We start from the raw sequence: 142,161 nt of genomic DNA, 5'->3' as shown, positions 1-142,161 counted from the left end.
GATTTAATTAGTATCAAAAGGTTAAAGATGGTTAAGGTAATCAAAACCGAAAATGAACAAAAATAACAAGTAAATGAAGAAAACCTCATGCTCTAGTAAAGCCTTGGAGGATTGATTTGCTTCTTCCAGTTTCCCCATGTCCGGTTGATTTGCTTCTTCCAGTTTCAGACACACACATATAAATATATTGTTATTTCGTAAACTAGATTTTATTTCGTAAATATCAAATATCATTCTTAGGATTGCAATAACACACGTACACGGTTACCAAATTAATTAATAATTATGATCAAGGATAATTTTGTTAATTAATACTCTCTCCTAAGATAAGCAGAGTCGTATTCCTTTTGAGTTTTGAGATGTCCACTCTAATTGAGTCATTTTCCCTTTTAACAAAAAATCTTTATGTGTATAAACGATTATAACATAATGCTATTAATTCAATGTTATGCAGAATTAAATTCAATGACAACTGAAAATACTAAAATATTTTAAAAACTTATTTTAATGACAATTGACACCCTAATCAATGTAGCATATATATTGTAGGCACACACATCGCCTTCGTGTACCTACCACAATTAGGATCAATTAAAGGTTGTCAGTTTTAAGGTAGTAATATATATGGGCCAATAGAGAAAAGAATGTCAACGGGCTTATGGGCCAATATGGCCCGGCCCATGATAATTTTTTTTCTTCTTTTCTTTTTGTGCCAGGAAAATGTTGTATTTACTTTTTGTGCCTTTAAACTATAGAACTTTTCACCTTTTGGTTTTGAATTTTAAAATTGGTCTCTAAATTTTTGAGTATTGATTTTATCTGTTCAATGTTAGGCCATATAAAACATTGATAGAACGCCGTTTTCATCGCCGGTGTTTTGTTTTCGAAAAAATGATGGATCATTTCGCTTCTGTGTCGATTATAGGGCTTCAAACGAGGCTACAACGCCGGATCACTTTACATTACCCATGGCAGGTGAACTATTTGGTGAATTACACGATGCTCGCATTTTTCGAAGCTGGATTTAAGGTTTGGGCATCACAAAATTCGTATGCAACTGGATGATGTGCTTAAAACGGCTTTTCATACTCATAACGATCATTTCGAGTTTCTAGCATTGTCTCTTGAAATCGGCCATGGTTTCCGCCCCAGTTTTACGACTTTCTGACTTCTCCATTCCTTTTTATGTCGAGACTGATGCCTTGCGGTGGTCGGCGCAGCCAAATATGGTGGAGCTTATAACAAATGAATTTTTCAATTTACAAATTTTATTTTAATAAAAAGTGAAATAAAAGGTAAACTATCCATATCGCAAGTCAAGCATATTCAGAAAATATTCACAGCTTTTATTTATACATAAAGCTGATTGTTTTGATAATATTTCACATGGAGATAATGGGTGATAACTAATTGTTTACGTTAACTTTAAAAATCAGGTTTTAATCTTGTAATATCATACTATTTTGATAGTGTAAATTATGTTTGTGTTATTCTCATATCATGTTAACTAAAATTATATCATGTCGTGTTATGTTCGGCTGACAGTTTTCATAATAGGTTGAGTTCAGATTATGCCTTATTGAGTCGTTATCAAGTTGACCTGATAACGACTCAACCCACACAGTTTGTCCGTCCTACATTTTAATATCTTTCGTTGAATGTTTTGCTATACAAATTTTGATGGCAGATTCGTGTTGTTTTCGTAGAATGTTTGGCATAAATTGAAGTGAAAATTTTTACTTAAAATGTAATATGAAATGAAGAGTAAATATGAGTATTATGATATCCTTTGTTTTTTTTTCTTTTCCTAAAAAACTTGAGAAGCGGCAAATGCCTAGCTAGGGTTAGGCTTATAGAAAAACTTGAGAAAAAAGGTGAGAAGAAAGAGAAAAAGGGATAAGATATTTAGATAATATATATTATAAGATAACTCAAATAAGGAAGTACATATCTGTAAAGCTATGTTGGACTCTATACAGTTCGAAGCAATCCGGGAAAAAACCGACAAAGAAAACCAGGAGAGGAGCTTATAATTACGCTCAACTTAACACACCAATTATTATTATTATTATTATCCAAAATGATAGTAAAATATATCTAGATAAATCAAACATGAACTTAAAACTTTGAGCTAGCCCTTACTCTTCATTTGGGAAATATTAATGTCAATTTCCTTTCATCATCCAAGAATTTATATGACATCCCTTCACAACATACATTTCTCAAAGGGGTCATGTAGTGACTCTCAACATTCCCAACTTTTGTAGTAATTTTTATAACATCTTCGTACTCGTCAACTTTGATGTGCCATTCGCGAGTCCTAGTTGGAAATTTGAATCCCGCTTCCTAGTGATATCCCTTATCTTCCATTTTGTCGAAACGAATTAATGTTGTGTACGTCCCGAAACTCTTTGGAAGATTCAAACTGATATGTAACTTTCCCTAGTAAAAAAAATGTGTTATGATAGTTGCATTTAAAAAAAAATGAATATTAGAGAAATATAATTAATTATGAACATTGTATTACGTACTTGGTGAGCTTATAAAGCTAAGTAGAGTTTGGAGGGTTTATATAAGAGTGGTTATATTATAAAAAGATAGAGAATGCTTATAATCTTATGGAGCATTAACTATTATTATGAGAATTTGGAAATTTATCTTTATATTGTGAAAATTATTTATAAAAAGATAGATAATGTCTATGATCTTATGAAATATGAAAATGAAATCATAAATGCTTATAATCTTATGCAATATGAACTGCTGAAAGCTATATTAAATTAGTCATTTGATCTCATATTATTATGATTCGAAACATGTTTTTACATCGTTTATAATCTTATATATGAGATATTAACTGTTAAAAGCTATCAAAGTTAGTTTAATAAATTTAGTCATCTTTATCTCATACTATTATTATTAGAAACATGTCTTTATTATTGTTAGAATGCTTATATCGAATGCTTACAATCTTAGGAAATATTAACTGTTGAAAGCTATTAAATTGAGTTTAATATATGAAATTAGTCATCTGATCACATATTTTCATTATTAAAAATGTGTCTTTATATAGTGAAAGTAATTGACTACTGATATGAAAATCTCACGTACTACTATTTTTGTTACAACCCACTAAGAAATAAACTAAACAATGTAATCGGGTTTCTATTATTTTTATTATTCCATTTTATTTTATTTTTCTATTTTCATGTAAATATACTAATGGCGTTGAACAAATTTCGAAGAACAATTATTGTTACTTTTTTCCGTAGAATGCGGACTCTTAAGCTTTGTGATAATAAAGTAGATTATTTACTTTGTCAATATAAATAGTAGCCAAAAATGTTAAAATTATTGTAATCTATGTCTTTTCTTTTTGTGTAAATAGACCATTTATCATTAATAAAATTGGAAAATGATATTTTATACAAAAAACAAAGGTTTATACCGTCATACTAGGGGTGTGCATTCGGGTTTCGGTTCAGTTTTTTGTCAAAACCGAACCAAAATAAAAAAACTGAATTTAGTTCAAAATCCAAACCGAACCGAACCCGAAAAACCGAAAAAATGAAACCGAAAAACCGAAAACCGAACTTAAAAAACCGAAAAACCCGAACAAAACCGAAAAAACCGAAAAACCCGAAAAAATAAATATAATATTAATATATATATGTGTGTAATTTATTTTATTTTATATATACTAATAGAATATTTATATATAAGTATAAAATTAATAATACATATAATATATATAATATAGTAGAATTTATTAAAAGAATATACTATATATTATATATAATATAATATATTAAATTAATAGAATATATATATAATTCGGTTATTCGGTTTTTCGGTTTTTTTCTTCGCCCGAACCGAACCGAACCGAAAAACCGAAATTTTTGTATTTTCAAAACCGAACCGAAAAACCGAAATAACCGAACCGAATTTCAAAATTTCGGTTTGGTTCGGTTCGGATATTCGGTTTTCGGTTTTTTTGCTCACCCCTACGTCATACGAATTGAGTAATTTTGTGTGATAGTCCACATTTATATTGTTGTAGAATTCTTTTGTGTGATAGTGTGGTACTTTGACTAAGCCGGTGGATTGAGGTACAATGATCACATCATCGGGCTCAGGTGAGCCCGAATCAGTGTACCACGTTCAGGATCAATTATGATTTAATTGATACAAGAACCTGGTAAAAAAAATAGGTCAAAAATCTATGAATCAGAAGAAATTATTTGAGTTTCAATGACTCAACATTGTGAATCCCCATGGTTGTGAGCGAAAGAAAGGTTGGGGTGTAAGAAGAGATGTTGTCAGAACTAATGGTGATTTCGTGACTAAACAAGTATTGAATAATCCCAATTAATGTATGCTATTAAATGTCTCGATATCCACAATTAAATTTGTTACTCCATTTCATTTTTACTATTTTTTGTAAATGGACCCACACTTTACTAAATTTCTCTAAGGTTGGTTTTCAAAGTTTGAAAATTTCTTTCAATGAGTGCATAACTTGTGAACAGTTTTTTTTTCTTTTTGTTATATTTGTATGCACAATTTTGAGAAAGAGATATCAAATGTAGTACTTCCTCCGCTCCATTAAAAATGAAACGTTTCTTAAAATAGAAATAATTTTATACTACTGTATAAAATTATTGGGATGGAAGGAGTATAAAATAGAAATAATTTTATACTTCTTTAACTCACAAAACAACACTGCATAAAATCTCGTGCCAAAAAGCAAACGTTTCATATTTATTGGGATGGAAGGAGTATAACATAAGCTTGTCGGTTTAAAGCAAACGTTTCATATTTATTGGGATGGAAGGAGTATAACATAAGCTTGTCGGTTTCAGACTTTCAGTAGTCCTTGATAGCTTATACTACTGTATAAAATTTTCCACATGGCTGAGCTGAAATAGTAAAAACACTTCACAATATACTAATGTCACAAAAGAATTCCACCAAAATAGTTTATAACTTTATTTCATAACAGGTATAAGTAATTGAATGTTACATAAAAATTGAAAATAATGTTAAGAATCCAAAAAAATATAATCGGCCATCAAGGGTCACTATGAGTATGCAGGAAATATTTTTCCTTTTAATGACTCAACATTGTCAATTCCTAAGGTTGTGAGCGAAAGAAAGCTTGGGGTGTAAACAGATATGTTGCAAGAATACATTCGACTTCCTCGATGAAGACCATTTACAAAAATAGTTTTAGTGTTTTTAGAGCAGATAAATAGTTTGCTATCATACTGCACTGCATACAACAAGTCGCCATTTGCCAGTACTTTGATTGGATAAACAAGTCCATTTTTATGTGGTAGATTGTCAAATGTATATTCTTCAGTCCAAGAATTCGTATCTCCATAGGTATTCATCCTCCAAATAACAATATGGCAATTTTTAGAAGTATCGCATAAACATAAACATAGTCGATCCTCAAAAACACGTAGTTGAGATAAATATACGTCGCAAAGAGGAAGAGAAAAACTGGTGAAGAGCTCAGTTTCAAGATCAAGGCAACACACTACATTAGATGCCAACCAATGAAGATTTCCGTTCAAAAATGAAGCAACCAATAGTCGTTGTCGAGGATGGTCTAGTGCTGGTAACGCGAGACTTCTCCACGACCCTCCTCTTCTACCTAAAGTGTACACATAACAATACCAAGACCGATAATGATATTTACCACATAAAATCTTATACTGGCCACTTATTTTACTGACTCCAAATCCAAAAATGACACTACCTTTACTCATAGGAATAGGCGGAGGAGGAAGCACAACATATTCACCCGTCATCGGATTGCATACGAAAATATTATTAACACATTTACAACTCACCAAAATCAAACCATTAGCTGAATCAATTACATCACACTTGGTACAAGCAGGATTAGTCAAACATTGACTAGGCAACAAGACTCGGAGAAATGGCTTAATGGCCGCATCACAAACTTTGAACTCATGGCCCGGAAGAGCGAAAGCCAGGCCTTGTTCCGGAGTATGCAATGTCGCAAAGTCAACCTCCTCTATAAGATGGCGCCATGATTTACAAACACACTTGCACCTCATAATGTTTCTAATCGTGAATCTGCGCAGGATCTCTATCATAATCTCATGCGGTAGAGTTGTAAGCAACTCATCCTTCATTATTATTGAAATATATCAAAAGGAATAAAGAGGCTTATGACAATCTAAAGAGAAATAGAACAAGAATCTTAAAAAATAACAAGTAAATGAAGAAAACCTTGGGCTCTGATAAAGGCTTGAAGCACCCATTTCCCATTTGTGGGCTGTCTTGCTTCTTTCTTTCCTTCTACAAGTTTAAAACCCCACACATGAATATATAGTACTAGTATATATATGGATAGATTTATTTTTCTTTATGGATATGGATAATAATCATCTAAATATTATGCCATCAATTTTTACCTGAATTCCTTTTATCTCTTGAGAATTTGTGGAACATCAAAGTTTATTTTGATGATTTCTTTCATGAGTGCAAGGCTATTTTTCAAATACTTTTTCAATATTTTTATACTATATTTTTGAAATATTCTTCATATGGTTACAATGTCGATTATCAATATGATTGTGTGAAGAAAAAGTTTGAAGAATAAAAAGGCCATCATTTTTAATAGGTGATTTATTTCCTTCTCCTTATGCGTCCACCGTGGCAGACTTTTGGATTTGAAGGTGGGGCCCAAACCAATATTCATAGTAGTATGGTACTTCCTCCGTCCCATTCCAATTAAGTCAAGCAAAAAATTTTGGACACGAAAATTTAGAATTGCGTTGAGGAGAGAGGAAAAAAAGTAGGAGAGATAAGAGAAAGTAAAATAGATGATAGAATAATGTGGTGATTAGATATTTTATTTTTTTATATAAAAACGCCAAAAAAGGAATATGATTCAACTTAGTTGGGACGAAGCGAGTACTATTTAGGTCGGCGAATTAGAGAATCATTTAATGGAGTACTCCATCTGCCCATTATAAATGAAACATTTCCTAAAATAAAAATAACATCATATCTACTTTTTCTGCTCTCTTACGTTATCCCCTCTTCATTAACTTACAAAACAACACTACATAAACTCTCGAGTCGAAAAGCAAACGTTTCATATTTATTGGGACTAGTGAGTAATAATTAGAGATACGTACATACGGTGATTGTTGATACCAACGACAAAGAACCAGTTTTGTCGCGTAAGAGGACATCACAATTATTCAATTTTGATCTAATGCTTCATTTTTCATTTAAAACAAAACAAAGAAAAAATCCTAAATTTAATAAAGGTTGGTAATTTCAAAATTAAAAATTTCTATCAAGGGAGTACATGGTTTGTGTACTACTCCCTCCGTCCCAACTTAAGAGTCCTAATTAGTTAGGAGACGAGTTTTAAAAAATATAAAGAAAAATGTGAGTTGAATAAATTAGTGAAATATGAGTCCCACTTATGTACTCCCTCCGTCCCAGTTAAGATGACTCCCCTTCGTTTTTCGCATGTGTTTTGTAAAAATCATAATAAATAGTTAAAGTGAAGGGAAAGTAAATTAAGAAAGAGAATAATATGGAAGAGGCTCTCTTCTACATTATTCTCTCTGTTACTTTATTTTTCCTCCACATAATATGGAGTATGATTTTTCCAAAACACGTGTGAAAAATGAAATGGGTCATCTTTAATGAAACAGAGGGAGTATATTACTTTTATAATAAAATGTGAGTGGAATAAGTTGGTGGAAATGTGGAGCCTACTTACCATTTATGGTAAAGATGAAATAAGACTCTTATGTTGGGACGGAGGGAGTAATATTTTTTTTTCAACTCGTTATAAATGTATGCACAGTTCTGAGAAAGAGATATTCAACATATTTTATGATGATCAAGTCGATTTCACTATTCTTTATTAGCTTATAGTACTATATTAATCCATTCGTCCCACAATAAGGCCATGTTTAGTTGTCAAGATTATATCTGGGAAAGTAATCTGATTCCTTAAATTTAAAAATCTTGTGTTTGTTTCGATTTTTAATCAAACTGGGAAGGTAATCAGAATCCTGATACAAGGAAAGTTATCACAATTTTCCAGGATTCTGAATCCTAACTTTTCTTAGGTATTCTTTTTCCAAGTTTTGGGATTCTTACATATTTAATACAATATAAGTATATTTTTATTATTACTATTACTATTACTATTACTATTACTATTATTATGATTATCATTATTATTATTAATTACAATGTATTAAAACTAATTTAAAGTTATAAACCATACTTAATTACGGTATAATAAATAACTATAATTAAAATTATCATAATTATAACTATATTATTATTATTATTATTATTATTATTATTATATTTATGTATTTTTGTTATTATCATCATAATAATTAATAATTTATAAAATAATTAAAATATAACTATGATGTAAATTATATAATAATAAATAACTATTATTATTTTATAAATTAATAATTAATAAATAAAGTCATATTGAAATTTCAAATTATAAAATTTATTAAATTATAATATCCATAAATAGTATAAATATAATTATAATAATCATATTTATAATTATGATAATTTATGATTATAATACTCCATGTAATTATAATTATAATTATATTATTATATATTAATGATGGATAATCCATATTTAAACTAATAATAAGTATAATAATATAACTATTATCATTTGTAATTAATAATTTATTAAAAAATTTATACTATTATTAATCTTTTTTATAAATAAGAATAATACTAAGTAGAAGTACAGTTAGAGTTTGGTGTTTGAATCAAATATAAAATTTAAAATCTTAATATATTCCAAACACACTAAAGTAAAGTTATTAGGAATTATATTCCCAGGAATTATTTACCTAGCCAACTTTATTTTCCCGTCAACCAAACATGGTCTTAAAGAGTCATGTTTTGCCATTTCGGTCCGTCCTACAATAAGTGTTCTATTTTAATTTTATGATAAAGGGTAAGTAGGCCCCACATTCCATCAACTTATTTCACTCACATTTTGTTATAAAACTAATATATATACATATATGTGAGACTCATATTTCACTAACTTATTTAACTCATTAGTTTTCTCTATATTTCTTAAAATCTGTATCATAATCAAATAGGACTCCTATTCCCGAAGGCTAAGCTAATCAGTAAAACCACTTCACAATATACCAATTCACAATATTATTGCACCAAAATAGTTTATTGTATATATGTTACACATAAAATAAAATAATGTAAGAATCCAGAAAAAATATAGCCTACCATCAAGAGTTTGAATTTCGCAATGAGTCACGAAATATTTTGCCTTTTAATGACTTGACATTGTGAATCTCCATGGCTTTGAGCGAAAGAAAGCTTGGGGTGTAAAAAGATATGTTAGAAGAATAGTCATATCCTTTAAGACGACCATTTGTCACAGTAGCTTTAGCGTTTTTGGAGTAGATAAATAGATTTCCATTGAACCGCACTGCGTACAACAAGTCACCATTTGCCAATATTTTAAGTGGGTAAACAAGTCCTCCCCCATATGGTAGGGTGTCGACCGTATATTCCTTACTCCAAGATTTCTTATCTCCATAGAAATTCAACCTCCAAATAACAATATGAGAACCATAGTATGAACATAAACATAGTCGTTCCTCTAAAATACGTAATTGAGAGAGATATTCTACTTTGTCGGGAAGAGAAAGATTGGTAAAGAGCTCAGTTTCAAGATCAAAGCAACATATCAGTTTATTTCCCTTTAAATCCGATGTCAACCAATGAAGATTTCCATTCAAAAATGGAGCAACCAGTAGCCTTCTTTCGGGACGGTCTAGTGATGGTACAACTAGGCTTCTCAACAAATGTCCTCTTCCTCCTAGCGTGTATACATAACAAGACCAAGACCGAGTTTCATATGCACCACATAAAATCTTATATTGCCCAGTTATTTTACTCACACCAAATTCAAAAATGACACCATTGCTAACCCTAGGTACAGGCGCAGGAAGAAGCACTGCATATTCACGAGTCATTGGATTGCATACGAAAATATTATTAGCAGGCCCATTCCACACCAAGAGCAAACCATTAGCTGAATCAATTACAAAACAAAAGGAGTTATTCGTAGTTACACATCGACTCCTATAAACAGGCAAACAAACTCGGAGAAGTGGCCTGAAGGCCTCATCGTAGACTTTGTACTCATTGTCTACAAAAGCGAAAGCCAGGCATGGTTCCGATGTATACGTTGGCAGGCCTTGTTTTGGTGTGTACATAGTCTGTATAAGACGACGCCATGATTTACAGACACACTGGCACCTCAAAATGCTTTGAATCGTGACTATGTGCATGATCTCTATCATAATCTCACGCGGTAGAGATGTAAGCAAATCATCCTTCATTATTATTAAAAATTTGAAATATATAAGAAAGTTTAAAGGGGCTTAAGATAATCTAAACTTGAAAAAAAATACTCCCTCCGTCCCTGAGATTTTGTCACATTTTTCCATTTCCATTCGTCCCACAAAACTTGTTACATTTCACTTTTTATCATTTTTTGTAGTAAACCCCACATTCCACTAACTTATACTCACTCACATTTTATTATAAAACTAATATTTTAAAGTATGACCCACGTTCTACCAACTTTTTCAACTCACTTTCCATTATATTTCTTAAAACTCATGCACGGTCAAACTATTACAAAATTTGGAGGAGCGGAGGGAGTAACAAGTAAATGAAGAAAACCTCGGGCTCTGATAAAGGCTTGAAACACCCATTTCCCATGTGTGGCCGTCTTCCTTCTATCTCTCCTTCTACAATTAAGATACACACATATATATATGTACATTACTATATAGGTTTACTTTTCTATATGGATATGGGTAGTAATCATCTACACTAAGCCATCAATTTTTACCAGATTGCCTTCTGTCTATTGATATTTTGTGAACACCACATTTATTTTTGATGGTATCTTTCATGAGTGTATGCTTATTTTTCATATATTTTTTCAATATTTTTTACATAATTATCAAATATTCTTCATATGGTCAATGTCGATAATCTGCATGATTGCGTGATGAAAAAAGTTTTTTTTTTTTAAAACGCCTTCATTTAGGTTATTCCACTAACTTTTTCAATCCACTTTTCTTTGTATTTCTTAAAACCCGTGCCGGAATCAAAGTGGACGATTGTTGGGAGACAGGGAGTAGTTTTTTTTAAATTTTTTTGATGCTCCCTAGGATTTTATTGTGGGGCCCAAATCAATGTTCACAGTAGTATAGCGACTATCGTATGCATACCACATCAAATACAAACCATTAGCTGAATCAATTACATCGTGGCTGTTGGTAATTGAAACTAAAAAATATATTATAATTATCTCACATCGGTGTACAAAGAGAACTGAAATCATTATATAAGTCCCATTGGCCTCTCCTCCTATCACCAATTGGTTTTAGGATGTAGGATGGAACCCATGGATTTCTACTAGTGACTATTACTATAACTAGTTGAATATCAAGGCCTCATCGCACATTGCGCACCCTTCGTGTTCATCAGGGAAAGCCAGACATGGTTTCCGAATATACAACGTCTCAAACTCATCCCCTTCGATCAGATGACGCAGTGATTTACAAACACACTTGCACGCTTTAATGCTTCTATCCGGGGGAAGACACACTTGCACGCTTTAATGCTTCTATCCGGGAGTCTTCCCACGATCTCTTTCGTAATCTCTCCAGGTAGATTTTTCAACAAATCTTCCTTCATTGCTACCAAAATATATCAAATTGGAGACGAGTAGCACATGACAAAAAACACTATTCTTGTAATTTTATTATTAATCGTAATTGGGTTTAATTAGTGTCACAAGTTTAGATAGGTTAAGATAATCTAAACAGAAAATGAACCAAAAAAACATGTAAATGAATATAACCTTGGGCTCTAATAAAGGTTAGCAACAAAAAATTCCCATTGCTTCTTTCTCCTTCTAGTAAATGAGGATAACTCATATATAGAGAGAGATTAATAATCATCTAACTGCCTTTTGTCAGTTGAGATTTTACAGGGCATCACAATTATTCAATTTTTACCTAATGCTTCATTTTTTGTTGAATATAAAAATGGAAACTTCCTAAATTTCATAAGGTTGGTTATTCCAAGTTTGAAATTTTCCTTCAAAGAAATGGTTTGTGTATGAATTTTTGTAAGAATTTCCAGCTAAAATCCCACATTATTTTCTTTTCTATACGGGCCTACAGAGAAACGAATAAAAAAGGATGCTCACAGGCCCAAATGGCCCAACCCAGAACGAAAATCGAAAAAGGCAAAAGTATATTTAACTTATGCAAAACATGTATTTTAGAAAATACTAATCTATTGTCTATCTTAAAAATACATTTGATAAAACATCTCCTAATAAAGATAGACAATCACATAATAATGGCTATTATTATGTGATTGATAGTCAACTCATTCAAGAAATATTTCGTCTTTTAATGTCTCAACATTGTCAATTCCTAGTGTCGTGAGCGAAAGAAAGTTTGGGGTGTAAAGAGAAATGTTGCAAGAATACATTGTATATCCTAGAAGACTATTTGTGACAATAGTTTCTTCACTGTTTTTGGAGAAGATATATTGTTCATTACTGAGATCCACTGCACACAACAAGTCGCCATTTGCCAGTACTTTGAGTGGGTAAACAAATTCCCTCCTATATGCTAGATTATTAGCACCGCATATTCACGTGTCATTGGATTACATACGAAAAGATTATTAGCGCATTCATCCCACAGCAAGAGGAAACCATTAACTGAATCAATTACAGAACATTCGATACATGGTTTAGTTAAACATCGCCTGTTAGGACCAGGCAACAGGAGTCGGAGAAGTGGCGTGTTATGTAATGATGGCCGGGAAGAGCGAAAGCCAGGCCTTGTTCCGGAGTATACAATGTCGCAAACTCAACACCCTTTATAAGATGGCGCCGTGATTTACAAACAAGCTTGCACGTCATAATGCTTCTAATCGTGAGTCTGCGCATGATCTCTGTCACAATCTCTTGCGGTAGAGTTTCAAACAAATCATCCTTCATTTTTACCAAAATATATCAGAAGATTAAAGAGGCTTACAATAATCTAAACATAGAATTTTGAAAAATAACAAGTAAATGAAGAAAACCTTGGGCTTTGATGAAGGCTTGAAGCATCCATTTCCCATGTGTGGTCGTTTTGCTTATTCACATAAATAAATAAAGAGTTATTTTTATATATGGATTTGGGTAATAATCATCTACAATATGTCATAGAATTTCACCACATTGCCTTCTGTTTCTTGAGAATTTGTGGAATATTTGTGACTAAATCCTTAGCATAGCATACCAAAACTTTCAAATATTCATCAAATATTTTTCATATATTTTTTAATTTTCTTCAAATATTTCAATGTCGATAATCTGTATGATTTGTTATGGAAATAGTTCGACAAATAAAATGGTCATCGTTTTATTTCTATATCTTAAAAGTACCGTATATATGTACCGAATTAATTAGCAATAAATACTGATAATACGATATATATCGAATAACTAATGTGATATTGGCATTGAAAATTTTGTATGCCAAAAAAATTGATAATAATGATACGATGTTTATATATACCGTATTTTAGTTAAAATATACAATATGACTGTTTCAGTAATATATACTGGCAAAGCACATCTTTTGCCTCCATGATACTTGTAACTATCAAATTTTATGATATGATGTGGAAGTTGAAATGATAAAATGAATAAGGATGAAGTTAAATGAGATTTTATAATATGCAATGACCAATTAAAAAAAATACATTGCAAAAATCTATTTAAATATCAATGGATTTGCTTTGCCTTTAAATGACTCAACATTGTCAATTCCCATGATGGAGAGCGAAAGAAAGCTTGGGGTGTAGAAAGCGATACTCGAATAATAAAAGCTATATCCACGTCGAAAATATCCATATGTCGCAACGGTATTCGTGCTTTTGGAGTACTTAAATAGTCTGTTAGTTAAATTCGTTGCGAACACCAAGTCACCATTTTCCAAAACACTGAGTGGGGAAACAAGTCCAAAGATGTCTCCTCGGATGTCGAATGTATATTCTCTAACCCAAGAATCTGCATCACCATATTTGTTCATCTTCCAAATATCGACATGCAATTGATCTGAAACGTCGCATAAGCATAGTTGATCCTCCAAAATACGTAGCTTACATTTATGTATATCTCTTTCACGGCAGGGAGCAAGTGGAAGAGAAAAATTGGAATAGAGCTCGGTTTCAAGATCAAAGCAACCTACCAAGAGATTTCCTTCTGAATCAGATACTAACCAGTGAAGATTTCCTTTCAAACATGGTGCAACACGCACATGTGGTGGCATGCATGGTGTTGCTACTGCGATGCTTCTCCACAAGCCTCCACTTACTAGAGTGTATATAAAACAAAAACCATTTCCATCACCGTATAAAATCTTATATTGTCCGCTTCTTTTGCTCACCCCAAATCCAAATATGGACTTAAGGAAACCCGAATTTGTAGGCAGGCGAGGAAGCCTGACATATTCACGGGTCATTGGATTGCATATGACAAGAACACTATCGCATGCATGCCACATCAAAAGCAAACCATTAGCCGAATCAATTACAACAAGCCTGTTACCATAACTATTTAAATGTCCAATGTGGGAAGCATGCAACTGGAATGTCAAAATCGGCTTGAAGGCCCCATCGCTGACTAAGCAGCATTCGTATTCGTCAGGGAAAGCCAGCCATGGTTTCCGAGTATACGACGCCACAAACTCAACCCCTCCTATCAGATGGCGCCATGATTTACAAACACGCTTGCACGACATCATGCTTATAAGAGGGAGTCTTCCTAGGATCTCTCTCGTAATCTCTTCCGGTAGATTCCTCCACAAATCTTCCTTTATTACTACCTAAATATATCAAATTGGACAAGAGTAGCGGATGAAGAAAAAAACTATTCGTGTAATTTTATTTATAATTGATTAATCGTAGTAGAGTTTAATTAGCATCACATGTTTAAAGAGGCTTAAGATAATCGAAACAGAAAATGAATAAAAATAACAAGTAAATGAAGATAACCTTAGGCTCTGATAAAGGCTTGCCACAACAAATTCCCATTGCTTCTTTCTCCTTCTTCTAGTTTCGGCTCTGATAAAGGCTTCATATACATAGATTTATGAGCATCCAATTGCCTTTTGTCAGTTGAGATTTTGTAGGACATCACAATTATTCAATTTTGACCTAATGATTAATTTTTTAATTAATACAAAACGGAACATCCTAAATTTTATAAGGTTGGTTATTCCAAGTTTGAAATTTTCCTTCAAATTAAATAAAGTATGGGCTTTTCTATATGGGCCTATAGAGAAAAGAATAAAAATCAATGCCAACAACCTCACAGGCCCAAATGGCCCATCCCGTGTAATATTTATTTTTGAACTTTCAACAATTTTTGTTTATGAATTTAAATATAATTATTTGTAAAGTACTCGACTATTAATTTTATCCATTTTTGCAACCAAATATGATTCTAGTCAATATTCGTAGTGACATGGATGATCGGAAAAGTGAGGTGAAAAAAGATTTTGCAAAATCAGATGAATTAATAGCTTATACTACTATACAAAATATTCCCCATGGCTACGTTAAAACAATTAAAACACCTCACAAAATATACCATTGTCACAAAAGTATTCCACGGTTTTTTACATAGAAATTGAATGTAGATTATCTAAAATTGGCCAATTGCTACTAACTACTCTACTTTATTCTCCAAAATGATCATCCCATTTTGCCACCTCTACAAGTAATTGTTTGTTACATAGAGAATAAAAGTAATGTAAGAATTTGGAGAAATTTAAACGAGCATCAAGGGTTCGAATCTCACTACGAGTTTGAGCCGTGGATCGGCCTCACAACAAGCAAGCTTAAGGGAGTCGAATCTGGTGAAGATACACATTGTAATGGAAAGGTAGCAAAGACAATAAACTAGCACTAAAATTCTAGTATTGTTTAGTTTCTTAAATTCTATCATTAGTTGTTGTAAGAAGATGAAAGAGTTGTGGTATTTGTGTTACTCAATTCATCCAACAATTCCAAATAATTTTATAATCGTATAGCCAATATGATATGCAAACAAGTGTGCCCAAAACAAGTTTGCAATTAATTAAAAGATGTGAATATATAGGAATGTATTTTAATTTTATGGTAGTTTCTTGATAGTTAGGCCCTCCACAATGGAGCGCCCTAAGGCGCACCCTATGGCGCGCCACGTCATCAGTTTTATCCTCCTACCCCCACCTGCAGTGGGGCGCCCTAAGGCGCGCCCTATGCATTTTTTTAATTGAATATTTAAATAACTACAAAAATTGAGAAAAAACTTCAATTCATTTATAAAAATTAATACATTACAATACGAATTAAAAAAACACGCAAACTCAGTGACGGCGGTTACGGGTCCACACTTCTTCAATCATGTCGTTCATGAGCTGAGCATGGTCTTGTTGGTTGAACATTGAGGCTGTTAATTATACTTGTTGCGAACACTAGGCCACCATTTTTCAAAAACGTTGAGTGGGGAAACAAGTCCATAGATATTTGGTCAGTTGTCAAAGGTATATTCTCTAACCCAAGAATCTGTGTAGCCATAGTTGTTCATTTTTCAAATAACGACTTCCATATCATCCGAAACATCGCATAAACATAGGTGATCCTCCAAAATACCTAGCTCATATTTATGTATATTTCTTCCAGGGAAAGGAGCAAGAGGAACAGAAGAATTGGTATAGAGCTCAATTTCAAGATCAAAATAACCCACCAAGCACATGTAGCGTGCTTGGTGGTACTACCGCCACGCTTCTCCACAACCCTCCACTTCCTATAGTGTATATATAACGAGATCAATATATGTTTATCACCTTATAAAATCTTATATTGTCCGCTTATTTTGCTCACTCCCAAAGCAAGGGCTTTTCCTTCAAAGAATGCCAAAAGGCTCGCAGGCCCAAATGGTCCATCCCATCTAGTAACATTTATTTTGCTTTCTCTTTTCTTTTAAGGAAAATGTTACGAACACAAATATCGACCATAATTCTATAAGGTTACAAAATCAGATAAATTAATAGCTTATACTACTATACAAATCATTCCCCGTGGCTAAAGCTAAAACACACACTGCTCAAAATGTACCATTGTATCAAAAGCATTCCATGATCAACATGGTTTTTTACATAGAGAGTAACTATAGATTATCTAAAATTAGCCAAACTTATATGCATAGCTACTAACTAAGAAGAGCATATACTTATATTTTCTGAATTGATCAACCCATTTTGCCACCTCTACAAATAATTGTCTGTTACACAGAAAATGAAAATAATGTAAGAATTCGGAGAAATATAATCGAGCATCAAGAATTCAAATCTCACTATCGGCCTCACAAGCAAGCAAGCTAAGTGAGTCGAATTCAGTGAAGAAACACATCGTAATGGAAAGACAACATTTAAATTTTATTGTTTTCTTTCTTAAATTTTATACTCCCTAATCTTAAAGTATTCAAAACCATGTAATCTATAGAGCAACAACACTTGTTCATTTGATGAGATTAACAATAATACATAGGAAAATTTAAAGAATTACTCCCTCCGTCCCATTAAATATGCAACATTTACTTTTCGTCACAAGATTTTATATAGTGTTGTTCTGTGAGTTAATGAAGAGAGTAAAGTAAGAAAGAAGAAAAAGTAGAGAGAAAAACGTTACATTTTTAATGAGCAAACCAAAAAGGAAGAAGTTTCATTTCTAATGGGACGTAGGGAATACATGATTAAGCAAGTTCATAACTATCAATCAATTCAACTTACAAAGTATCAAGAAATGAAACAAAGAAGAGGAGAAAATGACTTACTCTTTGTGAAATTCTTAAAGCTGTCGAATTGAACCCGAGTTCTAAGAAGCTCCAAATCCTTAGCAAACTGCATCCTCTTTTCCTCAAAACTCCGCCATCTGCCGCTGCTTTGCCGCCTCGACTTTCTCGTAGATCTCCGCCTCCGACAACATCCCGTACCCTTCCCGCGTCCCCGTCCTCCCCGCCGGCGCCTTCCTCTTCTTAGCCACCGCCCCGGCCGCGGCCGCCGCATGACCGAGAAGTTTCGCTCCGCCACGCTGATGTGGCCAGACCGCTTCGACCTGGGCCCCACCGGCACCGACTAGGGGAGGCGGCTCGGGGAGGGATCCGTACTCCGGCGGCCGGTCGCCGGAGAAATTTTCCGGTGACCTGAAACCGGCGCCGGAGAGATGGTCGGATACGGAGATGGGGAGATTTTCCGGCGGCGGTGACGGTGGCGGAGGGATATAATTTTGAAAGATGGGAATGTGTAAAGAATTGAAATATTTGGGCTTTTTCAGAATTGCAGGACCAGTTTTGTGGCCTTTCTACTTATTATCGCCGAATAAATATTTTATTTGCTTTTTCTTTTTTTCGAATGTATTTGTAATGTCGTATTCTTGGTTTACGTTGGGTTATGATTTAGTTAAAATATTTGTAATCGAAATATTAGTCACCGTAATATTTGAAAAGCAATTTAAACTTTATGGACAGTTCCAATAAGATTTCATTCTTGAACAAAAATCCATTTTTTGATTTATTTCATGTATTCCATGACCAGAACAAGGGAGGGAAGGTATAGTAATGCTATGAATGACCCAATATCGAATACTGGTAATAATATCCGCAAAAGAAGTCTTTTAAACCAGATCAAATAAAATTTGAGGCTTTGCAATTGGAATCTAAACGGGCCTCAATTGTGTAAATAAAATGTGCAGAAATTAGATGTAAGTTAGCCCATTCCTCTTCAATTTTTTGTAAATATTTACTGTGTAAAGGCCCACATTAGACATAGATGTCTCAATACTTAGATATAGGGTGAAAGGAATTTGGTTTTGGGAGAAATTTTGATACTTTACTTCTACAATGAATTTTAATTAACCAAGACTCTATACTAGATACATGGCGATTCGAGAAAGAAGACAAAAAGATAACACGAGAAGGTGCTTATAATTCACTATAATCCATACATTTAAACTAAAAACTTGAAATTTTGATATCGAAAACAAATCATATTTCCAAGGATAATAAGTCGGATTCAATCTCTCTGTCCGGCAATAAATGTCCCAAATTATTTGAGGTGGATCGAGATCAGTTCATGGTAGTTTCTTGATAGTTACCACATTGAAAACCGAACAAAAGCAAAATTACAGCTAAACGATAAATTGGAAAAACACTAGTGATTATCGATTAAAAACGATAAAGGTCTATTAATACTAAAAAACAATAAGTGTCACGCCCGCCCTCTAGGGTTAATAAAAGCGGGCGATCGCGACTTAAAGGGGTTTTAAAGAACGGGCATAGAAGGCTAGGGTTTCAATAAAAGTTTGACTAAGAATTTAAGTTTAATAAATAAACGACCAAAAGCATTTATATTAAGATAAGTAAAAAGACCAAAGGTTTGACATTAATAAAAGAGTAACGAGTTTTCAACATTTAATCAAAAAGATTCATAGTTAAGTAAAAACAAGTAAAGAAAATATCCCAGCGGAAGCATCCAAGAGAAGAGTGACGTCATGTGTGAAGACACGACGACACTCAGAGTTTCAAAACGACCATAGTTTATTATTAATTCCTGCTCAACACCACCAACCGCTCGTCGCTGCTCAACCTGCACATAGAGAAAACATATGCAGGGCTGAGTACTTTTGAAAATACTCAGTGGCTCGTGCCGAAAACATTTTAAGTAAGAGTACATATTATTATCATGCCATACGTAGGTAACCATCGGGGTTTGAGATTAAAAGACCCGAGGCACCGAAACATTTTCCATTGTTCAAAATAGCGACTGCGCAGTCATTTTTCCCCATCGTCATCAACCATATCTGCCAATACATGACAAGGAATGCGGCCGCAAACCAGGTCACTAGACCGGCCAGCCCGTACGCTAGCACACGATCTACCATAGGTGTACACTAATCCACGTAGGGTTTTCGGCCCTACGAGGACCCGAATTCGATTTATATAACAGTGGCAACAGCCACATCAGATAGGCATGTCAAAACAAATCAGGCATGATAATCACTTTAAACCACCCTTATCTCTCCACAGTCATACGTAAAAGATTTTAATAAAATAAAACCCACACATATCGTAGGGTAGAAAAGAAGCCCACCTCGACCCTTTAGATTTCAAGTTTTCGCTTTTCCTTTGATATCACGTTTAGCGCACGAATTTTCACCTTTAGATAAGGTATTCCCAATTAGTCATCAACATGGACTAAAATCATGCATGTCCTAGATCATTCCCCTTCCCAATCAACAATAGGAATCACACCATATCACACATCTTTGCATATCACATCACCTCATCACATATGTAAACTCATGTATGTCATTCAAGCATACAAATATAGTTGTTTAACCAAAGTAGAGATCTGGCAGCTCTGCGCAACCTTTTTGTAAAAATTATTTAAAAATCATCCGACCTCCGATGGGGCTAAAACTCTATGACAAGGCAGTAGACTCATCAAATAACATTCAGTTTAAATTTCATGTCAAAATACCACCTTTAAGTCGGGCAAACCAAAGGCGTAACCTACTGGTCGAGAAAACACGTTTTTGGCAGGATCGCGCAGTCAACTTTAAAAATTCACCATAAATTCATAGTTTAACCAAAAGGGTCGAAATTTACACACAATATAGAAGACATCACGAAGTTTATACAGGAAAAAGAATCGGTCAAATCGGAGTTCGTTTGGTTGGTCAAAAACACATCAGAACACACTGTTCGGAAATCACAGATTTTCGTACTGATAGAAATTCGAATTAGGGTTTATCCCTACTCATTCAAAATCAATCTTTTCAAGGTTTTGATATACAATCATGCTCAAAAGAGTCCTTAAACACATATTTTCATGAAATCGCACATCAACCACCGAGGGTTCAATAAATCAACAAGCAATTGCAATCAAAACGCACTCACACGTATGACTTCACATTCCCACCGATTAAACCCTTAGATCTTCATTACCTACACTCTCTACATGCATGAGGGAGTTAAAGAAAGTCTAGATGGAGAGGATTGAAGAATATGGGTTTGAATGTACCTTTTCTTGGACGAAATAATCGGTAGGAAGCAATTAAAACCTTGGTTCTTCAACAATCTCTTGGAAAATCGATGGGATCTTGAGTTGAATGGATGAACAAGTGTGGGGGGGAGATGAAAAGGGGAGGGGCGTGTGAAATGAAGTGGGCGTGAGTTTTGGGGGCTAGGTTTAGGTTTTGGGTTTGATATTTTATTTATAGAATTGGAAAAATACAATATTCCCCAATAAATTCAAGATTTGGGGAAATAATTGAAATGAGGATTTGAGAGATTTGGGGAGGGATGATTGGCGTTAATTTGAGGGAGAAATAAGGAGGATTTTCGAAAATCATGGCTAATAAATTAGCCCATGATTTTATTTGGTATTTTCACGGAGCAGAATAAAATAATACGGAGCATAAAAATTAATAAAATCCTCCCATAAAATATAGGGAATAGGCGTGTAAAAATATTCCTCCCACAAGGAATAATTTCCAAATCTTTAATAAAATAGATAAGGCAAGATTTGCTAGGATATTCCAATTAAAACATGGAAAGAAATAATTAAGGGATCAATTGAATAAATGAATAACTTCTTCTCCCACAAGCTAGGAGATTTCGAAATCTCCTTAGGAATAATAGTGGGGGCCGATTTTTATCAAGAATTAAATAGGGTAATTAGGCTTTGGATTTAATTGGATAATTATCCCAATCAAATAATTAAATCCAACAAAATAGAATTCCTCTCCTCAAAATAATAGTGGTCGAAAATTCCACAATGAAAGGGCAAGGTAATTATTTATGATACTAATTAAATCTCACTCCCCATAATAATATAATTCACCGCAATATATTTCATTCCACATCAATTAATCATAACCACGTCATAGAATCAACAAATTTGACTCGGTCAAAACAAAATTAGGTCACATAAGCAAACACATAATAATTCGCCATTTAATTTCTGCAATCAAAGCAATAAATACATTCGTCTTAGGGTTCGAAAATTAGGGTTCGAAAAGTGGGGCGTTACATCCTACCACTCTTAAAAGAAATTTCGTCCCGAAATTTGGTACTCTCATGGGAAGAGTTCTGGGTATAAACCCATCATCTTGTCCTCAAGCTCCCACGTGGCTTCTTCGTGCCCGTGGTTTCTCCACTGTACTTTCACGTAAGCAACTGGTTTATTTCTCACGTTTTTGACCTTACGGTCTAGAATCATTTGGGGTCTCTCCTCGTAGCTCAAGTCCGAGTTCAACGCGACTTCTTGGTAGTGAATCACGTGTTTTGGGTCAAACACGTATTTCCGCAACTGCGACACATGAAAGACGTTGTGCACGCTCCCAAGGCTTGGAGGTAGCGCCAAGTGATATGCAACAGGACCCACTCCTTCGAGGATTTCGTAAGGTCCAATAAATCGCGGTTTTAGTTTTCCCTTGACACCAAAACGCGTTATCCCTTTCGACGGGGGTACCTTGAGAAAGACCTTGTCGCCTGCTTGAAATTGTAAGTCGGTTCGTCGCGCATCCGCGTATGACTTCTGTCTGTCTTGAACTTCTTTTATCCTCGTACGAATTTGTCGGACGATTCCAACCATTTCTTCAACTGCGTCGGTCCCGAGTACCCTTCTCTCACCGACTTCGTCCCAATAGAGCGGGGATCTACACTTTCTCCCGTACAAGGCTTCGTACGGCGCCATGTTAATCGTTGCCTGGAAACTGTTGTTGTAGGCGAATTCGATCAACGGGAGTGCGGACTCCCAACTCCCTCCTCGGTCCAACACCACGGCCCTTAACATATCCTCGAGGGTTTGGATCGTTCTTTCGGATTGCCCATCCGTCTGCGGGTGAAAAGCCGTGCTGAAGTTCAGTCGAGTGCCTAGCTCACGTTGTAGGCTGATCCAAAATCTTGACGTAAATTTCGGGTCACGGTCAGACGTGATCGTCACGGGGACTCCATGTAGTCGCACTATTTCTTTTATGTACACTTGAGCTAGCTTGTTAGATCCATAGGTTATGGGTATCGGTATGAAGTGCGCACTCTTGGTGAGTCGGTCTATAACTACCCAGATGGCAGTATTCCCTCTTTGCGTCTTTGGCAAGGCTGTCACAAAGTCCATGGCAATGTGCTCCCACTTCCACTCGGGGATTTCTAGTGGTTGCAACTTCCCATACGGTCGTTGATGTAGAGCCTTCACCTGTTGGCAGGCTAAGCAGCGCTCCATGAAGGCCGCTATATCCCTCTTCATACCATTCCACCAAAAGGACTTCTTCAAGTCTTGGTACATTTTCGTACTTCCTGGGTGGGCGGTATAAGGGGTCTCGTGAGCTTCGCTCATCACCTCGTTTTTAAGTTCTTCGTCGTCCCGTATGCACAGTCTTCCTTGGAAGGTAAGCGCGTTGTCACCTTCTTCGCTAAAGCGTCCAGATTCGCCGGTTCGCACTTCTATACGAACTTCCTCTAGTTTCGCATCCATTCGTTGCGCTTCAACGATTCTTGTCCTTAGATCAGGCTTAACAACTAAAGTGGCGATTCGCGCTTCCACCGTTTCCGGTGCTCTCACCACTTCCAAACGCATCTTACAAAACTCGCGGACCAAGCTTTCTTCCTTGGTGAGAAAAGTGGCTAGTTGGGAATGACTCTTCCGGCTCAAGGCATCTGCCACTACATTTGCCTTTCCGGGGTGGTAATTTATGCCACAATCGTAGTCCTTCACCAATTCGAGCCACCTTCGTTGTCGCATATTTAAATCCTTTTGCTCGAAGAAGTATTTCAGGCTCTTGTGGTCCGTAAAGATCTCACATCGAACTCCGTAGAGATGATGTCTCCATATCTTTAAGGCGTGTACCACTGCTGCTAACTCCAAATCGTGGGTTGGGTAGTTCAACTCGTGCGGCCTCAATTGCCGGGATGCGTAAGCAATCACCTTGTTGTTTTGCATCAACACACATCCAAGTCCCACCTTCGAAGCGTCCGTGTATACCACGTAGTTCACTCCAGGTTCCGGTACAGCTAAGATTGGTGCACTAGTTAGCTTCTCCTTCAAGAGTTGGAAACTAGCCTCGCACTCGGGAGTCCAACTGACTTTCACTCCCTTCTTGAGTTGTTGTGTCATAGGTCTCGCTATCTTGGAGAACCCTTCTATAAACCTTCGATAGTATCCCGCCAAACCTAGAAAACTCCGAATCTCGTTTGGTGTTGAAGGTGCTTTCCACTGTTGCACCGCCTCAACCTTAGCGGGATCTACTCGAATTCCTTCTTTCGACACGATGTGACCAAGGAAATTTACTTCCTTTAGCCAAAACTCGCACTTGCTGAATTTGGCGTACAACTTCTCGTTCCTCAAAGTTTCCAAGGCGATTCGTAGATGTTTCTCGTGCTCCTTCTCGTTCTTCGAGTACACAAGCACGTCATCAATGAACACCAAGACAAACTTATCCAAGTAGGGATGAAACACTCGATTCATCTAGTCCATGAATACCGCGGGTGCATTCGTCAAACCAAACGGCATCACGACAAACTCATAGTGACCATATCTCGTACGAAAAGCCGTCTTCGGTATGTCCTCTCTTCGGACTCTCAACTGATGGTACCCGGACCTCAAGTCCATCTTAGAGAACACACCGGCTCCTCGAAGTTGATCGAATAGGTCATCTATCCTTGGCAGTGGATATTTGTTCTTGAGGGTCATCTTGTTCAACTCTCTATAGTCGATGCACATCCTCATTGATCCATCCTTCTTTTTCACAAAAAGCACCGGCGCGCCCCATGGTGAAACACTGGGTCTAATAAATCCCAGGTCCATAAGCTCTTGGAGCTGTATCTTGAGTTCTTCTAACTCCTTAGGCGCCATTCTGTATGGTGCCTTAGATACAGGTGCCGACCCTGGTGCTAGATTGATTGTGAACTCCAATTGCCGATCTGGCGGTGGTCCAGGCAAAGCTTCAGGAGCGACGTCCGGAAATTCCTGCACGACGGCTACGTTTTCCATTTTCTTTTCTCCTTTCTCATCTCCTTGTAGATAGACGAGATAAGCGGGATGTCCTTACCTCACCAACGTACTAGCTTGAAGCGCGGAGATGATAGATGCTCGCCGGTTCATCAAAATTCCATAGCATAAGGTGGGTTCCTTGCCCGGGGCTTGTAGAGATATCTGTCTCTCCTTAAAACGAATCGTCGCAAAAATTCATGGTTAACCAAACCATTCCTAGAATTACGTCGATATCCCTCATCGCCATAACTTGCAAATCGTGAGCGACTAACTTAAGTTCTCCCATGAAAATTTCTATTAACCCTTCTCTTTTTGTCTTCCAACTTCCACACGATTTTTTTTTCTAATATTCATGGTATTATCACACATTTTTTTCTCGATCGTATCGCCGTCACGTGGCTCTTTCTCGTCACCTTTCATAGGTTCTTCCTCGTTGACGATATTTATTTTGTGCAATAAACTCTATGAAGGGGCTCGTACTCCCTGTACAATTTCCTCGCACGATGGTGACCGTAAATACATCTTCTCATATTCATTATTCGCTTATCGTTCAATCGATCGTTCACGCATATATGTATCTTGTCGGTTATGTCGACGCTTCTGGTTGGTGTGTCATTTTTGAGCATGTCTGACTATAGAAACTTATCCCTTGTGTATATCCGAGTCGACCACTGCATTTTCCTACCGTCTAGTATCAAGGATTCGAAATTTGACCCAACAGTCTTACTTGGATATGAACAGATTTCAAATTGTTGCAACATTTTTAAGGATGTCTTTAGTCGGGAAGGCTCCAAAATTAATAAAGTAAACAAGAACATCAATGCAATGATTGAGCTCCATTGGACTCAAAACGTCCATTCTGAGAATCAAATGGTTTAGAGGTATCAAATAAAACCCATAGAGATTTGAGAATTTACTTCTGATGAGAGCTCGAAAGAACATGAGATGGGTCATGGAAACAGGATGAAACTGCAAAAATTCTCAAATTCCATAGCCGACTGCTAGATCACAATTTGCGAAAATTCCGGACAGCAATGAATGATATCGTTCAACATATCAAGGCCAAAAAAATATTCAGTCGCGGCAGGATTTAGAAACATGGGCAAATGTCATGAAGTAGTACAAATGATGGTTCAACCACATCATGTTATTGGAAAAGATGAGATCACATCAATGGGTCCGCGGGTTTGTTAAAGACAACTCAAAGTGAATGGAACTTTTCAGAAATTTAACACGATTAACCCGTTAAGGAAGAAGGGAACAGGATGGCCTTAACTTGGTGTTGCAGAAAGAAAAATCATTGAGTATGAAACAATATATGTAGTGAAACCGAGCTAAAAAGAATTTCACTTCTGCAAGAAAGAACTTGCCACATACATGATTACAAAATAAAGAGATGAACCAGTAGTTCCAAGAAGAATATTCCATCCTTTGAAGAAAATAGGACCGGAGGTGTGATTATACTGAAGGTCATAACTGCAAACGACCTTAGGAATGAAGTTCAATGACGGAAGTTCATAAGGTCAAAATATTGTCCTTACGAAAAATGAATCAAAGAAGACGATTAATCAAGATGTCCGAGGTTACGAAGGCAAGTACAAATTTTTCAAGAACTGAAAGCGAGTCATAACTCGATGAAGAGAGTACAATGGGCATTACTTGCAAATTGGGAGTCAACCAAGGTGTTTAAATAGTCAAGGGCTCACGTTTATTTAAAACGTCCCGAAAGGAATTTAGAATCCAAGTAAGTACTGTTGATTTAAATATCGTTCATTCTAGCTATGAGGGTTGTACTCCCTCGCACATTTTTCGCGAGCTTGAACGTGGTAACATCATTCTATGGAATCGTGGATTCCAAGTTGAGATTCATCGTATCGTCGAAATTAATAACATTTCTTTTGATTGTCGCATCTTCAAAGTCTTCTTGCCATGCCACATAGTTTTCGAAAAGCATTGCCGCTGTACACGTGGTCTTAAGGTGTCGTAAACGTCATCGCATTTGTGTCGCATAGCCATTTTGGCATGGTATGCAAGACTGCATAGTTTAATTAGATCTTAGGTATGATCTCGCCATTGTGAGGATACACCAAAGTTCGAAATATATATTTTTCGTTGTTTTTATCACTCAGGAAAGTGATATTGCAGTTGTCAACTTACAACTAAGTTCTAGCACGTTTAGTCTGGCCTACCTCTTAGGCACTCTATACTTTCAAGCATAGCTTGAAGCCTCGTACTTCACGTATATATGATCATTACCTAACTCAAGCTTCATATGGCTCCTACGTTTGCAACAAGGTTCAAAAGTTCCACATTCCCCTTAATAGTGGTTCTATACGATGCCTCGTACTTCATCGGTCATGAATTTTCACCACATAACGTCGTACATATATTGCACAATCAATACATTTATTCGTATAAATCATTTGGTGTTCCATAGCATAACAAACATCGTACATTAATATGTGTGAATAGCAACACTTAGTCAATCGATCATCCATGGAATCACATTTCATAAATCATGCAAGTCATGCTCATCTGTATCACAATCACAACTCGCAACTACGCGCGTATCATGCTTTGCATTTCACAGTTTCATAGTCATGAAATTTTAAACGCCTAGGCATAAAAGTTTTGTCCCTCATGGAAGCAACATGTATTTTCTCCAAGTAAAATTTGCAGTTTCGTGGACGTAATAGCAAATCTCAACATCAATTAATACAAGTTCACAATCACACTTCAATATCCAGCACAATCAACGCCATCATACCTCACGGTTAAACAAAAGCAATTGTATAATCTCATAGTGTCTCACGGTTCATATCTTCACAACATTTTCCAAGAGCCGTAGTATTTACTTATTTCCCACCAGTGTTTTTTTTTTTCATAGTACAATCAAGTAATCACACGCATACTTTACGTTTCACAATTCATGAAATTTCAATCATTTAGAGTTTCATCTATCCAGACTCATAGAAGTCTAATCACATATTCGCCGATTTTCCTTATCGGGGTGTGCACAAAAATATTCAAACAATTTTTTTTTTGGCATAGTCGTATCAAGCAATTTCATATCCATGTAATTTCATCATCCCACACTTCAAACAACATTTTCCAAGACGTCATATTATCTTCGATTCCCATCGAAATAATTTCATTCTCACAAGAGTAATATTCCCATCGCAATTTACAACATTTCACAGTTTCAGATCAATATAAATCAAGATACTTATTACCTCATTCTTCTTGGTTGGGCAGGGACGAGTTGTGGTGTTGAGCTTCCGATGTTTATCATTTAGCCAAATTACACATGCATAGATTTTGACTCAAAAAGACTCTTGGGTCCAGAGTGGAAAGAACTGAGGCTCTGATACCAAACTGTCACGCCCGCCCTCTAGGGTTAATAAAAGCGGGCGATCGCGACTTAAAGGGGTTTTAAAGAACGGGCATAGAAGGCTAGGGTTTCAATAAAAGTTTGACTAAGAATTTAAGTTTAATAAATAAACGACCAAAAGCATTTATATTAAGATAAGTAAAAAGACCAAAGGTTTGACATTAATAAAAGAGTAACGAGTTTTCAACATTTAATCAAAAAGATTCATAGTTAAGTAAAAACAAGTAAAGAAAATATCCCAGCGGAAGCATCCAAGAGAAGAGTGACGTCATGTGTGAAGACACGACGACACTCAGAGTTTCAAAACGACCATAGTTTATTATTAATTCCTGCTCAACACCACCAACCGCTCGTCGCTGCTCAACCTGCACATAGAGAAAACATATGCAGGGCTGAGTACTTTTGAAAATACTCAGTGGCTCGTGCCGAAAACATTTTAAGTAAGAGTACATATTATTATCATGCCATACGTAGGTAACCATCGGGGTTTGAGATTAAAAGACCCGAGGCACCGAAACATTTTCCATTGTTCAAAATAGCGACTGCGCAGTCATTTTTCCCCATCGTCATCAACCATATCTGCCAATACATGACAAGGAATGCGGCCGCAAACCAGGTCACTAGACCGGCCAGCCCGTACGCTAGCACACGATCTACCATAGGTGTACACTAATCCACGTAGGGTTTTCGGCCCTACGAGGACCCGAATTCGATTTATATAACAGTGGCAACAGCCACATCAGATAGGCATGTCAAAACAAATCAGGCATGATAATCACTTTAAACCACCCTTATCTCTCCACAGTCATACGTAAAAGATTTTAATAAAATAAAACCCACACATATCGTAGGGTAGAAAAGAAGCCCACCTCGACCCTTTAGATTTCAAGTTTTCGCTTTTCCTTTGATATCACGTTTAGCGCACGAATTTTCACCTTTAGATAAGGTATTCCCAATTAGTCATCAACATGGACTAAAATCATGCATGTCCTAGATCATTCCCCTTCCCAATCAACAATAGGAATCACACCATATCACACATCTTTGCATATCACATCACCTCATCACATATGTAAACTCATGTATGTCATTCAAGCATACAAATATAGTTGTTTAACCAAAGTAGAGATCTGGCAGCTCTGCGCAACCTTTTTGTAAAAATTATTTAAAAATCATCCGACCTCCGATGGGGCTAAAACTCTATGACAAGGCAGTAGACTCATCAAATAACATTCAGTTTAAATTTCATGTCAAAATACCACCTTTAAGTCGGGCAAACCAAAGGCGTAACCTACTGGTCGAGAAAACACGTTTTTGGCAGGATCGCGCAGTCAACTTTAAAAATTCACCATAAATTCATAGTTTAACCAAAAGGGTCGAAATTTACACACAATATAGAAGACATCACGAAGTTTATACAGGAAAAAGAATCGGTCAAATCGGAGTTCGTTTGGTTGGTCAAAAACACATCAGAACACACTGTTCGGAAATCACAGATTTTCGTACTGATAGAAATTCGAATTAGGGTTTATCCCTACTCATTCAAAATCAATCTTTTCAAGGTTTTGATATACAATCATGCTCAAAAGAGTCCTTAAACACATATTTTCATGAAATCGCACATCAACCACCGAGGGTTCAATAAATCAACAAGCAATTGCAATCAAAACGCACTCACACGTATGACTTCACATTCCCACCGATTAAACCCTTAGATCTTCATTACCTACACTCTCTACATGCATGAGGGAGTTAAAGAAAGTCTAGATGGAGAGGATTGAAGAATATGGGTTTGAATGTACCTTTTCTTGGACGAAATAATCGGTAGGAAGCAATTAAAACCTTGGTTCTTCAACAATCTCTTGGAAAATCGATGGGATCTTGAGTTGAATGGATGAACAAGTGTGGGGGGGAGATGAAAAGGGGAGGGGCGTGTGAAATGAAGTGGGCGTGAGTTTTGGGGGCTAGGTTTAGGTTTTGGGTTTGATATTTTATTTATAGAATTGGAAAAATACAATATTCCCCAATAAATTCAAGATTTGGGGAAATAATTGAAATGAGGATTTGAGAGATTTGGGGAGGGATGATTGGCGTTAATTTGAGGGAGAAATAAGGAGGATTTTCGAAAATCATGGCTAATAAATTAGCCCATGATTTTATTTGGTATTTTCACGGAGCAGAATAAAATAATACGGAGCATAAAAATTAATAAAATCCTCCCATAAAATATAGGGAATAGGCGTGTAAAAATATTCCTCCCACAAGGAATAATTTCCAAATCTTTAATAAAATAGATAAGGCAAGATTTGCTAGGATATTCCAATTAAAACATGGAAAGAAATAATTAAGGGATCAATTGAATAAATGAATAACTTCTTCTCCCACAAGCTAGGAGATTTCGAAATCTCCTTAGGAATAATAGTGGGGGCCGATTTTTATCAAGAATTAAATAGGGTAATTAGGCTTTGGATTTAATTGGATAATTATCCCAATCAAATAATTAAATCCAACAAAATAGAATTCCTCTCCTCAAAATAATAGTGGTCGAAAATTCCACAATGAAAGGGCAAGGTAATTATTTATGATACTAATTAAATCTCACTCCCCATAATAATATAATTCACCGCAATATATTTCATTCCACATCAATTAATCATAACCACGTCATAGAATCAACAAATTTGACTCGGTCAAAACAAAATTAGGTCACATAAGCAAACACATAATAATTCGCCATTTAATTTCTGCAATCAAAGCAATAAATACATTCGTCTTAGGGTTCGAAAATTAGGGTTCGAAAAGTGGGGCGTTACAATAAGGGTTTATGAATATGATAAACAATACAAAAATTAATGGAAGTACGTGAACTATGTAAGCTTAGGGGAACCGAAGCTTAAACAGATTTAAGCTGGTGCTGAGAGTGTAAATAACAAAGCTTAAAGAGTCATTATAATAACAAAGGGAAGGTTGAAGAAGCCACTTTTCCGTAACAGTATCCGTGTTTTTGGAGTAGATAAATAATACGCCATAAAAAGGCATTGCGAACTCCAAATCACCATTTGCCAAAACATTGAGCGGGCAAACCTGCAATGGGAATGGAAGAATGAAGGAATATTCCTTCACCCAAGAATTCTCATCCCCATAGTTCTCCATCGACCAAATAACAGTATGCTCACACTTTACAACGTGACATACACATAGCCGACCCCCTAGAACACATACCTTCCGATATCTACCATCATAATCACTAGGAAGAGAATAACTAGTAAAGTGTTCGGTTTCAAGATCAAAGCAACAAACTAAAAGATTCTCCTTGAAATCAGTTGCCAACCAGTGAAGATTTCCGTTCAAAAATGCAGCATTATCATTATGATAATTACAGAGGTAAGGGCTCCATGATGTTGCCGAGATGCTTCTCCACCGCTCTCCTCTTCCTAGAGTCCGTACATGATACGACGTAGATTCATAGCCACATAAAATCTTATACTGTCCACTTAATTTGCTCACTCCGAATCCAAAAAGGCATCTTTTTTTAAATGCATGCCTAGGCAGACCATCAAGGTTGATATATTCACGGGTAATCGGATTGATTACAAAAAGTGTATTATCGCATCTATCCCGCACCAAAAGCAAGCCATTAGCCGAATCAATAATAGATGAATTTTTATTGTGAGGATAAGGCACGTCGAATCTTAAAAGTGGCTGGTGGGCCTCATCACAGACTACGTACCCCGTGCTTCGATCAGAGAAAACGAGACCTGTTTTCATAGTATACGACTTCATAAACTCATCCCCTTCTATCAGATCACGCCACAATTTACAAACACACTTGCAACTCATAATGCTTCTAATCGGGACCCTTCTTAGAATTTCTCTTTTAATTTTTTGTGGGAGACTTGTGAACAACTTTTCCTTCAAAAAAAATATTCAAACATTCAATGCATTTAATATTTAAAGAGGGTTAAGATAAGATAAACAGAAATTCAACTAAAAAATAAGTAGTAATTAATTGAAGAAAACCTTAGGTTCTGATAATGGCTTCCACTGGCTAAGACGCTCAGTCAGATCGGTACTCATCTTCGCCGCCTCTCCGCAGCCCAAATTTGGCGGCGCCGCCTCGGGAGATATGACTTCAATCTAGGGTAAATTTTAGGGAACTGAATTAATCGTATGTAATTAGTCTAGCGATAAATATATATATATAGTTTTTTTTTGTGATTTGGACGATTTACTTTTGGAAATGTTTATTTTTTGGTAATGTTTTCTTTTTTTTAGGTAATATTTTTTGGTAGGGATTTTTGTGATTTGGACGATTTATTTTTTGGTAAATGTATATTATAAAAGAAATATATACTAGAGTATCTCATTCATTCATAGAATAAAAGGAGTATCAATGTATTATTTTAAGGAGTATCGAATATGTCTTATAAATAAATTAAAATTATATGAGTTAATATAAATTAATATTACTAAAAAGCAATCTCTAAAACAAAATCTTTTAATATGGATCTAGTAAAAAAGATTATAAGCATAAAGAATAGAGAGGGTATATATTATGGATTTGGCTTTAAGTTAAATATGTTTTGCTTGTTTTGTTTGGATGATGAACAACTATCACATTCCAAATTATTCGTAACAAACAAACCAAACATACCTTAACGATAAATTGAAGGAAACACACTTGGTGATTGTCGATTAAAAACAATAAGGTTCTATTAATACCAAAAACAGTACAAATATCAATAAAAGTAAACGAACTATGTTGCCAAAGTAAGATTAGGGTGAAGCTTAAGCAGATTTAAGCTAAGGGTGTAAATAACAAAGCTGGAATAATAATTATAATTATACCTGGATTGTTGAAGAATCGAATGTTCCACGGCAGTACCTGTGCTTTTGGAGTAGATAAATAGCCAACCCTCAAGAGGCATTGTGAACACCAAGTCACCATTTGCCAAAATTTTGAGTAGACAGACATGCATTTTGTATCGATGAGTGAAGGTATATTCTTTTATCCAAGAATTCTCGTCTTCATAGTCTTTCATCACCCAAATAACAGCACGCTCACATTGTGTAACATGTCAAATACATAACTAACCCCCCAAAACACATAGCTTTCGATAAAGACCACCAAATTCAAAAGGAAGAGAAATATTAATGCATAAATCCGTTTCAAGTTCAAAGCAACATAACACGGGATCCTTGAAGGTATCAGATGCCAACCAGTGAAGATTTCCATTAACAAAAATGGCATTATCATCATAAAAATTATTAATATGGTATACTTCCCACTTTCCTCCTCCTTTTCCCAAATGAGTATGCACAAGACATAACATATCTAGATTAGCATATAAAATATTATATTGTCCAATTAATTCGCTCATTCCAAATCCAACTATGCATCTTACTTGTTCATGCAGAGGATCAATCTCGATATAATCACGGGTAATCTGATCGAATGTAAAAAGAACATCATTGCATCTATCACGCACCAAAAGTAAACCATTAGCCGAACCAATTATACAAGAACTTTCATTGCGAGGAGAAGGCACGTCGAATCGGAAATGAAAGAAACGGTGGGCCTCATCGCAGACTACGTACCCCATGTTTCGGTAAGAGAAAGAGGCCTGGTTTCATAGTATATGACTTCATAAACTCATCCTACTTTTTACTATCACATTCCTACTTTTTCCTAATCAACAAGCAAAACATACCTTAACGATAAATTGTAGGAAAAACATAGCGATTGTCTATTAATACGAAAACAGTACAAAAATCAATGAAAGTAAATGACCTATGTTGCCAAAGTAATCCTAGGGCGAAACTTAAAAAGATTTGAGCTAGGGGTGTAAATAACAAAGCTGGAATATTTATTATAATATAGGTGTGTGATGAAATACTAACTTTTTACGATAATAACTAATACCTAAATATCAATTTTGTATGTTAAAAATATCAACAAAAATATAAATTTATCAATCTTTCTTGTGTTGATAAATTATGTCTTTGTATTGATATTTAAATTTACATGTTATCTTGATATAATTATGTCTTTGTGTTGATAATTTTAATACACAGAATTGAAAGTTATTAGTTATTACTGTAAATTAGTTAGCACACTAACGCAACTCTAATAATATAAGTAGGGTCGTTGAAGAATCAGACGTTTCACAGTACTATTAGTGCTTTTGGAGTAGATAAATAGGTGACCCTCAAATCGCATTGTGAACACCAAGTCGCCATTTGCCAAAATTTTGAGTGGACAAAAAAAAACACATCATGTATCGAAGATTGAAGGTATATTCCTTCACCCAAGAATCCTCATCTCCATAGTCCTTCATCAACCAAATAACAGCACGCTCAAACTTTGAAACATGACAAAAACATAGCTGGCCTCCCAAAACACATAGTTTCGGATACCCACCATCGAAATCACTAGAAAGTGAAAAACTACTGAAGACCTCGGTTTCAAGATCAAAACAATATATCAAGAGATTCTTCTCGGAATCATGTGCTAACCAGTGAAGATTTCCGTTGAAAAATAAAGCATTATCGTCATGAATATGATAAACCAGGTAAAGGCTCTACTGTGGTGGAGCGGAGATATATCTCCACCCTCCTCCTCTTCCTGGATGAGTATATACAAAATATGATCCATGTTGATTAATATATAAAATCTTATATTGTCCGCTTAATTTGCTGACTCCAAATCCAAAAATCATATGTCTCGTTCAGGTAGAGGATCGAGCTCTTTATAATAAGAGGTAATTGGATCGAATATAAAAAGAGTATCATAGCTTCTATCCCAAACCAAAAGCAAACCATTAGCTGAACCAATTATACACGAATTTTTATTATGAGGAGTAGGCACGTCGAATCGGAAAAGTGGCTTGTTGGCCTCATCACAGACTACGTACGTGCTTTTATCAGAGAAAACCAAGCCTGGTGGAATAGTATACGACGTCATAAAATCATTCCCTTCTATCAGATCGCGCCACAATTTACAAACATGCGTGCGTGCACCTCATAACGCTTCTAAGCGGGACTCTTCTTAGGATCTCTATTGCTATCTCTTGCGGGAGACTTGTGTAGAGGCCTTCTTTCATTTAGTGTATTTCTAGTTTAGAGGATTAAGATAATAATAACAACAACAAATAAACAAAAAATCAATTGAAAAATGACAAATAAATTAATAAAACCTCGGGTTCATCTTGCTTCAAATCCGCCGTAATTCAATCGCCGCCGCCGCCCCACCTTAAAAAAGATGGCGCCGTCGTTTTTTGCTGGTTTTGTGTTCTTAATTGTGAAGTTGGGTTAGATATGTTATTAGCTGATTCCAGTTCTCACTAATTGAGTGACACTTCTTGTTTTCTTGGAGTTTTATACTATGTTGATGCATATTTTTCTCCCAAATTATGGTGAAGTATGGAGAAGTTTGTTACTGGAAATCAGTTTAAATTGCTGTTAAACTGAGAATCTGTGTTTGTTTATGTTTTGACTTTGATAACTTGTTGAATACTTACTATATAGAGATTTGCATGGAGAGGAAATTAGAGAAATGGTATAAAGATTGGATTTTTCATACAATTTCTTGGATTTTGGATTTTGGGTTTTGATTGTTCTTGATTGTGAAGTTGGGTTAGATATGTTGTTCTCCGATTCTAATTCTCTCTAATTGAGTGACATTTTTTGTTTGCTTGGAGTTTTATAATGTGTTGAAGCATATTTCCCCCCAAATTATGGTGAATTATGGAGAAGTTTGTTACTCGAAATCAGTTTAAATTGCTGTTTAACTTCTGAGGATTTTCGATTGTTTATGTTTTAGATTTGATAAATTGTTGAATTTTCATTTAAAGGATTAGTCTATGTAGAATTGCTCGTTAGACTGTGTAGTTTTTCGCTTCGGTTTTATGTGGAGATAATACAGTTGGTTGTTGTTGCATTGCTGCTGTTCTTGTTTTCGATCTGTTGGAGTTTTGTGAGCTAACGCCTTCTCAATTAGCCCTCGTGATGTTTCGGTTATTAGTCTAAGTAGACGATATGGAATGTGGGGAAGTTCTTGTGATGTCTGCTGAAACATGTATTATGATGCTTCAGAACGCTCCAGAGATTCACCGCTGCTACGCTCGAACACGGAATGAACCCCCCGGTTGCCCCAAAGCCCGAATGGCGCGTGCTCATGGACGAGATGACCGTGATTGCAACGAAAGAATACCGCTCTGTCGTCTTCCAAGAGCCTCGATTTGTTGAATACTTCCGCCTCGTAAGTATGTTGGATAGTCGCTTTCTATTATCCGTGACTTGCATTTAATCTTCGTGTGTCTTGTTGCTTCCGTTGTTCAGGCGACACCAGAGCTGGAGTACGGCCGGATGAACATTGGGAGCCGTCCATCTAAGAGAAAACCGAGTGGTGGCATAGAGTCGCTCAGGGCGAAGACGCGGTTCCATCTCCCTGTCTGGCTCGGTTTTGGGGCCGAGGCGATCCGCAAAGACATCAAGAATCTGCAGATGCTCCGAGACATGTACAACGGGTGGCCGTTCTTCAGAGTCACGATCGACTTGATCGAGATGGCGACCCCAAGATCGGCGCTCTCTGCGACAAGCTCCTCGTCTCCGAGGATCTGTGGCCGTTCGGAGAGCAGCTGCGCGCGAACTACCAAGCGACTCAGGACATGATCCTTAAGGTGAGACGTACATTCACTTCTCGAGTATGATTGCAAGATTCTTGATTGTTACTTTCTGCGAACGAGAACGACTTTTCGAGAGACGAGCATTCACTGACTCGTGTTCGGGTTTCAGGTTGCTGGACACAAGGAGATACTGGAGGGAAACCCCTACCTGAGGCAGAGGCTGAGGCTCCGAGACCCGTACATCACGGTCCTCAACGTGAGCCAGATATACACATTGAAGCGCATCCGTGACCCCACCTACAGCGTGAAGGTGGGCCCGCATCTTTCAAAGGAGATAATGGAGATGGACGCGAGCAAGCCGGCTGATGAGCTGGTGAAGCTCGACCCCACGAGCGAGTACGCCCCGGGGCTGGAGGACACGCTCATCCTCACCATGAAGGGTATCGCAGCCGGGCTGCAGAACACCGGCTAGTCGAGCGGCTGTGGCTGAGCTGGGAGATGGATTGTTCCTTGCCACTTTTGGGAAGACTTGAGAGCTTTATTTGGAGATGAACTATTTATGCATCCTCTTGTGAAAGAAAGCTTGAAGAAAACAAATAATTGTAGTGTTAATAGTAGTTGGTGTTTTTATATTATCAACATGTATAATTTCAGAAATATTCACTTCTATGTTGAAACTTTAGATAAAAGTTAAAACAAATTAAATAAAGATTTAGTATAAGTATGAAATTATATATTATACTGAAATTCGATAATACCGCAAAAGTATAGTATATCCAATTACAGTACCACATATTATATCAATTTTTTTTGGTACTTTATAAAAATCAAGAAGATGGCATTATAGTATATATGCATAGCTACCATTTTAGTACTCCTACAATATACGGTTTCATAAATTGTGCAAATCTTTCTAATTTCTAAGTCGATATCTAAGTGAAATATAAGATGTAATGTAGTATTACTTTTGCAACAAATATTACACATCATTTCATTTACAATAATGCAGGGAACTACAGATTATTTCCCAATTCCCATACTCAAGAATTTATCATAACTATCTACATATAGGTTGAATCAAGCTTCGGATTTTCCGGCAGCGACGTTCACCGCCTCCTCTATCGCCTGCATAAAAGTGGCGATCTTGTACGTGAAGAACCCAACCAGCATCGGGATCAAATCAAGGGGCATGAATCCATAGTCGGGCACTAAAATCCTGTCGACGAAACAATATGAGATACCCTAAAAGTTGGGAGAAGCAACAAAGCCGGGAGTAAAAAGGCCTTACCCGTTCCATCGATTGAATACCATCACTAAGACTACGGGCACCAACAGCCTAGGCTGCGCCATTGCTCCCCTGCAACGACAAGTTACGAATGAAGATCAAGTAGCAGCAATGCACGAGCAACGATAAATTGCAGCAACTCAACATACACATTATAATTAGGCCACGGAACCATAATGCGCAAGAAAAAAGACAGGAAACATACTTGATAACCCCTCTTGCTCCATCGGCCATGGAATCAATACTGTTACCGAGCATTCGCATGTACACCAAAGAACCGAGCCAGCCAGCACCATAGCTGAAATAGTTGTAGTGCAAGAATCGTAAAATAGATGCGAGAGAATAAAACATCGCAATAGGATATTAAAGAAGACTTTATGAAACTCATACACGTCAGCGTTTTAGGTACCTTGCTGCAATTTCTGGAGAATATGTGAAATAGGCTGAAACCAACCCAACGCCACCGATTCCCACCGTGAGCACTTGCAATTTGTTTTTCAACTGAAGAAAAAATATTCGCAAAATATAAAATTCAAAGTGCTGGAAACGAAGAATACAGAAGAACATCGTTTATTTTATAGTTAAGCACCTTATAATATTGTTCCCTCGACTGAGCAGCCAAAACCACGGGATCCCCTCTTGCGCGCCTTGATTCCCGCAGCATGACATCCTGTATGCAAAGAAAAGGAATATGTGATCTATCGAAAGCACATACTATTACACGTATAAGCATATGTAAAAGAACTTGTATATGACATACACTGCCTCCGCTTGCAGCCTTGGCAGCTCTATCCCACTTGTCTAGCTCACGACGTGTTGGAGCTGGTCTCCATTTCCTACCGGCAGTCCTAACAGTCTGAATATCATTTCAATGAGATAGGTAAGAGAGCAAAAAATACAGGACTACAAGATACAAAAGCCAAGGAAGATAGGATAATACCTGCTCCTCGACTTGCTCTTCCACTACGGATGCAGAAGGAGCTGCTAGTTCTTTGCTCAAGTCGACTTCCATACTGCATAGTTAGATCACAGAATTGTTATACGATAAAAAGTATAAACATGCTTCGCCCGAAAAAAAAGATTTATAGAAAAACGGTATCTGCATACTTGTCCAAGCTCATGACTCTATTCAAGCTAAGAAATCCAGACGGCTCCTCCTGTTAAGAAAGAGATCCAAATGACATCAATACATACACCGATCAGGAATAACACAAAGAATTGATTTAAACTTATATACCAAAACCAGCACTGTTAACATTACAATCAAACTGTGAGTTAAAAAGGAAAAAAAGGGAGGCACAAAAAAAAGAGATCTTCCATCAATCGAACCACCTAACGAAAAATAACAAACACGGCGAGTTCACAGCTATCTAAAGATACAATTTTGTGCCTCTCTCTCCCTCTTACTCAAATCCCAAGAACCGGTGCGGATCACAAAAACTGCAGATAATTAAATGAACATCAAACCAACTCTAAAGAATAAGAATACAATGCTAACGAATCAACAAAAGGCTCCTCCTATTGAGAAAGAGATCCAAACTACATCAATACATAAACTTGTTAAACTTATACACTAAAACTAGCACTGTTAACATTACAAGGAGATCTTTAATTCAATCGAACCATCAAACAAACAATAGTTTGCACTATGAGTTCACTACCATCTAAAGATACAACCTTGTGCAACTCTCTTTCTCTCACACACACATACACACATTAGGATTCCCCTACTGTCTAAATATACAAACTTGTGCCTCTCCCTCTCTCTCTCAACCCCAATAATCCATAAGAGGATCACTCAATTTGCAGATAATGAATCCAACATAAAACGAACAGCAACATACACAATTAGTTCATTACTATCCAAAGATTCAATCTTGTGCCTCTCTCTCTCTCTCTCTCACACACACACACACACACACACACACACACACACACACAAAACCACACACATTAAGAATGGCCTACTATCTAAATATACAAACTTGTGCCTCTTTCTCTCTCTCTCTCTCTCTCTCTCTCTCTCTCAACCCCAAGAATCTCTAGGGATCACTCAACTTTCCGATAATCAATCAAACATCAAACAAACAAGATGAGTTCACTACAATCTAAAGATTCAATCTTGTGCCTCTCTCTCACACTCACACTCACTGACACACACACACACACACACACACACACACACACACACACACTAGGAATGGCCAACTATCTAAATATACAAACTCCTCACTCTCTCAATCCCAAGAATTATTAGGGATAATCACTTAAATTGCGATAATCAATCCAACATCAAACAAACAAGATGAATTCACTACTATCCAAAGATACAATCTTGCGCCACTCACCCTCTCTCTCTCTCTCTCTCTCAACCCCAAAAATCGCTAGAAATCACTCAAATTGCAGATAATCAAACAAACCGAAAACAAGCCAACATTAAACCAGAAATTAAAAACACAGAAAAAAGGCAAAATTAAACCTTTACAGATGTAAAGGTAGAGTCTTTCGAAACATCCTCAGGGTCCTGAATGAGCTTCTTCATGCGATCCATGAAATCCTTATTCCACAAATAATCATCGGAGGCGAGGGGGTCCTGCTCTCCGCCCCAGTACTTTCTGAGCTTGGTGGTGGTGGGAGGGCCGCCGTACTCCCCCGGAGCCACCCCGGTGGACCACTTCTCCGGCTTCTTGTTCGGCAGAATGATCTTGGTCGGCGGCCTCGAGATGGGCTGCGGCGGCGGGGATTGCGAGTCTTGGGAGCTGGGAACGGCGGCGGAGGTCACTGAGAGGCAGCAATGAACTGCCGCCATTGATTCTCAGTTTGGGGATAGCGGGAGAGGAGAAAATATCTGCGGAATAGAGGATTGGGGATTGTGGTGTTTTGGATTGGAGCCTGCTTTGGTGTTCATTCATTTTCATTAAATATAAGTGATTTTTACAACTTGATTTTGTTTTCAATATTTTTTCAGCTTTTACAGCTGTGGGAGATATTTTGGTGAAAAAAATGACAGAGCTAAATGCTGACATTAGCTTCTATACTAACCAAAAACAAATTATTGTTAGTTTATGATTCTGCTTATGTTTTGTTTTTGTTCCATATTTCATGATTTTTAAAAAAAATTACGATGAATCGTATTTTAAAGTTTTAAACTTGGTGTCTTTATATCTGTACAAAAGAGAGTATTATTTGGTTTCTATACATTAAATGTGTTAACTTTTAATCCTACACATTTTGTTCTGGTCCATGCTTAACTATTAATTAAGTCAAAACGTAGTTAATAGTTAATTTTTTATGAAATTATTAGATATGGATCAAAACAATTGTTTATGACCGGAAGTGAATACTAATAGATGCGATAAAAAAAAATTTAAGATAAATGTAGTAGACCAAAATAGTGTGTTATGATCAAATCAAATTAGAGTCCTAGTTAAATAATTGCCACCGTCCACAAAAGCGATATAGTGTATCGATGCAAGTCGAAAAAATAAAAAAAAAACCTTAAAGCTTAAGCTATTTTCTTTAGATGCTCAATAGCACGCGACTATTTTTTGAGATTTAAGAAAGTAGTATTTATTGAGTTAAATAAAGTAGAAGATATTAGAAAGAATAAAGTGAGTAGGGAAAAAAAAAGTTAGTGGAATATAGACCCTAAATTTATATACTCTCTTCGTCCCAATAAATATGAAACATTTGGTTTCAGGCACGAGATTTTATATAGTGTTGTTTTGTGAGTTAATGAAGAAAGAGTAAAGTAGGAGAGAGAAAAAAGTAGAGAGGAAGTTGTTTCGATTTTAGGAAACGTTTCATTTTTAATGGGACAACCCAAAAAAGGAAAACGTTTCATTTCTAATGGGATAGAAGGAGTATTAGTTTTATAATAGAATGTGAGTGTAATGATTTAGTGGAAAATGGGGTTCATTTATCAAAAATGGAAAAAAAAAAAAAAACAAAGTAGACAACATTTCATGACAAATTGAAATGGTAAAATTGGATAATATTTTACAAACGAGGGAGTAGTTGAGAATAGATATTTTGTTTTTAACTGAAAAAATTACTGAAATAATTTGGGACAATTCAAAATGAAAATACTAGTAAATTGGAATGGAGGAGTATCGCAGCAACTCCTCCGTTGCTGCAATGGAATGGAGGAGTATTCATTCATGCGTAGCTAAAATCGCTAGTGTGGTCCAAGCAGCACACTTTCAGCAGAAACCATAGGGAACTGAAGGAAATCACAGGAGGGAACAACAGTCAAACACTCAATCATTTCTCTCTGGTAACTGTATTTTTCATCTCTCTCTCCAGTCTCCACTTTCTCCTACTTTCCACCTTTGCTGCCGTGGAAACCGTTGGCCACTCGCCAGTTATCAAAAATCTAGAGGGAAACATAGTGCGAATTCAAATCCTATTGGATCGGCGATGGCTTCCTCTTCAGATCGCGTAACCGCCGTCTACGTCGCTAAACTCGCCGAGCAAGCCGAGCGACATGACGGTATGCCCTTCCCCGCACCAACTAAATTTGGATTACATGTATTAATTTCGTTTAGCATCGATATCGATCTCTCTCTGTCTGCGATTCGCGATTTGTTTAACTGTGTTCTAATTTTAATGAGCATGAAGTAGTAAACACTTGATTTCTGCTCGTTTAATTGAGTTGCTTGATGTTGCTGCAGCTCTGTTAGAATTTTGGAAATTGAAGGTTTAATTTATGTGTGTTTTGATAATCCCGATCTAGTGAGGTTTTGTTTTGCATTACTGTTTTGATTGAACAGAAATAAACATAGTAATTTGTGCGGTGATTCGGAAAATTTGGGGTGGTTTTGCAGAGATGGTGGATTCAATGAAAAAGGTTGCTGAAATGGATGTGGAGTTAACAATAGAGGAGAGGAACTTGCTCTCTGTAGGGTACAAGAATGTGATCGGGTCGAGAAGAGCTTCGTGGAGAATCTTATCCTCAATTGAGCAGAAGGAAGAGTCGAGGGGAAACGAGCAGAATGCCAAGCGGATCAAGGAGTACCGCCAGAAGGTTGAGTCAGAGCTCACTAACATTTGTAACGATATCATGACAGTAGTTGACGAGCATCTTATTCCTTCGTGCACGGCTGGTGAATCGACTGTGTTTTACTATAAGATGTAAGAGGTTACAATCTGTTATTGACAAAGTATTTTTTTTTCATTTTCACATTGCTGTTGACTTGAATTTCTTTCACCTTCTCAGGAAAGGGGATTACTATAGGTATCTGGCTGAATTTAAGGCCGGTAATGACAGGAACGACGTTGCTGATCAGTCACTCAAAGCATACGAGGTATATATCATGTGTCTTTGTCAATTTACGGTCAATGCATAAGGCTTGCTGATTCTTATTTTTCATAACTCATAAGTGATGTTCTTATATAAAGTTAATCTGAGAATCGTACAACAATGGCTAATTATGGATACGTGGTAACCTTGATCTCAGTGTGCTTCTAAAGAAGATCATTTTTCTTAAATCTTCATCTATATTAAACTTACTATTCTTTTTTGAACTTGGTTAAAGCTGGCTACTAAATCTGCTGAGACAGAGCTGCCTCCAACGCATCCTATTCTCTTGGGGTTGGCTTTGAATTTTTCGGTCTTCTACTATGAAATTCTGAATTCCCCCGAAAGGTTCGTTTTCTGATCAGTACTGTTGAGTGTTGATTCAGAAATAGTAATATTCAGTCACTTTAAATCTATCTCAAACTCCTTATCTATATGTTCCAGGGCATGCCATCTTGCAAAGCAAGCTTTTGATGAAGCTCTCTCTGAGCTCGATACCTTGAACGAAGAATCATACAAGGATAGCACCTTAATTCTGCAACTGCTTCGGGACAACCTCACACTGTGGACCTCTGACATTCCTGAGGATGCAGGTAACTAACTCAATTGTCATAAGAAATAGTGAAAACCAAATATTTTAGTTTTTGTAATCTTTTTATCCTTTGTTTGCAGACGAAGCACAAAGGCTGGATGCTACGACTAAGGTTGGAAGCGAAGATGCAGTTGCTAATAAGGTGAGGTCCCCTCCAAATCTCCGTTAACTTTGTAAATCCAGATGTTTACAGATCGACAGTGTGCCCGAGTCCCGACTGCTCTCTTTTTAATATACATTGCAGTGAAACTTCTCCACGCGCGACGACAGATTGGTGATTTGTCGAGGGGAAGTTTGTCTGGGGCAGAAGTAGATACTTTGTTTCTCGTGTTTGTGTAATGTTGCGCCTTGTTGAGTGGTTGTAGATGATGTTGGTTTGTGGTTAATTTATGGATGTGGCGATATAGGTGGTTTAATTTTAGTGACTACCTTTGCCTGTGTGTGACAAACATACTTGTAAGCTTATTTTTTTGTAGAGGATTTTGGTGAATACTAACGAAACTGTTTTATCATTATTGATACACTACCAACAAGAACATTGATCATAATCTTTTACAAAATAAGATAAAATTAATAACTTGATCAATTGCTAATTAATAGCAATCTAAAATTAAGACCAATTTTTAACCATTAGATTAGGAGATCTAGTGGTTGATATAATGCCAAGTGTATTACATTTTAAATTTAAATAATTATTAAATAAAATTAAAGGGTATTGTCAATTTTATATAATTAAAATTATCCTAAAACTTTAAATTTACGTAACTCTTTCGATTTAAATTATTTTTCGCAAAAAATATATCAAATTAAGGTAATTTTATAAGGATTCTAACGAGATCTCAATTGCATATGTTCCGACGACGTTCAGATGATGAAATTTGATGATTTTTATTTCAGTTTTCGTATATGTTGATAAACAGATTTTTTATCAACAAATACATCAAAAATTTTCAATATTATGCATGTAAAATCTCAATATAATGCATGTAAAATCTCAATAAAACTGTGTTGATATTTCCGTGTACTTGTGTTGAAATACTCATGTCATTGTGTTGATATTTGTAATACACTATGTTGGTATAAAAATCATGAAAATTATGATATGATAACCGAACGACGACCTTACCCTTTTGTTGATATCTTATCTACTATTTATTTAAATTCGTAAGATTTAATCTCATCCACTTATTTTAAAATTTAATGGTAAAGATTTGGTCTTGATTTTAGATTATGATGCTATAAGCAATATAAGAGAATCATTTACAGATAAATTTTAATATTTGAGAACAAAACGTAAAAATTTTAGTAGTTTAAATTAAAAAAAGGTAACCTAGTAGAAAATGGAAAAATGAAACCTCTTGCCCCTATTTTCTCTATAGGCATATTATAGCTTAAACTCCGTCATAAAACATACCGTCAACGTCCATCAAAAAAGTGTTATTTTTTCATTGGTTAGTGTATTAAAATTTCTCTAGTTTCAATTTATAAAATTTTATTACTACTATTTTTCTATTTCTCTCTTATATTTACTATTTGTGCATTAACCCGCGCAACTTACAATTAAGACTACTTACGGGTAATATTTGAAAAATAAATGAAAAATATTGGGAAAATATTTGAAACATAGTTGGAAAATAGCCATGCACTCATTCAAAGAAATTATTAAAACAAATATTAGGAATTAAATTAAAGAAATAAAAGGATTTAAAAATATACAAGAAAATGAAAAGTGGCTAAACTAATTTATGGTAATTGCGTACGTTTATATGCTGAAGCCCATATGTACTTCTAGCTCCAAATATTTAGCCCATCATAAGCCCAGCTGAATTTTACCAGTCTCCTTTGTCTGTTTCCACTATGCCTTTGTTTTATGAATACTTCCTCGATCCATAAAAATAGACAAGTTTTACCATTATGAATTGTCCACCAAAGTTATAATTCTAAATGTGGACCGTCCATTTTATTTGTTTGACCTAGATTAACAATTTAGTTAATTTTCCTCAAGAGAAACAAATTCTTTATATTTACAAATTCAAAAGTAGAATAAGCAATCCGATCACTTTTTTGCGTTGCACTTTGCTTTTTTGTAAACTAGACTTACTACTTCTTATTGTGTTTTTATGTCTTTGATCTTAGAGCATCAGTAGTGGCGCAGAATTCCCCTCGACATTCCCAAAAACACCTCCGACCACGTCATACGGACTTCCCACTGCACTGCCACGTCATAAGGACTTCTCACTGCACAGTGACGGACATCCCCAAGGACTTCCCGAAGGACTTCCCACAATTAATGCAATAAATGGGAATTCCGCGCGGACTCCGTGGGAGTCAATGCAATGGCGGACGTCCGCACGCCCGTCGCGACGGAATTCCGAGTAACGCCGCGGAACTGCGGTGTCCTCGGCGGAATTCCGTATCCGTGCATACCATGCACAATGGCGGACGTCCGCAGCGGAATTTCGGCCTCCCGGTCGAAATTCTGCCGGGACGGGCGCCATTGCTGATGCTCTTAACATTTATAAATATACGACTGATGATGGTGATGAGATTTTTGTATTAATTTATGGTTTAATTATTGGCGAATACGGGTATCCGTGGATACCTGACCCGAAAAAACTCGGTACTCAAACCCGAAATTCATCTAAAATGTCCACCTGATACCCGACCCGATATATTTCCGGGTGATCCAATACCCGCCCTGGGTATCCAAACCCGACGAATCGGGTACCCAAATACCCGACTATTTACATGTGTTTATAACTAATAAAAAAAATTCAAATTATCATTATAATTATATAACTATAGAAAATATTTAAATAGACTAATATCTTTAATGTTGTATTTATTTTGTAGTATAAAACAATAAAAAAATGGGTCACTTTTATTTTAAAGTACATGATTATATTTATGAGGATTGGTTATGTAAGTAAAATAGTAAAAGTTACACATTTAATTAAAATATAGAAGCAATGACCTAGAGTAAGAGAGATTTAGCCCAACTCTTGAAGCCCAACTCTAAGTTTAGAGAAAGTTATAATTAGTAAATAAATTAGCCCAACTCTTGAAGCCCAAAATGACTAAACCTAATTTATAAAAATACTTAAAATAATAAATTGGGTATTCGGGTAATTCCCGATACCCATTCGGATTACCCAATACCTGAATTATCTTAAATTTCAATACTCAATCACATACCCTTTCCCATAAAAGTGGATATTGGATACCCAATACCCGGCGGGTATCGGGTCGAGTATGGGTAAACCCAATACCGGATATCCGTATTCCCACCCCTAGGCGCATGCTTGAATGGAATGCTATCGACCTTTGTAAATTTTATTAAAAATATAGGGTTCAATTCCTAGTTGTGACCGTACACTCTGTTATTAACATGATATAAGAAGTGTAATAATTAACTTTAATGCAGAAAATGATAAATAATATTTCATTTGTCCCATTACAAGTGACATTTTTTTGCACGTGTTTTAGGTTGGACTGACTTGAAATTCGCACAGTAGACGATAATGGACAATATATTTTGGGTTGATGGATTCAGGGTCGGAAAACGTTTTGGGACGATGGTGGACTTGAAACGCGTCAAAAAAATTTTGGGTTGGAATGACTTGAAATTCGTACGGTGGATTTGGGGTCAAAAACGTAAAAGGGTGCACCACTCTCTAAACTTTACTACAGCTGCTGGCCACGTTAAAATTGTTGAATCAATATTGGAAAAAGATGAAAATTTACCTAATATTAAGGGTGATGATGAAATGGTTTGGCCACTCTATATGGATGCATTGCAAGGATTTGATGATGTGGCTAATGTTCTTCATCGTAAAACGGTCATTACATCATGGACCCCACTAGAGAATGATGACTTGCTGACATCATTAATCAACTCTGAGTTATATGGTATGGTCGTCTTCATTGGTAAATATGAGTAGCAATTGTTGATAATTATCGTTTTTTATTATAATAGCTTGTGTGTATTATATATTCAGAATTGGCTATAAAGATCGTGCACGGATACAACAAATTGATTATGACTAAAGATGGCAATGGCGAGACACCGTTGCAAGTGCTTGCGCGGAAGCCATTGGCATTTTCTCGTGAAAATGGCCAAGGACTTGGGACCAAGACTATAAGAAGTGGTTAATTTATTTTGTTACACTTTGATTCCAATTTTGAATAGTTAACAATATTTAATTCGGCCATCTAAATATTTGTAGTGCTAGCTTACATGAAGAGTTCAAATACAATGAATTGTGATATTGCCTAAAAATTAATGGATATGTTGTGGAAAGCGGTTGAATTGAATACAATGGATGTTGAAGCATTGGTGGATTTATCTGAATCGTTCTTCATAACAGCAAAAACATGAAATGTTGAATACTTGGTGAAGTTACTCCTTAACAACCATAGTTTACTGTACAAGTTAAACGAGGATGGACATAGCATATTTCATGTTGTTGTTTTGTGTCGTCGTGTTATATATTTTACTTGTGTTGGAGTATATGATTTGGATGAGAGTAAGGATATGATAGCAGCACACGTGGATCTTGATGGCAACAATACGATGGATTTTGTTTCAGAAAATGTATTGGGTCGATGGATTTTGGGTCGGAAAAACCGTCAATGGATTTTGGGTCGGAAAAACCGTCAATGGACTTTGGGTCGGAAAATATTTTGGGACGATGGTGGACTTGAAACGTGTCAAAAACGTTTTGGATTGGAATGACTTGAAATTCGCACGGTGGACGATGATGGACGGTGGATTTGGGGTCGAAAAATGTTTTGGGTCGAAAAACGTTTTGGGACGATGGTGGACTTAAACGCGTCAAAAATATTTTGGGTCTGGATGACTTGAAATTCACATTGTGGACGATGATGGACGATGCATTTTGGGTCGGAAAATATTTAATTCCACCTTTAATAATTAAAATCAATTTGGAACTAGTTTATTTCCAAAAACTCTTAAATTTACTAAGATATGAAGTATACGTGAAATTTATCAAGGCAAATTTTTCATTGATCAATAGAGTATATAAAGTTGATAGTGAGAATAATTTTTAACAATTTGATAATATGACGATTTGTCTAAGACAATTATTATCTAATGTTTTTCCAAATTTGTAATGTCGTTATATGTGAATTTAAATATTTTATTATTATTATTATTTAAATTTTTAAAATCGGATTATTTAAATTCATAATTCTGTCGTTATGCTTGACTATTTGTACTCCGTGTGTGAATTGTTGAAAAATACTAAAAAATTATAAGTGACAAATAATGATTCAATCATTGATTTGTATAGCCTCTATATGATGGTTATAGGCTCAATTTTTTGTACACTAATACTCCCTCTATCCACAATTTAAAGAATCATTTGGTCATTTTGGGATGCCCACCATTTAAGAAACCATTTACTTATTTCTTTTTTCTAGTATATAGACCTCACATTCGACTAATTTTTTCACTCAAAATCTATTATTATGAAATACTAAAAATGGAACCTACATTTTCACTAACTTATTCTATTAGAATTTTCCAATCCAACATGACAATTAACATCAAAAGACATTCTCTTACCAAAGATATCACTTTTATATTCCTTCTCCAAAGTAGTTGCTAAATAACTCAAATTTTGAATCCAGGTCAACCAAATAAAAATTAATACTACTTGGTTTTGAAAAAGAAAAAAAAATGTTTCCCAAAATGATATTTGTAAAACAAAGGCCTCCTTTAGTGGTAAAAACAAACAGAGGCCGGTAAAATTAGTTGGATTTACGATGGGCAACACGAACGGGTTTCTGGTGTTGCGGGAGGGGGCCAGGAGGTGGACCACGGTGCCCCCACACCTGGGGGCGCTCGTGGTGCACGTGGGCGACTTGATGCACATACTGTCCAATGGGTCGTACCCGAGCGTGCTCCACCGGGCAAAGGTGAACCGGACCCGGCACCGCCTCTCCGTGGCGTACCTGTATGGGCCCCCAATGAGCATCAAGATAAGCCCAATTTCGAAACTAGTCGATCATTCTCACCCCCAATATATATGCCGATTACCTGGACTGGATATTTGGGGACTAAAACTAAGCATTTCGACAAGGCGCTGACGTCAGTCCACCTCTGCGCGCCACGGACAGGATTTATCAACACCAATGATCATAGTAGTGTAAGAGTTAGAAAGATTTTGGATTTATTGTGTAATTAAATCATCTTTATAGTAGTGTTTTAACTTTAATTTAACCAATTATTGTTTCGTGTTTTTTTTCTAATTTAACCAAAACCTTGTATCAACATAAACCAGTTTAAGCCGTAGCAATGTAAAACGAACATTAGACAACAATGTTAAACGGAACAAACAAAGTTGAATTGAATCACCAATCAAAACAAACAATTTGTCTTGATTTGGAGAGAGAGAACGGGATATAAATTTGGATTTATTGAATGTAAATCATGGACCCCACTAGAGAAGGCTGACTTGCTGACATCATTAATCAACTCCGAGATATATGGTAAGGTCGTTTTCATTGGTAAATATGAGTAGCAATTGTTGATAATTATCATTTTTCGATTATAATAAATTGTGTGCATTATATATTCAGAATTGGCTATAAAGATCGTGCACAGATACAACAAATTGACTATGACTAAAGATGGCAATGGCGAGACACCGTTGCAAGTGCTTGCACGGAAGCCATTGGCATTTTCTCATGAAAATGGCCAAGGAATTGGGAACAAGATTATAAGAAGTGGTTAATTCATTTTGTTACACTTTGATTCCAATTTTGAATAGTTAACAATATTTAATTCGGCCATCTAAATATTTGTATTGCTAGCTTACATGAAGAGTTCAAATACAATGAATTGTGATAGTGCCTAAAAATTAATGGATATGTTGTGGAAAGCGGTTGAATTGAATACAATGGATGTTGAAGTATCACTGTTTTTTTCACATCTATGTTTAGAGTAGGGCTGGCAAATCGTGCGGATTGGGTCGTTATCGGGTCAACCTGATAATGACCCAACCCAATAAGGCCTAACATGAACCCGACCTGTTAAGGAAACTGTAAATCTGAACACGAACCCGACCTGCTACCTTCAAATCCGAACACGACCCGCACCCGACACGAACCCGTTATCGACACGATATAATATGGGTTGACACGACACGATAACAACCCGAACCTGATATTACACGATTAAAACCTAATATTACACGATTAAACCTTAATTTTTAACCTAATTTACACAATTAAAATTCGTTTTATACTATTTAAACCTAATTTATAAGAAATTAAAAAATTAAAGTAATATATATTTTTTTAAATAATAATAAAAATAATAATATTATTTTTAATGGGTTACCCGTATCCGACCCGCATCCGACCCGAACCCAACCCGAAATTATCGGGTTCTTAATGGGTCAACCCGATAAGGACACGGATCCAATAAGACTTGACCCCAACCCAATAATTTCGTGCGGATTCGTGTCGGATTATCGTGTCGTGTCGAAAATTGCCAGCCCTAGTTTAGAGCTTATATTTTGTTCAAGTAAGTTTTTTGGTCATGTTTTAGATTTTTTTCGCACGTGTTTTGAGTCGGAATGACTTGAAATTCACACGGTGGAAAATGATGGACGATAGATTTTGGGTTGGAAAATGTTTTGGGTTGGAAAATGTTTTGGGTCGGAAGACGTTTTGGGACGATGGTGGACTTGAAACGCGTCAAAAACGTTTTGGGTTGGAATGACTTGAAATTCGCACGGTGGACGATGATGGCCGGTGGATTTTGGGTCGGAAATGTTTTGGCCCGATGGATTTTGGGTCGGAAAACATTTTGGGATGATGGACGGTGGACTTGAAACGCGTCAAAAATGTTTTGGGTCGAAATGACTTGAAATTCGCAGTATGGGCGATGATGGAAGATGAATTTTCGGTCGGAAAACATTTTGGGTCAGAATTTTAGGTCAATAGATTTTGGGTCAGAATGAATCATTTCTTTTTTTACACGTGTTTTGAGAAAATAATGATAAATAGTTAAATTGGAGAGGAATGTAGAAGAGACTTTACTAGCAATTTGAGATTATATATATATATATATATATTATAAAATTATATTTATTTTTCAAACAGTAGTAGTTAATGAATTTATTAACATAGCATATTTTGAACCATGTTGTTTCTGCTGGATATATAGCCTCGTCGGATGGCTGCCTGTACTTTTATACATCTAAGCAGTCATCCCATGAGGCTATATTCCCATGAGGCTATATTTCAAGCAGTAACAAAATGGTTCAGGAAACAACAACAACAAACTCAATGAATGATATAACAATATGATATCTAAATGTGATTTTACCTAAACTGACGATCACATAGCTTGCCGAAAACACCACGGCCATATGTGTAGAAGACTACATCAATGAAAAGTCGGAATTCCAACCGCACGATGACATAATCGGGATAATAGTAACTGGAGCCAGCAAATATACAACCACGTCTTCTCCCGGCAAAATACTAGATACAGTGCCGCAATGAAGGCTATCATCATAGAAAAGATGGAAAGGAAAAGGGTGACCATGCCAATTGATAGTCGCTTGGGTAGCGTATACAGAAAATCTTCCTCGGCGTAGCGCGAAGTGTGTATGGCCAGGAACATCAGGAGTGAAATCATGGATGTGAAGAGCGAGACCACATGCAAAGACTTTGAATGCAATTGATCCGAAGAGTATCGGATAACCCAAAGTATAAGCTGGAGGCCTCCATCATCATCATAGGGACTAACTCCACCATTCTTATTAGTCTGTTGCAATCATTTGAAACGGTGAGCAGCTTTGGGAATTTGTCTAGCAGTAGATAGTTTCCCGCGGCAGCGGCAGCATGGAGTAATGTATTTCCCATCACATCTTTTAAAGCTAGTACTGAGTCATTGTCGGGTGTCATTTGAACCAGCTTAGACACAAAACTGTCTGACTTGCGAGCGACCACAGCGAAGTGGAGTGGTGATTCCTCATAAGGGCATATCCTCTCTAGGAAGGCGTCTTTTTCAAAAGCCAGTGCTAGTTCAGTGACTATTCAATATCCTCTTTGTGCAGCTCTGTACCATTCCATAAGTAAGTAGAATAGATTACATAAACATCAATAAAATCTATAAAGTAGCTAATTGTTAAATACTACTCCTATCAATAAACACAAACACAACGTTGGTATATATGTATAACTAGTGTGAAAGATTCAGGGGAAGCAGTCCGTATATGCATACAAAACACATTATCCAACAGCCTAAACCAAGTATGAACACAACACATCAACCAACAGTCTAAACAAAGTATATATGAACACAAATGTAGAACAGAATGTTTGGTGGCGTTGTTACCTTGGTAGGAAGGAGGGGGAGTGCGAGCTCGGCAGCTCAGTTTCCTCCTCAATTTCCGATATGCGTAGTGGGCAGGTCGACGAGCTAGCCATCTATTTAGTTCTTGTGTGGTAGACATTCTCAAAAATCAATTGCCAAATTCACTCAAATGCCTAAATTTTATGATTATATATTTACATCTATTAGAGAATGTTGAATGCGGCCGTGTCATCAAGGTGTGGAGTGAGCATATGGCTCGTTCACTTACGGTGCGTAGCATGAGATCGCAGCTTGAGGTGGTGAATCAGTTATAACTGATTTGGAAGCTTCGGAGCTGGATATAAAAGGGAGTCGTTGCTCCATCTTGTAACTAACTCAGTTAGCAAGTCAGAGAGAGTGAAATAAGAGAAAGTGAGCTGCGTGAGATTAGAGTGTTAGCTCGGTGCAAATTTCCTTCTTGTTTTTCGTTTTCCATCTCTGTACGTCCGCCAAAAGAGTGATAGTGAATAAACATCTCATCCCTTCCGTGGACGTAGGCAAAGTTTGCCAAACCACGTAAATCGCCTGTTCTTTTTTCTTCTTGTTTCGTTCTTGTAGATCTTTTGGTTAATCTCAACCGAGAATGTTCTCTCTCGTGTGACAGTTCCATATTTCCCTCACCTATAGCTAGATCAAGGACTGCAAATTGGCAAAAAAAAAATGTGAATTGAAGTTGTAGGATTTTAGGATATGAAGTGGGCTACATGCTAATAAAATTCCCCAAATTTAATATAGAAAATGCAAGTTATTAATATAATTATTCTAGACTCCAGTAGATATATATTCTGTTTGGATATTCTAGTATCTAATGAAATGATCTACTAGTATAGTACTGTATTTTTTTTAGGAATGGATAAAGTATCATCTATTGCATTTTATTTAATAAGGGATGCTTATTTGAGGTGGGTGCATTAACCAAAATTAAAAAAAGCTTAATACCCATTTTCTCAATTTATGCAACAACGTGATTCATATACCGAACTCAAAATACACAAATGGCTAACTAATTCTCAAAATAAAATTTCTCCATCATCTACCGTTTTGTATGACTAAATATATGGATTATTACTCAAAGATCATGATGATAACTAAACATATATGAATAGTATAATCTACTAGGGCACTATAACAGAAAAAACATCTACTTTTTGCAAGAATTATATGAACCCTTAATACCAACTAGCATAACAAACTTGCGTCAAAACCGTCACTCGAAACATAGACAAGTAAAACAGGTTCAACCAGAGCATTCTAAAAGCTCAGTTCAAACTAAGTAGAGAAAAAAATCGCATGTCTTCAGTTGCCAGATTGCCGCAGCTCCGGGCGGACGAAATCTGCATCTGCGGGCACTGAGATGTCGACGGTGGGCCTCAGCTGGGCGCATACTTCGATGGCACCGTGCACAGGGTCTGACAGGAAGTTGCCCATGAGGTCCTGGTTGATGGGGGAGCCGTTGTCGACTGCAACCAGCGCCTGCTGTGTGAGGATGTAATCGAATCTTGGGGCCCATTTCCTTGATCCCAACCGCGCTGTTGTCGAGCAGTTGTCCACCATGAAAGATACACCGCGAGCATGCATGAAAGGATTCAACGAGTCCACGGACTCGATCACACTCTCATTTATGATCTCGGAGTAGGAGTGTCCCTTCTTCCTCAAGATCTCTATCTGTGTTTTCCAAAATCAAATGTTATAACAACCAATCATTTACACAGCTGCAAATTGGAATGAAAATTAGATGAATATGAGGTGGGAAACGAAAGAGCGAACCTGGGCCATCATGAGTGCCACAAAAACTCCTGCCGTGAAAGGATAAAGAGGTCCCAAATCACCTGCTGGACGCTGAGCTCTCACACGCTCGCCAACTTTCCACATCCGTGTCTGGTCAATTTTACCCATAGGGAAGGCAGGGAGGCCTTCCTTTTCCTGAAGGAGAAAAGCAGAGAGATAATTATAGGTTAGAGAAATATGGAAGGCAACTGGTCTCATCAACATGACTACATGAGTCATCGGAAGACATACATAAAATCGACGGCCAGCCAAGACAACACTCCTGATCTCACTGCCACTGGCCACATCTTCGTAGCATTCATACAGGATGTCCATGCAGGGATAGTATGAAGCACTATACGCTGTCTCAAAGTCCTTTTTGCCTTGTGCAACTAAGGCATTATAGACTGCTAGCATACCCTGTAACAGTAATGTTCATGTCTTGAGCCAAAAATATGTAAGGGCGATGAAGATTCAAAAACAAATTAACCCTTTGACTAACCTTTGTTGATATGGTCTTTGATATTGTCCCTGTAATGCTCTCAACTGTGTTCTTATAAGCAAGATCTTCACTCATCCCATTTTCAGTGTACCTTCTGAATAAGCACTCCACAACACCATGTACAGCACCAAGCAAAATACCTGATGATTGAAAGATGATTTAGAATTTTCCGAGCCAACATGGAAAGTAACCACCGGAGAGATTCTTTACCTCGCTCCCCAAAGATATCACTTCTATATTCCTGCTCCAAGGTAGTGGCAAAAGTGAAAGGTGAACCAAGGGCCACTGACCATCCAAGGGCAACATCAGTAGCTCTGCCATCAACATCCTTCAAGAACAAAAAAACACATCAAACATTTACATCACAACAAAGACCAACCTAAATGAATCAAATTCCTGCCACTGGATATACACATAAACACGTATAGAAAAAATGGGGCACCTGGTGAACAGCAAAACTTGAGTTGATACCAGCTCCATTGACTTCTTTCCCTTGCACATATAACCTTCTCACAGAGGGACCCATCCCCTTGGGACATACAGCTATTACACTAATGTTCTTTGGAAAGTCAAGACCCACCGACTGCAGATGTCCCAACAGGAACCCATGGGAAAGTCCAAGGATACTGTTTGGTTTCATGTGTGAGAACACTTTTTCATAATTATCAGCCTGCAATGCAACAGTGAATCAATTACGAAAAAGACATCTTCAACAAAGAGATATATAGTTGTAACACACAGCATTCAAGCAAGGGCCTCAATGAATGAAGCTTCCGGGCGATTCTCACCTGAGCTGAATCCGATATCAAGAGCAGCACCAAGTCACTCCCAGATATTGTTTCATAGATGTCTCCAAGCGTCCCACTTTCTTCAGTAAACCCAGCAGCACGGGCCTCAGCAAATGAATGAGAACCCTTTCTCAAACCAATCTGGATGGAAGCAAACATAAAAAAATCAGTAACTTCATAAAAGATCAAAAGATGTACATCATGCACAATATGAGGTGGACTTATTAATAAAACATAAAGTTACCTTAACAACAATATCAGAATTTACTTCAGCAAGAGAATCCCTCAAGTTCTGAGCTTGAGCAGGTCCCTACACCAAAAAACAATAACTTACTCATCACAACAATGAATCAACACAATAATGATAAAAAAGAAAGTTCATTATATGCATATTGCTAGTAATGCAGCAAGAGCAAATTATCTGAAATCCACAACAAGGTAATAAGACAAAATATTTCAATAAAGTGCTACAATGAAGTACCTGTGAGCCCCAACCAATCACCCCAATCTGCTTAATGCCCTTAAATGCATCTGGCAATAACTTGAACAGATTCCTTCCTCCTCTCACAATGTACTGCACACAAAATACAACAGCATCATCAATCACACAAAAACAAAATCATAAACTACTAAAAGCTCTATACAAGCAAGTTAGGGCATCAGCTGATTAAATAAGGACATATCATCATCTAGATAGCTACCAACCAGATTAAACAACAACCGTATAATTGTTCAATTGGAACAGAAATAAACAAAATAAAACCTCACATCAACATTTCCCCCAAATCCATCACAATCCACACACATTGGCAATAGCAATAAACATACCTCCTCGTGACCGGCGAGATTGACCTTCTCCTTGTTGAACACTGAAGTCTGAAAATCCAGAGACTCCTGAGGCTTAATTGCGGGGACCGAGACCATGCGAGCTGCGGCGGCGGAGCCGGAGCCGGCTCTAGAGCATGCGGCGGAGCGGAGCGCCTTGAGAGAGGGGGACGAGGAGGATAGGAAGCCGACGGATGCGGCTGGAGCTTTGGTAGGGGGATTGAGAGCTCTGGCGGATGCGGAGGCAGTGGAGAAGGAGGTATGGGCGGCCGCCGCCATGATTGGGGGAGTTTTACGAGTGCGCGAAGGGAGTAAGAGGAAATGTATGCGACAGAGCTCAGTGAGAGAGATAGGGTTTTGGGTGTTACACTGTTTTCGTGTTAAATAGTGGGGAAATCAGAAACGGAGTTAGGTGAGATCACATTTATTTATTTATTTATGGGAGTGGAAAGTCTATCTTACTTATAAATATTAATTGCAAAATAAATTATGTTAATTTTTTTTACTAAAATACACTTATCCTCCTATTTTGGTATGTTTACAAAAATGAATCCTTTCATCTTCGCAATATAGTTATTTTATAAAGCATCGTCTTCGGCTAGCCTTACTTAAGAATTGTACTACATGCTTATTAAGTTTACGAAAATTGTTGAATATGAGAGTGAAACATAAAAGTTATTGAAGCCTTCGACCAACCTCGTCTTTTGATGCGTTGCAATTGCTCTTAACTTGATAAGGTTTATAGTGACTTGTGTATTTTCGTGATTGCTAGAGTATTGAATAAGAGATTGGAATATAAAAAAATTAACTTTAATTCATCTAAAATATACTCTTATGATAAATTTTAAAAAAATAGTACTACTAGTATTTTTTTCTGCCTTGAGATAGGATGGAGTATAATCAATTGCCATAAAAGTTGTAATTGTCTCGTGCTTTCTTTTTATGTTTTTTTTAGGTTCAGATAATATTATGTATGTGAATTCAGTTCTTTGTATCTATATAAACTAATATAGGGTTCAAAAAAATCATTTACAAGAGACAAATTTATTACTTGCGCATATAAAATAAAGAATCCAACACGAACAAGGCTGCTCGGCGGCGCACGTGTGGTATCTATCCTGCACGTGAGCCATAAAGTAGATTGGTTTTTTTGCTTTTAAACATAAATATTAATACCAAAAGATTTTCAGTTTAGTAAACAAGAATTGCAAAGGCCCAACCCAATTAAAACCTGGAATTAAACAATGACATACAAAGGCCCAACCCAATTATAATGGTTTGACTACAATAATCTACCTATACTATCCGATTTATAAGAAGTTTAAAAGGATGTTGTTTCGAACTTCACCTAACTATTTATGTTTTCTACAATCATTTTTTGTATTATACAATATAATTATGAAAAAATTAAAAGAAAGCAAATATCTATGGAATGATTATCTGGCTAAGTGGTCATTCATTTTTTTTTGTAGTGCATGGGTGACTTACACTAGTATATATATATATATATATATATATATAGGAAAATGATCAATACAAAACTTGATCTCAAAACATCTATATATATATATATAGATGTTTACATTCATGTATTAGCATAGAATCTAGGTGGAACCTGGAAATGACATGTGACATACTGAATTTCGTAAATAACACTAACTAATGTTATTTAATTCAAAACAATCTATCAATAATTGTAAAAATGATATTTAGTACTAGTATAATCTATGTTTTTTAAAACTTTTAAATACCATAGTCCACAATCCTTATACGTACGGGGGGTAGTACTATTTATATTAGATAAATTGCATTTAAATCTCATTCACAATTTCCACTTTTGATTCTTAAAATAATAGTATTTCCTCCATCCACAAATACTAAGTCTCCACTTGGACTTGAAGAACTCAAGTTTTAAGAAAAGTTAGTAGAGTATATATATTCTACTCTTTTATAGCTTAGTTTTATATTAAAATATAAGTAAATGAATTATTGAAATATGTGGTTTATTTAGTCAAAGTAATTGTAGGTAAATAAGATATGCAATGACAGACCGATCGAAAATTAAATATGGGACATGTATTTGCAGACAAAGAGAGTAAAAAAATAAAATAAAAAAGCACTGAAGTTATCCCTTTTCTGAAAATGAAATATGGAACATGTATTTGCAGACAAAGCTAGAAAGTGAAAAAAAAAGCACTAAAGTTATACCTTTTTTTGTTTAATTTTCATTTCAGTCAAAATTCATAATTAACCATCACTATTATCTACCAAATATTGCTCCCATTCATATTTTTCACCAAGTGATATAAAATTGCAATGGTCATTACCAGTCCCTTCAAGCATGCGCCAATAATTAAACCATAAAACAATACAAAATTCTCATCACCATCATCAGCCGTACATGTTCATACCACATGAACATAGGATTAATAAAAACTAAAATATTTTTGGAACACACATCAACTCTCGAGTTGACCTATGCACAATTAACTATTTGGTTAGGTAAATTGCAGGTTATTAATCCACATCTCCCACATAAATAATCACAGCTCACACACACATTAAATTTAATAACATTATCATCACACTACAAATATGCCCTCAAAGAAGTAACACCAAGAGCCATATATCTTCTCTCTCCCTTAATTTCAAGAAATGGAAGCCAAAGCAAGTGTGATTGCAAAACACTCCATCTCAAAAATTTGTAGGCTCTAACAATTAATCAAAAAAAATATTTCAAGATTAATGGATTTTTTCGACGGCTTTGATAGGATCCAAGGGAGCTACATGGGGTTCGAAGGCGTGGTGAGGAATCTCGGAGCTTCCCCTTCTTCGTCTTCTTCTTCCATGTTGCTTCTGAATAGCGAGACGGGAGAGCTCACGATGAATCCGAGACAGAAGATGGGAGATGCGGATAAGGCTTTGATTGCTTTGAGGAATCACAGCGATGCCGAGAGGCGGAGAAGGGAGAGAATCAACGCTCATTTGGCTACACTTAGAACCCTAACTCCTGGGACTGCAAAGGTGTGGATTTTGTTGTTTTCTTTCTACTTATGGTTATCTTGTTGTTTGTTTTGTGTGTGTGTGTGTGTTGATTTTGATTTTTTGGTGATTCTTGCAAAGTATAAGATGGTTTGGAACTTGATTGATTTTATGATTTTTTGTTACACAATAGAAGTTAGGGTTTGTTATCTAGAAAGTTGGTCGTAGATAGAGAAAATCGATCTGGTCTGAGTTGAAATCTATGTTCTTTTTCCCAATGGGTGCACTGGAACAAACCCTAATTATAAGTTGTTAAGTGTCATGTTGATTTTTGACCACGAATCCAACTAGAACAAGGGGTACAAATGTACTTAGTCCTAAAACTTTTATATATTACTAATATTTATTATCTAATTATATATCCCCGAAACTAATAAAAATTTCAACTTTTATAGAGAACATTTATTTCATAATTTTACTTGTCGCATTTTCAAATCGAAAATTCTGAATCCACCACCGATAATTAAATCTTGGACCGTTCTAATTACATAATACTACTATTAATTAAACAAATCAACATTAAGAATATGTTTGGATTGTGTGATGATTTTGCATTGATTCAACATGATTAGATGGACAAAGCTGGCCTACTAGGTGAAGTCATCAACCGAGTGAAGCTACTAAAGGAGACTGTGGCCGAAGCCACCAAAGGCACGGTTGTGCCAACCGATGTCGATGAAGTGACCGTGGAAGAAGAGGAGGATCCCAACGACGCCGCCTCAACTTCAATCCGAGCTTCCCTATGTTGCGATTTCAAGCACGAGCTTCTCTCCGATTTGAAAGAAGCCGTGGAGGCTCTCCCTCACAGCCCCGTGAGGGCCGAGATTTCCACCTTGGGGACTAGAATGCTAGGCGTGTTCGTGATCTCGGGACTAAAAGGACAGGTCCAGCCCCTTGTTGATTCGATTCGTCAGGCTTTCCGTTCTGTGCTAGAGAAGTTCTATGCTTCAGAGGAGTTCTCATCGAGAAATAGCTCGAGCAAGAGGCGAAGAGTGTCGTCGCTCTTCGCCTCTTCGAGCTCGTAAGTGGGATTTGTTTGGATGAATTTGATGATGGCATATGGGTTGGCATACATATTTTTAATTTAGTTTGTTGTACAAAAGGGATGTGCATGCCTTGTCATATGCCTTCTCCCTCTTTGATTTATTTCATGATTTATGCTTTGTATATTTGAAAAAATGATGTAAACACTTTGTTGTTCCCTTCATTCCAAATTGTCAAAATCGATCTTCTTTCCTTTGTATTGAATTCCCACTTAATGTGGTAATAACTTTTCAAACCATGAGTTTTGACTTATGTATCTTATAATTTAAAGTGTGAACATTGCTTCGTGTCATATTTAAACAAACTGTAGTTCAAAATTTTAGAAAATGTATATATCTATTAATAAATTATAAATGAATGCCAAATTGTTGGAATGCACTATTACTAATCTACAAGTTTCGGAACACATCATGGATTTGGTTAGGAAAATTACAAGTTATTGATCCCAATATTTATTTCCTATCGGTATTAATTTATAATTAATGGCACGTATTATTGTTAGCATTTTATACAACAACAATTAATTTAATCACATTCACAACCCAAACTTCAACCAATCACTTGGAATCCTAGGCGTAATGACCTCACACACATGCAACGTATCTCTCTACAAAATTTAGTTAACTACTTCCATATTTTAACACAAATTCCCCTCATTCTGTGTCAACCAATTATTTTATATATAAATATTTGACATTTTTTACATAATGTGTTTAGTTTATATGCATATTAAATTAGTTCTTATAAACCCAATATCAAACCCTAAAATAAATTATGCCTCCTAATATCATGCAATTCATGATGATGTATATATATGTGTGCTAATAAAATAAAAAAACTTTTGTATTTTGGTGCTCGTTAAAAAGAGAAAGTGATAGGTAAAATGTTAAAACCCTAATCTCAACTCCAAGCTTTTGACATGTGATGGATATCCAAATCTCAACTCCAAACTCGTGCAAAAAAATTTAGAAGAGGCAACAAATTTAAATATTGAGATATTATTAACACAAAATTAGATCTAATTTACAACGATCTCAATAATTTAAGATTAAGTAATTATTTGAAGAAAAGCGTTGACATGGAACAGACGTCTCTGTAATCAGTTGAATACTGTATAATTAAACAATTATTGAGGTTAGTTGCATCTAAGTTCTTATTGCTGGTCATTCCATTGAGAGAGACTATTTTTTGTTAAAAATAACAGTAGTTAAATTGCATGATTTATGCATACGTGCGTATGTGGGATTTGGATAAGGTATAAACAAATTTTAAATTATATATTTATACATTTTTTTGTGGTCATTAAATTGTTGTTTCATTATTAAGTTGGATGAATTTGAGAAGCTAGAATCTGTGGTGCGAATTCTCTTTTTTAACTCTGTATTTTCCGATTCATTTTGTTTCCAATAATTTCACTCCATCATTCTATAGTAGTTTGTTATTTTTTTGTACATATATAAAAAATTATAGCATATGCCATATATATTAGTAATAATATTATATAATACTACTGTGTAGATAAAGAAAATGAAATTGACACAAGGTCTTTTAGAACTATTTATTACTTATTTTATTTTTTAGTAATTCCCTATTAATACATTATAATCAATCTTAAAATTATGTGGACACCAATTAAAATAGCCAACAAGCTAACTAAAAACGTGTCTAATATATATGCTGAGTGGAAAATATATCTCACATATTGAACTTAAATTCCATTCAATAATTGGTAAGGAATAAAGAGTTCATGCCAAGAATCAAAATAATATACTACCTTCTTCAAGTTGAGCAAAAATTAATTAATAGGAGTAGTATATTAATCGAGACTCCACCGCTCTTAATCAAACCTACGATGAAGCGTAACTCGTTAAAAATGTATATTATTATTTCTACTAATTTTAAACATGGCATAATTAAATAGTTTCTTAAAAATTAGGACATAACAACCTTTTACTAAAATACTATCTGCATACAAAATTATCTTAAGTATAACTGTATAATATTAGGTGGTGTACGGTTAAATAAATTATACTACTACGAGATTAAGACTTATAAATATTGTTTGATTAAATAAATATGGAATAATACAAAGTAAAATTAAATTCCAAAAAGAAATAAGTCTATACTAAATTCCAAGAAGGGTAACCACATTATTCAAAATTCCTATCATGTCCTGAAACATTTAGGTTGCGCCACTCCTATCCCTCACTAGATCAGAGACGATTGCTTTGCTACTAAAATTCAATTCAATTAGGTTAAAGATCGATTGGGAGTTTAAACGATTGAATTCAATTGAGGAAATATCTTGTATTTGGACAGTTAATTGCGATCGTTTGATTGATAAGAGGATCATATATTATGGAGAAAGACAAGATTACAGAAGAAGAAGCAGAGGCAGTTGAGCTGGTTCTGTTTCAAGTCCCGGAATGCTATGTTTATATGGTAAAATTCAGTGTTATGATTCGATTATCTCTACATGTAGCAAAGAAAAGTATCCGATGATTTGAATTGATTTCAATTTCCTTACTTTTTGGGGATATTTATTTAAAATTGTTTTTTTTGCTCTTGCTTGCTTGATTGTGCTCTGCATTTGGCGTTCTTTAGCTAGTGTATTCAATCGATAGTTGTGCTCTTTATGTATTGGTTTAACTTTAATTTTTTTTTGGCTGAATGTATTGTGTTGCTGTAAATCGATGAAAGATTACTGTAGTTTTCGAAAATGCAGTTAGTAAGTTTCTTCCTTATTCTACTACTGTATTCTGCTACAACTGTTCTCCCATTATTTGTCGTTTTTGCGTTGTTAACCGATCCTCGATGTATTCAAGATCTTGTTGCTGAGAAGGGGATAAGCTAGTTTTGACTGAACTAGTTTCGATTTAGTGTGTATGTGTGGATGGTTGAATGAATAGGTACGCATACTTGCGATGTAGCTAATCATGTTTCTTATGGTTGGATAAACCAGTGTACACCCGAAAAATTAAAGATTGGATCAGCTTAAAAAGTGTTAATTGTTTTAAAGTTATAAATAAGAAAATGTAGTTACATTATGCTCTGGATCAAAATAACTGATGTGTTACTCGTACGTTCTAGTCGATGAACATATAGCTAATGCTGCACAGCAATGATGTAAATTCCATACGGACATCAAATGGTTTCCGTTTTGGGCGTTTTAGTATCTCATGATATTCACTATGCTGTAAGTAATTGAAAGTCCCAATAACCTCTAACCCGAAAGATGTTGCATCATTCTGAATAAGTATAGATTTTTCAGTGTTCTTTTCGGATATTCTAATGTTCCAGTGCTAATCTTGCAGATACCTCCACGGAAATCTGCAGCTTCGTACAGGTTTTCCCCTATATTACTTGTTGATTAGCATTTCCTTGATCATGATTGAGCATCAGTGTTGGTCAATAAAAATTCTTCTTTATGTACTCTGTCAAGTACTCTTCAAGACAGTTTGTGAATTAGAAATGATAAGTAATTTCTCAGCACTCATTCCGAAAAGAAATTATTACTTCTTGCAGGGCTGATGAATGGAATGTCAACAAATGGACGTGGGAAGGTACTTTGAAAGTTATTAGTAAAGGAGAAGAATGCATTATCCGTTTGGAGGATAAGACAACAGGTGGATATTCTCAACTTTCTACTGGGTGCTTAACTAGATTCTGTCTCGTTTAATCAGTTAATCTCCAATATCTGTGTAACAGGTGAGCTGTATGCTCGGGCATTTTTGCGAGATGGCGAGCTGCATCCTGTGGAGGCTGTAATTGACAGCAGCAGGTAAAAGAATTGGTCAAAATACATCTTACCTGCTTGAGAAAAACTCTTGTTAACATTAAAACTCTGGTTCAACTTTTTGAGACTGCTATTGGTTCTTTGCAGATATTTCGTTCTTCGGGTTGAAGAGAATATTGGTAGTCTACAGAGCTTCCTTCTATTATTTTCGAGCGTCTTGTTTTGTCCTTTGAATTATGGGCAAAACTTTATTCACCTGGAGACATAACATACACTCATGTCAGAATAAGTTACAAGATCAATTTTTAATAGTAACCTAACAACATGCCTCTTATCCTGTTCATTTGTATTTTTTCTCGTTTTCACTCGTGTTGAAGGTGACACATACTAGACATGCTATGCAGACATATAAAGTTCCAACCTAAAAAAGGAAATTCAGTGCTTATTGATTTGTGTTCTGGGGTGGAACAATTAAAGAATCATATTGCTCTGAATCTGTAAGTCAGGTTAACTCACTTCATCATATGTTTTCCCCTATCACTTACAATATGGGTCCCGTCTTCTTTCTCAGTCGTGAAAATCATTTGCAGACTGCATAGCCTTGTTGATTTTGCATCTTATCTTTCAACATGAACTGTTTGTAGTTAGTTACTTATTGTCATATATGCTCATAAACACAAATGATACTGACTCGTTACGGTTCATGCAGATGGGCGCCTTCGCCATGCTTTCATTGGTATAGGATTTCGAGAAAGAACTGAAGCATATGACTTCCAAGCTGCTCTTCACGACCATATGAAGTACTTCATCTTCTTTTCCCTTTAATAAACCATGCTTAAGTGCGGTTTTTACCCTCGCTGTTGAAATATGTTCTTCAATCTTTAGGTATCTGAATAAGAAGAAAACTGCAGAAGAGATGGAGCATCAGTACCAGCATTCTTCTTCAGTCGATTATAGTTTAAAAGACGGGGAGACCCTAGTGCTTCAGCTCAAGAAAGTAATATCTCAAACTCCTTATTACTGTACGTTAATTGCATTTGCTCGTCATCCGATCTCGTAACTCTTTTCCTACGAAACAGAAAGAAGGCGGCACAGGCAGCACAAGATCCAAGTTTTTCGAGCAGAAATTGAGCAATCTCTCTCTCGATGACAAGTCTAAAAACAAAGAAGGCACAGTAAGCATCAAACTGCCCCCTCCTCCTCCCGCACCCCTCTCACCCGTTGATGCTCCCGATAGGCCTCCATTAGGAATTTCCCCTAGAGTTATACCAGGCAAATCTTTTCAAAACGAGGAGTCATCTGGAGTGGAAAAATGTGAAGAAGGAGAAGCAGAAGCGACCGAGAAGAAAGAACAACACGATGCACCGGATGATGATTTTGGGGATTTTCAAGCAGCCAGGTAACGGGGATGCTGATAACACCAATCCTTGTTCTTTACCTTTAGCTTAGGTCCTGGAGCTTCGTCCTACTAATCTCGAGAGAGTGCGATCTTTGCGGTGTGGTTTAGTACTACTTGTGTGTGTGTGTGGAAGTCTTGTGTTGTGTACTTGTGTATATCATGAATTGGTGAACTTTATAAATTGCTTTTAGCTACACTCACCATGAATGCTTGTGCAAGTCTTTTTATAAATATGTGTGTGTGTGTGTGTGTTTTTATCAAAGTTTGCCATTTATCTTTGTGCTGACTTGAACCTCGATCGATTAGAGAGTCTGTGTTTGCTTGCAGGATAAAATGCACTTTAATGGAGTATCTATTTGATGCGATTTTTCTATTCTGTCACAACTTTTGTAAGATCCTGAAATTGGATGAAATTTATTCGTGTAAATTACAAATGTAGGATTGGATTTTTTTTACTAGATGAATTCTCAAGATCAAAAATTATACGGAGCATATCTAATATTCAACAAGAAATTGGATCTTTTATAACTTTACAACAGTGTCAAATTATTTTTGGATATTGATCTAAAGAAATAATTAGAATTTTAATTTTAAGTTTAAAATTGGTTCGTAAATATTAGTAATTAATATGGAGTATATAATTACTCTTCTACACTCATTTAGGAAAAATATTAAAATTTTCAAATTAATATTTGCATAATCACATACGAATATCTCTGTCAAGATAAAATCTCCATATATTTATGTGTAAACTTCTTCGTCAAAACAAAAATATAGTCTATCAACAAAACTACACCTATAGTCTATAATTACTCATTAAATTGTGTGAATGATTTTTTTAAAAAATCCGTTACTATAATAGTACTAATTAATAATTAACTCATTTTGAATAATATCGATGTAATTCGGTTTTCAATTTAGGACCAATTATAGTACAATTTCTTTACATCGTATAGACACCTGAAATGTTATGTCAAAATCATGTCTTGATTAACAATAAATGATGTAAACTAATTATCTATAAATATGAATCTTTGTGTGGTTTTATCATGTTAATCTTGACCCAATTAAATCCCTTTCCTAATCGTACGCGTGGCCAAGAATGAAGAATCCATGTGCAAGAGAAATCAGCTGAATGCTCTCTGCTCTAATCATTCACTCTTTCTACTCAACCACTCCCTCCATTCATCCTCTGTCTCTTGCCAAGTTCCTCTTTTTAATCCCTTTTCCACAAGCTTATTATGCTTATGTTTTCTGCCTTCATATTGTAATCACTAATCAGTGTATGTTTCTATTTTGTTTCTGGTCAAAGTTATGATTTTGGCCTTTTGGGAGAGATTTTCTGTTGATTTTTGCTAGCTAGTGTGATACAATTGTGTTCTTGATGAAATGATGCTATGAATTTGATTGTTGATTTGGTAGATGAATTCTTGCTGGGAATTTGGTTTTGGTGAAGGTTGAAAAAGAACCCTTGATTTGAACACTTAGAAATTGCTAAATAGTGTTTTTTAGTTTTTATACATAGAAAATATGCTCTTTGTTAGTGACAGTAGAAGCTGAATTACATGAAATTGAGGTCAAATTTAGTTCTTTTATTTGGTTCTGGTTAGGAGAAATTACTGGTTATGTTGAATTAGGTTTTTCTCTAGTGTTGTTCTTGCCTCGAGGCTTTCGAATTCGAGGTTCTTGTTTTTAGCTTCTCTAGTGATATTTGATTCTTTGTTTCTGTGATGTAAGCTCTCTTTGTTTATGATGTTTGGCTGATAAAACCTTGGTTCTGTAGAGGTGAACGTTTGGCCGATATACTTGATGCCACACGATGTTGATGCTTTCGAATCCGAGCTTCTTGTTTTTTGGCTTTTCCACTAGACCTGCTCCAATGATATCTGATTCTTTGGTTCTGTGATGTAAGCTTCATCTTGTAAAGCAAAGCTTCTGACTTGTTTAATGTTTGGCTGATAAACCCTGATTATCTAGAGCCGGACTTTTGGTCGTTATACATGATGCTACAAGATGTTGAGGACTCGTTTTCTTGCTAAACACGACGCTGCACCTTAAATGTTATCTTTGTTTTTCAAATTCATCAATTTGAACTCTGTGATTTCAAGCCCTGCTGCTGTCCATTTCGCTCGTTGATCAACCTTTACTACCCCGTTGAGACTTAAATGTCAGTTAGATAGTTCCAAGAACATTTATGCAGTTGGAGAACACTGAGAATTGGCTCAATTCTTTGATGGTTACTTAATTAGTTTAGTTGTAGCTTTTGATTAGATACATTGTGTTGTTTTCCGCAGTTTGCTAAAATACGAAGACTCATTATTGCTCTTTCCGTTGGTTGGTTGAGAAATTTTCGATTCGTGCAGTTAAGTATTGGAGCAATATCCTGCTATGGATTTCAAAGGTGTAGCTTGGGCAGGAGACATATATGAGAAGTTCGAGGCGATGTGTTTGGAGGTCGAAGAGATCATGTACGAGGTATGGCCTTCTTTCGAGTTTCTTGTTTTCCGATAATGGCAGTTGGTTAGGAATTAAACCATGGAAGATACAGTGTTTGAATGAATCAGTGTGGCATTTTCTCCGGTTCTTGTCCAGGATACCGTCAAGTACGTTGAAAACCAGGCACAGAAAGTTGGTGTGAGTGTAAAGAAGTTGTACGAAGAAGTAATGCAAGATTTGCTTCTTCCGTCTCGTCTAGGCCCTGTGCCACCACCAGAAACTGATATCAACGAGAAGCCTAACCCGGCCATATCAGAGATCAACAACAAACAGGCTGTAGTCGAAGAAAATATTTGCAATTCAACACCTCAAGACTCGACCCCAAATGTTCGTGTCGATGATGCAAAGGGTCTCTCTCCCACGCCACATAGAGTTTTGGTCGAAACTACTCAATCTGAAGAATGTTGTGGAGAGAGTAGGAGAGCTGGTCCGACCAGACGCCCTATCGGCATAAAAAGGATTTCTCAGCCTCCAGAAGCACCTCGTCCCGTGTCTTCTTTGTGTGAAACACAAAGCAACTACTTTGTGGTCAATGATGACTTGGTAACAGCATCACCGGAGCTGTTTGCTCGACAGGATCCCAGCAAAGCAGCGGCCAAAAGTCGACCTATTTCTGATGCTTCACCCGAGCCCTGCAACTCTAACCAAATCCTTTCAGCCGAATCTGTAAAGTTAGACGATGGTGCTACCCCTGCGCCTATTGGTACTGTTTGAGTTTCCGTTTTACTTCGTCTATTCATTTTCTAGGTTGTTTTATCGGAAGAAACCAAGAGCGTTCGAGGTCACACTTTTCTTTTTTGTCATGGCAGATATGTTCAGGGAAGACGGCTCACTTTCTCGTACCAATTCAAACATTACAGAAACATGCCATGTTGGATCAGCGGGCGAGGAAGCCACTGCATCTTATGAAGGTTAGTGGCTCGTTTCTTCTGTTCTAGAAAATGAAGCTTTTCTTGCTCTTGGAGTTCTAGACAGCATAGCGACATAGATTGTTCCATTAATTGATTGAAATCTTTTACTATATATGATGTTCAGATAATTTCGATATTGAGGTAATCGATCCTACTGAAAAGTCGAGGTTGGATGAAAGCTGCGTCTTGGTGGAAGGGAACGATGATGAACTCCATTTCGTCTCTCGAGGGTCGAAGAAACACAAGTCGTACAAGGTTTCTACTTTCTATTTCAACCTCTTAACATTATTCAATTTATTCTCAGCATCTTCGCTGCATATGCATGTGTTAACCAACTGTTTCCCTCAGAAAAAGATCTACAACGTGCTTTCATCGAAGTTGAGGTCGACAAAGAAGCGAGACCTATGCGTTTCCGGGCATGAAGATTTGAGCGACTGCGTTTCCGGGCATGAAGATTTGAGCGACAATAACGAAGCAGGGGTGAAGAGCTCAGCTCTTGTAATGGACAGCAACGAAAGAAAACTGGCTGCTGAAAGTTCTAGTGACTTTGGTTGGGAGCTTCTTTAGGTATGTTTCCGAGCTGCATCAAATCCGATACTGCTTCCGACCTCCTCTGGGAATGGCGCAGACGATCGGTGTCACTGGCTCGCGGCTAAGATAATGTTCAGTAGAGTTGAATGCATTGCAAAAATATGGCTTGCTTATTATAAAGATCAAAACATTCAAGAATTTAAAATTTGATATATTTGATAAATGAAAACAGTGTCTTTTGCATAGCAATATTGTGATTGCTAAAACATCAAATTTAGAAAGGAAAATGCAGCAAACAAAATCGAAATACATAACAAAGGTTTACAGATTCCAATTGACAGTAGCAATGGCAAATTGGCAAGGACTCTAGTTCTTCACAGCGCTGTTTCGGCGCCTGATAATCTCGACGCCCAAATAGTCGACGGGGCCGACCACAGCCACGTGCGGCTTTCCCAGCACGATACGCACAGCAGAAATCCGGGGATGATCGTTCAAGATCTTGGACGCAATCGATTCAGTTACTGATTCGAGAAGATTGTGAGGGGATCCTTCCAATACTTCTTTAACTATGCTGCAAAGTACATTGTCATATCAAGAATTTGAACCCCAACAAATGAGAAAAGAGAGATAAGTATACAACTGAGATATGTTGGTTACCGATATATAGCAGTATAGCTGATGGTATCCGAGAGGGTGTCGGAAACACCGGCTGGTTGAAGATCCATCCAGGCATCCACGTCGACCAGAAATTTTTGGCCCAACTTCCTCTCTTCTACCTTCACACCGTGGAACCCGTGGAACTGAAGACCCCTCAAAACGAGCTTGTCTCCCGTCATTTCCCCTTGACCTGTTGATACAGCTCACGAAAGTAGCAACATAAGATCATGTCATCACGAGCTACCAAAACATGACAAAAAAGAGCAGTTTTACAGTAGCGTTTATCAAGTACTTGCACGATCAAAATATATGTATCATCGTGAAAATGTATGAAAATTTGCATATACAAGAAAAGAATAAAATCAAGCTGTGCTTCTGTAATCAGACAGACACTTTGCATTTACATTTCCAACTATTTTCACTTTGCAATATCCAAGTCTAATCAAGTAATCACCTAAAGAGGGAGAGTTCTTGTTCTTATCTGTGTGTTTTGTTAAAAGAGATTAATACGAAAGGAACAAATAAACCTAATACAACGACGGTTTACTCAACCACCATGTTCTTGGAAGCCCCACTTGAAATTAGGAGGTAAATAAGAAAATTGAAAACACCAATCTAGTAGAATCTTATCAAATGATTCAATCTCGTGTATCTCCAGTTTCATATACGCGCGAAAGCCAGATACGGGTAAAAGATAGTACCAAACTCTTTCCAAAGAATCACATATACACATACAAGTTGAAGACACAGCAACTTATAGAGCTGTATCAGTAGTGTGTGTGAGTGTAAGAGAGCACAAGGAGTACCCACCAACGTTGGATGATGTCATAGGTGATGAGCTCCCGACTTCTAGATTTCACAGGTGAATTGTCCCTTTCACTCTGTAGTGACAAACAGAGTGTCATGTAAAATACAAGGGCCACTTACTTAATGGAATAAGTACAACATAACAAGTGTGACATTCCAAATCAAAAAACCATCATTTCAGCTGCTTAGTGAATTTGATCATTTTCAGCTAATGAAAATCACAGAGACTTGTAGCAATTACAACAAAGCACTAAAAGAGGCTTTCTTGAAGCAAAATATTTCACTGGCAATATCACATCATCTGAAACTATCCCCATAAAAACATTATATATAAGTTAATCCCTAAGATAGAATCGAGTAAAGTAATCAGGCATTTAACTACATAAATATTTATTTCGATTGAAAGCACATTGACATTTCGTCGAACATTTTGCGCGCATGAAAAACCACCGTAGAGTTCCAAAACCGAATTCCAAATCAAATCCACATTGCATTCCATTCCCTGCTTCATATTACTTCAACACATAAAAAAAACCTAAACTTTTCAATTGTTTCGGTTGAAAAATCATCAACTGCTTGACCACGAATCCGTCCATAAAAAATAAAAACTCAATACCTAAAAAATAAAATTGAGCTACAACGAGAAGAAGCCTCACACACAGAAGCATAGAGCAAGCTCAGTGATTACCAGAAGTTGAAGCTGAAGTAGAAATGGATTCTTGAGGGAATTTTTCTCTGGTTTTGTTCAATATTAATAATAATTAAAAAAATTATAATATTTATTTAGCAGGTCACCTGAAATTTCAACTGGTATTTTTTATTTGATTAAAAAATTAACAATAATATTTATTTAATTCGATTAATTAATTACTAATATTGTGACAAAACAATCCCAATCATATCACATAAATATTGTAGTGTATTTTTTGGACTTTTGTATGCTTGTTATAAAAGTAACTTTCATAACAACTTTTGCAAAGGTGCCTGTGGGCCGTGGGTCATATTTGCTTTTGGTAAAATTAGTCTAATTCAAAATTATTTTTTATTTGCCATTATTACCCCATAAACTTAACAACTTGTAACAATTTGATAATTGAAATTGACCTTTTGTTGCTTAAAAGTATGAATTGGTTGTGATGATGTTGAAATGATCTAAAAATATTATGAGGGTTCACAATTCGAAAAAGAATTATGAAAATTGATGGGATAAAATGTTGTTAGATGAGAATATTCCATGATTTCCAAATAAAGTAGTATGGTGTATGCAATATTGTTAGCTTTTCATGTCATGTAATGTGGTTGTGTTGTGTGTATGCAATGACAGACTTGGGTCGGGTCAGGGGTTGACTAACTTCACCTTCTATCCATGAAAGTCGACAAACTCAATTAAATTAGACTTTTGGAGTTGTCGTCAATCTCAAGGTGCAACATTTTCATTTCAATTTCTTAGGGTTGAGATTCATTTTTGTTATTCGTCCGTCGTTCATTGACAGTGATGACTGACGCACCTCCTTAATCTTCTAATGCTGACAATGACCTTCCCCGTTGTGTTCAGACGAGTTCCTTTCTCTATGCCCGTTATACGTATATGATATTTGTTGCACACAATCGATTTATGGATTTATTCGAATATAGGGTCATAGCCCAATGGATAATGGACGATGGATTGTTCGAGCGGTTCTAAACCCACTCAATGCCCACAATGCTAAGGCTTAGTAGCAATAATTTACTCCACGACTTTAGCACTATTGTACTAACAAACTACAAAGAAAGTCATTTTTGCATAAAACCAAAATGTAAGTCAAGTAATATCAAAGTACAATAATTAGAGCTATGGTCCCTCCAACATAAATACCTAAATAAAATGAAATTAAAGTAATAATATTAATAATAATAAATGTATAAAAAACTATGCCTCTATTTTTTGTGTGTGATTAAAGTCACCACTCATCATAGTCAATGCCCCGTTTGACAAGTGGGAAACTGTCGAGTCTATTCTTTCGAATGTTTGATTTCACCCATTCTATTATTAAAATAAATGATACTATTAAAATTCATCTTTCACCATTTCGATTATGAAATTTCCTGTTTAAAATATATGAAATTAGTATGCAAATATTCAGTATGCAATTGCTCGGACCCTACACTACCCTTGTCAAAAGAAAAGGCCAAACACGTCGCTACTTATTTGTGGAAAAAAATGGATTAATAATGCATCCCAAGTTGTGGTCTAGATAATTTTAATAAGTTTCTTTAATTTAGGACTCTCTTCTTATACGATTAAATGATTTAAGTTGACTCAGTCTAGTTAAGAAATACTCCGTAAAACAGAAAGTGATTTTAAAAAATTAGTAGTAAATTCCTATGTTTATATAAATATTAGTTTTAAAATAATATATGAATGAGTTGGGTTAGTAAAATGTGGATCAACTATCAAAAGTAGTAAAAGATAAATGAGACGCTTAATCGTAAACTTAAAAAAAAAACTTAGAGACATTCCATTGTGGATGGAGCTACGGAGTATTAATGTATTATCAATATAGTTAATGCTGCAACATCTTAATTAATAGTAGGATTTTGCCTAAATATGTGATGGTGTTTGCCTAATTTTGGGTTGGTTTTGTGACTTTGTCCGGCTTTGTTTGCCTAATATTTAATTTATGTTTATTTTTCTTTATATCACTTAGATAGTTAGGTACAAATTTGGAAAAATTTTGTGACATGAAGTGATGGTAACGTGTTTGTATAATTGTATTGTGTTTATTGGTGAAGATTATTCAACATTCTAGAAAATTAAATAAATTAGATGTCACACTTTATATAGGTTTCTTCGAATTTAACTAATTGATAATGATTCCAAATTAAATCACAATCATTCATCTTCGATTACTTCACCAGCTGGTGGATATATTCAATTCCCTCTCTATCTAAAGTGAAATAACTAAGATTATGGATATGGATGAAGAGAGAGAGAATTAAAGAAGAACTTAGAAATTAGAAGTGTCTACGTATGTAAGGATTGGTTAATTAATGTCTAAGAAATGAGTGATCATTTTTTGAGTTTTCTTCATTAATAAAGTTGTTCAATAAACAATACATGTAACCCATTCATAGAAGTGAATGGAGAAAAATTTATCGATACGAGTTATGCTTCCTAAATTTTATTTGTAAGTATATTTTGGTTCGAAGATTTAGATTGAAGTGTAATGTTTAGTTGATTGTCTGATTTTATTCATAATAATAACTCCATTGGAGGGTTGTTATATTTGATTACAAGTATTCAAATAGAGAGTGATAGAGCCCTCGATCATCTAAATCACGCCCAAGATCATGTCCAAATCTCTCTGAATCTCCAACTTATCTTTTAATACTCCATCTGTTCCACAGTAATAGAGGTATTTCATTTTGAGCACTCGTTTTGAAAAAATGATAATAAATGATTAAAGTAGAGAAAGAGTAAAGTAAGATAGAGAATAGTGTAGAGAAGATTATTATCTACCTTATTCTCTATCTTACTTTACTATTTCTTTACTTTAACCATTTATTATCATTTTTCCAAAACGAGTGCTCAAAATAAAATGTCTCTATTACTGTGGAACGGAGGGAGTAGTATTTTATTTAATTTTGCATACCTTTTGTAATCTTTTTTTATTTATTTATCTTGCTTGTTTAGCAAGATGTGTTTTAGGGTTTAGAATTTTGTAAATAATGGAATTCTATTGTATTTTGATTCATCAAGAAATAATAAACAAGTTATCTCATTCCTGATTCTGGCGGAAATCGCCCCCTAACACCTTAACTATGGCTTATTTTACAAACGTGTGTGTTCAATCCCGATAGAACGAGCAGAGCAGAGACAATGCTTAATTTGAGATAAAGTTAAAGCATGATTAGTTGATTTAATGATTAATTGGTGGTAATTAAATTGACATATAATTATATTTAAATTAATCCATGACATGCATGTTAATAGCACATGGAAACATAGCAACATCTATCACATGATGTCGGCCATTTTCCAATGCTTCGAAATCGAAACTGCACTGACATTATTTCTCTCTCATCTTTCCATCCACAAAATATTAAACTAATGTTTATTTAAAATGTTAATTTCGTTAGAGAACGTGTTTTTATCCTATTGGTGTTATAAGAAAAATCAAGTTAAATATATTACTACTATTTTGTCATGCATCCTAGGTTTGTGTTAATGGTATAGTGCGGTATTTTAAAATATGTATAAATATATAAATATTCGTTACAATATCTATATTAAAATTAATCAAATTAAACTATTGGTTTTCAAATAGTAGAACCTATGATTATTTACACAATAACTAGAGGGAAAAAAAACTATGTGGGTTAAATATATATCCACTATTATCTCAAGTACTATAATTTAATAATTAATCACTGGTACTCGAGATCATAATTAATCTTTATTTAACGTTTGTTCGATTTGTAATCTCTCATTATTTAATTTATCTTCTGACATTGAATGTGGCGATCCTTAATTTTTATTATCGTACCAACAATTGTAAATTTTCGCATATCTGAATAAATTAACATTTTATTTCTGCTCACTCTTAAAAGCATTAATGATATAAATTAAATAAAGTAAGAACATGAGATGCCATCTTAATGGGATCATAGAGTTTCACTTATCTACTTTTTTCTATAGGATTTTAATTATGTCTTAATTATACTTGATATTTTAATTATGTATGCTTAGTGTATTACTAAAGCAAAAAATAGGGCAACTGTATAAATATATAGATGCATAGGAACATATATAGGAGCTAGGCATACTATGAAAATCCAAATTAATACTACATTGACAAATAGTTTAATTAGTTGATGACCACTTATTATATGCACACACTTAACAGATATTAGTCATTTTCATATTATGCGAAATATTTTTTTTTTCAATTTTAATGTTGCAAGTTATAACAATGCAAACTTGTAAATCAATTGAAGTCCATGAACTTGGTGGAATTATAATTTTTTATAGTATGATTTCCCTATTTAGCCCTCTCGTTACACTTGTACAATATACCATATTCATAAAAATTCTCTAGTAAAAGCGGTGCGACGGGCAACGAAACTCATTAGATCAAACAGTGAAGAAGGTCGACGCTGCATCAAAAAATAGGAACGGTACGACGGCGGTCGTTGACAGTGGGTGATCACAAAAGAAGAACGCAAGTGAACCTCATCATAAAGGATTGTGGTCAAACTGTCGCGTTGTGAAATTGATGACTACTCCATAGACCGAATTTAATGGAGTTTTCGGTGATGTCTCCGGTGACTCTCCAATCCCACCTGAATTCATCGTTGATTTGGATTATATGTAACGATATAATTATATCTATATTATCTCACAACACCAATCAAGCTTACGCATATCTATGTATTATTGGTGGAAAATACCACATGTCACATAATTTTGCAAGTTTATCAAAATTTGTGATCCGACCTTATTTTATCTTTATTGCACATCACAAAAACCAACACAAACTTTCACTACTTCACTATATTCAATAAAGAAGTTGACAATTGATCGAACCCCATATGCACTTAATTCATCACACATATCCAAATTTTAATTTATTTCCACTGCTCGTACATTAATTTTTCATTTATTTTTTTTGCTACCACTATATATGTGGCTGTTGGAGCTGCACATTTTCATCCCGGAAACAATATATAAATGTAACTTTTTGCAGAGCAAATTATCAGAAAATCATAAATTTTAGTCAAATATGAGCATAACCCACAACTTTAAAATTTACCATAATTTTAATGTTTACTCTATTTTGCTAAGTGTGTTAAAAAATATGATAAAAATTCATATGTTTTAAGGTGAAAAAAAGTTTGTAGTTTTTACCGTCGTTTTATAAAACTGGGAAAAAACTAGAATCAGACCAAAATTCAATATTTTTCCTGCAAATTATTTTAATATCATCGTCGAATTTTTTGTTTTTCATGCAAATCAATGCGTAAAAGCTCCATTACTACAAAAAAAACATAAGAAAATTATTATTTCGAAATTTCAAACAAAATAAATTTCTGCATCCACCTATACCCCCACCCTACCCCCCCCCCCCCCCCTAACAACAAATTCTGCTATGCTTACATGCATAGGAGTATAAATAGCATCCAACTGTCTCCTTCAAATTTCCAACTCCAATTTCAGAAAAATGGGGCTTCTAATCACACTCCTTTTCCTCTCCCCTTTCTTCCTCCTCTCCCCGCCCTCCGCCGCCGAGCTCAACACCACCCGCCGCGCCCTCGCCGGCGCCGCCAATTGCAACATTTTCCGCGGCAAATGGGTGTACGACGCCTCCTACCCGCTCTACGACTTCTCCACCTGCCCCTTCATCGACGACCAGTTCAATTGCCTCAAATACCGCCGTCCCGATCGGAATTACCTCAAGTACCGATGGCAGCCTTTCTCCTGCAACCTAGCTAGGTAATCAATTGATTCAATTTCACTCACAAGCGCCGCATTGTGGAGAAATCGCCGCTGATTTCGATTTTGAGCTGATTTGAGCTGGAAATTGCAGGTTTAATGGTTTGAATTTTTTGGAGAGAATGAGGGGGAAGAAGATCATGTTTGTTGGCGACTCGCTGAGTCTGAACATGTGGGAATCGCTGAGTTGTATGATTCACGCGGGGGTGCCGAAGGCGAGGACCTTAATCGTTCGAACTGAGGGACTGAGTCAACTCACTTTCCTGGTTAGTTTGATTTACTTTTTTACCCTCCTTTTTACCTTTTACCTTTTCCGTTTTACCCATACGTTTTTTCACCATACAGTAAAAATTGATAGATTTCACTTGATCAATCTTTTAAATTGCGGAATAAATAAGAATTTGATCAATTTTTGTGATATTTTTGAAATTTACGACAATTATAGTAAGGGAGTAAAACTAATTTATAGGAAAAGGTTTGGTTTTAGCCTTTATTTATTTGGCCAGCTTGAAATTCTAATAATTGGGATTTAATTTGCCCCTTTTAAACTTTAGGGAAAATGGTCAGTGTATTGATTGGTTTCTGCTCTTTTTGTCGCAATATTTAGTGGACTTTTAATCATATATAATCATCATGTAACAGTGTTTGGGATTTTCTCTATATATTTAATAAATATACTAATATTATAGGCACAAGTATTTATAACGATCATAAATGTTTCTGAAATTAAGCAATTATGGAATAAAATAAAAAAAACTTAATTTGAACATTTAAGAAAATAATATGTGTAAACTGTTTTAATAATAAAAAACAATTAAACACTGTATAGCATTTTTATATGCCATAGTTTGATAGTTATAAGTCGTGACTAGTGATAGTGACTTGTTAAATAGAAAGAATAAGATAAAATAATTGGGTTGAATAGTCAAAACTTAAACATCATCTTGTTGTTTTTTCTCATAATAATATTTTCAATTTTTTCAGAATTTATATTTATTGTTTTACATGATATTTTGACCATTAATCATCGGTGAAGAAAATTGACAATACATTAACATATTCTTTAGTTACCAAAAATAAACCAACATGGATGAGATATATATCTATGTATGAATGAATTACAATTTCATCAAAATATAGACTATACAGTGTCAATATATCCAAATCTGCACGTGCTTTTATCCTTTTATAAATATACACATGACAAAGTATATTTATTATAAAGTGATTTAAAAAGTGCTTTTATCCTTGTATAAATATATACATATGACAAAGTATATTTATTACTAGTGTAAAGTGATTTAAAAAGTATTGCAAGTGTCATAGCTTAGTGGCAATGGGTTAGAAAAAGGAAAGGCAAAATCCTAAAGACATGCAACAAATTGAAATAATATTATTAATAGTCACAATATCTGTTAACAATATTATTAAAAAATATTTGAAGTCATAAATTGAATTTAATAATTTTGGAGGCGGAAAGGGTTACACTTTTTGTTTGTGATGAACAATTATTGAATCATTAAAGGCGATAATCGTGCTGAAATTATAGCCTCACAAAACACACTTTTTAAAAGTCGCGCGATGCCTTTAGGCAATTATTTTATTTAAATTGTTTATCTAAAAAATTATGTTAAATTTTCAATAATTAAACTTAGTTATTTTCTTAGAATACATTATTATACTTTATAGTTTCATATTTTTATTTGTTATGTATATTATATACTGACAATGGTACTATATAGTTCAAATAGTATATATAAAAATAAAAGTTTATTATAAAAGCAAATAAAAGATGATTGTGTATATTTATATATGTTTGGCAATTGATGCCAAAATCATGAAAAAAATCAAAATACCATCATGAAATTTCTGCATAATTGGCGCCTATATATGTATTCAATTAGGTGACGTAATTTGAATAAGGACTCAAATTCAAATGAGGACTTTATGTGATGAATTCATGATTATTTTTATAAAAAAAAGACAGCCAATAATTGATTTCACCAAATTCCACTTAATTATCCATGTCTTTTTTTCTTCTTCTATAGAAGTTACTCAATAAAGTTCAATATAAAAGTATATCTTTTTTTGGCATAATCAAGACTTAAATGATTATTTAGTTTAAATAATCTAACAATTCACAAATATTATCCATAAATAATCATAACATACCGTAACCAAAAGTCTTATCTCCTTCATTATGTTCGTACCAATATTTGGTGACAATTTTAATACGATAGAATTAAAAACAATTTTCTACTGTTAATTTTGCGTGCACGTTAACGACCTCTGTGTGCAATAAAATAGTGGGGTTAGTATTTAGAGAGTGCAGTTATTGCAGCTGAGTAAGTACATTTATTATTCATTTTTTCCCACTTTTGCTTTAATTATTTTGCATTGAAATTAATGTCCATGTATACTTCATTTCATTAATGACTAGGGGTGGGTAGGTACGGTATACTTTACCGAAACCACCATACCGTATACCTTACCGTAAATTCGGTATGCGAAAAAATTATACCTTTATCTTACCAAAATTTTCGGTATACCGAACTTCGGTATACCTTATTTTCAGTATGGAGAATTTTCATACCGATATCGTACCTCATTTTCGGTATGCCGTACCAAAATTCGGTATACCATACTTTTGCGGTATACCTTACATTCAACATCAATGAAAATTAAATATTTGAGTTTTTAGAATACTATTTATATTTTATAGTAATTTAAATAATATACGGGGTATTAAATACTAGTATATTTTATTCATATTATATTATATTTCACAATAAATTTTATAATTTAAAAATATATAAAATACTTTATATATTATTATATTCATATTTTACGGTATATACCTTAAATTACGGTATATACTGAATTTCGGTATGCCGCGGTATACCGCGGTATATAAAAATTCATACCTTTACCTTACCGAAATATTTCAGTAAGGTATCATACCGTACCGAAAATCACGGCATACCTAAAATTCGGTATTTTCGGTATTTTTTCGATACGATAAGACCGGTATTTCGGCATTTCGGTATTTTTTCCCAGCCCTATTAATGACACACTAAATGTAGTAGAATCGTGCAACAACTTTAACAATGTGACCAAAATTTGTACAATCAAAAATTGATTTATTTAAGAAAAAATTGGTTTATTTATGCATTTAATTAAAATATATATTTGCATATATATTGCACAGAATGTGCATAATATTTTGATCATATATTAATGATTTTTGTATAAATTTTTTACTTTTTCAGAACCATAAATGTAATTAATGCATACTTTAATTCAAATTTGAAAAAACAATATAGAGGCAATTCAAATATAATTTTTTTTTGAAATGAGGCTAAAGTTTAATCAAGTCTTTTCAATTTATCCACTAACTACATTTATTATTTTAATTTATAATTAATACATCAGATTACTAACAGTATAATTTTTTTTCATTTTTTTATTGTACAAAATTTGATTGTTTATATCACTCAAAATTTAAATGTAGGAGCATATTGATATTGTTATTTTAACAATTGAATAAAGTATGGGGTCACAATGTCATTATTCATAAATAATATTTTTATAAATTTAATAATAAATTTTATACTATTGTTTTGGCTATAATTTGAGATATAACATTGTATCTTTTCATAACAATTTATAGAAATTTTGCCGACATAATTTGAAACTACATAGATCTGTTCAACTCAAGTCAATGTCAACTTAGTGAGTTCCATACACATGGGACATGGACAACGTGACCACGAGGGCCCCACCAATATAAGAAAAAAAAATAAAACTAAAATATAGAGTGATAAAAAAATAATTGAAATATTATTAATAGAAAATAAACTTACATAAAAAAATATCATAAATGATAGAATCAGTTTTGTTGGACAATTGAAAAAATATGATTATTTTTCGTAGACGATTATAGCAAGACAAAAAAACGTGGAAACTATAAGTTAATCAATGTTTAAAATCAGAGTTTCAATTGCAATAAATTTTGGTCCATTTGTTGCCTCTTTTTTCAGTTTCTTTTCTTTTTACTTGAATTTCACCCCATGTGCAAAGAGATAATACTTGTATGATAAAGGTTAGTTTTATTTACATAATTTTGGTCCACCAATTTGTCCTATCAATTTGTCCTTGAAAAGAGTTTGGTGTTACTTGCTCAAGAAAATTTTCCTTTACACTTTATAAACTTACTTTAAGCATATAAATAGTAAGAACAATGTCCTTTCACAAATGTCATTTTTTATCTTTTCATATGATTGTAATTTAGTTTGTCTTCTATTTTGTGTTATAACTCTTATCACAAAATTGACAGTTATTGCCATGACGTGTATTGTCGCCCTTTTGCTTATGTTTTCTAGCGTTTCGTTCGTTGCTTTCAATCTGTGATGATTTTAGATAATTTTATAGTGTGTATATACGTTGATTTTGTGGATTTTTTTGTTGTACATTATGATATCTTGAATGCAAATTACCATGTTTTATCTATTATTTTAGAAATAGACAAAAACTGGTCCTTGAATTAATATTGGATGGGGAAATATTCAGGATTATGGGGTGAAATTGTTATTGTACCACACTCTATACCTAGTTGACATGGAGAACCAAAAAGCGGGCCGGGTTTTGAAGCTGGATTCGATCCGGAGCGGGAATGCGTGGCTAGGAATGGACGTCCTGATCTTCAACACGTGGCATTGGTGGACCCACACCGGAGGTTCTCAGCCGTACGTTTTCTCTACTTATAACTATTTTCTTGGTAGCTATTGAAAAAATTGAGTTTCATTTAATTGAATTTGATTTGAATTGGTATGTGAATATTATGTAGATTCGATTACATTGAAGAAGGAGGGAAATTGTACAAAGACACGAACCGACTTGTCGCATATTACAAAGGGTTAACTACTTGGTCGAGATGGGTCAATCGAAATATCGATCCTTCCAAAACTAAAGTCTTCTTTCAAGGAGTCTCTCCCATGCATTACGAGTACGTACTTTCATGTTTCTTTTCACTTAATTATGTTTCATCTCGAATCTAACATAACCCAATACGAAACAAAATCGAAACAAATGCACGTAAGTTGAGTACGTACTTGAGGAGAAACACTCTTTTCGCAAAACAATAATATACTCTTGTGCTAGTGCTTAAAGATTGGAAGAATTGTTCACAAAAGTGAAACGACTTCCTTTTAGTGTGTAGAAGCACGTTAAACCTCCAGACAACCAACGTACTTAACGAAGTTCTACCAAAAGTTTACTAACAAAAGTCAAGTATGGAATGTGTGTGAGTGTGATGAGCTTTAGAGTGAAGAAGTTTCAGCCTTTGAAACCTCAGATGCGTTAGGCACTGACAAACTGGACGAAGTTTCGAGAAGAGTTGAGTATAAACCCATCAAAATATAAGTATGGAATGCGTACGGTGAGCTTGAGACAGAAAGTTTCAGACTTGAAAACCTCAAACATGTTAGGCACCAACGAACTTGTCGAAATAGTGCGACTTGCACTCCCAAAACCAATTTATAGGCAATAGTGGGGATCTAGAGACTCTCACCATAAAAGCATAGGCAATCACATCATTCGAAAGGCCAAAAGCCTCGGTAGCTGAAAGCGAAAAGCCTTGGCAAACGAACATTTCCTATGATATATAAATAGGATTGTTTGTCGAATCACTGAATAACAATAACATCCTCTATTGCATTTGCGAATGACATGAAATTTAACTTTTTAACAAAAAAATTTGCAGGGGAAGGGAATGGAACGAGCCAACAAGATCATGTAAAAGCGAAACACAGCCATATTTCGGGTTGAGGTATCCAGCAAGCACACCTCAAGCAGCACTTGTAGTGAACAAAGTGCTGAGCAGAATCAAGAAACCTGTGTATTTGCTTGACATCACATTGCTCTCCCAATACCGAAAAGATGCACACCCCACCTTCTATAGCACCCACAGCGGCTTGGACTGCAGCCACTGGTGCCTCCCGGGCCTCCCCGACACGTGGAACCAGCTGCTCTACACAGCCCTCGTTGGCTGAGGACTGGATTCTCCATTTCACGATCGTGCTTTAGCCGAGTCTCATTTTTTCCATTGGTTTATATTTATGTGTTTATAGGACGGGACGGGATAGAAAATAGACGGTCTCGTGTGTGTAGGTTCGATTCGAGGGAGGGTTTGTTGATAGAGAGAGGAGAGGAAATTCATTTTCTTCCTTTCTAGTTTCATATTTGTCGTCAAAGTGTTATTAATAAGAATGCAGATGGTGGTGGTGTTGGTGGTTCAAATGTAAACTAGCTCATTCTTTTGGCAATTGAACATCTAAATAGTGCCTCATATTGGTGAAATGGAAGAAGATTACAACTAGTTTGTTCAATCTTATGCTCTTTTTATTTACTAATGATATTCCCCCTGACTTTGTCCTATAAAAATAGATATTAATTCTATTTTCTTCTGTCTTATAAAAATAGTCTACTTTTATTTTAATAATTTTTTTTATCTCTAATGAAGTGAAATTCATTCTTTACTAGCAAAAGCTCCAATTACTTTTTATTTCTCTTTTAGTTATGAATTGCGCATTAAAATTGAGGTGGTCTAAAAAATTGTCTAATTTTTACGAGATGAAGGAATATACTTAACTTAGCAATTTATTTTAGGGTAAACTACTTTAAAAGTCATGAACTTTGCCAAAAGTTTGGTTTTTCCCATCAACTTTAAAAGTTGCATGAAAAGTCATGAACTTTACCGGGTGTTGCAAATTTCCCATCCGACCCGACCCGGTAAATTTCCAGCGCAAACTAATCCTACATGGCTTTCCGGAGGCGTGACATGTAATATTTTCCGTTGGAGGCATCGCAAATCGGGAATTGCAACGGGAGTGGGAATCGCAAGCCCTAAATCATGTGGTCGTTTAATTCAATCGAGCCCTAAATCTCGAAATTTGGTTTAATTTAATTCAATCTGCATAAAACGACGTTGTTTTTAACAGGGCAAAACAATGTTGTTTTATGTACCGCCGGAAAAATATGCCATGTCACACCTCCGGCAAGCCATGTGGGATTAGTTTGCGCCAGAAATTTACCGGGTCGGGTCGGGTCGGATGAGAAATTTGCAACACCCGTTAAAGTTCATGACTTTTCATTCAACTTTTAAAGTTGATGGGAAAAACCAAAATTTTAGTAAAGTTCATGACCCTTGATGCAATTTACCCTTTATTTTAAGTCCAGTCACTAATATTCAAAGGAAAAGATGATCCTATATTCGAAGCAGAGTATAATAAAAGCAACTTTTTTTGTAAAAGTTGACCACTTTTCTTCTTCTCCAAACATTAAAAGCAACCCACAAACAGCTAGACATGATGCTTTTTTACAAAGTAAATATATATGGGCCTCAATTGAATACAAATAAAACTTTAAATCATGATAAATGGAGTATTCAATTTTTATTCCACAGTTTCAGCATTTTATATACAAAAATATCTGAAATTTAAGTTATCTGCAATATCAATTTTCATTTTTGACTTTAAAATATCGCACCAAAAAATTCTAGGCCCGGAATTGTTTTTGCAGGACATATTTAAGCTAAAATTGCAATTCTTAATCTTGAATTCAATTGTGATTGAGTTGTACTTATTCTTTTTCTATTATTCCACTGTAATTTAGTAACGTTTTTAACAAAAAATAACTTATTAGATCCCTCTTATTTTACTTTCTAATATTTTATTACATACATATAATTTTCTATTTAATGTATAAAAAATATTTCAACTATATGATGGAACGAAGCAAATAATTTTCCACAATTATTCCAATATTCAGATATTTCTTAAAATAATAGTATGACAAAAATGAAACATATCAAAACGTTTCTCATTTATTAGATAACATCTCATCAATTAATCACAGACTGTTTCTGCAAAATTAGGCATCTCCATTCTCCACACAAATTCCATAAACTCTCCCCAAAATATCACAAAAATCATAGAAAAACAACCACCAAAATTAAAAATAAAAAATAAAAAATTAGCAAGGGATCTGAGAAGTGAACCACTCCATGACGTGAATCGGTGCTTTAATCAGGTTGAGCGCCATATCCACCAGCACCGTCACGCAGAAACAGCACGGGCACACGCAGCTCAGCACCAACCTACACACACATTTGCATCGATTAATTTCTCACAATCAACGATTCAACGACGCGAAAATTGAAAAATAAAAAAAAATAAAAAAAAATCAGAGGTCGATCGCTCGATTGAATTAGTTGCTGACCCGACGATCCAGAAGAGTAAGCCGACGAGAGAGATGATTAGAGAGAGAAACGCGAAAGGAAGGCCGAGGAGGAACCCTAGAGGCCTGCAATCGCCGTCGCAGCACATCGGAGACTGCTTTCGCCGCCTCGATTTTGCTTCTCGAGATTTCGCGTTTATTTTTTTGGTGATTTGGTTTTGGGAGGAAGGATTGAATGTGTGATAGTATGAATATGTTTGAGTATATTGTAAAGTGAAGTGTGATTCGAAATGTACCAAAATCTTGATTAGTTGCAAAAACTAGTTTATGTATATGAATTTTTAAGTGGATATGCAAAATCTAAATTTGATTAACGTTTAGTAATCTATAAAGAAATGCTCTCTTTTTTTTTTGCTATATGTCCTCATCTTTCTATTTTTCTTTCAGTTTTTTATATTGATAATTGATTTTTTTTCTTTACATATGGATCAATAATAGTTCCTCATTTACTCCAAAAATGACTCGAACTCTTCTCTATTGAATAAAAGAGAAGCGTCTTAAGCTACAATTCATTGTTTTATATAGACAATAGGTTATGAAACTTTAAAATACCAAAACACAAATTTTAAAAATAAACAGACTATTTGTATAAATTGGGCTTATTAACTAGATTAGGTTTCTTATCAAAAGGAGGAATAGAAAACAAAAATAAATATTAACAAAAGAGGTGTGGTTTATGCTCATGTGAAGCTCATTGCATGTGATTAGGTATTTGGAAATGCATCTATACTATACCATAAACTATATTGAATCATATATCAACGGCTATAACTATATAGAAATTTGATTCTTTTCAATATTATACGACCTAACTATTCATTAAATAAAGGCTACATTAATACTCTATGTTTTTTTCTTTTAGTTGTCATGGTACATGCTTCTAAGAATAAAGTGAACAAAAAAGTATCTTGGCAAAAAGAGTGACAGCTAGTGCATAAGCTAAATCGAATCATAGTTGTTTATATTATTAAGAATAAATGTTTTGATAATATTTGATGGTCGTTATTGTTCAACTGATGTACGCACAAATTAATTGGTTACTATCCATTTCAAATAAATTTGTAATTTGCAATCTTTATGTACACACACATAAACACAGGACAACTATTCAAATGAGAGAGTCTAACCGGGCACCAGTGGAGCCGATTACAGACATCAACAAAACCCGAACACAGACAACGTCTGGGGGAAGACGGAGCTTTCACGTAATTACAGATCAAGAGTTGTGCTATCGGGGGTGCACGGCCTAAACATAACACACAAAAAGACTACCTGTGAGCAACGTGCCTCTACGAGACGAACATGATTGGCTTACACGTCTGCTTAGCAAAAATCTACGGCCACCCACTACAGGTATTTACAGATTGAGCGAATGACCAAGAATTCCTATCATTCAAGTATACACTTCTAGCCTTATCGTCAGAGTGAGATTTCCCAATATCTGCAAAACAACGTGGTGAAATAATCGTCAGAGTATGAGATCAAGCAAATCAAAGCCGAGAAAAAGCCAGTTCAAGCATAGCAAGAAACTGCTACTGAGCATCATGAATGCCGATCAAGGAGACGCATTTGAAATACATTTATAGATATTTCTCAACTACGCACAACTTACAAACGATCGGGCCTTAAACTAGTCCTAACTCTTGATTGTTATGCATTTACTATTTTAGTTGGCACCACAATATGCATCTATATATCCAGGAATGCTCCTTGACGTCGCGTTTGTAACTAGTTCTACAAGGGTAGTTTTTATTCTACACAGAGAACCTAAAAACAAAGCAATCCAATTACCAATTTTATCCAAAATAGTGTGATAGCATATCCACCATCTAAAAATTCTCATTTCTGCTGCCCTAATCTTTCGGTTCGAGTTCATATTACGTTATCCATCACTATGCACCACATCATAATCTTATACATCTATCCAGCCAGCTCATCTCAATCCAATATATGTTCAAACTCTACACATCATATAGCTAGAAACTGTAATGTTAATTGTAACCTACTTTATCATAGTCCAGTTTAATGTTCGAAAGGTATAGTACCTTGATAACTCAATTTTCAGGTGAGTGTTCGCCATCAGAGCCATCTGCTGAGGAAGTTTCTCCTTCAGAATCTACGAAAATATAAGATTAGTAAGAGGACATGCATGACTTTCAAGGAAAGTATCCAATAGATAAGCATTTATGCGTTACAACACGTCAAAAGAGCTGTTTTAGAAACAACAGGAAATAATTATCAATTACTACCGCTGGAAGAAGATCCCAAATCAGAGCTAGAGCTGTTTTGGCCGACTCCTTGGTTCTTATCACAGTGCTCTAAGTCCGGCACTTCTAATTCAGCAGGAGGTGAGGCGATTTTCTCTTCATCTGCTCAATAAAAAGAGTAGACAAAATGATCAGGTAAATTTTTTTTTTGCATCTTTAGAAACTTCTAGTTTACTCTATAAAATCTTTACCTGTTCTACTTGCTATTGGCATTTCCGTTACAACAGAGGTAGCAACCTGCTGAAAAAAACACAAAAATGAAATGCATTAATAAAAACTCTAATGCTCTAAACTAATACAAATTGAGATAGTATGTAAAGCAAATTATTTACCATATCATTGGGGATCTGCTCCTGACCAGCTATTAAATTATTGACAATTTCAGCCTTTCTTTTGTTCTTGCTCAAATTCTTCTTATAATTTGCAATGAACCGGTCAAGCTCCCAAAGAGTTTCAGTATCAACACTGTCGATGTCAACCTCAATCTCATCGTCTTGCTGGGAAACAGACGGATTCCTCTTCTTAATGATATGAACAACATTTTCTAGCTTCTCAGAAGGTAACTCCTGTAAGTTTACGCTAAGTTTCTGTTTTTCATCATATGTCATCTCCCTTTTATTCTGATCCTTCGCCTTTGGCTTCTTTGGCGCATGAACCTTGCCAGACTGTGCACTACTTGGTTTCTTTCTTTTTGGATCACCCGAGTAGGCCATTGCCGATCTATCTAAAGGCTTTTCCATATCAAGCCATGCCCTTGGCTGCTGAGGAGCCTTCCGAGATGTAGGCATTGGTGGCCCCACATCATATTCAGCAGCTAGATTCATCTCACGTTTATAACCCGCCTCTATGGGAGCCCATTTATCCTCGAATAATTTGCACAGCTGTTCAGCCATCACATAAACATCTTGCCCTTTCGGGTTATATGTCATAGCATTTTGAAACGTTAGCACGACATCCTCAGCAAACTCCATAGGGGACTTGTACCAATTCTGCGTTAACCTGCCTTTCACAGTACCGAGGTCCATAGGGTTTCTAATAATCTCGAAATAGTCATGCAAACCAAGAGCAACTGCATCAACCGGCTTGTTAAACACCCAAGCATGCTTGTGCTTCATCAATCTTTCTAAGAGCGCGTTACAGCTCTTCAAAACATGATTGGGAAAATTCTCCTTCCCCGCCCCACTTCCTCCTCCCTTCTTCCCGTTCGCCTTCAATTTCTTTTTACTTTCACCGTGCGGAATCTTGTCCTTCGCAAGCAAAAACTCAGTATTACCATATAATTTACTTTCCTTTGGAGTCCTTTTCTCCTTCTCAACAGTATCACTCCCCGGCTTGCCATTCTCATCCACAACCACACTCAATGGATTCAACGGCTTCAACATCCGAGGCGTCCCCCATCCCGCAGCTACGTTATCCCCATCTCTACAATCGAATCCCTGAACTCCATTCTTTAGCGACTCAATCCTCCTCATCATGCTCCGCACCTTATCCCTCTCCCTCTCCAGCTTCCTCCTCAGCTCCAGAGCATCACGCTTCGACTTCCTAGACAAACTTATCCCAACAAAGCCATCACGGCCCACATCAACACCAGAATCATGCATTCTTCTCATAGAATTCAAGCCATCCGAGACCATAGCTTGAGATTTCAGCTGCTGCTGCTGCTCCATCAACAAATTACTACTGCTGTGACTGTTTTCAAGCCCTTTAAACGACGGCGTTCTACTGTAAACCTTACGCTCCCCCAATTTATCCTCATCCGATCCCTCATTCCCATCCCCCAACATTGCACCACACCTCAACCAAATTATCGCAGAGAAACAAACAGAACACACACACACCAGCTCAATTTCACGAAATTTCAACGAAAGTCAAGCCCTAATCAATCCACACGACACATAAAAACCAGCTCAATTTCTCGAAAATTCCAACGCGAAGTCAATCCCTAATCAATCCACGTGACACACAGAAAACACACAAGCTCAATTTCTCGAAAATTCAACGAGAAGTCAAACCCTAATCAATCCACATAAACATACAAACTAAGCTCGCCGAGTTCAAGCAAAACACGGTATGTTCTGTTTCTACACACGCAATCGGCAGAGAGCTTGGATTAGGCTTTGAAACATACCTTTTCGAAGATTTTTTTCCCCCTCTTTGTGATCTGTCTTTACTCAACAAATGATTATGGCTTATCTTGGAAAAAGATAGGAGACGGGCGAGTAGAGGGAAGACCACGCGCATAGATGGAGCGTGAGGAACACGGGGAGTTCAACGGCTACGATTATGTTTTTTTAGCTGCAGGTGACGATGGACGGTTGGGATGTAAACGAAGGTGTTTCTTTTACATGAGATTGACCTTCCTGGTTTTAAAGTCCCACGCTCCGTGGTGGCGCGTGGAGAATCCCCAGATTTGGCGGAGGGGTTTTTTCATCTCTGGGTCCCGCATATTATTTGGAACTGATTTTCAGCTTATTTTTCATTTTAAAAACTTCAGGGACATAAATCAATTTAAAAAAAACCCCTAATGCAACATATCTTATTTCAACAAAATTAATGTCACAAAGAGACACATTAATGGAGTTATGGAGTACAACTTTCTATATTGTACTCCCTCCGTTCCTTGTTAATAGATACATTTTTTTTCGGCACGGAGTTTAAGAATAATGTGTTAAATGGATGGTGGAAAAAGTAATAGATAATAAAGTAAGAGAGAAAAAAGTAAAAATGAGAATTACTTTTTACCAAAAATAGAAATGACTCAATTAATTTGGAACTTCTCAAAATAGAAAAATGACTCTATTAACATGAAACGGAGGGAGTACCTAATACTCAATATCGAAACATAAAAGAAACACTATTTATAATAAAGGATCCCGTGTGATGCTCATAGGTGGCACGGAATAGTGATGATGAGGGTCAGGGCCACCCGGCACGACTCTATCGTCATAACCCGCCTCGAGTGATCTTTTTCGATAATAATATTGTAATTCGGCTCCAGTGAGCCCCAATTTCCTCCCGAAATGTTGCCTCTTGAGCTTGGCAGGGACCACACCGGCCGCCTCTCTGGTTAACAACGAGAGGAAGAGGATGAAGAAGAGGGACAAGTACACAAATCTTGAATAAGCCATTGATTAATTGAGAAATGGAGAAGATAAAGGCTAAGAAAAATGGAGTCAAATAAAGACTATTGCATGAATCTATTTATTTATTGCTTGGGTATTTATAGAATAGAGTATAAGAGGAAAATAGTGACCAAGCAAAGTGGATAGAATGTGACTTTTGTTTCAAAATTTTATTTATGACTTCAATATTAGCAAGAATTATGAGCTTTGGATAATTGTCTCTATGTTACATCAATTTGACTCTACCATTAATTAGTTAGTTCTATGTTTCTAGTATGATATTGTCAAGAAAAGATAAGTTCCACCGCAGAAAATGGAGATTTACACAAGAGCAATTGCTTTAAATTGGATCATGATTATACTTACACTATCTTATAAATTAATATGAATATTAAGTATAATGTTTTGTTTAATTTGAGACTAAAATGTCCGTCTCTAATTCCGTCGCAATTTCTTCGGAAATACCACAACCCTAGCACTATTATAAATTCGGTCGCTAACGTATGTTAGCGCTTTTTTCGTCGTGAAAATGTGCCTATTTTGTGAATACGGTTCATATCAAGTGGAACAGAGAAAATATTTTTTAATTCTATTAAAACAGTGAAAATTTTCATAAATGATCCAGTTCCGAAATGACCCAAGGCCAAATATCATTTTCATAAATCTTTTAGTTGTTCGTAACATTATCTCTAAATTTAAAGTTACTAAGTTGATATAATAGTGGTTGAACTAGCACTTAAAACTGTGTAGTATTTGACTAATTTGAGATTTCATTGCTTAAGAAAAGGACCCAATTAAAGTTACTAAGTTGATATAATAGTGGTTGAACTAGCACTTAAAATTGTGTAGTATTTGACTAATTTGAGATTTCATTGCTTAAGAAAAGGACCCAATTCGAATTTGACTCGTATAACTAATCGTATTTTTATTACTATTATTTTAATTATATGGGACATATATAATTAATTTGAAAGGCAAAGTGACATGCCATAAAAAGAAAGCTGAAACCAATATGTATAATTTTATAAATTACTTTTTCCATTTGTTATTTTTTTAAAAAAACGAAACGTTATGAATTTCTATCAATGTATAAAAGCGGGTCACGCGCAAGTTGCACTTTTAGTTAATATTGAGTGTAAATGAAATTTATAAAACAACATAGACAGATAGAGTAATAAATAGTGATATATTCAAGAAGGCTTAAAATTATAAATTTTTTAAAAAATTCAAAATTGGCCAGTTTATTTTTAATTGCCACAAATAAAAAATTCAGAAAGGTACTTGAACTCATTGGCGTAGTTTGTTATTTCAAATATAAGAGGCCGATGGAAATTTGAAATAAAATTTCATATATTGAATATATTATATATATATATATATATATATATATATATATATATATATATATATATATATATATATATATATATATATATATATATATATATATATATAGTCCCATTATTCACAAATCCAGTCTTAAAGACAGAACTAGAGACCAAATTTGGGCCCTTAGATCTTAAATTTGATGGATAAGATTAGACAATTAAGAGTTATTTTTCGTAGTTCATTGCATACATAATTTACTTCAACGCGGGGGTATTTACGTCATTTTGTAATTAGGGTAAAAAATTTGAGTTCACAAATTACAAAAAATTAACTCATTCACATTCCACCTCCTCCCCTTCTTCTCTAAAAACCTCTCTGAAAAAGCAGCGATTCTTCATCTTCATCCATCATCTCCGGGCGATTCAACTGAAATCAACGACAATCATCCCCAATTCAGCCTCTCCATCGGTCGATTCAACATCTAAATCCGCCGATTCAGCATCTAAATCCGCCGATTCAGCATCTTCATCTTCGCGGTACAGACGTCGTCGCCGGCATGAGACAGCATGTGCTGTCGCCAGACTCTCACGGTTGTCGCACCCCTTCAACGCCGTCAACTCACCATAGCCGCTGTCAGTGAACCATTGTTGCAGATTTGTCGTCGCTGCCACCGTCGATTTGCGCTCAGAGTTTTCTTACTCCATCGCTGTCTATGTCCGCTCGAAGCTACATCATAGTCATCTCCTTCGCGCTAGCTCTGCTCACTGTGTCGCTCGAAATGGTTGACACACGCAAATCGTCGACCGAAGGTGAAGGACGCCTATTACATTTTGGTCGTACGTCTGGTTCAGGTAATACACATTTGATTTTTGGCTTTGATTTTTTTTAGGAGAGATTACTTCAACATTTGATTGTTGCATAAATCGATTATTTTAGGATAGATTACTTCACATTACTTCTCTGATATTTAAGAGAAATATATCAAAAAGTATGGCTACAGAAATCATCGATTTAGTTCATTTCATAAGGATATTATTTCATTTCATGAGGTTATTACATCATTTCATGAGGCTATTAATTTAGTGTTTGATTTTTCATTTTTTTCGAATTTATGTGGTTAATGTCTGCTTCTGGCTCATTTCTGGACTCATTTGAATTATGTGGCATAAAATGATATGCATCTTCTAAATGTGATTTATTACTTTATAATTTGGAAACATTGCTTCATAATTCAGATTTCAAAGCACAATACTTTAGCCGCTGATTTTAATGGTTGACACAAAAAAATCGTTGATGGAAGATGAACGACGGTGATTGCGTTCTGGCAGAACGTCTGCCTCAAATAATACACTCTTTTGAATCTTTATAGTTTTTGAAATTCTAATTTATTTCATCTGTTTTTAATTTGGTTTCTGATTTTCGTCCAATTATTTCATAAAGCAGAGCGGAGGAAGGTCAACGTAGGCGTCAATATACTCGTAGGTCAGTAGCTAAATCACAACCGGTGGATAAATCAAAACACAAGAAAAGTCCGTTTGATGTTCAGTACTGCAAGCCAAATAAATCCATATGCCAGAAGGTAAAAATAAATTTATGACCTAGTCCTAATTCATAAGATGAAGTTAACTGTGTTGTATGAATTTTATTAACTGTGTTATATGCATATTTTGTGAAGAAATAACAGTTGAATGAACTAACTAACCTATTTGATGAAGTAATACCCTCAGGAAATGAAGTAATATAAACTAACGTGTTTTGTATGCATATTTTGCTAGGAAATAAGATTGAATGAACTAACTAACCAATTTGATGAAGTAATAACCTAATGAAATGAAGTAATATAAACTGACTTGTTTTGTATGCATATTTTGCTTTATAATTACATTGAATGAACTAAATAACTTATTTCATGAAGTAATAACCACATGAAATGAAGTAATATAAACTGACATGTTTTGTATGTACATTTAGCTGGGAAGTATACTTGTAATGAACTAAAGAACCTAATGATAATGTTACAAACTATTTTAATGATGATATAAACTATGTTTCGAATGTTGAATTGTGGTTATGTGTTTCTTATATATAGGTGAAGATAACACAGGGGAAAATCCTCTAACTCACAACGGGGTGAAAAATCAAATGGGAGGAGAGGGATTAAGAGTTTCGGAAGATGTAGTTGAGGCATGGTGACATGGTGATGAGGACATTTGTGCAATCACTTGATGGGCCGTCCCCACGCCCTAACAAATGGGCGGTGCCCAGAATCACGGCTCAGCCCATTGAGATGGGTTGGTGTGTCAAATTTGGATGATTTCTTGTATTGGACAAGTTTGTAATTTTTTTCTTTTTTCAAATGGAGAGTTTGTATTTGGTTATGGAGTTTATACAATGAGGATGGTGTGGTTTACCAACTTTCTCCTACAGTGGAAATAGTTAACTATTTTGGAGAAAATTCAAACGATTTTATTCATGCACAGTAGTTTAATGAATAATAAACTACTACAATGATGTAATGAATCTCATGGGATGAACAATAAATACTAATAAATATTTGATTACTAAAACACTTCACACAATCTATTCAATTTAAAGTTTGTCAAAAATTTAAAAAAATTCAAATTCAGAGTGTAATGAAGTAATAAAACACATGGAATAAAGTAAATAAATACAGTAATGAAGTACGAAACCTTTTTACAAAATTTGAATTACTTCATTCCAATAGTTAATTACTTCATTCCAATAGATTATTACTTCATTCCACTTTGAATTTGAATTTGTTTAACCTTTTTACAAAATTTAAAGCGAATAGACTGTTTGAAGTGTTTTTAGTTTATTACTTCATCCAGTAGATTAATTACTTCATTCCAATAGATTATTACTTCATTCCACTTTGAATTTGAATTTGTTTAACTTTTTTACAAAATTTAAAGCGAATAGACTGTGTGAAGTGTTTTTCAGTTTATTACTTCATCCAGTAGATTAATTACTTCATTCCAATAGTTAATTACTTCATTTTAATAGTTAATTACTTCATTTCAATAGTTAATTACTATAGTTAATTACATTCTAATAGTTAATTACTTCATTTCAATAGATTATTACTTCATTCCACTTTGAATTTGAATTTGTTTAACCTTTTTACAAAATTTAAAGCGAATAGACTGTGTGAAGTGTTTTCAGTTTATTACTTCATCCAGTAGATTAATTACTTCATTCCTATAGTTATAACCTCATTTAACAAGTTATAACCTCACTTGAAGTTCAATGAAGTAAAAACCTATTTTGATGAAGTGATATACATTTTGACATTTAACAAGTTATAACCTCACTTGAAGTTCAATGAAGTAAAAACCTATTTTGATGAAGTGATATACATTTTGAATGAATTAATTGCACGTATGAATGAAGTAGTGATCACTCTTTCTTATCTGCTCCAAAATCCTTTAGAGTAATAACCTAGTCGAATGAAATGATTGAACTATTTGAATGAAGTGGTAAAACAGAAAATGAAGTAATAAGAAAGTTAAATAATGAAGTACTTAATAATCTAACTGAATGAAGTAATAATCTAACTGAAAGAAGTAATATCCTAGTTGAATGAAGTAATAATCTAACTGAATGAAGTAATGATCTAACTGCAAGAAGTAATATCCTAGTTGAATGAAGTAATAATCTAACTGAATGAAGTAATAATCTAACTGAAAGAAGTAATATCCTCGTTGAATGAAGTAATAATCTAACGGAAAGATGTAATATCCTAGTTGAATGAAGTAATATAGAAATCTAAATATTGGCAATATCCTAGTTGAATGAAGTAATATAGAAATCTAACTATTGGCGATTTCCACACTTGTTCTTCTCCAATTCGAAATGCCTTCAATCAACCGCGACGATTGAGGAAGACAACGCTGCTCTGCAGCTTCTTCCTCTTCTCAATTTTGTATGTATCGTGCTTGTGTGTGTGTGTGTCCGTGTTCCAAGTGCAATTTACATAGCTGTTGTATCAGTAAAAAAAAGAGAAGATGATGCCTTTAATAAGTCAGATTTGGTTGCATAAAGGTTCAGCTCTTAATCAAAACAGAAGATTTCCAGATTCAGCAGTAAAAAAAAATGCACAAGTCATGCATGAACTAGCTAGATCTGCAAATTGAAGTACACACGCAGCTCATTATCCACAAACAAACACATAAACACAATAAACAACAAATCAACAACACAATCCCCAAATTCGACCAGATCGAAGCCAGAAGCAGTACAGAGTAATTGAAATCCGATGCGGTTTCTACAAATTGTCACAAACAATCACATCATTACTAATTTTACAAGCACCGATGCCAATTTTTCTCATATTACTTATTATCACAAACAATCACATCATTACTAATTTTTCACAAACAATCTGATTTTCGGCGAAGCGATTGGAGGCGAGCAAATTAAAATTGTTAAATTGTTAATGGTAAATTGGGCCCCCAAAGTAAAATTCTTGCGTCCGCCACTGTTTGGTGTGTCTGTGTTTGGCAGCGATTGAGAAGATTAGTTCATAACAAACAAAAAGGATTATTCAACTTGAATTTAAGTTCATTCATACATGTTATTGCTTCGTTCTATTAGGTAATTAGTTCATTAAAGTACAATTCATCACGCACTTATGCATACAATACACTTCAGATTAGCATTTCTAATTAACCGGTATTAAATTCATTCCAACATGTTATTACTTCATTCGAACATGTTGCTACTTCATTCAACTAGGTATACAGCTATACGCAAACTTATGCATACAACATAGTTAAGTTTTTGTTACTTCATTCGACCTATTGATTACTTCATTCAAATGAATTGTTACTTCATTATTGATCTGTGTATAGTGCAGACATAAAAAATCAAAAAAATATTCATCAACAAGGTTCAACAAGAGATTTTCCATCATATTGGTTAAAAAACTTCATCAAAATTAAAAACACATCATGTATCCAATACAACTAATCGGAAAAGACGTGAACCTTCAAATAAGTTGTCTTCTTCTTCTTTTAGCTTTGGATCTGAATCTGAATCTATATCAGAAAAAGTGTCACCTGTTTTTTTAGATCATTCATATCATCCATGCTCTATGCTCTGGGATGTTGAATTCTCCATGGAAATTCATATCTAAGCTTCAAAAGAAATCGGAATTACCCACGCACAAAATAATCGGAGTTCTTCACGCCAGGCTTCATTGTGCAAATTTCTCAAGCTTTATATTCAGATTTGAATAACGATTCGATAAACATTGCAACACGATTGAGAAATATTGAGAGGCGAAGATAGAGATTTACGATCACGAGAAGCAGATCGTCGAGAATCACGCTGCGTATAGAAATAAGTGTCAGATCGTCGATATTCTCCATGAGAGTCGGAATATTGCCAAATTGAAGCAGAACGCGGTCGTGAATTGAAGGCAGATCGTGATCGTGAAATGAAGGCAGATCGTGAATTGAACGTGAATTGAAGAAGATCGGCGCAGATCGTGGACGGCAGATTGAAGAAGATTAAAGAAGATTATGATCGTGAATTGCGAGAATTGTGTGAAGATTGTGTGAGAATTGAGACAAAGAGAATAACATTATGTATGTTAATAATTGATTTCCTAAAATACCCCTTAGCAAGTTTTAATTGAATAAAATATTAATTTATTTATAAATTAATCCTAGCCACAAGATTGAAAAAATGAAGGGCCCTAATTTGATCTCTAGTTCGATCTTTAAAAAGGGTTCGACATTGATCACTTCCCTATATATATATATATATATATATATATATATATATATATATATATATATATATATATATATATATATATGAATATGACTCATCAAGTAGTAGCTATACATAGCTTTATAATGGGTTGGTGGTTAAAAGAATAAAAATCATGCTCAAATAGTTATTCCGCTTAAGCAATAGTGATATCCAATCAAATGCAATTCCATTGCATTGCAACAAAAATTCAGTTACCTTGACGGCCCTCACACTCCGGTCCGACATCCTGTGAGGGGGTTCAATCAAATACAATTCCATATTACTATGTATTGTTTCCTTTTTAAATAGTAGAAGCCAATGACAATCCAATGTAGTAATGTCACATTCAGGTGAAGTCGAGGGTTCCCAATTCTAAAGGCAGCCTATGATGGCCGAACCCAAATCCAACTAAACCCAACTCGAAATTCTTTTGTCCTTGTCGAATCGATCCAAAACTGACATAACACAATAAGATTTGACAGTTACCATTAGTTTCGTGCTAATTCGTATTGTGTCAAAAATTATTAGTCTTGATTTTTATTTTTATTATAGGAAATGTGTCAATTTGAGTCACATATCCCAGAATCTGAAGAAGATTTGGAGTTTTCAGATGACAGAGGAGAAGGTGGAGCACAGCCACAACAATCAGAGCAAACTCAAGGTGGAAATGATCAATAGCCACCAGATGGGAGAACAAAGAGAAATACCAGACAACCAAGATGGTTTTTTGACTATGATATGAGTTTTTTTGCATTGTGTGTGGCTGAGGTGCTATCATATATGCAGAGCCAGCTACATATGAGGATGTTATAAGGTGCAAAGAAACCCATAAATGATAAATGGATCAAGGCAATGAGGGAAGAAATAGAGTCTCTACTTAAGAATGGCACCTGGATCATGGTGAGAAATCCAGAAACTCAGAAATTGATCAGCTGCAAATGGATTTTTAAGAAGAAAGTGGAAGTGGGTGAAGTTGAATCTATCAGGTTTATGTGAAGAAGAATGAGGAAGGTATAGTGGCCTATTTGTTGTTGTATGTAGATGGCATTTTGTTGGCTGGATCTTGCAAGAAAGAAATTCAGGTCATTAAAGATGATTTGAAGATGAAGTTTGATATGAAAGATCTGGGAGATGCTAAAAGAATTCATGGCATGGACATACTCAGAGATAGAAGGAAGAGGGGATTGAAGCTGGTCCAGGCAGATTACATTAGCAAAGTGATCAAGAAATATCAGATGGAAGATGCAAGGTCTGTATCCATTCCTTTGGCTAGTCACTTTAAACTCAACAAGGAGCAGATGCCAAAGGAAGAGAAGGATAGAAGATAAATTGTAAATAAATTGATATACTAAAGGTAAGAAAGTTTAAAAATAGTACTCCTTTCGTCCCATAATAAGAATCAAATTTTGTCATTTCATTTCGTCCTATAATAAAAGTCACATTTCTCTTTTACCATAAACAATAAGTATGTCTCACATCGATCGATTTTGTACTCTATTGCTTGGTTTTCTATTTTCTTACAGCCGCTCTCTTTATAGGCTGAATTAAAAAATGTACCAATACAAGAAATGAAAATAATAATTTCTTTTTGTACAATTGCTTGATTTAAAACATTCTAATTTCTAAGAAAAGTTAAACCTGATTTCATCTTCCTATTCTTGAATCTCATCTTCGTTCTATTGATCACAAATTCTACTTTATTAATAAAAAAAACAAGAATTCACATCACATTAATCTAATTCTCTCTCAATTTTATCTATCTAAACTCTCTTCTCAAAATCTTGGAGCAAGAAGGCCTTTGCACTTCACCATCATCACCAAGCTTCCGTTTTCGACTACTCGAAAAAACAGAGGCTAAAACAGGGGAAGCCATTGTAAAATTCAATCCCCTAAATTCGGCTTCTCTGTAAAAATTATTCACATCCCTCAAAGGCTTTCTCCTCCATTTCCTCTTCGCCAAGGCGGGTTTGCCCTTTTCCTCACTCGGGCCGGGCTTTTTAGACGTCGAAAACGGTGGGATGTTCTCCTTGATTGTGTCTTGCTCCAAGACAGAGATGTTCTTTGCCTCCATTGAAGATGATTTGTGATTATGATGAGGAAAATGAGTGAGTGTGGGGATTTTATAAGGATTGTTAATTAGTGGGAATTTTGAAAAAAATGGTTGGGATTGAGAATTTTGATGCTTTCAACGAGAATAGTCTCGTCTCATCAGAAGCTGAATACAAGCAGCAGTTTTCGACATTCTTAAAATGCAAGGGATTCGAATCTACCACGTTCGTTACTTCAAGATCGCGTCCAACACACCAACATCTTTACACAGTCAACTAAGAAACAGAGACAAAATCACCACAGAATCACAACTTCACCAATATGATCAAACGCAGCAAGAAAAAGCTCGATATTTCACAACAACAACAGATCCGAGCAGAGAAACGAGCTTAGCATTTACCAAGCTTCAACCTTTAACTCATCGAACCAATAATCATCAGTTGCTTTCATCATTACATCGCCCCAACAAACGCATTTTGCTTTTGCCGTTGCATCAAAAAATGTGGCCTCAAATCATCATACTACAAGTGGAATTGCAAACAACATAAAATTCATGAGTGATCTCAAGCGAGCGACTGAACTAGCGCTACTCGGATCCACACCACCTGAATTTGCAGCAGCCGCCCCACTAAAGTTACCTTTGCCCGCAGCTAAGCTGCAAGGACATATACACACACACAATGGTAAATATTCCAAAACCACCACTCCTAAAACCAGAATCCAACTTAACTGAAACCTAAGATTCACCATTTCACCTACATTTCAAATTCATAGCTCCAAATTCAGTTCTTTTCACAATATTAGATCAAACTAATACTCACAAATACTCCCTCCGTCCCAATTTAATCGATCGATCCGTATTCCTTTTCGCAACATCCCAAGCTAAACGAAAAATCGAATCTTTTAACCTCACAAAACAACATTTTCTTAATTAAATTCTAAAATCTAACACATCAGTAAGACCCATCAAGATCACTCACCTGGATGGAAATTTGCAGCTACCATGGCCTGAAATTTAATCAAAAAACACAAATTCAACGCCAATTTCACTTCCAAAAACAGTAAAGATTCAATTTTTAATCAACAAAGACAGCTCACTAGGGTTCAAATCGGTGATTGCAGCAGTGTTGGCGAAATTGCAGGTCTCCTCCGACGGGCCGTGCTTGAGGAAGTAATCATTAAAAGCAAACGACGCCGTTTTCTGGAGGTCGGCGGCGTCGTAGCAGGGCCCGCCGTTCTGAATAGGCCCGCAATCGGCGCCGCCCGGCCCGCACGTCCAATCCAGCGCCGATTGCAGCGCGGCGTCCTCGGCATTGTTCTTCGCCACGCACCAGAGCTCCCTCGCCGCCACTCCGCCGCCGCCCTGGGCCGCCGCCGCCGCGCAGATGAGCGAGAATAAGGCGAAAAAGAGATAAACACCGGAATCCATTTGAGAGAGAGAATGGAGTATGAGAATTTGCGAATATCAATCAATGGTTTTGTGAGGAGAGAAGAAGGAAGTGAAGGAGAGGATTTTGAGCAGTTTTGAAGGTTGTTGAGTGTGAATTGATTTTCAATCTCGAGAAGAAACTACCGGAAATTTTGCTGGTAAGCATACTACTGTCGCAATAATTCTCAAGTTGAGAGATTCTTTTTTATTTACTTTTTTTGTTTGACTTCATCCAATTTAAGAAAATATATTTAATTATTTAAAATAGGTTACAAAAGAGAGGATAAATATTTTGTTTTAGCAATAAAAAGATGACTCAAATAACTCGGCGTGATCTAAAATAAAATATTTATAAGAGGAGTGGATTATTTTTAAAAAACAAAGAAATGATGGTTGCCAACAAGCAGCGCAATTTTTTCCCCCCATAAAATCGCTTTTTTTATTATTTAAAAAAAAAAAACTAATAGTACATGTTTGTAGTGCACAACATGCATCACATTATCGATGAAGATACTAATGTTTTGACCACATCTGCGTGCAAGCCAATTTATGAGAGGGCTCGCTCTCGATCATCATGTTCTACAACAACGAGCCCACAAGTTTTTTTTTTTGTTGTACACTTATCTAATGTGCTAATTTTATCAATCATTTATACTTTTACCTACAAGTTTATAAAAATCCATATCTAAAAAATGTGTTGTTTTAATGAGACATAAGAAATTCATCGCAATTATTATTTTACCAATCAAATAGCCTCTTATTTTATATGACCAAATTCTAATTAATTAAAAAACTATTTTGTGAATTTTTAATTAAAGAGTGAACTACACCAAAGGACCCTAACTTTTGCACTTGTTGCACCAGTGACCCATAACAAAAAAAAATAGCGCCAAAGGGGCCTAACAAAATATATAATCACAAACGAGGTTTTTTCGGACGATAACACCCTGAGGCCCTTAAAGGGCATTCTCGTCGAATTAACACTCCATGCTGACACTGCCCTGCCATGCAGCCTGCTTGATTCTCTATATCTCTAGCATGTTTCTTTCTCTCTCTAAAATTTATTCATATAAATAATATAATACCCATTTATTTTCCCTTTATTTTTTCAATTCAAGGCTTAAACATAAACCTGCGTCCTTCCCTTTAAAACTCTCGATATTCCACGTAGGCAGCTCGCATCAACGTCCATAAATCTGCCACGTGGCTTACGGGGATCGACATCCTCAACACGAGCTCTACCTTTTTCACCCAATCCATTTACTTTATTTTTAATATTATTATTTTTTTAGATGTATCATTCAATATTGTAATCGAAATTTAGAGAAAAAAATATATATGTATTTAGTTATTAGTATAAATTATAATAACGAGTTTGTTGAACAATTATGAAAATGTCCAAGATATATTGTTGGACGTGCTGAATCTTATTACTAATAATCTATTATTTATTTGATATTAGAAAGATATTGCATTTGCGTATTGTTATTATTGCATTCAATATTTATTTTGCATACTTTGATATTATGTGTGGATTTACTTGCCTTTTTTCCATGTTCCTTTATCGTGAAATACATTTTTCAAAAATCAAAATCACAGTATATATTTTCAAATATTGTGATATTCAACTAATGATATGTTCTTATATTCTTTCTTGATATTGAGTGTGATATGTATGATTAAATAATGCTACTCTTGTAGAATGTAATTATTATTTTTTTTATAAAAATGAATTCAATATGAACAAAACAATGTGGAATTAACCAACGCAATTTGACCATTACAAAAGGCATCTTTTTTAAATACATGAGGCAATTCAGAAAAAATTGAATTTTAGTACTATAATTTAATATTTCATGCTTCAACTAAACTTAACCAAACTTCGTGCTTCAACTACTCCATATTCAACTGTTGTGTTTGGCATCTGAGAAAATACGCAACCGGATAAATGGTCGTTATTCTTGTCTGGTTTCATTTAATAGCATTATTCATAATTTATTGGTTTGATCAATATGGATGAACCTCTGTTTGATTTGAGTGAAATCAAATGAATAGAAAGTGATAAATATTCACAAAAACTCATGAGAAATCTGCATCAAATATAATGATTTGATAAAACTCTGCAAGTATGCAGAGTAGGTTTGCAGGTTTCATGATGATCAGACAAAAATGCCCTTCAATCCATTTGGATATTTTCGTCCGAAAAATGACTAAAAATACCTCGTTTGTGATTGTATATTTTGTTAAGCCCATCTGGTGTTATTTTTTTTTGTAAGAGTCACTGGTGCAACAAGTGCAAAAGTTAAGGTTATTTGATGTAGTTCATCCTTATTTAAATTGTATGCATATATTAATAAAATTCATATTTGTTACAATACAAAACATAAAATACAAGGAAAAACCCGAATCAACACTATCAAAGTTTGGTAATATGCTGTAAATATGTAAATTTCCATTTATAAAAAATTTCCAAGAAAAATATACGCAGACGCAGAATATAAATTTTTAAATATTATTTTAATTTCTATATTAAACCCAAGAATTTCAAAATAGAAATAAGTTTGAGAAAGCCACCAAAATTCTTACAACTCTTCCCCAAAATCGAAAGCTCACTCGATACGGCGGAGAGACGGCGGAGAGCGAGAGAGAAGCCATAGCCATGTCAGATCGCTCTCCCTCCCCACCCCAGCAAAACCCCCTTCAATCCGACGCCGTATCCGGAGAAGGCTCCCCGCCTCCCAACGAAGAAACCCCAATTCTACCCGACCCGGAATCCGCCAATCTGGCTGTTTCCGTCCCCGATCCGGCTGGGGATCACAGCGCCGGCGAAGAGGACGACGACGACGAAGAAGGAGAAGAAGCCGATTCATCAATGGATCTCCGCATTGAGCCCCCAATCGCTGACCTCCACGTGTCCGCCGCCCTCGCGTCCCCCGCCGCCCGGCGAGGAGGCTTCAAGCGGAAGAAGGGTAAGGCCAAAGGTAAGGGGAAAACTCACGCTAGGAGATTGCAAGTGATTAATGAAAAATTGCAGAATTTGAGGTCGAATTTGAATCCCGTCCCCTTTATCCCTAGCAAAATCATCGATTTCGGCGTTCATGATAGGGTTTTGAAGAAGCTAGGGCTGTGGGATTTCGCCCACATTGAATTCGATAGGACTGTTAGGGTTGACTTCGTTGCGCAGCTGATCGCGAATTACAACCCTAAATCGCGGAGTAGCTGCGTTAATGGGTGGAGTGTGAAGGTGAATCGGGCGGATTTGGCGCGGGCGTTGCGGCTGAAGAGGGATAATAAGGGGAATGCGGCAGGGGCGGAGGTGGATTTGGATGGGGAGGATTGGGGTGCTGATGCGGTGGGGTTTGTTGTGGGGTTTGTGGAGGATTCGTTGCTTTTGCACGAGGATATGTGGATGATGCCGAATGAGGTGATGAATTGGATGAAATCGATTAGGGATGGGCATCCGGAGAAGGTGGATTGGGCGGGGATGCTTTGGTTTATGGTGGAGAAGGAGCTGAGGCAAGGGGGTGGGTTGAGGGATTGTTTCTACGCGTCGCATCTGCAGTACTTGATTAAGCATCAGCGCCCGGAGGTGTTCTTGATGGAGGATCCCGGGAATGGTGAAGGGGAATCGGTTGCGGATGTTATGGTGGTGGAGGATGGGGATGATGAGGTGACTGTGAAGGAGAGTGATGTGGTTGAGAGCGTCGGAGATGGGAGGGATGATTCAGTTGCGGAAGGGCCGAGCACTAAGCTGACGCTTGGACAGGATAGTGAAAAGGAGGAGGAGGAGGAGGAAGAAGTGAAGGAGGTTGAAATGATGGATGCTGAGAAATGCAAGGAAAGTGATGCGAATGGGGAAGGAGAGGAGCATGAGCACGAACATGAGCATGAGCATGAGCACGAGCACGAGCACGAGCACGAGCACGAGCACGAGCACGAGCACGAGCACGAGCATGAGCATGAGCATGAGCATGAGCATGAGCAAGAGCAAGAACAGGGGCAGTGGCTGTTGGATGGGAAGAACGACCGGGGAGAGCTTTTCTTGCAGCGTTGTACTGCAGAAAACGAAAACACTGAGGAATTTGGTGGCTTTGGGGATAGGAAAGACGAGGAGGAAGAAGAGATGGATGGGGAGGAAGAAGAAGAAGAAGACATGGATGGGGAGGACGAAGGGGATGATTTTCATCATGTTTTCAACAATGATTCTCTGGATGGGGATGGCTTTACTGGGAATTTCATTCAAGGAATCGAGTCGAGCCAGATTGGCTTCACTTCACTCGAACAACACCTTCCTAATGCATCCACAGTGGATGTTAGGGCTGATGTGCAGCAGCATATGGCTTCCACGCCGGCTTTCTTCAACAACACGGGCAAGAGGGTGATTGAGCACGACTACCACCACGGTATCAACGACAGCAGCAAGAGATTGAGGATGAACGAGCCTGCAGATTTCGGAATGTGCATGGAGCAAATTCAGCAAATGGCCCAGAGAGCTCGGATGCTGTACGAGGAACGGGAACAGGCTGCAGAGCAGTCGGGGATGAACCAACAGATCTTGATGAACGAGTTGCAGAAACGGGATGCTGTGATTGAACATTTACACAAGGTCAGACTGGAAGAAACGCAGAAGAAGGATTTTGAAATTAACCGCCTCGAACGTGAGCTGTACCTAATGGGGAGCGTGCTGAGCGGTTACAGGAAGGCGCTGAAGGAAGTCAAGAAGTCGTTTGCAGAATACAAGGAACGGGCGCAGCTTCCTGAGGAGTCGACTTACAAGGACGCCGGGCCCCAGGGGCTGATGTTGACTGCTGCGGAGATGGAGAGGCAACGCAAGAAAAGGGAAGAGGAATTCAGGCTGAACTGCTTGTTCGTTGAACAGAAAGCGAGGGAAGTGGAAGAGGAATACAGCGCCCAGTTTGATGGATTTGTTGACAAGATCAATCTCTTTGATAGGAGGTTGATCGGTCTCGAGGGAGAAGCTAAAAAGCTCGTTGCTTCGTATTCTTTGAAGAAAAGAATCCCAGAAGCCGAGGAGGGAGAGCACGAAGTAGCCGAAACTCCACCACCCGCGGAGGAACCTGAGGAAGCTGTTGCAGTGGCGGAAGAAGTTCCCGGGCCTCCTCCAGTGACGGAGGTGGACGAAGAAATGGCTGAAGCTGCAGATGATATAGCAATTCCACAAAGTGAAGAAGGGAATGATGATAAAATTGCTGAAGCTGCAGAAGAACCTCTACCAATTGAGTGATTGTTCTTCATCGCCTTTGATCTAGGAGAAGTTTAGGACTACTTGCTGGTTTAACTCTTTAATGTGAACATTTCTTCTAAGATGTGTTATGGTTTGGAATTTAATCGAAAATTATTATCAATTTGATATTATCTGTCTCAATTGGCTGAAAATTTTGACTCATACGAACTTCAAAATTCAGGCTAAAAAGTCACCTAAGAATAGTAAAAAGTAAAATGGACTAAACAAAGTCTTCATTTGTTTGTATATTTACATTTCAATTTTTGCTTTTCAGATTTTAAATCCATGTGTAATTGATTCGATATTATTTTTGCAATTGGTGAAGATTTCAACAAATATTAAAACTGACATGACTTGATGAAACCATGTAGTTTTGGTAAGTATTCCCTTCGTCCCACAATAATTGTCACTCTTATTGCGGGGGCACGGGTTTTAAAAAATATAAAGAAAAGTTGGTTGAAATAGTTAGTAGAACGTGAAACCTACTTTTTTATATTAATTTTATAATATAATATGAGTGAAGTGTGCTAGTGGAATGTGTGACCTACTTACCATTTATAATAAAAATGAAGTGTGACATTTATTGTGGGACGGACCGAAATGAAAAAAAGTGACAATTATTATGGGAACGGAGGAAGTATATTATTTCATTCAACTATACCATGTCAGATAATCAGTCACTCCTCTCCAACATTAGTATCCGATAATCTCTAACGGTGGCAAAATCAGAATAAATTATTACTTCAATCATTAGTAAACCCATTTTAAATAGTAAACACATCTTAAATCTACCTAAGTTTCAAAATTTACAAACAGATTAGTTACTCAACCAAGAAGGGTAGAAAATGGCAATTAATAAAGAGATCACAAATTGATAATTATAGTCAAAATATAAATATTTACAAATGGTATTGCTACTTTTTCTTTTTCTTGAACAGAACAAACATTTTAAATAATGCAGATCAGATCAGACATAGGGAATTACAAATAACAGAAACAAAGAAAAGAAAAGGGACCATAATCTGACATCCAATGACCACTAAATCTGATAACAAATTATTACATATAATACACACATTATACATACACCCAATTAATCATCTACAACAGTCTGACATGCTTCTGAAGAATAAATTTGATGATTGGCTGATAATTCAAAAAAATAAAAATAAAATGAAATTAGATCAATAAACACTCTTCTCCCTAATAATTAAGCCAAGAAAAGAGAATTTTCCCTAAGCCCACAAAAATAAAGAGCTTTTTATTTGTAAACTTGATTACTCTTCAGTTCACAAAGGCTCCTCTTTTATGGTAGTGCTTGAATCCTGCATCAACGATAAAATTAATTGTTATTATTTCAAACTTTGGGTTTATGTTTATCAGTACTTGTCACGTGTATATATTAACGAAAAAAATATAAAATGACCGAAATTAGTATAGTACCTTAGAAATTAATTAATTTGTGACATAAATATATGTCAGTTGACTGCTAGTTGTTCTTGCTCAGCATTATCAGCAAGTCTTGATGGTGAATTTGGAATTGTGTCATTCTCCAAATTCTTCATGTTTTGTTGGTAATATATTTGCCCCAGTCTCTCAATTTCCCTCTTCAATGCTTCCTGATGAGCTACATTTTTGGAAAATAAACAATTAATCATTCAATATTACTAGAATTGTTATCACAAGAAATAACCACTGAAATAGGTGTGAGTGTATAATAATATCATGAATGTGTAATAAAATACTAGTATGTTTAATTAAATTTATATACAACTAATATCAAGAAATGTATTTTGGTGGATAGAAGTGCAGAGGGGTTTGTGCTGTCACATTTATTATAGGCATCTATCCACTAACAAATATGCATATCAATAGTCCAATTATTGCAAGAGTTTGGAATCTAGAGAAAAATTGTTATTGAATTTTTTCTTGGCAAAGAAAGCAAGACTAAAGAGTTACTGGATTTATTTTGGGTTACCTCTTTCTGCCTTTTTATATCAATAGTGTTTTAAAAAATCTATATTTGTGTAATTAATAATATTGATCAAGAAAGGAGATTGGATTATTCTCCCATGTTGAGGTTCTAATATCACATGCATGTGAAGAACTACAATTGAAGAATTACATTTAATTTTTAATGATTTTTCCCACAAGGGAGACACCCGATTCAAAATAGCAAAAGAATTAGGGTTCTACTCCACAATCTACAATTGGAGCATTACATTTAATTTCTAATGATTTTATTCTACCACATCCATAATTATATTCTCGATCCGTCACTGTGCATAAGTACAAAGTAGTGTAGATTAGGTATATATAGAAGTTAGTATTTCATGAAAGTAAACTTTATTTTGAATAAATTTATAGCTATAGGAATCATAAATTTATACTACTAATGCAAAAATGTAACATAAAATCTCAAATTGACTCTGTGGGCTCTTATATGAAACACAAAAATGTAGTAGATATGATATCATGATCTAAATCACATTTCAAAATTCCTAATAATTTGTATGGAAAAAGTAATTAATTAAATAGGAAACTTACCATCTTTAAAAACTTTATCTTGAGCTAAAGCTGCGATTCTTTGCTTAAGAACACTGTTGTCAACATTTAGTACGAGGCGTTGGTGGTCCAAATAAGCTACTCGTGGTGATAACACTGAGACTTCAGCCTAAATTAAATTCACCATTTCAATAAATATATATATTCAAATTATCGAAACCAAGAAAAAATAAATGTTTGATTCTTACTTGAAGTGAAGTAACGCTGCGCTCAAGCTCAGATATATACTGCAATTTTCTCACTCTTGACCTTTGTGCTGATTGCCGATTGGCCAATATTCTGAAATTGTATTCAAAATTATAAATATAGTAGCATAGTTTTAATTACATGCATTATACATATATATACGTTGCAGTGTGTGTTTGTGTGTGAGGAAATGATGAGTAGTTTTACCTCTTGATCCGCTTTGGATCGGCAATCCTCTCGCCGGAGTTATCCGCGGCGGCGGCGTATAGGCCGTCGGCGTCCTCCTCTGGCTCGCTCTTCGGGCGGACCCGAGGTCGAGCCGGGTCGTCGTCGGATGGGGACGAGGGGTTCGACGTGGGGCCCGCCGTGCCGCCGACGCCGTCGTCGAACATCGACATGAGCTGGTCGTCGTCGAGCCCCTCGAACCCGTCGGCACCGAGGGCGGAGGAGTTCGACCTGCGGCACTCCTCCGCCATCGGGGCGTCGAGGAAGGCGATCGAGTCGCTCATCGACCGCTTGTGGGACCCGCGGCGGGCCGGCGAGAAGTCGAGGAACTCGTCGAGCCAGATCGGGTTGTTGTTGGGGTGGTTGATGGACAAGCCCTCCATCTTTTGACGGGGGGAGAAATCACCCCAATTTGAAGTGATGGTAGGCACTTTGGGAGGTAATTGAGCCATGTTATGCCTAATTTTCTTTTGCCAAGACCAAACTACAACATGTCAACATGAAAGGCAATATATATACCCAAATCCCACATTCAAAAAAAGAAAGAAAAAAATATTTGGTATCTCACTTTTATATTCCAAGAAAAGAAGATAGGCAAAAGATCATTAATATCATGATGATAACATACAATTTAATTGGTAAAATGCTTACTTATATCCTATTAATAGGTGAGAGGTTCGAGTCACGGTAAGATAAAAGCAAATCATTATTAACCATCTCTTTATACTCCCTATGTCTGCCATATAAATATCACATGTTGACCCAACACAAGTTTTAAGAATTGTAAACGAAAATAAGTGGAAAAAGTTAGTGAAATGTGAATTATACTTTTATATATTAGGTTTTGTAGTAAAATGTGAGTCAGACAAATTTAGAGGAATGTGAAGTTCATTACCAGAAGTAGTAAAAAAACAAGTATGACAAGTATCGATGAATAAAGCGAAAAGGAAACTAGTGACAAGTAATTACGGACGAAGAAGAAAGTATAAGAAAGCTCATCTCCACAAGTTTGAATAACCCTAGAATACATGAATAATTAATTTTAAACGCTTTTGTAATTATAAAACATCATCATCACATTCACAACCCTATAATAATTCTATAATCTTTCAAGAAAAGTGTTAAAAATAACCTATCAAAAAACAAGAATATCTTACTGTCTATAGAAGTGGGGTCACATGGGGGAGAAGATTAGGACAGCTATCAACAGCTTAGGGGGGTAGGGTTGGGGTGTTGAATCCCAACGGTATGAGTGAGAGTTGTTTATGAACTAAACAATTGAGGGGGAATCAGAAACCACGTGCCCTTGTGGTTGTGCCCTCCAGCCCTTATTACACTCTTCTTAATTTCATACACATTTATTTTTCTCACAACATTCTCTCTCTCTGTTCATATCATCATCTTTCCTTTCTTGGTGGCAGCTGGATCGATCTTCTATCAACATTTCATTCAAATTCATCACCGTTGGATCAATCTTGGGTCTCTAGTCGAATTTTGTTCAGAATAGTGCTATTCTATCATATTATGACTGATCATATACTACTTTGTCTCAGTCTATGAGAATAAGATGAAAGTTTGTTTTAACGTCTAATATAAGATGAAAATATATTAAATTAAGATTCTGAAGCCACAACTGCTAGCCTCTTGTTGTGCGGTGGCTCTGCCCTAACTTTTCAAAGTGACGATTGTCATATTGACTCTGTCAACTCTATTCTATCCTGATTTATCGGCGATTTTTTTACTACGTCTATCCTCGGTGCATTTATTGAATTTGCCATTGATTATCAACTATTAAAAGAACATTTTTTTAGAATAATTACCCTAAAATGAATATATTTAGTCCAAAATCTTGGACAATCACGATAGGTGGATATGAAATCTAAGTCATTATAGTAATATATCAAAGGTTGTTACTAAAGTGAACCCCAACATGGTTTTCGTACCACGTATTGCTTCTGAAGATTCTAATCTAATTTTGTTTGGTTGAAATCCCAAAAAATGCCAACAAATTAAATATACTCATTTAAAAGAAAAGACAGAATTGGACGCTCTCTTATTGTAGTACCAAAGAGGTAACTTCATCGTGGGTGACGAATTTTAATCATGTAATTTTGTCTATAAATCATATTCAGCTGGTATTTTCTTTCTAATTCATTCAAAATTAAAAATGATGAACATTGCCAAAGAACTGTTATTTGGAAAAGTTAGTGGAATGTGAGACCTATTTTTTATATTAGTTTTATAATAAAATATGAGTGAAGTGAGTTAGTGGAATGTGAGACTTACTTACCATTTATGGTAAGAATGAAGTGTAACAATTATTATGGGACGAACCGAGATGAAAAAGAGTGACAATTATTATGGGACGGAGGGAGTAACAAAGAATGTCAAATACATGAGTATATAAAACTATCTTGACACAAACAAAAAAACAACAACCGCTATTAACTAATCACAAAAAAAAACAATAACACTAACAACAAGACACAAATACTCATCCTCTTAGTAAACTTATAAATATGTATATACAACCAATCAAAATCAAGACACAAAAATATTAATAATCTTAGTAAACATACTAAATATTACTCCTATATCCAACGCAACAGAACCAAGACACAAATACACATGCTCTTAATAAACATATAAAGATGTAGATATATCTTCAATTTGAAGGTTGGCAATAGTAAGTGGGCAATATAATGAAGAATGAAGGAGAATTCTAAACCCACTAGGGTGCAAACTTTATTGCACAATGAACCACACCACCACTTTGGCTGTCATAAAAAGGAATCACGATCATGTGCATACAATTCTTGGAAGTCTACTTTGGACATAGGTAATGGCTGATTAGACTAATGCTTGAGGTGTGAGATCCTCACGTTTGCCATTTCATACTATATACTCCATTTTGGAACATATACCATGTGCCACAATGACATTATATTGGAATAATTTATTATAGTATTTTGTAATTTAATTATGTCTTTTATTCCATCAAACTTTGATAGAAATTCATAATTCCAGAAAGCAATTAATGATAGAAAAGGTGGCCATAAGAGTTATATATTCCATTCTCTCATAAACTGATGTGTTGTTATATTTTTAAATTTTATTTGTCAACATCCTCTCCCGAAGCTTTAAAGGAGACATTGGAGAGATTGAACTTTTTTTTTATGATCGGATTGGACCAATTCTCTATTGAATTAACCTAAATTTATAACCTTGGACCAGTTAAATTTAATCGACAATAGGCGACATCAAGGTTTCATTGTAAAACCAATTTTTGACAAGAAAAGTGAAACATGAGACCATTATAATAGTTTCAATTCTCTCTTACATCAATGTAAGATAGTTATATTTATTTTTATTTTATTTGTCAACAATTAAGATATTGTTATATTTATTTATATTTTATTTGTCAACAATTAATTCTATCTAGTAAGTACAGTATATAATGAGTGGAACATGTATAATGACCCATCGTTTGAGTGTTTTATAAGAAAATGTCTCAACCTTGGGACAATTGAGAAAAATACCTGAAATTTCATTTTTCGCTTAAAATGTTTTGGGGATATTTTAAAGCAAAAAAGGGGAACATAGGAGAAGTTTTATTAGAATGCTAAAATAATGGAACAAAATTGAATATTTACACAATTATGTCACTAGTTATCCTTCATGTTATAAGTTTTGAGCCATGAAGAAGACGCGTATTCTTAATGATTGGGGGAAGATTCCTGATATTATTTAATTTAATAATTAAGAAAAGAAGAAGAAAATGTTGGTAATGGAAGATGGAAGAGGGTATTTTTGGATGGATGAGCTGTGGAAAGTGAAGGGTATTAGAAAAGGATAATGTCTACCCCATGTGAAATGTTTACTTTGGCTACAAACTACACCCACATGTAGGGGCAATTCTCTCTCTCCATATTATATATTGCTCAAACACCAATCCAAAATGACATTATCTCGAGATTAAGTATCAGACTCGGTCTATTCAAGTAAACAACATTCATATTATCTGATTCACTGCTCTATCAATCCAACTAAATAACATTCATAAGTCTCAATCTTATCTGATCCATCAAACCAAACACTAGCAGAAATTTTAGGAGACGTTGTATATAGAAACGAGTCACATTATGTACACTTAACTGAATAGAATGAAGGAAGAGCTAAAAAAGTATAGATGGATGACAACTCGATCAAATTTTATTTAAAATAAAATAATATATGTAGAGATTGATAAATGACATACATTCTGTGTCTTATCACTGGCTATATATATATGTATCTTAAATCTTTTGTTCAAATTCACCTATATGGTATTAATAATACTACTTTCACTCTTATCAAATAAATACCTGGGAGAGAAATTTGAATATTATAGTCTTATAGATATGTTATGTATCGATAGAATACTAAAAACTAACACTGAATTACATTCAAATATAATCATGGTGACTGATCAAAGATGCAAAATGGCCATCGATACTGTTCAAGATTAACTTGTCCCGAAATTGCCCAAGATTGAATTGACTTGAGACTAATTTTATAAGAAGAGAAGGTTAACACACTCAGAGACAATAATATGCAAAATAGCCTTCAATATTCAAATATTTTAGTTGTCAAACGAATAATCTAACCTGAAAAGTCAACTTTTGGGATTTCCCTAAAATTATAGCGGTTCAATCAAATTAGTATTTTGTACTACTAATAATCTAACAGCATATGAAATTTAAACACGGAATAGAATGAAGAAATTTATACACAACTCAACAATTATGAAGCATGAACTATACACAAAGTAGAAACAACAAACCACTCAGCAACAGAAAAAGAGGGCAAATCAGACATGAATCAAACAGAATTCCCACCAATATACGTATACTTTTCACAACACCTATATCATGTAAGAGTTCAGAAGCCAAACCTCGTACCGAACTTCACTTCCTCGAAATTCGTATTGGCTCAAAAATGAACATCACTTCATCTGTGACAAGAAACAATATGTTAGCCATTGTGCTCGTGTGCGTTCTGTGCGTTTGCACAGATGCGCGTCCAGAGAAGCCAACGGGGGAAGTAACGGTGATGGAGAAGAGATACAAAACCTGGCTGAAGCAACATGGGAAAACGTACAATAGCAAGGATGAATGGAACATGCGATTTGGAATCTACCAGTCTAATCTTAAGTTCATAGAGTTTGTAAACGCACAGAATCTTTCTTACAAACTAACTGACAATGAGTTTGCAGACATGACAAACTTTGAGTTCCAGACCACCTACTTGGGTTACAAGAGGAAAGGGCATTGGCTTCCACAAAATCAGCAACATAGCTACAATGTCGGTAACTATGCTATACCATCTAGCATAGACTGGAGGAAGAAAGGTGCTGTGACAAGAATCAAGAATCAAGACTCGTGTGGTACAAAAACTTTTATTCTTTTTGTTATTGTTTCTGCCTTTAAACTGCTTCTATTTATGATCATGCAGTTTCTAGAACAAAGCTATCTCAACATACACACACTTCACATGCTGTTTTTTCCTCGGAAAATTGCCAGGAATAAACCAAAGTTTGGTCAATCCGCAACTTTCAGAAATGGCCGATTATATCATAACTTTGACATTTTTCTTAATTGTCTCATAAATTCATATTTGGGGAAAATTATGTATGATCTGGCAGACAGAAAATACTCAAAACGTCCGGCTACTTAATTAACGTCATTTAATACACCTAATTTTTACACAAGTACACGTCACATCAATATATTCAGACACGTAGCACGCCCTGAATTTTTCACCATGGGACAATTGAGAAAAATGTCAAAGTTGTGATATAATTGGCCTGTTTCTAAAGTTGCGGGATTGACTCACCAAACTTTGTGATTTTCCTGGCAATTTGCCCATTTTCTGTTCTAAAACATGGATTGAAAACCTTTCATTACAGGTAGTTGTTGGGCGTTTTCGGCGCTAGGAGCAGTAGAAGCAATCAACCAGATCAAAACTGGAAATTTGGTATCATTGTCCCCACAAGAGCTTGTGGACTGTAATTTTGGCCTTGATAACCATGGTTGTAGTGGTGGAATCATGGAAAAAGCATACGAATTCATGATGCTAAATGGTGGCATAAGTTCAGACGAAGATTACCCATATAAAGGGAGACAGGGCCTATGTAACCCAATCATAGCAAGAAAGATAGCAGCAAGCATAACCGGCTATGTTCGAATACCTGAAAGGAACGAGACGGCCATGCAAGCTGCAGTGGCTCGTCAGCCAATATCAGTAGCCATTGATGCAAGCGCATCCGAGTTTCAGCTGTACGCTGATGGAGTATTCACCGGATCCTGCGGGAAAAAGCTTAACCATGGGGTTTTGGTGGTGGGATATGGCAAAGATAAGGGTGTGGGGTATTGGATAGTGAAGAACTCATGGGGAACTGGTTGGGGTAACAAAGGATATATGAAACTGCATCGTGGATCTTCTGACAAGAGAGGTGTTTGTGGCGTTGCCATGGAAAGCAGCTACCCTGTCAAAGATTTCTGAGGTATCTAGCCGTGTTGGAAGGATTTGTTTCCAAATGACCATGGATACTCAGAATAAAGTTCATAACAATGCTAGCCTATTTTAAGACATTTATTCCTAAATTTGTTCAGACATTATTCAAAATGCAAATCACTGTATCTTGGTATAAATAAAAGTCAATGTTTTAGTATCTAATAGCTTTTCAATCTTTCTACATATGTCTTAAACCTCTAGTAGCCTTTTGCAACGAAGCCGTTAGCTAATTAAATTCACATTCCTAAAGTTTAAAAAGATGCCTAGATTGACTGGTAACAGACAATGATCTCAGATAGTTCTCTTATCTGTTTCAAGAAATTTATTATACATTTTAACTCAGAATACACTATGACACTAAACAGACAATGTGGTTAATTGAGAGAATGCAAGTAATGTAACCTTATGTATAACAGCCACAGAAAGGCCTTGAGAATCTGCATTCCGCTCAAATGGCTCTTTGACATCTGGAATCACTCCACAGTCCACATCTTGTGTTGGCGAAAAGTTCCATCTTCTGTCCACCACTCTCCGGAAGTAATAAGCATGCGATGACAGCAATTATTTCCTCTGACATCAAACTGTAGGATCATAGTACAAAAATCATCAATACCATGCCAATTCTGTGAAAATGACTGAATTATGTATCACCAGTTCAAGGGAAAAACAAGCACAGAGCCGGAGCAGAAACTTAGATATCAAACTAATGAACTTAAAAGAGGGATAAAATATACCATGATTGAAGAGTTATATATTCACAAACATATGCAAGACAGCCAACTATGCTATAAAACCATCTGAGATTGAAGTATCAAGGAATAGTTTAACTCATCACAAATCTGATTATTCACTCGAGACAAAAACAAGAATCTGGGTGTAATATGTGTATTTTTACAATCGAATTTGTTAGCAGGACATGCGGAAGTTCCTACACGACAAAGACAATTAGACTGTCAAAACAAAAATTAGTATTATACTACGACAATTCACGTTGTTAGCAAACAAAAATTGGACTGTCAAAAATTCTGTAAAAATATAATACTCCATATTTTAAATCAAAATACTATAATTGACTAAAAGTTAACTAATTTTATTTTGACTAGATCTCCGCCAAGAAAAATTTTCAAATCCTAAAATATAACTATCTCAAGAACAATATTTTTTGAAATTAATAACTAAAATGTAGAGTTACAAAATACTTTCAAAGGAATGGCTATGGCTTCAATAATTCAAGCCACAAATAAGATCGAACAGTGTTAGGATCAGTTCAGGAACACGTCTGTAGTCGGAGATCGAACATGCAGTACAATCGGGCCCGTCTCCGTTGCGAAATGCGTGACCGGATATTTATCAGCTTTAATTATGAAACTTTCGAAAATTTAATTATACAGTTATTTGACAAATGTAAATTTAAGCTAGTTATTTCAATTTTAAAATGAAATACAGCTGTGGAATATATGGAAGTGTGTTGGTGGTTGATGGCCTTAAAATAGAACTAATTAACTAGATGCATTATTTTTACACATTTCAAGAAAATTTGATGACGACATAAATCCACCAATATTTTCAAAAAAGAAACAAAACGACTAAATGAAAGGCTAAATTAGACGTATGTACATCATGGGAGATGATATCCGCCATTTGTACCGGGAAAAAAAAGATTTCCAGTGATGGGAAAGACGCGTGAGGCTCTCGCATCTTTGATAAACCAAACACGCGATGGTCTCTTGCGTGTATACAAAACACGCGTTACTCTCATGTTGTTTTAATTAAACACGCATCAAGCTCATGCGTGTTTGAAAACACCCGATCGGGTGAATTTCTAGTTTCAAACACCCGGCCGGGTGAAATATTTAAAACATGAGGAGTCCAGAGAGAACACCCGGTCGGGTGATTTTAACTTTTAAATCACCCGGCCGGGTAGGCTCACGCGTCTTTCCCATCATTGGAAACATTTTTTTTCCGGGTACAAATGGCGGATATTATCTCCCATGACGTACATCCGTGGAATTTACCCATAAATGAAACTACTATAAACCTCCTTACTTCAAAATCTTCAATCCAATCCGATCACAATCATCACCACCATGGAAAATGCTAATTTCAGAACCCAAATTCTAACCAGGCACCTCCAAAATCACGCCGTCGACTCATCCTCCGGCGCCGCCGTATCGCGCGCGCCGTGCCTCAGCTACGCGCCGCCGGAGGCCTCCGCGTCGTTCGATGTGAGCTCGATGCGGAAACTAATGGACGGCCACAATTTGGGGGAGCGCGACTGGCTGTTCAATTTGATGGCGCAGAGCAAGCTCTTCAACCCGAGGCTGAGGGGCGGGAAGGTCTTCGTGGCGCCCGATTACAATCAGTCGATGGAGCAGCAGCGGGAGATGACGATGAAGAGGATTCAGTATCTGCTCGATCGCGGCGTGTTCGAGGGGTGGATGACGGGGACAGGATCGGAGGCGGAGATGCGGAAGCTGGCTCTGTTGGAGGTGATCACGATCTTCGATCACTCGCTCGCGATTAAAATTGGTGTTCACTTCTTTTTGTGGTATGTTTGTTTGCTTTTCCGATTTGGTTTTGGTGAAATTTTGTAGGCTCACCGTTTGTGGTGAATGAGTATATATCTATGAGACTTTTGATTTTGCTCTGTTTAGGTGGAAAAATAGGAAATAAGTATGATAACTATAAGTTAAGGCCATCCGCAACGCGTCTCATTGCTGTCTCTATCTCGTCTCGGAGAGACGAGACGGCGTTGCAGCCCCCATCTCGGTCTCGTCTCGGCGGGCGTCTCGTCCCGAAGGGTGGGCTGGCGAGACGTCCCGCCACGCGCCATCGCCACGTGGCGCGCTGGCGCTAGGCTTGACGCCCACTCGCCGGCTCGCGAGTGGGCGTCGTCACGCTGACGCAATAAATTATTATTATTTTTAAATTCGATTTTAATAAAAAAAAAATTACAAGGGTGATGTTACCGTTTTTTACCGTTCAACGGTATTTTTTTTTAACTCTATAAATACTCATCTTTCATCCTCATTATACACACAAACACACATCTATTATTCTCAAATCATCTCTCCTTCCTCTCCAATTTTCATCTCAAAAGGTCCGGCGACGGAAACTCCGGCGGCTATGACTTGAACACGTTTGGCAACTGGGGGCATGTACAATGTCTTTGGTGGTTCCGGTTCGTCGACGCCGAGCACCCAAGGCTCGTCGACACCGACGGCGTACCAACCACCCCATTTTGATGTGGATGCATACGCTCGTCCCTCCGCCCCGAGGTATTCGCTGGGAATGTCAAAAAATTTTGCGGAATCTACAAGAATGAAACGGCGAATTACCAAAGCGGAGACAGTGGAGCCGACATTCTGAGAGCGGTTTTGCGAGTCTTTTTTGACGACAACTGCAAAGAATTCAAACATGTCGATGTTTGGGAGGCGGTCGGAGACGTTGAAAGGTGGGCTGGCGGTGTCCAGTCCAGCACGGGCTCGAGCTCGAAACGCACGAAGCACACGGCGGGTGGCCAATACTCGTCTAGTGAGGACGGGTCAGACAACGCCTCACAAGAGGTTGATGGCACGACCACAGATGCAGGGGGGTCCTCCCGTGGGCTCCGTCGGCCGCTAGGGACCAAGGCGGCGAAGGCAGCTAGAGGGAGGAGTGCCGAGGCAAATCAAGCCAGACGGGCACGGTCTCGGGCTCGAACACCCTATTGTCCATGTACTTGACCGTTACGATGGTTGACACTTCCCACATGATGCTTCCCCAATATCAAACACATCTTGCCGGAATTGAGTTTATGGCAAGACAAATTGATATCCCGCCTCCAGGTAGCTTGAGTGCACCGCCACCGCCTTCGGGGATGATTCGCCGGCGGAGTAGTTTTTATAATTTCTATAAAATTGTATTTTAAATTATATAATTTTTTTTAGGATTTTAATTATGTTTTTTTTTAATTTTATGTTTTAATTTTATTTTATTTAATGAAGTGTGTTTTTATTAATTGAATTTGTTGGAAATAAAAATAAAAAATGAAATTGAATGAATAGTTAAGGGATGAGATGGTTAAGAGATGGAGGGTTGCATGTGTTGTCTCTTAGTTAAGAGATGAGATGAAAAGTACAGTGGAGCCCAAGTGGGGCCCATGAATAGTGAAGAGATGAGACGGATAAGATATAGCGTTGCGGATGGCCTAAGCTCAGCTTTTTGAAGTTGCATTGGGTGAAATGGTGAAATCCAAATTAAGTCATCTTAGTTTATGGGTTAATTGCTTGTAAAATTAAGAAGAATAGGTCATTTCAAAAGTTCTCAATTGTTCCATCCGACCAAATTTATTAGTTAAGACTTTATGTTTATGAGCTTCAAAACGGTGTGGTTTAGTCCTTGGCGTTGTCACATCAATATACGTTTGTGCCACTGTTCATCTACATCACCAAAGTTTTACATGTTTGCACCAACTTAGCATCGTATTGTCTGGAAAAACAATGTCTTATAGTTGTGATTTTACTGGCGATTAGCCCTTGGTTTATAAACCGGAAATGAAAAAAGGGGAGAAATTTCAAGATTTTCTGGATTTGATTGTTCTTGACACATTTGTAGTGCTACTTTTAAGAAGGGAAAAATGGGAACTAGTGTTGCAATGGTGAACTCGTTTGGATTTCTGGAGAAGAATTGTTGGAATGTTTTTATGGTTCATTTTGTATATTAAATGTCTCTTTTATTCTACTATGATTGATCTGTTCATTTATTAGAGAAAATTATTTGAGATTTATGCAAGTGTTGTTGGTTTAGGGGTGGTGCTATCCAGTTTTTCGGTACAAAAAGGCACCACGATAAGTGGCTGCGCGCCACGGAAACTTACTTGATGAAGGGATGCTTTGCAATGACGGAGTTGGGACATGGAAGTAATGTATGTCTGTAGAATATTGATTTGCAGCTTATTAATTTGAATTGTTATCTTGAAATCTTGAGGCATTTGGATTCCATGTGCTTAGGTTCGAGGCATAGAGACAATAACCACGTATGATCCTAGAACTGAAGAGTTTATCATCAACACTCCCTGCGAATCAGCTCAGAAATACTGGATCGGTGGAGCAGCTAACGTACTAATTCAGGCTATCTTTTTAACATACCACTGTTTATGCCTAACAAGGTCTTCGTTGGATGATTTTACAGCACGCAACGCACACAGTGGTCTTCTCGCAGCTCAACATTGAGGGCAAGAATGAGGGCGTCCATGCGTTTATCACCCAGATTAGAGATGCAGATGGCAATATCTGTCCCAATATCCGGATCGCTGATTGTGGACATAAGATTGGTTTGAATGGTGTTGACAATGGTCGAATATGGTAAAAGAAGCCCCTTCTGATTCCGTTGGATAAATGTTCCCTTTCTCGTCCCCTAGTTATTTTTGTCTCAGACCTTGGTGTTCTGTATCTTCAGGTTTGATAACGTTCGCATACCCAGAGAGAATATATTGAACTCCGTTGCTGATGTTTCTTCGGATGGAAAATATCTGAGCGCGATAAAGGACGCTGACCAGGTTAGGGTCGATAAGTCCATTTTATGTCAGCTTCAGTCTAAATACCATAAGCTAATGTTTACTACTTTGAAAGTTTAAATGAGAACGTGTTCTTGATCTTCTTTAAAAGGACAGTCCGTGCCCGCATCGAACCTCTTCTTTGTAATTGTTGGCAGTGCTGAATCTTTCACTGACATTCACTTTGCTTTTAGTAGTGTTCTGTGGCGATCTTGATAATTTTTTTCGAGTAAAACACGTGAAACGAAAGTGCTATATTAACGAGCATTAATACATGCAGAGGTTTGGTGCGTTCATGGCCCCTTTGACATCCGGGCGTGTTACAATAGCAGTTAGTGCCGTTTACATGGCAAAGGTGACTTGTATAAGGAGTTTGATTTTTGTTCCAGTTTGCACCTATTTCTTCAGTAATTTGATGACTTTGATTTCTTTCAACAGATGAGTTTAGCTATTGCCATAAGATATTCATTGACAAGGAGAGCATTTTCAATTACACCGAATGGCGCTGAAGTTCTTTTGCTCGACTACCCTAGCCATCAGCGCCGCCTTCTGCCTCTGCTGGCAAAGACGTAAGCATTTACATATGCAGGATTACTTCCTCTTGCGAACCAATATGCGTTTTCCAAAACAATCTCTGCCTTTTGTGTGCTGCAGATATGCCATGAGCTTCGCTGGCAACTACCTGAAACTGCTGTATGTTCGGAGGACTCCACAGTTGATCAAAACACTCCATGTAGTTTCAAGTGGCCTCAAGGCAGCACTCACGTGGCACAACATGCGAACTCTTCAGGAGTGCCGGGAGGCGTGTGGAGGGCAAGGGTTGAAGACAGAAAACCGTATTGGTCAGCTGAAAGCTGAATATGACGTGCAATCTACTTTCGAGGGTGACAACAATGTCCTTATGCAGCAGGTATGTGTAGTTCACTCGTTAGTGATAGTGTTTATGACTTGTTCGGATGAAACTCATCAACAAAGTTCAGACAACTGAGGAAAGATATATATCACTTCGCGCAGGTTAGCAAGGCACTGTTAGCAGAGTATGTCGCAACTAAAAGGAAAAACAAACCGTTCAAAGAGTTAGGTCTCGAACACATGAACAAACCTAGCCCTACAATTCCCTCGCAACTTTCGTCTTCCATAGTGCATAGCTCGCAGTTTCAGGTATAGAGATCTTGCTTTAAATAGATTACTCCCTTGTCCCACCATAATAGTTGAGTCGTTTTCCTTTTTCGGTTGTCACATTGTAGTTGAGCTGTTTCCTTTATTTTGAAGCATTTCAGAGTTTTAACTTTTCATCTGTAACAGAATGATATCTTCTGCCTGAGAGAAAGAGACCTATTAAACAGGTTTGCTGCTGAAGTCTCCAAATACCAAGCTCAGGGAGAAAGCAAAGAGTCCGCATTCAACGCGGTAATACTGCATCATCTCGAGTTCCAATCCTGTTTCTAACCCGTAGCGTATACCTTTCTTCTGCAGAGTTATCAGCTCGCTGAAGATCTGGGCAGAGCCTTCACTGACCTCGCAATCTTGCAGACTTTCGTGGAAGCTGAGAACAGTGCGTCAGACGCATCCTTGAAGGTACGTCATCTAAGTTTAACATTCAATCTGCATGAATCCTGAAGCGTTCGTAAACAATGCAGAATGTGTTAAGCCTAGTAAGGTCTATGTACGTTCTGGTCACTTTGGACGAAGATCCTGCGTTTCTCCGGTATGGCTACTTAACAACGGAGAATGCTGCAGTTGTGAGGAAAGAAGTTGCGAACCTTTGCAGTGAAATCCGGCCACACGCTCTCGCCTTGGTGGATTCTTTCGGCATTCCTGACGCTTTTCTAAGCCCTATCGCGTTCGACTGGGTTGCAGCTAATGCTTGGTCGGCGTCTCAAGACTAGGTTAGGAGCGCGATTGGCCTCGTCTATGAAGGTACTGCTCGAATCGAGACTATATATATGTATGTGTGTAAAACTATTCACAAGACTAAATAAAAAAAAAAGTGTTTTCAAAGACTGTATATCCTTGTCTCTTCTTGGAATCAAAGGTCTCACAGGGAAAGAATTAGTATTCCCTCCATTCCCTCATAGTTGAGGTGAAACTTTTCGGCACGAAATTTAATAAAAATATGTTGAGTGTGTTAAATAAATAGATAAAAAAGTAAGAGAGCGAACGAGTAGAGAGAATAAAGTAAAAAGTAAATAAAGTATAAAAAAAAGTAAGAGGGAGTAAAGTAAAGTAAGAGAAAATAAAGTAAGAAAGAGAAAAAGGTAAGTATATATGGAATAATTCAACTATGGGGGAATCTCCTGAAATAGAAAAATGACTCAACTAAGGGAACGAAAGGAGTGCCATTCATTTGATTTTTTTTTTTGCTTTTCTATATAGCAAGAATGGGAGCATACATATCTCATGGCCAAACATACTATTTCCTAGGGGTGGATCGGTACGATATATCGTACCGAGAGTGTCTACCGCATATCGTACCGAAAATAGCGGTATTATAAAATTCCATACCGATAAGTATACCGAAAATTTGGTATGATAATTTTCAATATCATTATCATACAGTTATTGCGGTATACCATACCGTATTACGGCATACCATACTTTTACGGTATACCTAAATACAGTACGTCATACCGTAATACCATTATACCTGTTATAAAAAAATCTATTATAATTTTATATCCGAAATATAAAAAATAACATTTCCAAGTGTTTAACTATTTAAAAAAAGTCCAAAAAAAATTTTCAATAATCCAAAACAACCAAACCTATACCCAAAATATTTAAAATAACATTTCAAGTGATCAACACTATCTTCATTTCTCGCAACCTTGTTGTCTTCATACTCACAATCCCACAATAAATCTTTGAAGATGTCGTCCTGCATTTGACAATCTTTATTAATGGTCGAGCATAATCACAATGGCAAATACTATGAAACAACCAAACCAAAATAAATATATGAAGTGTAAAATCCATATATCGACACCACCTAATTAACTATGAGGATGGAATGATTAAACTTAAACTTGATGAAACCATCATAAGCTAACTACTAATATTATGTGCCAAATGAAAGTAAAGTAAAATAATAGCAACATAGAAATATATTAAATATTTTAAATTTATATATATTATCCCGAAGATTCGGTATACTGTGGTATACCGCATATACAGTATACACCGAAGATTAGGATATTTGATATCGTTGACGTACCGAAAACTTTCCTATTGAACCGGAAGTTATTATTAAACCGGTTTTTTCCTAATAAACCAGTTTTATGGCTGGCCATAATATGGCCACATAGACTTACCCTATATTTATTACACTAAACCACTTTCTAAAATTTAATTGACTATTGATTATCTTCTTTTGATATTACGTTAGAAAATGGTTAAGACTTTACCTTTAAACAATGATGTTCCACAAAATTTGCCTACACAATCACGTGAATCTCTTGGCTGTATACTTAATCATTTGAAAACACATTTCTTGCCAATATGATTCTATCAAATCTGATTTGTTCATTTTTATCCTTTTAATTATACAAAAACATGACTTGTTTAACCTTCAATTCCTAGCCAAATAATCAAAACAAGAGGAAAATATCTTTTATTTTGTCATATGAATTTTTGATGAAAAAAGAGGGAAGGGAAGCTAAAATAGAATAAAGAAAAGTAAGAGAGAGAAGAAAACCAGTAGCTCATAGACTTTAGCCACTTGGATTTAGACTTCAAGGCTTTGTGTGATTGTAATTATTTGTTGAACCCCAAAATTGGGAAATTGTGGATTCACCAACATTTGCACTACTAGAGCTACCTTCTTCCCGCCAATTACTACTTGGACTTGGAGGCTTTTGTGTCGAAGTAATTATTTGTCAAACCCAAAATAAAAAAATCGTGGATCCGTCACCGTCTACTATACTAGAACTAGTAATCTAGGCAATATGCATAATGTATTAGGCAAGTAAACAAAAAGTAAACCGTGTATCTCGTTGGTGCATGCTATAAATGACTCTATTATTAACCACACTATTTATGACACTATATCTATTAGAAATAAATAAAACTAGTCTCAAATGGATGGGCTTTTAGAACTACACCTTCAAATTCATAAACACAATGTCACTAAAATGCGCAATCAACCTAGGAATATCAGATATCATTGGATGGGCTTCTAGTATTATTAGTTCTGTTGGGCCTTAACTTTTATTGTATTTGCTGGACTAGTATTAAATTTTAAATAAGCCCAAGGGTAAACAATTACAATGTTGTCGAGCCGAGAAATTCTTTTTCACCAATTTTGCTCTATTCTTTTAATTTACTTACTACTTTTTTTTCATCCCTTTTTTTGTTCATTTTTTCCATGAAGAGTGAGACACTTGTCACCAAATCGTCCAAATTATAATTCCTAAAAGAATATAAAGTTTGCAAGCACAATAATTTCAATCAACTCATCTTAATATTAATATTTCATGGATAAAATATTTCAAGTACAAATACTATAGTTAGTTTGCACACAATCTTCATTAATTCATCGATTTCATAGATTTCATTATTTAAAATTATTTTTCATTATTTTAAAAAACGTAGAATCAATTAAAAGATAAATAACTAATTTACAACAATTATATTAGTTTTGATTCTAATACATATTTTTATAGATGTATTTTGATTTTGATACATCATTTAACTTGATTTATTTCTTTATATCCGTGCTCACTTGTTTTCAAATTTTAAATATAATATTAGTTTTTCTAAATTTGATTGATATATTTTAACTTTTGGTTCGGTTCGACTTTAAATAATTGAACAAAACAACAAATCGAATTATATATATATTAATTATTTTTAAATATTACTATTAATATTTTAAATAATTTAATAATATTATTATTTTATTACATTTCAGCACCGACTAATTTGTATTTCTGGTTCTGTCCCTGAGCCTATGACAATTTCTTATCTATATGAGGCCCTCTCCATCAACCCGGCCAAATCTAGGGCTCTCTATCGCCTCATGCGCATGCTCGTCCGTTCGGAGTTCTTCGTTGAAGTCGGCATCTCAGACGGCGACGAGGGCTATTGGCTCACCTCGGCCTCGCGTCTCCTCCTTAGCCACAACCCCTTTTGGGCGACGCCATCCTGTCGCGTGGTGGCGGATCGCCTGATGCAGGAGCCGTGGCACTATCTGAGCGCGTGGCTCAAGGGCGACCGCCACCTCTCGCCGTACGAGATGGCCCATGGGACGACGTTTTGGGACCACGCGGAGCGCGTGCCGAGGCTCAACCGCTTGTTCAATGAGGCCATGGCTAGTGATTCGAGCCTCGTGAACCATGTGGTCCTGAGGGATTGGGGAGATGGCCAGGGCCATCTCAGTGGCGTTCCCGGAAATTGCATGTGTGGTGCTCAATCTTCCACATGTTATCGCCGGCTTGAAAGGGAAAGACAACTTGACCTACGTTGAGGGAGATATGTTCGAGGCCATCCCCCAAGCTGATCTTGTCCTGCTCAAGGTATGGCTGTGATTTCATCATTTTGACAAAATCACACAACATCTAAAATCATCTTCTCCTCTTTACAAACGGAAATCAGTCTATACTGCACGACTGGGACGACGAAGACAGCGTAAAAATACTGAAGAAATGCAGAGAAGCAATAGGCAGCAGCAGCAACGAGAGAGGCGGGAAGGTGATGATTATCGACATGGTTCTGAACAACCATGGAGGTGGAGATAAGGCCATGGAGGATCAACTCCTCTACGACCTCGCAATGATGACATATCTCAATGGGAAAGAACGGGACGAGAGAGAATGGGCAGCGGTGTTCACCAGTGCTGGATATACTGGCTACAAGATTACTCGAAGCATCGGTATGAGGTCTCTCATAGAGGTTTATCCATGACAAGGAAATGTCATGAAATATAAAAACTATCTTTGATTATTGACATTTCATAATTATAAGCACGAGATGGAACAATAATGTCATTGAGACTGAAATATACTGTTAATTATAAAGTTGAAACATTGGCCATAAAATGATATGAATAAAGTTGAACTACTATCAATCATCAGACATAGTTTATGAAATCTGACCACCGCACAATTTGCCAAACTAGATCAGATTAGTCGCGCTCACTGATTGCGGTCAGGTGCTCGTCGATTTCGTCGGTCGAGAGAACTTTGAATACTTGATCCTCTTTCCTCACAACACCAACCTGCAAAAGTTATAATGCGGAGTATTAAAAGTCATTTTCAAGAATTCAAACATGCCGTACACAACTAAAAGATTACCTCGATTTCACTGGCCTTGAAATCCTCCTGTAGTACAGATTGTAGAGCTGAAATGGCAGTCTGAAATGGAAAAGTTGAAAATTCATTTTGTCTCAACCTTGGAATAGTTTGGATAGTTACAAGAGCAAAATAAAATTCTTTGTTAACATTCAAATAAAACTAATACTATCAAATAAAATGATGTCAAATGTAACACTATTTTTTTACCTGCACAGTTTCCTCATAGGTGAACTCAGGGTCATTTTTCATCTTCTTTTCTAAGAAGTTAATAGCCTCTTGCTCTTTCCCTCCAGCACTTGTTGCCTATCAGAAAATAAATTACATTATTTATCTTAATCAGAAAAATGAGCTACAAACTTCTCATTAAAAAGTCTAGGGAATTTGTGCAGAAATTACAAAAAAGTGAAGGAAACACAACAAAACATCTGAATTTGAGACAGAAATATCAGCAATCAGAAAATGAAAGATTTAAAAGTTGGGAACAGATGCAGGGACAGGAACTTCCTAACTACCTTATGACCAAAAAAGTGACCAGCGGGATCACACTTGAAAAGCTGAGGACCTTTCTCTTCATCGATACCCAATATCATGGCAACTTTACACAAAAAAGAACGAAATTAGTGCAGAGAAACATATAAATTATATAATATGAAGAACAAACACAAGAAAGGCTCGTTGAGGATGAGACGAGCAACAGACCTACACCAAGTGGTCTCATGTAGGCATGCTGGGTGTATACCTGAGACTTGTCTGCAATCCTACATTGCATCAGGCAGCTAGTATTACTACTGGGAGTTGACATTAGCACTAGCACGTAATCAAACAATCTTGAAAGCAAAAAGGAATATTACAACCATATTTGTACGGTTTTCAAATCACTACTACTTTGCATTCACAAAACTAAATCCAAAAAAAACCATGTGAAAACTATTCCATATTAGTCACTTGAGTCAGGACTCAGACCAAATATTTGGTGGCAGAAGAAACTATACTATAATGGAAATAAAAGGGCAAACGAAAAACCAAGGATACTTTAAGTAACACTAATTGTGAACTACCATACCAGCGTGCCAATACATCAACTGGCATTTCATAACCATATCTAAAGCGAAACTCGGCAGCCTCATTCCTTGCTTGTTGCACCAAAGCCCTTGCATCAGCTATACACAACAGGAACAAATTGAAACCAATTTTCAACAAATAAATGTCGAGGAAAGTAAATCTGCATTCTCCCATTCTCTAAATATCGTTTTCACCACAAGCATGTAAATTTACGCTTAATCAAAGACTTCACTAACACACGAAAAACTATTCTCAACCGCCAAATTTCAATTAATCCAATACCTTGCATATGTATAAGGTATCACCTAGAGCCTAAACAGACACTCAAACCTTTTGAACTGCATTAGAAAATCAAATCTTCTTCACCAGAAAAAAATTACTAATAACAGCTCAACTTACACAGAATATTCTCATTTCTTAGCAAATACATAATGAATACATGCACCATCGCAGCTAATGAAACAATTACCTGTGATTCCAGTAGCCAATAAACCAAGGTACTTAGTAATAGGAAACAAAAGCGTGACGCTAGTCTGATCTAAGAGCTTGTCCTGTTCACACAAAATTCAATATAAAAAAACTCCACAACAAAAATAATCTAAATACAAAAACAAACCATCACAGACTAAAAATCCCCACCGGCACTTTCTTCTGAGTAACAACACACACTGAGTCCTTCCCGCGGACGCCGATCGAGGTGACTCCGGCGGCCTTAACGGCCTTGAAGGCATATTCTGCACAAATTAGGGCAACAGAAGCTCATAAACCCTAAATTATAAGAATCCGCCGAGAAATGGAACCACAGCCACAGCTGAGCTAAAATTAGGGCCTCCGGTTGTGGAAATTGAGAAAACACATTTCATTGAAGTGGAATGCTTACCGACTTGATAAAGCCGGCCTTCCGGAGAGAAGATCGTAATGTGTCGATCGTATCCACCTCCACTCCCGCGGCTCATTCTTCAATTTTTTCACGAAATCGGAAGTTTTTGTTTGAATTATTCGTTTTGTCGAGTGAATTCCTGGATTGATTAGATTGAATTTGTAATTTTGAAGTGTTTGTGATGGTGTTTATTCTTCATACATGTAGAAGAAAGCTTTGTGCACAAGGCATGAAGAAATACTCTATTAGAGCATCTCCAATGGCGGCGTCAGCGTAGGCACGCCGATTTTTCGCGGACGCCGGTGCTGACGCCGAACCATTGCAGCCGGCGTCAAAATCGGCGTGCCTATGCCGATTCTTGGTATGACGCCGATTCTGACGTCGATTCTCACGGCGCCATTGTAGGCCCCGAATCGGCGTCAGAATTTTATTTTTTTAATTCGAAACACTATATATACGCGCTTTGGATGTCATTTTCATTCGCACCACTTGTATTAACGAGTACTCTCTCTATCTTAATTTCTGTACAAGATCAACAACGAGAAATGAGTAATGCCGGTGGTGGTGGTAGTGGTGGGGATGCTGATGAGTACGAGCGTATGATGAACGAAGAGCTAGATGCCTATACGAACGGTGAGGTTGATCGATGGTTGGAGAGTTATATGCAGCCGGCGGTACCTCGCCCACGACCAGTTGTCCACCGTCGACAAGTGGTTAATCGTGATCATGTAGCTGCACATCAACGCCTGTTCACAGATTACTTCGCAGAGGAGCCGCGTTTTAACGCCAACCAAAAGGATTTAATTGAAGAGTTGTGGGCGCGGATGATTGCAAGACGTTAGTTTTATTTTAAATTATGTAATTTTTTTAAACGTACTTTTAAATTTTTGTATTTTTTTAAAAATTAATGTACTTTTTTATATTATTGTACTTTTTAAAATTTTAATAGTATTATTCAATTTTTCCGTATTTGTCTCGTAAATTAAATTCCGTATGTTGCTACGTCTGTAAATTAAATTATACTTGTTATTAGTGATGTGGATAGGCTATGAGAGGGCTATTGCATGTCCAGATGATGTGGCAGGAGGATTTTAGTGCAGATGATGTGGCAGTGGGAAGGCTATGAGAGGGCTATTGCATGTCCAGAACCATTGGAGATGCTCTTAGCTTGTGGCCCGAGCCTAAAGGTCTCGGGTACGAACCCACCGTGCCACAACTTAAAGTTTTTGTCATACTAATATTGAATAGTTAAGTGTAAATAACTTAATAATATATTTAGGTGGCGTTCGGTTGTCATGACTAATATCATGAGACTATCCATCTAAGATTAAATTGTGGGATTATTTTAGTTAGAGGGGCCTATGACTAATTATCATGAGACTATCCATCTAGAAATTGAAGGGTTCAATCTTATGAACCAAACATGATACATATTTAATCATGAGATTTAATTTAGCCAACCGAACTTCCCCTTAGATTAGTTTATGTTTTTATTATGATGAAACATAAATAGTTTGCTAAATATCATTATTTTTAAAATTTTGATATATAGAAAAGGGTGAGGAATAGACATAATTTTAGTAAGGTTCAATGCGGATAAAATAAATCATCAATTTGGTATGTTACGCTTATCCCATAATCAGTGGCGGACGCAGAAAAATTTCTTAGCAATGACTTCATTATATAATATTAAAAAGTAATATTCCCCATCCACTTAAGGAGACTCGTTTTCTTTTTGAGACGCCCACTTATACTGATCCATTTCTTTGATTAGAAACATCATCATCTATTCTTTTTTCTTTCCTTACTTAAGACTAAAAAAACACTACATAAAATCTCATGTCTAAAAGAAAACTTCACTTTATAGCAGGACAAAAAAAGTATATCATCAAAAAATTAGCGCAGTTCATATTATATTTGTATTTATTTTTACTAAAACGGTGAATATTGAGTACTGAGTGTTCTCACAAATTAAATTATACTACTCCCTCCGTCCCATTCAAGATGATCATATTCTTGAGTGACACAGAATTTTAGGTGGAATAGTTATTTGTGATAGGCTAGAGTGGAAAAGTGATTGAACATTTTAATGATGAGAGAGGAGAGAGGAATTTAATTCAAAATATAAAAAGTGGACATCTTAAATGAGACAAACTAAAAGGGAAATATGGACATCTTGAATTGGACGGAGAGAGTACTTTTTAAAGAGCGTAAATGTTATTTGAATCAACTTCTAACTTTGAAAAACTTAAATTCAAACTTAGAATAAAAATTTTAACCCAAATATTTTAAAAGTCAAGAAAAGCAATCTATTTTTTAATAAATCAGATAACTTTATATATATGAATTATACTAACTACACATCCAATCATATTTTTTATATTTTATTCTCAATTTTTCATAATAAAGTAAATATAAAGAATTACTATAAAATATAGACATTTACATAATTGAAATAAAAAAATAAAGAAGAAAAAATTGAACTTAAAAATTAAAATTGGTCCATGATAAATTTTACTGATTATATAGGAATAAGTTAAGCCACTAATAACTTTTTCGGTCGACCTCAATTGTTTTTTTTTCTTTTTAGTCAATTATTATTAATTTTTAATACTATCAAATTATGGATTTTTAGTGAATTAACTAATACTGTAATTTTTAAAGTCAATAAACGTAATAGGCGCAACATTCAATAAAGCAACTGTATAATATAATAATATAATATTAAATGTTATCTTCTTCCTTCTTCCTTCTTCCTTCATCTTTCAGAAATTGGACGGCCATTTTTCCTCAATATTTTCTTCTGCAATTTTTCAATTTCCAGGTTTAATTTAGCCCTCTCTACCATTAAATTTTTGTAGATTTAGTCTTCAAGGGCATTATCTTGGCAAGGGCTGAAGCTTGCTTTAGAAATTTTTTAAAAAAATTGAAGTAGAAACAAGGCAAAAAAAAAATGTTGGCATGTGCTTAAGCCCTCCCCTCCCCTCCCTCTTACTGTGTCCGTCACTGCCCATAATTATGATCAATCCCATAATTTTAAAAATCAATCAAGAAATTTATGAAGTTAAATTTTTTCCTCAATTATTCCACAATAAAAAAAAATCGATCTACATGCATACATTGTTGGTGTTTTGTCAACAAAATGACATCACTTTTTATAAGAACAGCACGCCATCGTGTAATTCAATACCGATTAAATTCGCATATAATTTTTCGATATCATATTATTAGAGATGCCCACGGTTCGAAAACCGGCGGTTCCGGTTCGGAACCGCCGGTTCCGGTTTTGGCGGAAGCGGAACCGGAACCGGACCGTGAGGCTATTTCACGGTTCCGGTTCCGGTTCGAAAACCGGGCGGTTCCGGTTCCGGTTCGGAACCGCCGGTTTTCCGGCGGTTTTGGCGGTTCCGGTTATTGAACCGGCGGTTTCGCCGGTTCAATAAATTTTTTTTTTTTTTTTTTTTTTTTTTAAATTTGAAATTTGGCTTTATACAACAAATCGGAACAAGACAATGCATAATTCAAGCACAAATAAGACGAATAAGGAGAAAATGAAATAAATTTTATTGATTTTGAGTTGTAAGTTGTAACGGACAACGATACATTACAATTTACAATACATAAGTATACAATACAACAACATACAACAATGTAATATAATTTACAAGTGTCGTCGGGCGTCGGCTCGTCGCCTCGTCGGACTCGGAAGGTAAATTTAAAAAAAAATGAAATGGGGGGGAAAAAGGAAAAATTGAAAAGGGCTTGAGATCAACTTAAACTTTCAAAGTTAAACTTTTCAAATTTAAGTTGAGTTGCCTACGTATCCACAATTTTATTGAGGAATCAAAGCCCACGTAGTTCTCTTACCTTGGGATCAACCCTTTTTTCTTGCAAAATGTTGCCCATTTTCTAAGCAAACACATATCAACACGCTATATACACATTGCTACATTTCTAATAGGGGCAATTTGATCTTCCAAAGCAATCAATGCATCTCGAACACACATAGTCAGAATATTATTCAAGCATCTAGCATGGAAAAAATTAGTACTAATAGATCAAATTGCCCCTATTAGAAATGCAGCAATGTGTATATAGCGTGCTGATATGTGTTTGCTTAGAAAATGGGCAACATTTTGCAAGAAAAAAAGGTTGATTCCAAGGTAAGATTTCATAGATCATTCAGGATGCGGCTAAGTTGCGCCTTCTTTTCCATGCATTGTCGAACAACGGCTCGCGTCATTGAAGTTCGACTCAATTTTCTTGCAGCGGCATTATATACTTGCCGCATACTCGACTCAAAAGCATCGTTATCAAAAGCATTGAATGGAAAATGTTTCATAACGGCAAATCTAGACATCACATTAAGAGCATTTTTGTGATCATATTTCAAAAGAGTATTGCTACACATACCTGATGTTTGGGATGAACCCGTCGTCCCACTTCCGACTCCATGTTGAAAGTTGAGTTGAGTTTGGGTTGGAGCGATACCAAACTCGACCGGATGCGCTTTCTCCAGGTGACGGGTAAATGTACCGTACCCTCCACCCTTTCGGAATGTGTATACGTTTTCGCAATAGTTGCAATACACATTATAAGTGTTTGGATCGTTACTATCTTGTACCCTCTTGAAATGTTTCACGAAGATGTTTGAGGTTAAAGACCTTTCAGCTGGTCTAGGAGGTTGAGGAGGTTGTCCACGTCCACGACCACCACGACCACGCCGACTCCTTGGTGGTGGTGGGGGTGGCATTTCTTGAACCTCTTCTACCTCCTCCCCCTCCTCCTCGTCGTCATCATCATCATCATCATCGTCTTCATCAACATTCACGGGGGTTGGACTTTGTTGGGAATAGGCACCGCGACCGGGAGCACCACTACCGGTACCAACATAAGCATCGCCTTGGTATTGAGAGCGAGAGAGAGCAATAGCATGTGCCACATCTTGCTCTTCTCGAGCCTACAAAATAATATTTGTATTGTAAATACAAAATAAAATTATGAACAATAATGAAATGTAATTCAAAATTAATGAAATTAGTAGATAATAAATATTAACCTGCCACTCATCCATGTTCATTTGAGAAATTTCATCAATAACGGATCTCCGAGATGGCCTCTTGGCCTTTCCCTTTCCCTTATCAACACGACCTTCTCGGGATGAAGACATATTGGAATGGTATGTAGAAATGTAGAAATATGGAATAATATATTTTTTTTTGTTTTAGTAATTGAGAAAGAAAGACAACTTATAGAACTACGGGAACAAGTATAACTGTATAAGTGTATAACAATGCGTAATAAGAGTAGCAATTGCGTAATTAAATGGAAGCACAATAGCACAAATGAGAAATTGGAGACAAAGAGAGAGAATTGAGAGATTGAAGAGAGAAACTCTTATTAACACAAGAGTGGGGTGAATGTAAATGAGGATAGAGGGGGGTATTTATAGAAAAAAATGAGGGGGAAAATGGAAGAATTCGAATTTGAAATTTAAAAAAAAAAAAAAAATTTGAATTTTCACAAAACCGGCGGTTTTGGCGGAAAACCGCCGGAACCGGCGGAACCGCCGGTTTCCGGGCCAAAACCGCCGGTTTCCGAAATAAAACCGCCGGTTCGGTCAACGAACCGTCTGCAAAAGCTGCTCCATTGTCGCCTCGTGATCCGCGCCGCCTCGAAAGTCACTAAACCGGCGGTTAACCGCCGGTTAACCGCCGAAAAACCGGCGGTTTCGACCGTTTTTCAGCGCCGGAACCGGCCCTCATCCACCTGCCTCGATTTCAGCGCCGGAACCGGCGGTTCCACGGTTAACCGCCGGTTCCGAACCGTCCCGAACCGCCGGTTCGGTGACGGTTCCGGTTCGAAATATCTTGAACCTGAACCGGACCGCGAACCGAATTGCGCCGGTTCCGGTTCGGGAATATTGCGCCGGTTCCGGTTCCGGTTCCGGAACCGCCGGTTCCGGTTCGGCGGTTAACCGCCGGAACCGGAACCGGTGGGCATGTCTACATATTATATACCCTCCATACTACCAAAAACATTTGTCATGACAACAAATTCATAGTACTATTTTTTTAATAATTTTAGAATCATAAGACTAATAAAAAATTAATCAAATAAACATGATTGTCAACCATTAGGCCCAATAAGATAGTACATATTAAATGGGTTTCAGCCCAATTTATCTTTAAGGATATTAAATGGGTTTAAGCCCAAAACAGAAAATAAAGGATAGGAACAGACTAAGAAAAAAGAAAAATGAAAATTACCAGAAATAGAAATTAGAGAATAAAAACCCTAACCCCTTCTCCAAGCTCCCTCTCTCTCACTCTAAAACCCTTCTCACATTTTCTTCATTTCTCGCTTCTCTCCGCGCATTACATTTCGTTTTCTTGATCAAGGTATGTAGATCTGCTGCTACTCCTTCTATCAACACTCTGTTTTGTGCTTTTATTGTGTATTAAACGGTTGATGTGTTTCCACATGGTTTGGGTTTGAATTTACTCGTTTGAATATATCTGTCATTGAATGAGTAATCTCTGCTACTTCATTTTCGAATTTCAACATCTTAGGGGAGGAATTTCTGGTGCAATTTCATTTTTGAGGTGTGTGAGCGCGTATGCTCGCCTCTCTTGTATTTTAGTATTGTTACTCATCTGGCTCCTCGTGAACCAGCCTCTGAGCGTTGTTTGCTTTCATTTTTTAGCTCAAAATTGAGGTATTTGTTTCCTGGATTTTTTTTTATGCTTGCGTTTTTTTGGGTGGTTAATGTACGATTCATAGCTCATTTCCTCCTTCTCTGGATCAGTAGTACTCGGTTTTCAGTATAAGCGTGAAAGATCTTTGATTCTTAACTCCCGTTTATTGGCTACTGGAACCTTGAAATAATGTTCCCTAAAGTAATGTGGTACTATAATTTATGGCAATTATTTAATGATTGTTATGTAGCTTATATGTAACACAGTCGGCAAAACTGATGGTTTGGTCAGATATGACTTTTTGCCTGGATTTGATCCTCGCTTATTACATGGAAAATTAATTGATGACGTCTCTCTTTAATATGTGGCAGATTAAAAGATGAATTTCAAAAATGTCAATGTACCCAAGATGCCTAGCGGGAGTGGGGCCTCCAAGCTAATTTCGTTTGGGGCTATTGCTGGGCTTACTATATACGGACTTAGTAACAGTCTCTACAATGTCGAGGGAGGGCACCGTGCTATTGTTTTCAACCGCATCTTGGGGGTGAAGGATAAGGTTTTGTTGCCTTAATCTATGTCAGACTTGACTCTAAATGCTCTTTTTTATAAGATTATGCTCCCTATTTAATTTTTCAATGCTAGGAAATGATGCCTTGGTGCATGTCTCATTTCTCTTAATCTGAATTTGGTTTTAACTCTTGTGCTCTTAAATATATTTGGCTTTGTAATGGTGCGGTCAGCTATGTCTCCTCCAACCAAATAGGAATATTTCTGATTATGTTTTTGTTTTTAATAAATGACTTATAGGTCTATCCGGAAGGGACACACATACTGGCCCCATGGTTTGAAAGGCCAGTGATCTATGATGTCAGGGCACGACCTCATCTAGTGGAGAGCACATCTGGCAGTCGTGATCTTCAGATGGTAATCCTTATTCTCTCTTTGCTGGTGTGTGCATGTTAATTCTCATTTTTTATTGACACCACCCACCCTAGCCCTTCTACTCTGCCTGCATGTTTTCAAATAATCTATTGTGGCTCTGCCACTCATCACTTTTTTGAAGCTAGAGAAAGTGTCATTTTCTCTATCTACCTTGGTACCATCCGAACAAACTATAGACAATATTTTTAGCTATAAGCCACCATCAGTTAATATCCATGTCACTCTGCAACCACCTACTTTTGTTGAAAGGATGGAGTGCAAGCGACTGATGAATTTTGTAGCATGTTATTATGCCCTCACCGCATGTTTGGTTCCAAATTTCTAGTTGCTCTCCATACTTTCGTCCTGTACCTCATTACCATCTGAGGTGTTTCTTGCGATAACCGTGGTGTGCTTAGAATGTCGTTTAATTTCTTGCACTATGAGAGAATTGAACATCTAATTGGTTCTCTATATGCTTGCCACAGGTCAAGATTGGTCTTCGAGTTCTCACCCGTCCGGTGGCTGATCAATTGCCAACCATTTACCGGACCCTTGGTGAGAATTACAATGAAAGGGTCCTGCCTTCAATTATTCACGAGACTCTGAAAGCTGTGGTTGCCCAATACAATGCTAGCCAGCTTATAACCCAGAGAGAGGTAGAGTAAGGCGATCTTAAATTGAGGAGTAGTATTAAGTTTATATATTATGCATTCTGTATGCAATATCAGCCCTTTTTTGCTGTACTGATAGTAATTTACTTGGTGTAGAATGTAAGTAGGGAAATACGGAAAATCTTAACAGAGAGAGCTGCCAACTTCAACATGGCACTGGATGATGTGTCAATCACTAGCCTAACCTTTGGAAGGGAATTCACTGCTGCCATTGAAGCTAAACAGGTAGCTGCACAAGAAGCCGAGAGGGCTAAATTTGTGGTTGAAAAGGCTGAGCAAGACAAACAAAGTGCTATTATTAGAGCTCAGGTAAATTCCTCCTCCTAACTGGTATTTCTGAGCAATCATACTTATTTTCCGGAATCTTGTCGGTTCAGTATACCACACTCTATACATACGGTCGGGGTCTTTTGGGATTCATTTGAACTTTACCTCATTCTTGTCTCCAGGGAGAAGCTAAGAGTGCTCAATTGATTGGTCAAGCTATTGCCAACAATCCGGCTTTTATCACGCTGAGGAGAATTGAAGCATCCAAGGATATCTCACACACTGTCGCCACTTCAACCAACAAGGTGTACCTGAACTCCGATGAGCTGTTGCTGAACCTTCACGATCTCAACAAAGATCAAAGCGCTAGGAAGTAGACAACCCTCGAGATGATTTAGCTTCATGTGTGTCCCCACCAGGTCAAGTCATAGTACAATGGGACGTTCTTTTCTTGTACTCTGCAAATAGCAGATTTTGGATACATGCTACATTGGTGATTGCAAGTTTCGCGAGAGTCCTGTAATGTTTCGGATACATAATAATTGCTGCATGGATTGATTGAGCGTATTCAGGGCAACGTAAAATGTTCGACATTTCTGCATCACATTTCTCCAAACGATGGTATATTTTTGTCGTTTTGATGCTTAAAAAGTTAAAATCGTGTATATCTTTGGTCTTTCAATGTGTTGATTCATTTTTATGTTTTGCTTTTCAGATAATCGTGTTTTCTGACTTGCATTTTGAATAGCTTCTTCAGTTTTTGACTAGGGATATGAAATTCGGATTTTGGATCAGAATTTGGCTCGATCTGAAATCCGAAATGTTGAGAAATATATGAAAATTTGAACCTAAAAATAAAAATCTTCATGGCTAAATCTGAACTGAAAAAAGGTGCAGTTCCAAAACAAGTTGGAATATGAAATACTGTAATTTTATATCACTAGCAACAATTAAATGAAAAATTATTTCATTAGATATTTATTTAAATGCAGAATTAGTGTACTCCATCCGTCCCATGTTACTTGCACTTTTCATTTTAGTCCGTAAATTTCGGATTGATTTTTTAGTGTAATTAAAGTAGAATTTGAAGTGTAACGAGACATTACTTAATAAATGACCTCTTAACTTAATCTAATATATTAATTAAATACATTAATTCTAATCTCAATTATCATATAACAAAATAATATAGCAATCTTAAATTCGACCAATGTTTTACTTCCATTAAAGTTTTTCCTGAGCAACTGCTGGAAATATTTAAAAGTACTTAGTATTTTAATTAATGCAATGGTTGAAAAAAAATTTATTGCTATAGTTGAAAAGTCATGCAAAAATAGCAAAAACTGTAAATGTTGTATTTGTTTTTTTCAATGCACAAAATGTTGAGAAATGAGAACAGAGAGAAAATGAGGAATGAGCCGAAAATGACTGTGAAATAGTAGAAAAATGAGTGAGCAAAAATTTGGTAAAAAATTAGGGGTCATTTCGTTCGAAAATCTAAAAATTGACTATTTTCCATTTATAAGGTTTAAAGTGATTCAGGGTTTCTCTTTTAACTTCATGGCTATCTTTTAGTTTTGAATAATTATTTTGCCGGTTCAATATGTTAACTCCAAATTGTAAATGTAAATTATTTATGTATATGTTTATTCAAACTAATTACTAAATATATAATTATATTGTATGCATTTAATATATGTGGATAAAAAAATTTGTTCATTTATTAATAAAGGAGTTATAGTACTTCTCTACTGATCAAATATGTTGATGTACTATATTTCAGGGTGTTACTAGTACTTTTCATTGCCAAATTCAAATTCCCACCAACTTTAAAATGAACCGATATAACTAATTAATTGAAAATTTTATTTACTGCAATCGGTAAATTTAGAAGAGTTGTTCGAACTTACTATCAGTATAAATCACATTTACACTCTTCAGAAATTATATTAAATTTTCTACCTGCAAAGGTAATAAATTGAAACGGTAAGTAAAATTTTAACCTATATTTT

General features: G+C 36.0%; 16 protein-coding genes and 3 pseudogenes across 26 annotated transcripts; 11 read left to right on the top strand and 8 right to left on the bottom strand.

The window, feature by feature from the left end:
- Positions 1-17,372: 17,372 nt before the first annotated feature.
- LOC121756024 lies at positions 17,373-18,987 on the bottom strand (annotated as a pseudogene).
- Positions 18,988-36,688: 17,701 nt separating this feature from the next.
- Positions 36,689-37,701, top strand: LOC121756023 (annotated as a pseudogene).
- Positions 37,702-38,162: 461 nt separating this feature from the next.
- On the bottom strand, positions 38,163-41,425 carry LOC121755994 (protein CONSERVED ONLY IN THE GREEN LINEAGE 160, chloroplastic-like). The gene is made up of 9 exons (XM_042151450.1): positions 40,994-41,425; positions 39,622-39,671; positions 39,455-39,527; positions 39,275-39,370; positions 39,104-39,184; positions 38,924-39,015; positions 38,720-38,812; positions 38,518-38,586; positions 38,163-38,445 (listed from the first exon to the last, which is right to left on the bottom strand). The coding sequence occupies exons 1-9, from the start codon at positions 41,321-41,323 to the stop codon at positions 38,307-38,309; spliced, it is 1,023 nt and encodes a 340-aa protein (XP_042007384.1). The 5' UTR covers positions 41,324-41,425; the 3' UTR covers positions 38,163-38,306.
- A 1,207-nt stretch (positions 41,426-42,632) lies between these two features.
- On the top strand, positions 42,633-44,901 carry LOC121756489 (14-3-3 protein 9-like). The gene is made up of 7 exons (XM_042152046.1): positions 42,633-43,006; positions 43,341-43,647; positions 43,733-43,820; positions 44,052-44,161; positions 44,258-44,406; positions 44,486-44,547; positions 44,650-44,901. The coding sequence occupies exons 1-7, from the start codon at positions 42,934-42,936 to the stop codon at positions 44,650-44,652; spliced, it is 792 nt and encodes a 263-aa protein (XP_042007980.1). The 5' UTR covers positions 42,633-42,933; the 3' UTR covers positions 44,653-44,901.
- Positions 44,902-54,944: 10,043 nt separating this feature from the next.
- LOC121755791 (ketol-acid reductoisomerase, chloroplastic-like) lies at positions 54,945-58,078 on the bottom strand. The gene is made up of 10 exons (XM_042151177.1): positions 57,685-58,078; positions 57,338-57,430; positions 57,101-57,166; positions 56,857-56,997; positions 56,511-56,738; positions 56,279-56,396; positions 56,069-56,208; positions 55,819-55,986; positions 55,567-55,722; positions 54,945-55,464 (listed from the first exon to the last, which is right to left on the bottom strand). The coding sequence occupies exons 1-10, from the start codon at positions 57,958-57,960 to the stop codon at positions 55,096-55,098; spliced, it is 1,755 nt and encodes a 584-aa protein (XP_042007111.1). The 5' UTR covers positions 57,961-58,078; the 3' UTR covers positions 54,945-55,095.
- Positions 58,079-60,313: 2,235 nt separating this feature from the next.
- LOC121755176 (transcription factor bHLH30-like) lies at positions 60,314-61,921 on the top strand. The gene is made up of 2 exons (XM_042150462.1): positions 60,314-60,705; positions 61,296-61,921. The coding sequence occupies exons 1-2, from the start codon at positions 60,427-60,429 to the stop codon at positions 61,746-61,748; spliced, it is 732 nt and encodes a 243-aa protein (XP_042006396.1). The 5' UTR covers positions 60,314-60,426; the 3' UTR covers positions 61,749-61,921.
- Positions 61,922-63,933: 2,012 nt separating this feature from the next.
- LOC121753901 (NECAP-like protein CG9132) lies at positions 63,934-67,109 on the top strand. The gene is made up of 8 exons (XM_042149195.1): positions 63,934-64,209; positions 65,082-65,113; positions 65,293-65,393; positions 65,476-65,548; positions 65,651-65,682; positions 66,213-66,303; positions 66,389-66,500; positions 66,583-67,109. Exons 1-8 carry the CDS (start codon positions 64,126-64,128, stop codon positions 66,904-66,906), a joined length of 849 nt encoding a protein of 282 aa, XP_042005129.1. The 5' UTR covers positions 63,934-64,125; the 3' UTR covers positions 66,907-67,109.
- An 841-nt stretch (positions 67,110-67,950) lies between these two features.
- Positions 67,951-71,089, top strand: LOC121755795. Of its 6 annotated transcripts, none has more exons than XM_042151185.1 (7): positions 67,951-68,185; positions 68,686-68,809; positions 69,266-69,377; positions 69,495-70,101; positions 70,208-70,309; positions 70,434-70,564; positions 70,658-71,089. In XM_042151185.1, the coding sequence occupies exons 3-7, from the start codon at positions 69,291-69,293 to the stop codon at positions 70,874-70,876; spliced, it is 1,146 nt and encodes a 381-aa protein (XP_042007119.1). In that variant the 5' UTR covers positions 67,951-68,185; positions 68,686-68,809; positions 69,266-69,290; the 3' UTR covers positions 70,877-71,089. The 6 variants fall into 6 exon arrangements, with proteins under 6 accessions (XP_042007119.1, XP_042007120.1, XP_042007121.1 ...); XM_042151189.1 differs by having other exon boundaries at positions 67,981-68,108; XM_042151186.1 differs by lacking the exon at positions 68,686-68,809.
- Positions 71,031-73,121, bottom strand: LOC121755797 (dihydroneopterin aldolase 1-like). Of its 3 annotated transcripts, none has more exons than XM_042151191.1 (4): positions 72,993-73,121; positions 72,308-72,378; positions 71,498-71,687; positions 71,031-71,411 (listed from the first exon to the last, which is right to left on the bottom strand). In XM_042151191.1, exons 2-4 carry the CDS (start codon positions 72,324-72,326, stop codon positions 71,207-71,209), a joined length of 414 nt encoding a protein of 137 aa, XP_042007125.1. In that variant the 5' UTR covers positions 72,327-72,378; positions 72,993-73,121; the 3' UTR covers positions 71,031-71,206. The 3 variants fall into 3 exon arrangements, with proteins under 3 accessions (XP_042007125.1, XP_042007126.1, XP_042007127.1); XM_042151192.1 differs by having other exon boundaries at positions 72,921-73,012; XM_042151193.1 differs by lacking the exons at positions 72,308-72,378; positions 72,993-73,121 and adding an exon at positions 71,952-72,282.
- A 5,362-nt stretch (positions 73,122-78,483) lies between these two features.
- Positions 78,484-85,162, top strand: LOC121753905 (protein trichome birefringence-like 39). The gene is made up of 5 exons (XM_042149199.1): positions 78,484-78,776; positions 78,871-79,042; positions 83,346-83,521; positions 83,623-83,781; positions 84,538-85,162. The coding sequence occupies exons 1-5, from the start codon at positions 78,505-78,507 to the stop codon at positions 84,824-84,826; spliced, it is 1,068 nt and encodes a 355-aa protein (XP_042005133.1). The 5' UTR covers positions 78,484-78,504; the 3' UTR covers positions 84,827-85,162.
- Positions 85,163-88,090: 2,928 nt separating this feature from the next.
- Positions 88,091-91,823, bottom strand: LOC121756158 (transcription factor GTE4-like). 3 transcript variants are annotated; one of them, XM_042151630.1, is made up of 6 exons: positions 91,467-91,812; positions 89,671-91,280; positions 89,530-89,578; positions 89,321-89,440; positions 89,117-89,187; positions 88,091-88,512 (listed from the first exon to the last, which is right to left on the bottom strand). In XM_042151630.1, exons 2-5 carry the CDS (start codon positions 91,120-91,122, stop codon positions 89,126-89,128), a joined length of 1,683 nt encoding a protein of 560 aa, XP_042007564.1. In that variant the 5' UTR covers positions 91,123-91,280; positions 91,467-91,812; the 3' UTR covers positions 88,091-88,512; positions 89,117-89,125. The 3 variants fall into 3 exon arrangements, with proteins under 3 accessions (XP_042007564.1, XP_042007565.1, XP_042007563.1); XM_042151631.1 differs by having other exon boundaries at positions 89,530-89,575; positions 89,671-91,823; XM_042151629.1 differs by having other exon boundaries at positions 89,671-91,812.
- A 9,313-nt stretch (positions 91,824-101,136) lies between these two features.
- Positions 101,137-103,217, bottom strand: LOC121753780 (PLASMODESMATA CALLOSE-BINDING PROTEIN 5-like). 2 transcript variants are annotated; one of them, XM_042149034.1, is made up of 4 exons: positions 102,715-103,217; positions 102,597-102,624; positions 102,438-102,498; positions 102,154-102,271 (listed from the first exon to the last, which is right to left on the bottom strand). In XM_042149034.1, the coding sequence occupies exons 1-3, from the start codon at positions 103,043-103,045 to the stop codon at positions 102,459-102,461; spliced, it is 399 nt and encodes a 132-aa protein (XP_042004968.1). In that variant the 5' UTR covers positions 103,046-103,217; the 3' UTR covers positions 102,154-102,271; positions 102,438-102,458. The 2 variants fall into 2 exon arrangements, with proteins under 2 accessions (XP_042004967.1, XP_042004968.1); XM_042149033.1 differs by lacking the exon at positions 102,438-102,498 and having other exon boundaries at positions 101,137-102,271.
- A 2,393-nt stretch (positions 103,218-105,610) lies between these two features.
- LOC121756264 (probable serine/threonine-protein kinase kinX) lies at positions 105,611-108,421 on the top strand. The gene has a single exon (XM_042151762.1). It carries the CDS (start codon positions 105,705-105,707, stop codon positions 108,288-108,290), a length of 2,586 nt encoding a protein of 861 aa, XP_042007696.1. The 5' UTR covers positions 105,611-105,704; the 3' UTR covers positions 108,291-108,421.
- A 909-nt stretch (positions 108,422-109,330) lies between these two features.
- Positions 109,331-118,352, bottom strand: LOC121755588 (basic leucine zipper 61-like). The gene is made up of 7 exons (XM_042150910.1): positions 118,224-118,352; positions 116,200-116,259; positions 111,249-111,733; positions 111,044-111,134; positions 110,838-110,964; positions 109,734-109,917; positions 109,331-109,615 (listed from the first exon to the last, which is right to left on the bottom strand). The coding sequence occupies exons 3-6, from the start codon at positions 111,716-111,718 to the stop codon at positions 109,769-109,771; spliced, it is 837 nt and encodes a 278-aa protein (XP_042006844.1). The 5' UTR covers positions 111,719-111,733; positions 116,200-116,259; positions 118,224-118,352; the 3' UTR covers positions 109,331-109,615; positions 109,734-109,768.
- On the top strand, positions 111,744-118,225 carry LOC121755587 (ervatamin-B-like). The gene is made up of 2 exons (XM_042150908.1): positions 111,744-116,691; positions 117,214-118,225. Exons 1-2 carry the CDS (start codon positions 116,058-116,060, stop codon positions 117,807-117,809), a joined length of 1,230 nt encoding a protein of 409 aa, XP_042006842.1. The 5' UTR covers positions 111,744-116,057; the 3' UTR covers positions 117,810-118,225.
- A 1,516-nt stretch (positions 118,353-119,868) lies between the features above and the next one.
- Positions 119,869-125,365, top strand: LOC121755586 (acyl-coenzyme A oxidase 3, peroxisomal-like). Its single transcript, XM_042150907.1, has 12 exons — positions 119,869-120,369; positions 122,610-122,727; positions 122,813-122,920; positions 122,994-123,166; positions 123,261-123,360; positions 123,638-123,712; positions 123,796-123,926; positions 124,012-124,267; positions 124,372-124,518; positions 124,663-124,767; positions 124,834-124,935; positions 124,998-125,365. The coding sequence occupies exons 1-12, from the start codon at positions 119,909-119,911 to the stop codon at positions 125,244-125,246; spliced, it is 2,025 nt and encodes a 674-aa protein (XP_042006841.1). The 5' UTR covers positions 119,869-119,908; the 3' UTR covers positions 125,247-125,365.
- A 2,940-nt stretch (positions 125,366-128,305) lies between these two features.
- Positions 128,306-129,258, top strand: LOC121756022 (annotated as a pseudogene).
- Positions 129,259-129,325: 67 nt separating this feature from the next.
- On the bottom strand, positions 129,326-131,819 carry LOC121756388 (proteasome subunit alpha type-6-like). Its single transcript, XM_042151935.1, has 9 exons — positions 131,590-131,819; positions 131,349-131,443; positions 131,179-131,260; positions 130,711-130,807; positions 130,347-130,405; positions 130,160-130,242; positions 129,855-129,950; positions 129,648-129,707; positions 129,326-129,571 (listed from the first exon to the last, which is right to left on the bottom strand). The coding sequence occupies exons 1-9, from the start codon at positions 131,663-131,665 to the stop codon at positions 129,479-129,481; spliced, it is 741 nt and encodes a 246-aa protein (XP_042007869.1). The 5' UTR covers positions 131,666-131,819; the 3' UTR covers positions 129,326-129,478.
- A 6,039-nt stretch (positions 131,820-137,858) lies between these two features.
- On the top strand, positions 137,859-140,849 carry LOC121756242 (prohibitin-1, mitochondrial-like). Its single transcript, XM_042151736.1, has 6 exons — positions 137,859-137,990; positions 138,659-138,843; positions 139,095-139,211; positions 139,697-139,867; positions 139,979-140,191; positions 140,332-140,849. Exons 2-6 carry the CDS (start codon positions 138,667-138,669, stop codon positions 140,524-140,526), a joined length of 873 nt encoding a protein of 290 aa, XP_042007670.1. The 5' UTR covers positions 137,859-137,990; positions 138,659-138,666; the 3' UTR covers positions 140,527-140,849.
- Positions 140,850-142,161: the final 1,312 nt, after the last annotated feature.

The sequence above is a fragment of the Salvia splendens genome, chromosome 11 (genome assembly GCF_004379255.2).
Source record: "Salvia splendens isolate huo1 chromosome 11, SspV2, whole genome shotgun sequence".
NCBI classification, from domain to species: domain Eukaryota; kingdom Viridiplantae; phylum Streptophyta; class Magnoliopsida; order Lamiales; family Lamiaceae; genus Salvia; species Salvia splendens.
Note: the sequence above shows the minus strand (reverse complement) of the source record. Positions and strands in the feature narration are given on the sequence as shown.

Coding starts and splice junctions, on each gene's coding strand:
- LOC121755994 (XM_042151450.1), bottom strand. CDS start 41,323: ATGGCGGCAGTTCATTGCTGCCTCTCAGTGACCTCCGCCGCCGTTCCC. Junction 39,672..40,993: donor CTACCTTTACATCTGTAAAG/GTTTAATTTTGC, acceptor CTTTCTTAACAG/GAGGAGCCGTCTGGATTTCT. Junction 39,371..39,454: donor AAGAGCAAGTCGAGGAGCAG/GTATTATCCTAT, acceptor AATGATATTCAG/ACTGTTAGGACTGCCGGTAG.
- LOC121756489 (XM_042152046.1), top strand. CDS start 42,934: ATGGCTTCCTCTTCAGATCGCGTAACCGCCGTCTACGTCGCTAAACTC. Junction 43,821..44,051: donor AGTCACTCAAAGCATACGAG/GTATATATCATG, acceptor ACTTGGTTAAAG/CTGGCTACTAAATCTGCTGA. Junction 44,162..44,257: donor ATTCTGAATTCCCCCGAAAG/GTTCGTTTTCTG, acceptor TATATGTTCCAG/GGCATGCCATCTTGCAAAGC.
- LOC121755791 (XM_042151177.1), bottom strand. CDS start 57,960: ATGGCGGCGGCCGCCCATACCTCCTTCTCCACTGCCTCCGCATCCGCC. Junction 56,209..56,278: donor TGATATCTTTGGGGAGCGAG/GTAAAGAATCTC, acceptor TTCAATCATCAG/GTATTTTGCTTGGTGCTGTA. Junction 55,465..55,566: donor TGGCACTCATGATGGCCCAG/GTTCGCTCTTTC, acceptor TGGAAAACACAG/ATAGAGATCTTGAGGAAGAA.
- LOC121755176 (XM_042150462.1), top strand. CDS start 60,427: ATGGATTTTTTCGACGGCTTTGATAGGATCCAAGGGAGCTACATGGGG. Junction 60,706..61,295: donor TAACTCCTGGGACTGCAAAG/GTGTGGATTTTG, acceptor CAACATGATTAG/ATGGACAAAGCTGGCCTACT.
- LOC121753901 (XM_042149195.1), top strand. CDS start 64,126: ATGGAGAAAGACAAGATTACAGAAGAAGAAGCAGAGGCAGTTGAGCTG. Junction 64,210..65,081: donor CGGAATGCTATGTTTATATG/GTAAAATTCAGT, acceptor CTAATCTTGCAG/ATACCTCCACGGAAATCTGC. Junction 65,549..65,650: donor GCTGTAATTGACAGCAGCAG/GTAAAAGAATTG, acceptor GGTTCTTTGCAG/ATATTTCGTTCTTCGGGTTG.
- LOC121755795 (XM_042151186.1), top strand. CDS start 69,291: ATGGATTTCAAAGGTGTAGCTTGGGCAGGAGACATATATGAGAAGTTC. Junction 70,310..70,433: donor AGCCACTGCATCTTATGAAG/GTTAGTGGCTCG, acceptor TATGATGTTCAG/ATAATTTCGATATTGAGGTA. Junction 70,565..70,657: donor AGAAACACAAGTCGTACAAG/GTTTCTACTTTC, acceptor TGTTTCCCTCAG/AAAAAGATCTACAACGTGCT.
- LOC121755797 (XM_042151191.1), bottom strand. Junction 71,412..71,497: donor AGCTATACTGCTATATATCG/GTAACCAACATA, acceptor TGTACTTTGCAG/CATAGTTAAAGAAGTATTGG.
- LOC121753905 (XM_042149199.1), top strand. CDS start 78,505: ATGGGGCTTCTAATCACACTCCTTTTCCTCTCCCCTTTCTTCCTCCTC. Junction 79,043..83,345: donor TGAGTCAACTCACTTTCCTG/GTTAGTTTGATT, acceptor GGAAATATTCAG/GATTATGGGGTGAAATTGTT. Junction 83,782..84,537: donor GTCTCTCCCATGCATTACGA/GTACGTACTTTC, acceptor AAAAATTTGCAG/GGGAAGGGAATGGAACGAGC.
- LOC121756158 (XM_042151629.1), bottom strand. CDS start 91,122: ATGTTGGGGGATGGGAATGAGGGATCGGATGAGGATAAATTGGGGGAG. Junction 89,441..89,529: donor GCCAATAGCAAGTAGAACAG/GTAAAGATTTTA, acceptor TTTATTGAGCAG/ATGAAGAGAAAATCGCCTCA. Junction 89,188..89,320: donor TTTGGGATCTTCTTCCAGCG/GTAGTAATTGAT, acceptor ATATTTTCGTAG/ATTCTGAAGGAGAAACTTCC.
- LOC121753780 (XM_042149033.1), bottom strand. CDS start 103,045: ATGGATTCCGGTGTTTATCTCTTTTTCGCCTTATTCTCGCTCATCTGC. Junction 102,625..102,714: donor AATCACCGATTTGAACCCTA/GTGAGCTGTCTT, acceptor ATTAAATTTCAG/GCCATGGTAGCTGCAAATTT. Junction 102,272..102,596: donor AGCTGCAAATTTCCATCCAG/GTGAGTGATCTT, acceptor ATGTCCTTGCAG/CTTAGCTGCGGGCAAAGGTA.
- LOC121756264 (XM_042151762.1), top strand. CDS start 105,705: ATGTCAGATCGCTCTCCCTCCCCACCCCAGCAAAACCCCCTTCAATCC.
- LOC121755588 (XM_042150910.1), bottom strand. CDS start 111,718: ATGGCTCAATTACCTCCCAAAGTGCCTACCATCACTTCAAATTGGGGT. Junction 111,135..111,248: donor GATCCAAAGCGGATCAAGAG/GTAAAACTACTC, acceptor ATACAATTTCAG/AATATTGGCCAATCGGCAAT. Junction 109,918..110,837: donor AGATAAAGTTTTTAAAGATG/GTAAGTTTCCTA, acceptor CCAAAAATGTAG/CTCATCAGGAAGCATTGAAG.
- LOC121755587 (XM_042150908.1), top strand. CDS start 116,058: ATGAACTATACACAAAGTAGAAACAACAAACCACTCAGCAACAGAAAA. Junction 116,692..117,213: donor CAAGAATCAAGACTCGTGTG/GTACAAAAACTT, acceptor CTTTCATTACAG/GTAGTTGTTGGGCGTTTTCG.
- LOC121755586 (XM_042150907.1), top strand. CDS start 119,909: ATGGAAAATGCTAATTTCAGAACCCAAATTCTAACCAGGCACCTCCAA. Junction 122,921..122,993: donor GGATCGGTGGAGCAGCTAAC/GTACTAATTCAG, acceptor ATGATTTTACAG/CACGCAACGCACACAGTGGT. Junction 123,167..123,260: donor GTTGACAATGGTCGAATATG/GTAAAAGAAGCC, acceptor CTGTATCTTCAG/GTTTGATAACGTTCGCATAC.
- LOC121756388 (XM_042151935.1), bottom strand. CDS start 131,665: ATGAGCCGCGGGAGTGGAGGTGGATACGATCGACACATTACGATCTTC. Junction 131,444..131,589: donor AGGCCGGCTTTATCAAGTCG/GTAAGCATTCCA, acceptor TAATTTGTGCAG/AATATGCCTTCAAGGCCGTT. Junction 130,808..131,178: donor ATTGGCTACTGGAATCACAG/GTAATTGTTTCA, acceptor TGTTGTGTATAG/CTGATGCAAGGGCTTTGGTG.
- LOC121756242 (XM_042151736.1), top strand. CDS start 138,667: ATGAATTTCAAAAATGTCAATGTACCCAAGATGCCTAGCGGGAGTGGG. Junction 138,844..139,094: donor TCTTGGGGGTGAAGGATAAG/GTTTTGTTGCCT, acceptor AATGACTTATAG/GTCTATCCGGAAGGGACACA. Junction 139,212..139,696: donor GCAGTCGTGATCTTCAGATG/GTAATCCTTATT, acceptor TGCTTGCCACAG/GTCAAGATTGGTCTTCGAGT.